A 124,969-nucleotide genomic window follows, 5' to 3' on the forward strand; every position below is an offset into this window, starting at 1 on the left:
ACCCCACCCATGTGTGAATTTCCCAAAGTATGAATTTAGTGTAATAAAATGTTATCAAAATGAATGAACAGTTCTTATATAATCTATGTTGTGAGTACAAAGCAAGAAGCGGGCAGATCAACTACATTAAAAATATTCTGTCATCGCTTAGGAAACATGTACTCCCTTGTGAGTGAGCACTAACCCCGACACAGACCCTTTAAAATCTAAACCTTTCAAAATCACAGTGTGACGAGGACTAAACATTTTATTGTTGGGTGATGTTAATGTCACACGCACTGCTTTAAACAGTTACAACAAAGGTAGAGCTGACATCTGTGGTGAAGGGATACTTTGATGCATGCCACCAAGGTGACTTCATGTGGGTGGATGAAAGTGCAGATTGTTTCCTGTGATGCTTTTAAAAACTGCCCTGACTCTTGTTTCTCTCATTAATAACTGCCAGCTTTCATAACACAGACAGGTATGCGACATAGGACAGATGAGAGTCACTGAACTTTTTTATCACTCAAAAGAGAAAAACTAGAAACAGACATTTTCTTCTGTATGGCTGTAGTGTCACGAGGTTTCTACATTAAGTGGAAATTATGAAAAGCATAGGGAATGTGTCCTTAAGCTCTATAAAACCATGAATACACACTCAGTGTTTATTCTATTCTCAAATAAAAGCATGAGACTCCCCTCCACATAACTGGAGTATTCAATCTGGTCTCTGGAAGTTGCTTTTCTTGCCTGTGAAGACGTTACCATTAGGAACAAACTGTTCACTGGCCATTTAGAGGAAAATGCATGTGTTGATTCCACCAACACACTTATTTCCATCACAGCAAAAGCAAATAAATGGGTGGAGATGGATTGGCCTTACGTCACTCTAACCGTGTCTGATGAGGAAATATTTAATACTCACAGTAATGATAGACCCCAACAGAAGGAGGTGCAAAAAAAGGGGGGAATAACACTTAGCAGTTATAATTTTTTACCTTTTTAAAGCTGCCTCCCTTCAGCCATAACCAGTCAAAAACAGTCAACCTGCAGTGATGTTTTGAGCTGGAGACACACATATCGTACCTTTTCCCGGAAATCCTGGCCATTATTTTAAGGCATAAACCAACCATAGGGGTACACTCAGGGGTAACCCTGCTGCTAACATTGGCTATTACATTAGCCTAAAATGATAATTATAGCCATACATATATATCACAGTAACACTGCAAAATTAAAGACAGACAAACAGATCCAACTAAAATCACGTTTTATTGAGTCAGCAGTTATATACAAACAATAAGGAAAGCTTCAATACTTAAGGTTGTTGCAGTAGCGGACCAGCTCACCAATCTGGCTTTCTGCCCCTGGTATGCGCACGCACCCTGTAATGTTTGTAAACAGGAAACCTGTGTATACATAAACGTAACAGTCTCAGTTTTAAACACGTAGATAACAGTGTGAAACTGTCACAGTTTGGTTGGGTTACAGCAACAAGAGACACACAGCAATCTCCTAGGGGCAAGTCCTCTGTTTGTTTGACTCGTCCACCACCCCGACCGCCTCCCTACGCGGACTTTGGTGCTCTTTACGTCCTCCTACATCACCTGATTTCCTCCTTTGCGTCCGTCATAATTACTACGGACACTAGAGGTCGCTGCCACTATACAGTAAATGTAGATCTGGTAGGGCTGGACGATATGGAGAAAATCAGATATCACGATATTATTGACCAAATACCTCGATGTCGATATTGTGACAATATTGTAGGGTTGACAGTTGGTGTTTTAAAAAAATATTTTACAATTACATTTTAGAAATAATCATCAATAATGTGGACATAATGACTGAGTTAGAGGTAAAGGCAAATAACAGCTAGAACAGTCTGGTAAGTTCCAAAAATTACATCACTTTACTGTAATGCGGCCTTTAAAACCAGAAAAAGACTAAACTTACCATATAACGTTATAACGATATCCAAAATTTAAGATGAAATCTAAGACGATATCTAGTCTCATATCACAATATTGATATAATATTGATATATTGTCCAGCCCTAAAATATGGATCGTAATAAGCTGCTTGTACAAATGGCCTATGGGGTCGTTTTTGGAAGACAGTCTTACTTGACAGCATGACTGAATCAAATTCAGTATGCAATGAAAAAGTGAGAATACTGACCTCAAGCAGGGATGAGTTAACAGAGTTCAGGATAGGAGGCCAGATGCTAAATATTCAGTTTTAACCTGGGCCAGGTTCAAAAGTACACCAGAGATCCGCAGACATTAAATCAAAGCCAGCAATATGCCTGATTAAGGGGCTCTGCCTTTTCTTTTGAGCTGGATCACACAAGCCTTAGTGTTCAGTCATTGACGAATGTGCAAACATGAGAGGCTGCACTGCACAACCCCAAGTCAGCTTCAATCCAGCTAAATAGTCGACAGTGCTTCTAAATAACCGTTTGTGTCATCATACAGGTCTCTTGTGGGTGACAAAAGACCAGTAACATGGATGGCTGAAACACAAAGTCATAGTCAAATCTTTCCTGTGGTTTTCATATTCATGCAGAATGTCAACTGGCACATGTGCTGTACTTTCCACTTTCTGAATAAATTTGACTCAGTAACACCCAATGATTCATGAAAATATGAGACTCCTATGGAAGCTTTTTTTGTTATTTTACTCAATGAGCCATGGTTTCTTCTACAGTGAACTATGGAAGTGATACTAGCAATGCATTAGTACATATGGCAATGTACCCAGTTTAGCAATAATAAATAAAGACAATAAAAGTGTACAAAATCTCATGTGATTTTCAGTGTCTTAGAAATTACTTAATAGTAGAATCTGCACTATAAGGAAGAACAGAGGGTGGGATTTTGAGTTACTTTTTTGTGCTTCCAGCAGGTGGCCGTATCCAAAAACCCAAGCTACTGTTCATTTCCTGAAGTGGGATATAGCGATCACATCTGGACATACAAGCCGAGGCATCAATGTAAATATGGAACTTATCTAAAGACAATTCTGTTGAGCCCTGACTTGAATAAGTGGCTAGATTATAGGTTTCATTCGTCTGAAGTAAAATGCTGAGTAATCGCTCCAATTTCGCTTGCCAGGGTAATGGAGGCCAAGTTTATGCTTAGGAAGCTTTTTAAGGGACAATTTGAGTGATGTTAAATCAGTAATCATCCCCTTACAGAGTTTATGTTTGTAATTTCTACAAAAATTAATGGATTATTCTCGGTTTATTCAATGAAAGGTCTTTAGCAAGAGTAGTTCACACTCTTTTACCTCTTCCAGTAACTCCAAAGTTTTAGTAAGTAAAATGTCCATGTTGTGTCATCTAAGCTGGCTAGCTAGCACAAGGTAAGGCTACATTTATTTTTTGTTTGGAGCTTCCTTGTGAAGTACTTTTGGAGTGCTACTGTATGTGCAGTCACAAGGGCTGAGTTAGCTGCTAAACCACTATGTTTCAATTCTTACAGTATTTCTACTGGTGAAAGAGAAGATGCAACATAGTAGTGTTGTCGCTTTGGAGTTAGTGGAAGTTAATTTTACGGAATCGATTGTAGGCCTAATGTAACATCTAATGTAAATAACACTCTTTCAATGGGTCAAATTAGTAATTGAATACATTTTCCATGTAACTTAGGAAACAATTCAATGACAGCACATTAATTTAGAATGGCAAACACCTCCCTCACAGGCGTCTGGTACCAATGTCGCATAATCACATGTCAGTCAGAATCGAGAAATCTCAATGGCCTAAAATTATAGTGATAAAGATATCATATTGAAAGGTTTATGAAATTGCTGCAATTAGAGTCAGCAAAGTAATCTCTTAGGAGACCAAAGAGAGGAGAAATGAGACAAGCAAATAATATATATATATATATATATATATACACACTACAAAAAAACACTATTTAAACTGATTTGGGAAAGTAATAGATATGGCTGGTGTCTCCCTAAACTAATGTCTGGGTCTTTTCTTTCTTTACCAGGAGGATTGGCTAAAAATGTGATATAGGTTTGCCCACTCAAATGTCTCTTGAAAGTCACTGTACCATGGCAGTTGTTGAGGTTTTGTGTAAGGGTTTTGTGATGGATGCACACAGGAAAAAGACCCATTTCACCAAGCTGTCACAAATTATAAAAAATACACATGCTTTGTGGAATTTTATATGAATCAATAGTGACATTTATGTTTCGTATTCTAAAATCCTCTCGCTGAGACGTCTTTCACCAAAATGAATGCATGCAGGGTGCAACAGCAGCTAGTGGTTTTTAGAGAACACAGCAGTTCTGTGGAGAACACAGCTCCTGATTCCGAGCACCAAAGAAGCACAACATTGTGTGAAAGTTATTGCTGTCTTGGCATGAAACAGATTATTAGCATATTTCTCCTATCAAGACTTTCCACAGAGTTGTAGTGCTCTTGTTAAGTTTACGCCAATATTGTTACTAGGGGCTGCTATCCCCATCAGGCAGGATATACAGAATTGGATGTAGCTCATAACTCTGAAAGATGCACCAGATGTGCACCATTGTGTGTGTGTGGGTGTGTGTTCAGGTGTTAAAGTAAACTACTAACAGATTGCATTGGTAGGTAGAGTTGGGATTGTGGCCGGAAGGCAGTGTGTGTGTGTGTGTGGGGGCATTGCTCCTTTTTGAGGAAACAGAAACTTATCTCTCATGCAATAGGCCTTTCTTTTTTTCCACAATCTACTGCTGCCTCATTGTGTGCTAATGCCGTTGAAAAACAATATTTTGTCAAGTAAGGTCATTTAACTTTCATTGTCCTTACAATATTGAAACTGACTTTGGATGGATACCAATACTTTCTTTTCACATTCTGCTTAAAACGAAATACTTGAATAGTTAATGGTGGTCTGAATTTGACATCCCAATTGGAATGTGGACTATGTACAGTCAACTATGATGGGAAAAGTGAGGCAATGGGTTGCTGTACAACGGTGGATTTGGTCAATAATTTCAACTCAAACTTCACATCCATGTGCAGGTGAAGTAGAGTTTGAATTTGTTACCTTTGGACAGAGCCAGGCTAGCTGTTTCTCCATTTCCAAAAATGTCAAGCTATTCCTTTAAGGTCAGTCATTGTCTTCACAAGTATAGAAGTTGAAACGTGTGTGGAACTGTTTGTGTTGGTGCATGGTTATGCATAGTCTTTTGCATTCTATGTGTATGTGTTTGTCTGGGTATATGTGTTTGTTACTGTGTGTGTGTGTGTGTGTGTGTGTGTGTGTGTGTGTGTGTGTGTGTGTGTGTGTGTGTGTGTGTGTGTGTGTTTGTGAGGCGTTGCTTAGGGACAAGCCGAGAAACAAGGCAAAAAACTATTTATACAAGCCATTTCCTCTGCAGGGATGAACCCAGCCCCTTAAATCTGCCCAAACACTTCTGTTGTGGATGTACTCATCAAATTGTGCATCTGTTAAAATCGCATATCCTCCAAAAGCTGAGCGTTATCTCCATGATTTGTATTACTTCAGATCAGCAGTGATAATCAGGGAAAGGCAGAGAGGCTTTTTTCTTCTTTGTCATCTCAAGCTTCAAAGCTCAGCAATTCAACATTTGAGGAAGTTATGGATAAACACTGAAACATGTAATTGTTACTCAGGGAGGCAGGAGGCATCAAAAAAACGTTTTTTATTTATCTATTTCTGCACAGTGGGAGGCTCACACCTACATCTGTTTTGGGGCTTTAATGTCTTTTATGTAGTTATTTTGTTTGTGAAACAAACAATGGCAACCATAATTGGACAAACATGGGTCTTTTTGGATGGATGGTAATAATCTATTATCTGCACCGAGCATTCATGAACTGAACAAATCACAGATTCAGTTTCAGTCACGTAGAGTATGATAGAAAATAGAAAAATAGTATTACCACTAAACCTTAAATATTCAAATAAAAAACATTATTTATAAGATGAAGAGAAACAAAAACATATGTCCCATTTGGGCCTAGCCTGTAATTAACATAGACTAATGATTTTTGCCATTATTTTTGACACCCACTGGGGTCACTAAGAAATTAAGTAATTTTTAAAGACAAAAGCTAAATAGGAAGCAGACAGGCCTAACAGCTGGCCAAGAGGGAAAAAACAAAAGCAAAAATGTTTTAGGCCCATAAGGAGTTATATAATGGAAATGTGTTGCACACATGAGGAGCACAGCTGCGTAACATCCTTCAGTGATTCAATTTCCTTTGATTCCCCTAGCCTAACTTTTATCGGCGGTTAAACACTGATATTCTGGAATGACACCAGACAGTCCAGATGATCCACACTGGTGGACATTACACTGACGTGGCCTTTCAGTACATACCTGGATCTTCATCTGGCCTGTGCCATTTGTGCAGATACTCCAAAACAGTGAAGTTATACAACCACACAACAAAAGCATTTTAGTTGATTGGTTGGCTGGTTAATGTGGCTCGGGAAAGGGAAGTTTGGGGTCCCCTGCTGGAGCTGCTGCCCCCGCGACCCAATACCGGATAAGCGGACGAAGATGGATGGATGGATGGGTCTTTTCCAACTTTTTCTTTTGTTATGATTCTTTCAAAGAAGTTGTTCCAATGCGTCATTGATAAGCTTTTAATATTACAAATTATAAATTAATGAACGTCCATTACATTCAAGCTATTGCCAAATTATTACTCATATAATCATTACTTAGAATTCTTCATGGGGGAGACAGAAACTACGCACTTTAGCTTTAATATGATTATTTATTATATTTATTGCTTTTTTCTTTTGTTTTGATGTTTGAGAATGTAATATAGATTATAGTGCATGAAATGTAGCAAAATCTTTATTGGGGTGAAACCTGCGGAACCCCTGGCCCATCCTCAAGACACCCCACTTTGGGAACCGGAGATCAGAGAACTGGCGGACTTACTGACTTGACTGTCCAACTGGCAGACTGGCATTGCATTCTTCAGATCCATGCAGCTAGCGTAGCTAAAAAAGGGTACCATCCATGGTGATAACTCACATGGCACTTAATGCAATAAAGCAGGTCACTGTAGCTCTAGTAAGCTTCAGCCTGTATTAAAGCATCAGTACACAAAACACTCCTTACTGTGCTAATGTGCATATGCACAGTACTTATCAGATTCTTTTGTTTTATGAACATTGTTGTGCAGGCGCCTTAAGCAAAGAAAGCCATCTGGTATAAATTGCAAATATGTTTTATAGTGTATGAGGAACCGCTGTAAATTTAGCACTTACATTGTAGTAGTTGATTTTTGAGAGTAACACACACCATTTAACCCATTTAAAACTCCAACTTCAGCAGCAACAGTTTAGTAACTATGCATATATACTAAACCCAACAGAATCAAAACTGAAAGCCATTATCTAAAATAAAAGACTTGTGTCTTTTGTCTGGGTGTTCAGTTGGATGAGAGGATTACTAATGCCGTTGAAAATACAAGCCTCTCAATGTGAAGGTACAAGTCATCCAAGTGTCATTACTTAATCATTTCTCTTTGAAATACGTTCACATGGCTCCACAGTCACTTTTATAAAAACCGCTTTGGGCAAAAGAGCTCACTAACATGGCCAGTCACGTGATGCACACATATTTCCATACCCATTTGGGGTTTGGAAAGACATTCTGGAATATTTGTCTCTTAGTTTCCCATGGCCAACTTCAAGCCTCAGTTACACCTCTTCTTACATGAAAACGATGGAGGAACTGACCACACCTATTTCCCACACCACTCACTCAATCTCACTGGGAGGTAAACTCAAAACAAGGGCCAGATTCTGTAATTTCGTAATTAGGAACAAATCCCTCTAAATTATCTAGTTGACTACTTATCTTCTGAAGACCAACTGTAGTTGGCATTTCGGGAAAATGCAACTGATGGTTCTGATAACTCAAAGGCAAATGTCTATTCTGCAAAAAAGTAGCTGCAGTTTCTTTGGCTCCCGCTCGTCCCCACAAAGAGGCAGGGACTGAATGTCTTTCCAACACTTAACTGTTACTGTGTCTTGCTTCTGGTGTATCACATCTCCCTCTTGTACTGCCAAGTGCGGCCACACAGCCCCCTCCGCCTCCGGTGCTTCTCTGACTCACCAATCCGAACTGAACAATGCCCACCATTGAACTCTCAATGGGTGTCTTTAATTGACAGCTGGAATCTATTAATTCCATAGCCAGTAGCCATGGCTACTCCACAATAAATTACATACGTACATATTCATGAATGAGAATACATTTTCAGAAGGATTTAAGATGGAAACATGGTTGGATTCTGTCTCATAGTCCTTAGTTGTCCTGAAAAGGCCCTTCAGAGTTGCAGATTTTTAGGGGCTGACTCACTATACAGTCGCCTTTTCCACCGTGGTCCATGAGTCGTATTTACCTTGAGAAGTTATAATTTCCATGATTTGGATAAATGAGTTGGCTTGCTTGACATCTGGGAATAATTTATGCTCATCAGGCTAACAGTTTTGTTCTCCCGTCTCTCTAAATGTCAAGTACAGTGCTTTCACACTATGGAGGGGGGGGATTAGACAACCAGATGAGTGTGTGGACATGTTTAAAATTTATAGTTATGCAAATCCGAAGCATTTTAAACCTCCATTTGATTTTGTTCATGTGCAAAATCTGCAGTGTTTTCGACTCTTGGTATAAATCAAACTAAAGTAAAGCAACATGGATACTGAACCAGCTGTTTGCAACTGGACAAAGTTTTCAGCCAACTTACTGTCATGACACAAAATGTATCTTACAGTCTGTACCATGGGTAATCATGAAAAGCTCTAACTATGTTGCGGGGTATACAGTGTGGTAGATGAAGCCAAGTGTCTGACAGAGCGGAAAAATGTTTAAGACTTTGAATGTACTGCTTTACAGGTTATCTTGGGGGGGAGCAAATGTTACGTAATCACAGAGGCACGACAAACGCTTCAACATGGGAGTAAAGCAAACACCACTTAGAAAAGATGTATTGCAATATTCCAGACCTACATTTGCCTTTAAAACCTGTGCTGTATTTAACAAAGAACAGGCACTTCAGTTTGGTGGTGTGCTTGTTTGCTGCAGGTCAACGGGTTACTGTCCAATTTGGATAACTGTAGTTCAGTGATTAAACCATGGCTACTCTGTGTCATGTAAATGATTTACCCTAATTGTGTCACTGTACAACAATTAGACGCCAATCTTTGAGTGCATTCTGTTTGTCTTCTCTACTTCATGCTTCCTCTCCTCCCTTATTCCAGATGTGTTCTGTTACTATTAAACTGTGTCCTTACTGCATTTTTGTCATCCTCCTCTCTTGTATGAGCTGAAAACTGACTGTACTGCCGTTTTTCCAGGTGGCCCAATAGGAAATGAATAAAGCAGCTTCAAGGTCTCCTTAGGAAACTGTGCATTTTCTAATACCTAACCCATTAACACCTAAAGACATGAAACCCACTTTCCCCATACTCTATAGCTGCATTAGGCAGTACATCAAATGGCCTTTGGTTGAGCACTGAGTCTGATAATCCTGACAACCCCAGTGAGAATCAACATACTACTACTTAACAGCTTTAGACTGTTCCAGCAACTTTCAGCTCATCCTTTTTTAGATATCTGAGTGAGGAGACAGATATATGTTACTGAAGAGATGGCAGACCATTAATATTTGACTTCAAAGGGATACTCATGTTTCTGTGTCTGCACAAGTATCTGGCTGTTTGCTGACTCGCTAGCAAACTCATAACTGATTAATAAAGAGCAGGGGCAGAGCCAGATGTTTGGGCTCAGCCAAAATCTAGGTAGCATGTTCTCTTGGGGAGATTTTGTTTTCCCATTTACAGCAGCTACAGCATATTAACTATTTTTTCAGGCCATTTGATAATATAATGCCTAAAAATCTATGCATCCTTTTGGAAAATCATGATAGTTGCCAAGGGGGAACAAATCTTTCTGTAGAGCATACATCTTATTCTACATCTAATTGTTCATCATTCTAAAAGCAGAACACAGCACTTGGTAAGGAGAGCAGGCAGCAGAAGAAGGTGACAAATGCAGATGAGGGCAGGCAGAATGGGGCAGTTCAATGATTTAAAATGTGGGAGGAAAGGAAACAGGAATGACTCAGAAAAGGGGCAGAGTGTATAAAAGTGGGTGGAGAGCTTACCTGGGTCTTTCCTCCTGCACTGAGAAACACCTGAGAGAGCATTACATTAGGAAGTTTAAAAAAAAAAAAACTGCATTAAATATTTCTTATTAAATGGTAAAACATGTTCTTTGTTAGATTTCACATGTCATGTTTGGTGAGGGACAAACAATTGTAGTGATTTCTTAAGCACATCAGCCAATAAATAAGGTATGCTCATGCTGAATGTAACTTTTTAATTGGGTTTTTTAGTATATTTTATGATATCAACATTGTTTTTTTTTAATAAATGTAGATTCCAGTCACCTGCATGTCTCCGGATAGGAAAAAGGGACTATTCAGGCTCGAAAGGTATATTTATTTTATTGCATATTTCTTACAAATGTTTTTGTGATGTTTTCTTTTGTAATGTTTTTGGAAAGTTCTAAACAAAGACAACTAAATGAGCCAACCACTGTTTTTCCCAGTTTAAGATTTTTAGTGTACTCTTAACTAAGCTACTGGACGGCCATTTTGTTTTGCTTTTTTTGTGGGGTTTCTGCTGTGTTAGAGTGGGGGGGGCGACTAGTAGGAGCCATTCTGCATGCGTGTTTCCTGTGTGGCTCAGGCTAACTTAGCGTGCTGTGAATAGGCAATATGATAATACATCCTCTCTCTGATACTGTGATGCTAATAAACTATACTTTTTGTGTAGCAGCCTCTGGTCCCTGTTATCTCTTGGTAACACATGAAAAGGATTACAGTGAATCCAAAGGCAGGTAGGTAGCCGGTACCAAACCTCCAAAGAGCAATGCAACAACACCTAACCAACAAGGAGACAAAAGTGGAGTAGTATATGTGGAGTGGCTGACGAGGGAATGAGATGCAGGTGATGTGGTGGGCGGGGAAGGCCAGGCAGAGCTGATTAGTGAAGTGGGAACAGGTGTGTATGGATGGGTGTGGCAGTCAGGTGACATGGAAGTTCAGGGGTCTCATTTATAAACGTGGCGTACGCACAAAACGGGGAAAACGTGCGTACGCCACTTCCCACGCAAAGGTTGTGAGTTATAAAAACAAACTTGACGGGAGAATGTGCGGTCCTCCACACAAACTCTGACCCATGCCTACGCATTTGGAGACGAAATAGGAATTGGCGATGCAGATGGTGAGGTGGTGAACTGAAGTCAGACTGCAGAAAGTAAATGGGAATAACGATTACTCTTAATATTTTCAAGTATTGATGCCTCACGCAAATTTGTTCCCTCCATATCATCCACGTTACCATGAAGATTAAATCCAGCAGTGTTATTTGCGCTTGTACTGAGTGATGATTGTTCCATAAACACGCCCAACTCAAAAAAGGCTTGTTTGGATATAATATATAGTTCTGTTAAATCTTATTATATACAGTACGTCTGGTATATCAAAGCTGTCCCCGAGTGCCGTAATGCCTTCCGTTTTGGACGTATTATTAATACATGTAGTTATAGATTAGGTTTCCCTACACTGTGCAAGAACAGGCTGAAATTATAATTCAATTTGCAGCAATTCCTGAACGTCTGAGAAGTTTTTTGCTTTTTCTCTGCCAGTCATCATGATTCGGTCTAACAACTGCCAGTGTCATTCATGTACTGATCAGCATTCACAAGGTGCTTTGCATTGACTATTTATGGTTAAAAAATGGGCGTGTACAGGGCAGGATAAGAGGCTGAATCACTTACGCACACTTGTAGGTAATCTGTGATTTATAAAGGGAACTTTGCTTACAGGTGAGCGTACACACGGTTTTATAAATCTGACTTTTTTTTGGTGTACGCCATTTTGGGCTTTTGGGCGTACGTACACTTATAATAAGGATCCTACGCACAGTTTTATAAATGAGACCCCAGGGCATGTAGTTGATGTAGTTTAAGAAATGGGCCATGTGGCTGGAGATGAGGGACAGAGAGCCAGGTGGTGACTGACTCATTGCTGAGAGGTTGGTTTTTGAGTCTTCCTCCCCACTAGAGGACAGAAAACACTTAATGCGGCTTTTAAGCTAGGGCCTAAATATCCACACGAATCAGCAACAACAGCAGATGTAATTCACTTTATACTATTTACTTGCTTTAATTCAATGCTCACCAATTGCACAACCTAATTGCAGTATTTTCTTAATAATTTAGCCTGCTAGTCCTACAACTAGCACTATTATTTACCTGAACTCTCAAAAGCCCTTTTAAAGGATAATTCTGGTTTATGACAGCTTAGGTCTCATTTAAGTAGGTTTGGCCGTAGTTTCTATCCTACTTTTAATATTGCACTTACCATAGTTATTGCCGAGATCTGAAGCTCAACCAATCAGATAATCAGACAGGTTGTAAAAAAGCTACATTCTATAACGTCTACACCATTTTATTTGGAGGTAAAAGCCAAAGTGAGTGCACTCGTAATGTTAGTAATAATTGGTAATAATGACCAACCTGTACCTCGTATAGCAAGTTAACTTACCTACATGACTACTTAAGTTAAGTTACATGTAACATCCTTATCTTAACCACAACATTTTCCTAAACCTAACCAAGTACTTTTGTTTAATACTCCTCATTAACCACATCTATTGGACTGCCCTGCAAGTTGAAAAATGAGGTGACGCGTTGGGTATTATAATGACACACAAAATATGTGTGTGCACAACCACAGCAAGTACGGTTTGTAAACTGTGATGGATGTTTATTTTTTACAGCTCGCATTCGTTTTCTCTTCCTGAAGGAAGGGGGTTTGTTTAAAACATGTCTGATCATCTGACTGCTTGTGTTTATGTCACGTTTGACTTGTGTTTAGCGATGTCACATAATCAGATCTCAGTAATTAACCTGTTGAGTATAATGTAATTATGACTAATGGAAATTATGGACAACCTCGGGGAAATAAGAGCTAAGTTGCAAAAGAATGTAATTATCATTTAAGTCTAAGGCCCATAATAATGTTGGTGTTCTTTTATCTGCAGACTTGGAGACATTTACTCATGCTTACATTGTCTCCAAGCTCGTTTTTGTGTAACTTCATCTATTCATGCCTCAGCAAGAGAAATATACCATCTGCAGCCAGTGCAGAACACTGCTGCCAGCCTGATGAGATGATGATACATCATGAGGGATGTAGCCTATTGCATCTTTTTATTACTGCTTGTTACTGCTTGAACGTGGGTCTGTGTTGCTTGGCTGTGTTTTGATGCTTGCATGGCTTCTTATACTGAATGGGGATACTGTTGATGTGTAACTGTGCTAATGTCTTGCTGCTTCCTGTAGCTCTGCATGGCTTACTGAGAAAGTTTATTTGTTGCTCTAGCTGTCTGTGTGGCGTCTTGACTTCTGTCTGTATAGTTTAACATGTCTCACTGTTTCCTGCTGCTCTGGTCTAAAATCATCTGGCCAAAGGACTACAGTTGAAAATTAGCCGGCTGGCTTACACTGGCACATTTACAGAAATGTTAATTAATGTGTGTTGTCCTTTATGAAATATAAGAATGTAGTTATCATAAAGCATTGAACGGCGGGGGTAAATAAACCCGGTTACAGACTAGCCGCCCGCAAGGGATGTTCTAACGTAAAGCAAACGTACCCTCAACAGGGCAGAGGTCATTTAATTGGTCAACACTACACCTGGCATTCTATTGGTTGGGGGATTTTGACAGGGTTGTAACACAAAAAATCCAAAAGCGCAGGAGAAATCCAAGAGAAGATTCGCTAGCGGCTGAGTGCGAGGAGAAGTGCCAAAGCTGAGAGCAGGAAATGTCCAAGCAACAACATATTTGAGTCCAAGCAGAAGGTTTGAGCAGAAACACAGCAAATCCAAGCGTGAGCAGTGGCTATTTTGGTGTGAGAGCAAGGTTATGAGGGCAATTATTACAAAATCTAAAGTGACATCAATGAGAAATGCTCTCAAATTGAAAGCACACGCTCTTGAATGAAGATAGCAGTAAAACTCCATAGTTCTCACTCTCTGAGATGATACCTTATACTCCAATCCTCGCCGCTATTTGGAATTAAGTTTAACAATACACGCAGCCTGATCACTGCAAGAGTTCTCATGGCTGGGCCCTTTTGCCAGACAACTTGGAAAGAACACAATGATGCACACAGCTGTTGCCCCCGGTAACCTTTTGGAGAAAGCATTGGTGGGAACAGATGACTCTCAATGATACAGTTTAGAAGGAATTTTTTTGTTGATGTATTTTTCCAATTAAACCATTCCCAGAATCTCTCTATCCCACACCGTATCAGTTTGAAAATCCAGTATAATGCAGTGTTATATCTGACTATTTTGATATGTACAGAAGCTTGTGTGGTTAGCATCTGGTTCGAGATGAAGGTGGATCTTTGGACATCATGGTGCGTTGGTGCAGCATTTCCAATTTAAGGCTGCAGATGTTTTTCATATCTGCAGATGGCTAGGGATTTAATCAACTGAAGGGGATGGGTTTCACAAAGTCTAAGCAGTTATGTCTGGTAGGAATCACCTACTACTCTTTATTTTAGTACAAACTGCCTTTTCCTGCCATTTGCCTGTTTTCAGTCTTCAAGCAACCAGCTTCTAGCCTCATATTTAGTGTACTGACATTCCCACAGTTCAGTGAAAAAGCTATGATTACTTGGCAGTGTTATCAGCTTTCACATTGTTTTAGAGTCAGTGCTGTCAATTGTAGAAGTCTAAGCAGGATACTTATAACCTAATAAGACAAACTATACTCAAACTGTACTTTTTAGTACTTATGCAACAAGTCGTCCAAACTACACATCAAACAGGCCCCCAGAAAGTGTGCCGGGCTTAGAAGCAAAGTAAACAAAGTGGCCAAACGGTAGAACTCCTGGCCCATCACATGATGCCCTGTGACCCAAAAATACTTTTTCCTATAGACTTACTTAAGGAAAGAGACATCTGTAAATCGGTGGATATGTTTTTTTGAGCATCACAACCCCACGCAAAATGACTCGTTTCAGTAGCAGAACTTGATCGATTCAATTTATATTTGTAAATAACATTTGTAAAGTTTAGAAGATCCGTAAGATCATAACCCCATTCAAGTTAGAGAGCTAAACTGGAAGTTGATGGCGGAGGTCTGGTCAACACAGACTCACTCCCAGCGCATCAAAAAACGACACTTGGTCAGGTGCCTTTGCCGTTAGTTACAGTTGAGCTGCTGCTATGCCCGGTGCATCCCATACAGAAGCTAAAGGGGGCCTTTAGCCTTTTGGACGCTGAGAGCCACTGACCAAACGTCAGTATTTGACGAGTTGGGACTGAGAAGGGGTGGCTCCAGTGCGCCTTCTGTATGGGCCACACAGTGCTGACGCAGTGCCAATCATCTGGATAATTGTATATGCAGTTTTGGCTCCATGATGGCTTGATGTGCCACTCAGCAACTCTTATAGGAATGCAGGGCTCCAGCTCAAACACTGTATCCTCTTCTTAGAATGCATCCATGATCTCAAAGGCCCGCGTTTTTGCTCCAGACAGACGCAGATTCATAATTCCTGCAGCCACTAGAGGGCTTTGTGTTTAGAACATAAACATATGCTCTTATTTTTCTTGTGTCTCTTCATTTGCTGTAATGAATGATGCCGTCGTTTGACTGATGCCTCAGACCAATTTGAGGCTGACGAGAATTCCTGCTTCCTCTGTCTGTTTTTCTTTTACACTCAGAATAGTTAACACAACAAATGTCACACAAGAAAGAGGAAAAAGTCAGACAGTTTTCCCTCTATTGTAGGGAACATGTGACACTGTAAAAGAAGCTGTCTTTACAAAAAGCCCTTGTCATTTGGTCCTCACAGCTTTCACCTAGAAAAAATGCATTGATGGCAGCAGTGCCCAGCTGAATGTGTGAATGGAAACTTACCCAGCATAAAGCCTCCTACTTTTTTTTAAATGGGGGATTCCCATGAAACTGTTGGCTCTATAATTTCCATTAGAGGACACATCTTCTTCCTTTGTATTTTTGTAGTATGTCTGTGTGCCTATGTGTATGTATGATGTGTATAAGCTACTGGACACCTTAATTTCCTTCTGGATAAATCTCTATCTCTATCTATCAAAGAATCTTTGACTATAAAATTGATATTCCCGTTCCTTTCTGCAGACTTACTTCACTTTTAAGTCTCCACCTACCATGTAGTGCATAATGCACCTTGGAAGTTTTTTGACAAAACCCCAAAAATGTCAGGCACTCGAAAAAAGTATAACTGCTTACAGAATAACCTTGCGTGACGGTTTGGCTCTTTGTGCTGGTTTTTTGAGTGTGTGTGTGTGTGTGTGTGGGGGTCCCTGCTATCATGGCTCCATTTATAGCCCTTGTAAATGGGCCTTCTTCCTGTTTTGCAATGATTACTGGGGAGGAGGTCCAAAACTCCAACGATAAACCAAGAAAAAATAATCAAGTCCATTTCAAAGTAAACGCAAGAGAGGGAGAATCCAAAACCACATAATGATGACTGGTCAAGAGAAGCAATTTTGATAGAATTTGTTCTTGAGTTCAGTTCTGTCCCCCGTTCTTGCCAATTGTTTGGTTTCACATTTGTATTAGAGATCTAGTTTAAACCAGGAAAATATTGTATTACTGAGCTCCTGGGATGTAACACATCCGTTATATCTGACAGAAGCACCACAGGTTCAAATCTTGTGTGGCTTACTAATGCTTTCTTGGCTAATGTTAATAGGAGCAGTACATTTACAGTTCTGCTACCATATCCATAGCATCAGCGATTCAACCCCAACTGCAGCCCTAGTCTGAGCATTAAAAATTCTTAGCCACAGCTTCAACCAGCACAGCCAGGCAGAGCATCTGCAGCCGTGCTGTAAACTGTCAGGGTTTTGCCTTTTTAAAATGAGAAATGAGCAATAAATGCATAATGTAAAGTGTTACATGATGTCTCCTTTCTGTAGTATATGCAACAATTGCAAGGGAACGCAAAACTTAATGCGAGGTAATGCAAAAGTTATTGTTGGTGAACACTAAAGTTATTGCAAGGGAATGCAAAAGTAGTTCCGAAAAAAACCATCCCACCTTCATCCTTTTGGGGCTCCCACACATACTGTGAGTACACAAGTTTTGTTGTGTTTTTTTTTTTTTTGACAACATTGCTGTTGTAAACTTATCATTGCTGTTTTAAGAATGCAGTTGCATGCTTTTCTTGTTTTGTATCCATGCAAGCGTCATGGCTCTATTTATGGCAATGTCTGTCGTACAGTTGGTCACCACAACCACATGACATTTTGTCGTGGTCCCCAGACAATGTATGCTGAAGACTTTGGTGAACTGATGTATCCTCTAGCACCACTATTAGTTTGACTTTTGTGATTTTGAGTAAAATGTCTCTGGAATTATTTAATGGACTGCCATGATCATTTAACTTTTCATCTAGCGCCATCATCAGGAAAATGATACAACAAACTTTGGTTTCTTAATACTTTGCTTTAATGACTGGAAACAAATCCAATGTTACACAATGTTGCTTTAACTCCAATTCTGACAGTTTGTTCCCAAATGAAACATCCATGATTGAGACATGTCACTTGTAGTCTTTCAAAATAACTACTACTTTTCTTATCTACAGTAACATATGGAATTTTGTTATTTATTTTACATTGACAGTAAACTCTGATATATTGCATGTGGCACATCCCATCAGTCTCAAGTTGCCTTAAATAGCTCTGCTGGGGATTCTGCAGGCCAGCACAGGGAGAGTGAAAATCATACATACAAACCTGTTGATCATGTGCTGTTCTGGCTTTTTAGACACACTAGCTTGTTTGCACTGGGTGCTGTCCAAGATAAAATGAGAGGAAGTTAATGCTAGCACACACACTGGACGATAACTGCAGGAGCTGACTGTGCTGAAGCCAAACCTTTGTTGCAGTTTTTTTTTCTCATGGAATTCAAAGACTTGTTTGAAGTTCTTGTTGGGGGATGTCGACTCATCTGGCAATTTACATCATGACCCTCAGTCTTAAAATGTCATATTTAAGAAATCTGTACAAATCTGTACTTTTCCATGTTTGATAGCCTATAGTGGCTGGTTTATGCAAGATCATGTGAGGGCATTTGGTGATTAACACATCTTTTAAAGCTTAATAATTCAATAAAATGATTAGTAATTATTAAGAGAAGTTATTGCACATTTATTATTCAGTTCATACAGTTCAGCATGTATGACACATTAACGTAACTTAGAAATTGCATGAGTTACACATTATATTTGCCCTCAAAAATTGAGATGATTGTTTACATAGGTTTATAATTGATTGCAAATATTACACATATAATAAATTAATGTAAATGCACCTCCGTAACACACTGAACTGACAAACACAGTTTTGTTTACACGCTTCTTTGTGCTTCACTACCTTTTTTAAAGCACTGCCTTGTGACAGCATTGCTCTGTAGCACTACTAGTAGTCAACATCTCTACGGGGCACCTTCAAGTTAGATGTATTGTGCCGTACCTGGGGTCCGTTCCAGAAAGCAGCTTTAGTGAAAACTCTGAGTTTGTTAACCCTGAGATGAGGGAAACTCTGGGTTTTCTGTTTCAGAAAGAGAGGGAACTTAACCTCAGACTCAGTTACCAGAGTCTGTGAACTTAACCTGGTCAGGAGCAGGTTTTCTTAAAGAAACTCCTCCCATGACACAGAGCGCTTTCATTTCCTCATTCATTCATTCATTCATTCATTCAGTCTGTATCAGGCACATTTTAGTGCAGTTTGTTATCTGCATGAATAAAAACAGTGTTGGTTTATTAACTGTGTTAGGCAGACTATAAATCGTTTTTACGTTCCGTACATGGCATTTCCTTTTGTCGAGGATCCCGTTGATGAAGAAGCTGTATTACTCCACAGGGAGTTAAATCAGACGCGTCGGGAGATAATGTTCAGGCCCCGACTATAGATGTATTTTTATTTCCAGATAACTATCTATTTGAGCGGTATCGTTTTTCTTCCCAGTCTATCAGTTATGTATCCTACATAACCTTATCAGTCCTCATATCACTAACGTCACCCATCGTGGACATGCTCTACATCCCAGCAGATTCTCTGTGTCGCATTATGTTTTTTTGCAAACGGCAGTTTTCTTAATAACATTGGTGATGCGGAGCATTTTAGTAAAGCCGCTGTACAGAGCCATCAGAAAAGTGTGCCTTGCTCTGAAACGTGTTTTAAACGTTTGTGTTGAGTTCCCTGGACACAAACCAGTAAGAGACATTAAAAAGAAAAATGATTGTAAATCATAATTCTGTTAATGATCATGGTGCTACAACCTCAGAATGGGATTAGTAGTAATTTACTTTTTCGCCCGCAGGATTGCACCTAAATGAAATTATAGGTGTAGCCTACTACCGTTCCAGTTTTCACCAGTAATATTATAGGTTACCTGTGATTAAATATGAAATGAATAGGCTACACTATATTAGAGCTTACGCATTGACACGAGCAGCAATTTTCAGCAGCCGCTGTGTTGCTTTTTTAACTAAATACATGTTCAAACTCGCTGTTTGTGTGTATGAGTATTTCCGCCGACCAGTTTGTTTGTGGTTGTTACCATGGTGACTCATAGTATCATGGCTCCATTCATGCTGCCTTTTTATTGTGGTGGTGCACGCGCGTGAACATACTCTGAGTTGATTGAACCAACTCATATCAGCTGTTCTGGAACCAAAAACTCTTTGTTTCCCATCTCAGGGTAAATCAACTCAGACATCAGGGTTAGACTCAGTTTGTCAAACCTCCTTCCTGGGGGAGGCCTACAGGCCCCATATGTACGAAAAGACAAGACTGTTGTAAACTGGGTTGATTTTTCCTCACACTGCCTATTAAAAAATGCCAACGGTTACTTCTGTAAGCAGGATAGTGCCCTGAATACCAGCGCAGCCTTTATTGTGGCTGAATAAAAATAACTACTGTACAGATTCACTCACAAGAATGTAATTAACTTACAAAAAATCTAAAGTGTAAAAAAGAACTCTGTGTGACTAAGCTCTTCCAAAGACTGTGTTAATGTTCACATACTCCACGGAAAGATGGTAGGGCCTGGTGATTGAGCAAACAAGAACAATTGGACTGCTGGAAGGGTCACTCAAATCAACCATTTGTAGGGTGGTAGGAAATGGGAGCAAATCCTTTTAAAATCCTTTAAAATAAATTAACAGAGGCGTGCTTTCTAAAATCAGCCCATTTTGATTTCCACATTCAATTTGATTCTTTCAAATGTGCCCTAATCAGATTCTGAGAGTGCATTTCTGTCACAATCCTTTCACATTAGAGTAATTGTAATGGCATAAAAACAATTGCAGCTTTGTCTTCCAAGTCATAATGCCATGTGTAAATGTTTGACTTCATCTATGGAACCTGATTCCTCCATGAGAAAGAACTTCGACCCACCCACTGTGCAAATAAGTCTCATAACGATATTAAACCAACATTGCTTCGATTATTAACAGAGATAAAAATGCATTCCTATGCTGTGGCTGTAACATTACACATTAGAAGACCTCCCAATGTTTTTTGCTACAGGACATGAATGTCAGTATTATTAAAGAGGTGTCACTTGATAGTTAATTGCACTGATGTCATGCCTCACTGTAACATAGGATCCATGACATGTGACTGGGGATTTAAGCCCAACTGGCCTCTGCATAACCTCATGATCACTGCACACTTGAATACTGTCCATGCTATTAAATGCCCAAATAAATGAGTCATTTCTTCCAAAACCAATTGATTGATAAGCCCTTTCCCAACATCAATGCAAACCAATAGCAGTCATGTATTTCTTAGCACTATCAATGAAGCCAAGGGGGGCAAAGCACATAGCCAAACCCTTTGAAGTAAAGTCAAGGAAGGCGGAGAGGAGGCCCTGCCTTTCTTCATCCTGGTTAACTAGACATGTGATTAGCATTGCTGTCTGCTACTTAGTTTGCCCTGCAGTCAGCCTGGTCTGCCGTCAGAGGATAAACTGCCTGCATACTACTCTGTCACCCCCTAAGGTATGTTATATTTACATACAGTGATCTCCTTTGTGATGTTAAAAGAGAGAAAAATGATGTCAATGCCTACACATGTTGGTATCTTAGAAGTTCATTTTAATCCTGTTGTTGCTTTTTTGAGATTTGTGCTACTTAAACTGTCAGTGTGTGACAGTGGGCTCATTCCATATTGGGCCAGAACCATGTTTGAAAGTGTTCCAACTTATTAGAAACACAATTGATGTATTAAGTCAAACACCAAATAGCTTTTGACAACTTTCTTAAATCTACTAAAACGGTTTAAATATGCTTTTACTGTTCTTTTAGTTGGTTAAAATTATTCCAGGTTTGTGTCTCCCCACACCTGTTATCAAGCAGAACCTTCCTTTTGCCAACAAGGAGTTCTTCAGTGTGCACCTGTTGAGTTGTGTGCATCAACGGGTCATTTAATACAGAAAATCCTTTGTAGAGAATGCTATACAATTAAGATTTATTTAGCTAAGGTGTAAAGACGTAACTACCATAAGGATTATTCATTATTATTATATAATGAAATAATACAATTGTAAAGTGCATGTTTTCGTAATGTCCCCTTAATACAACAGAGTAAGATACCAAGCTACTCACACGCTCTAAGCAAATACAAATAAAGCATTTGTATACTGCTTGGGTTTTCAAGGGTAAATATTTAAAGGTGGGAAAGTTGTAAGCACTATTTTATATAGTTTTATGAGTACAGTGTTTTACTCAGATTGTTCCATTTAGATGTGACCTGTTTCTCATGTTTGCATGCTTGTTTTTACCATTACTGCCCAATTGCATGAGCATAAATTAGATTAGGCTACCCAGGCGTTTGAGACTTTTTTACATGGCCTCTGGTAAACAAGACAATTATGTGATGTTCCTGAGCATTCCTCTGCTGATTATGTGAGAGAGCTTAAGTGTAATTTAGTGGTATTAGTTGTGTGAGGAGACACTATGTGTGTGTACATGTGTGCACCACTCTTTCAGCTTGAGTGGAGTCACATCATCCTCTGAAACTGAGGCATTATGAAGCTGGACCATGTGAACTAATTTGGCCAGGCTTCATTTAACAGAGACTTGATTAAAATATCTCAGCAATGTGATGGTTGAACTGTGCCAAACCTTCCCAGATCACAGGACAGATGCATGTGGCACAGAGGTTTTAAGCACCTAATCTAAACCAGTGCTTCAAATAACTGACCCGTGATCAATATTATTATTCTGGGCAGATCTGTTTGGCGAAAACAGCAGCCTAAAAGACTGACAGCAGTTTTCTCAAATGTAAGGTTTAGGCATTGGCTCATGACTAGTCTCGCAATGCCTGACCTTCCTCCACAGCGCTCGGTAGGAGGGTCTGGCTAGTCCACACAGCATTCCGGGATGGGAGAAAAACATGCTGTGGTTTATTGGCATTTCTTCAAATCAATCACGATGGTATTGGGCAGCGCTAAGCCCTGGACGCAATGATGGTGCCTCTGCCAAAAATCCTCGGGAAGGAACTTGTTTTGGTGGAACGTGTACGTTCAAAAGTTGTTCTAGTCGTGCAACAGAAAACTCAGATTGGACAGATAGTCTAGCTAGCTGTCTGGATTTACCCTGCAGAGATCTGAGGAGCAGTTAACCATAGTCCTCAAACATCCACCGGAGTTTAGACTGCCAACATAAAAAAGACGTAAGGTGACGGACATCCGGCCGAAAAGAGTGACATCTGGCGGAATTTCCAGCGGCACCGGAGCAATCCCGAAAGTGGAACGTCGTGGGTATATAGTAGCTCATGACTGACCAGCCTGATCTCAGAGAAATTACATGAAATGACTGCAACCTCAAATTAGGTGCCGGCACCACAGAAACAATGTCGATGATTTGTCGTTCCTGAACACATGAAAGTTTGCGTAGGGAGGAGGTCGTAACGTACTTAACATACATACATAATTTAACATACATACTTATTTACGCAAACATGATCTTTTCCTAAACCTACCCAAGTAGTTTTGTTGCTGAAACCTAAATTGTTTCTGTGGTGCCGACACATAATTTTGGTTATGTGGTAAAATTACGTGTCAATCACTTCCAAAAACAATGCCAATGGAACGTCAATTAGGATCCTTTGTCGTGATGGACACACAAATTCCCTGGCTCAACACGGCCCTGTCTCAACGTCTGTCGAAGCTCGTAACGTACTTAACTTACGTACGTCACTTAAGTTGCGTAACAAACATACTTCTTTACCCAAACCATGATCTTTTCCTAAACCTACCCAAGTAGGTTTGTTTCCGAAACCTAAATAGTTACCATGGCGCTTGAGCTTCAGAATGACTTGCATTTCATACAGACAGTAATGAAAGGTACACTGTATAAGTAAATACACTGTCCCCACCAAATAAAGACAGCATGGGCCCATTAATAAGCAATGGGTGTAAACAGGGCCTTCTTTTCACTGTAAGCATTTGATTGGGTGTTGGTAAATTGTCTTTCTGCAATGGTGAAGAGGCAGTGAAACATATTAGTTCAGAAAGCTGTGTATGAAATTCATTCTCTAAGCCCCCACTGATGAGTTCAGGGACATTCACATGCAAACGTGCAGATAAACTATTTCCAACCTTTTGTCACACAGCCTTGTACCGTGAGCATGACATGACTTTCCCTGACCAACTGATTAACACTCATGGCAAGTTGTGAACTTCAGCACCTAATGCTGCGTAGAATGGTTGGCAGTGCATCACTGATCGATTATTTTTTTTTGGGGGGGGGGAGTAATGCAAGTGACCTCATTTTAAGTTTGTAGTGTTTTCACAGCAGTTCATCTCAAATATAAGCATTCAAGTGAACTCTATTAATGCTGACTAATACCTTGCAAACAACCTACTGTATTTTTATTATTATCCATATGTAGCCCAGCACAAGACAGCCTGCCAGCTCACGGGCGTCAAACTCCAAATCATGCCTGGCACCACAACAGGCAAGAAGCTGGATCTCTCCAAGCTCACGGACGAGGAGGCCAAGCATGTCTGGGAAGTCGTCCAGCGAGATTTCGACCTGAGGAAGAAGGAGGAGGACAGACTTGGGTATGTTAAAAAGATCCCATGACTCTCAGCGATCCCACAGAAGCCAACCTTTTGATGCTTGTGGCTTCAGGATTAGCCTCACTATGGATTCCCTTCACAGTATAGGGGTTGGAATTTATAAAACGCTAGTAATGAATCATCATATTTTGCTTAAAATTGTCTATAGCCTACATTTAAATCCATATGTTTTTGTCCATTACTGAGTTTAAACTCTGTCCCTATTATCCAAAACAAACAGTTAATCCTACTATATTATATATCGTATATTTCAGCTGTTCTTTTACATCGTATACTTCAGACTCGTGTGTAGTGCAGTATTTCCCTCTGTAACTAGTATGTAACTAAATATTTTGTAGCCATTGGGGCTTTGCCAGTTTAGATATGTCTAAATTCTGCTCCTTTAATCACTCTTTCTGTGGATTCAGGATTATAAATAAAAGATTAGTATGCTTTTTTTCAGAAGTCAAAATATGTATACAGTGTCCTCCAAATGGTAGCATGCTGATTGCAAACAGCCTGTTAAACATGACCTGCTACACAGCATGGAAACATGCCAATAAATGCATGATTGCATCCCAGCGTTACCATTTAGTTTAAAGCTGTGCCAATATGTACAGCCTCACAGAGTGGCTACCATGGCTGTAGACTTGTTTAAGTATTTAACAGTTTTGAGGTTAATAAATTACCCATCAACGCCTCCTCACCAGTGGGTCATCTTAGCTCACCTTGCTGCAGCAATGTAGGAATGTACTCCAGGACCTTATGATATTTACTGTTGGGTGTGGTTACAGACAACAAAGCACACTTCAGCTTAAAACCTTTAACCAGAGAGGATAGTGTGCACTTTTACTTTTACTAAAGCTGAGCAAGAATGGGAGAGTGGGCAGAAAGAGGTTGGGGCCGATCCCTCCCACCCGGCATGAAATTGCGAATCCTAGGAAGGCGACAGAAGTTTTTGCCCGGACCAAGAGCAACTCATTTCATTGGTTGTACTTCTTCTTTCTATCTTTTCTCTTCTTTTGCGAGGATGAAGATCCTGCTAAAACTCCTTTCGCGAAGCAAATTGACTTCCAGAAGTGCATGTTCTCCTGTCCCTGCTTCCTGTCACTTTTCTGACTACTGGCTGTGTAGGCACAAAGTCATCTTGAATCAAAAAGTAAAACATAACAACCTACTAACTTACTTCAATATCCTATAGGATACATAGGCTCTTCATCCTCGCGAAAGAAGTTTCAGCGGGATCTAGGATTAGTATGTCACAGTAGGCTGCCGTTAAAAAAAAGAAGAAGCAGTTGGGACGACCAATAAAAATAGTTGGGGGTTCTGTCAACCCAAAACATTCTGTCGCCATCCTAGGATTGCAAATTCACACCCCGGACACACACTGGCAGGAGGCTGCGGTCCATTAGGACCAAAACCTCACGCTACAAAGGTGTCTTCCCGACTGCAGCAGGCCTCATCAACAAGGCCTCGGACCCCCACTGACAGACTCTTGACCCCCGCCACCCACAGTCACTACATGTCACATTAACACACATCCTTGACTATTAACCCTGGCCATTGCACACATATTATATGCCAACACGGTCTCACAGCAGTTCGTGAAATGGTCACGTTATTTTTATTCTATTGATTTGTGTACACGGACACGTTTATGTTGTTTTTTTCGTGGTGGTCAGCACATAATGGGAAGCATCTATACGGAGTTTGGCTTTAAGAAAAGAAGAACGGGGAAAGGACACGTCACACGCCGGGACACGATCCGCAGTCTCTGGGGGACACGGGACAACAACGGGACGGTTGGCTTTAGGAAAAGAAGACCGGGGAAAGGACATGTCACACGTAGGACACGATCCCCGGTCTCCTGGGTGAAAGTCCTGTGTTGTTTGACCCATCCTCCATCCCAACCACCCTCCCTACGCAGATTTTTGGCCTTTCATACTACTCGCTACCGTAGTCGTGCTGTGATCACAAAAGATGCTTCCCATTGAAATACATTAGTTTAAAAAACGTGCTGACCACCATGACAAAAAAAACTCCTAAACGTGTCCATGTACACGAATCAATAGATTAAATAACGTGACCATTTCACGAACTGCCGTGAGACTGGGTTGTATATGCTGGGAACATTTGAACATCCCCTGATCAATGTTTTTGCACAAACTGCACAAACCATACATCTTCTTTTCCTTTTTAAAACTGTTATATTGCACATATTTGTTATAGTGTCTTTTTACATACTTTTTATTGTAATATATCTATTCTGTATTTACATTCTTGACTGTAGCATTACTTTGCTTTATTGTTTATTCCCTTTTCGACATGTTTATTGTTCATTGTATGGACCTTATACATCAAGGCAAAGTCCTTGCAAGTGCAAACTTACTTGCCAATAAATCTGATTCTGGTATGTAATTATGGCTACCGTTAGCTATAATAGCCATAATAGCCATAATAATAGGTCATTATAGCCGAAAGCTGTAGAAAAAAAAAACCCTGAGTGCATCGAATTGAGCAGTGGTGTGTTGTATTGCTTATGAAGTCAGCATTTGTAAAAGAAAGAATTTGTGATTTCTTAGTTCAAAGGTTAGGTCAAGTTGAGTCAAAAAGCTCACTTGAATGGAAACCCTGTCCAGTATTTGTTTCATATGATGGTTCATTGCACTGTATGTCATCATATTATCATGTCAGCCTAAAAAAGACGGGGCACTCACATTTCACGGTGAGCCAGTGATCACGTCTTGTCTTCAAAACCTGTAATGCTAGATCATTGGTTTTCTCCAGGATTTTTTAGAGAGAGGAAAAGGCTGACCTTATTAGATTTCAATTGTATAACTGAGTGGAAATACTCTACTCCTGAAGGCTGGACTAACTCTGTTGAGCTGTACTTCTCCAACAGACGATTCAGTCATTTGCTCCTGACTCACTGAGCTACTGCTCACATGTCTTCTTGGCAATAGTGACTGATGGATGGTTAAGATATCAGGCTGTTGGAGGAAGACGCTGAGAGGGGATTTCCTCCCATGCTTGGATGTGGGATGACCTCTCCGCAGCAGTAGCAGCAGAAGTCCTCTAGTATAGTAAGGGTAGTCCACAAAATGTAGAAGATGTTCAGTGGCACATTGTTAAAGCAAGATTTACACCTGCTATGTATCTCTAATTTGTCCTTCTTTGCATGATACGTTTATACACAGATTTTTGTTTACAATTCACTGAAACTTGCAATCAGGACATGATTAACCAATTACAAGACCCTGAGGTACATTTGAGCTGTGTGGCTATTAATAGGCTTGTTCGAAATGAGCCAGGCCTGCGCAGAATCGATCGCCGCCCCAATTCATGCCGGTTAGATTCATGTGCGGCTTGCTCTGACGTCATGCACACATGGGCAACAATAACCTCACGAGATCAAGGCGGCCGCAGTTTTTAAAGCCAGGCGACGCAGTTGCTTTCCACCGACTGCAAGACCCAGGGCATGATGGGAATCGCCTGGCTCTCACCTGATCTAACAGCTGATTCAGAATTGACTCAACACTGATGTTTATTTAAACTTTTAATTGTTGTTGAATTGGAGAGATTTTGAGTGTTTGAGTATTTGTCTGATTTGAAGGTTTATTCTGTTAACGCCGCGTGGCTGATGGTAACGTTTAGTCGTCAGAGAGACTAAGGGCCCTATTTTAACGATCTAAGCGCATGGCGTGAAGAGCCTGGCGCAGGTGCGTTTAGGGCGTGTCCAAATCCACTTTTGCTAGTTTGACGGTGGAAAAAAGGGTCCGTGCGCCGGGCGCATGGTTCAAAAGGGTTGTACTTAGTGTCTTCATTAATCATAGGTGTGTTTTGGGCGTAACATGCAATAAACTAATCAGAGAGCCATCTCCCATTCCCTTTAAAAGCCAGGCGCATTTGGACCTTGGCGCATTGCTATTATGATGCTGGATTTGCACAGTAATATTTTTATTTGTAATCTTCTGCATGTGTGTGTGCTGCTGCGCGTCCCTGTGTGTGTAACAAGCATAGTGTGCATGCTGTGCACGAGCCTAGGCACACTTTACTAATTTGCTGTTAAAATAACAATGAAATTTAGACCAGGTTTTTGTTGGTCAACGGCGCGATCACTTCCCGCTGCCTCAAGATAGCAATACGCCCAGAATTCACCTGAACACACCTCCCTGTAAGACCAGCCATGGGCGCACATATGGGCACAGGTGCATTTGCTATTTAAACAACGTGGACGCTGGACGGGAAATTGACACTTGCGTCGGGCTTTGCGCTGCGCTGGGTGCAAGATGGGGCCCATTATCCGTTCAGATTACAGATCATCTACAGTCTGTTGTATATTAACATCAGCAATATATTGCCTGCAGAACATTTTACAGGCTACTCTGCCATAAACAAACATAAACTATTGGAGAGTAGTTTCTCACACACACACACACACACACACACACACACAGGTTACACATGGCAGCTGCATTGCCTGGAAAGCCTGGAATACCTGCCCACGTTTGCTGACTTGTTCAGAAATAGGCACCACATAAGCATTATATAAACTGGAATAATTAAGGTAATAACACAGGGCTCCTATACTAGACATGTCAAATTTTATAATAACGCAGGAACCATTAAAAAAAGCCCTTCTCCTTTCAGTATAGGTTGCCTGAACACACACACACACACACACACACACACACACAGAGTGACAGTGAGCCACTTCTTGATTTCAGAAGATTTCCTGTAGTAGTTCAATTCCTTTTTCCATACTCTCAAAAAAAGGACCTTCCAAGAACCTTCTTGTGTCGATCTTGCGTTTCCTAAAGTAGAAAGGATGGACAGAGTCAGTCTTTGCTTATAAAGACCAGCTTTTTATTTCAATGTGAATTTTCATGCATGCCGTTTACCACTCCAGAGGCTAGCAAAGGAGTTGGCGTTTTCTGTATAGGTCCATGCAGGTTTGTCCCTGTTTGTGAGCTTCAGGACAACACTGTCCCTCTTCAATTTCAACAACTTTAACCTGCCAAGGTTTTTCTTTTAGCTATTTGTTTTCCATTCAAAGGAGCCACTGTTTGCTGCTTGGACAACTGTTGTTTTCATCCAGGGCCTCTGCAGTCTATAAATAGGTACAGATCTTCATGTGGTTTACATATAAAACTGTCATGCCTAAATCTTGTAAAACCACATGGGATTATAGAATGAAATAGTTTATTTTGGCAATGATTATGACTTTGTTTTTGCTAACCAAGTCCACCTAAATAACGGTGCATAACAGAAGTGTTATATTTTTATTGTTAAGTGTGTTTTAATGTGTGTGTTTTTTTATTTTTTATTATAATTCTTAGTTTGTGTCAAACGAAGAATTGCTTTTTGTTTAAGGTTTTACAAATCCTCACATGATTTCAAGTGAAGCAAAAAGACCATCTTTGACCTCAACTACATACCTCTTAAGTTTAGAGACTGCATCTTTTACAGCTGTGATGCTATTGCGGTGACAAAATATGTCCACAGACAGACTAGAAATATAAACATCTAGCAAAATTGTGAAATGTACCTTTAAAACATACCTTGTTGCCTAGATATAAGAGAAGCAATGTCATTAGACAGCGCCCCGTTTTACTACAATTAGTTAGAGGACGCACCTGTTACAGGCGGATGCATGTTGCTAAGCCTTTGTTTACTTTGCCTCAAGTATCACTGTTGGTTACGTGTGGCCTCAGTTGTGTGTTCATGTATTATAAAATTAACTGCCCCTTTTTCAGGACACTGTATTTTAAAGATATTTTTGTAAAAATCTAAAGAACTTTAGAGATCTTCATTGTAAAGGGTTTAAACAATGTTTTCCATGCTTGTTCAATGAACCATAAACAATTAATGAACATGCACCTGTTGAACGGTCAAAAAGACAGTAACAGCTTGAGGGCGGGAGGCAATTAAGGTCACAGTTAAAAGAAAATTAGGAAAGTAAAGAGACCTTTCTACTGACTCTGAAAAACACCAAAAGAAAGACGCCCAGGGTCCCTGCTAATCTGCGTGAACGTGCCTTAGGCACGGTGCAAGGAGGCATGAGGACAGCAGATGTGGCCAGGGCAATACATTGCAATGTCCCTTCTGTGAGACGCCTAAGACAGCGCTACAGGGAGACAGGAAGCACAGCTGATTGTCCTCGCAGTGGCAGACGTGTAACAACACCTGCATAGGATCAGTACATCCGAATATCACACCTGCGGGACAGGTACAGGATGACAAAAACAACCTCAAGAATTGGCCAGTCTGGCATATGGATGTATGCAAATATTTGCATATGTTAAGTTTGCTTAAAATATAAAAGCAGTTGAAAGTGACGGGACGTTTCTTTCTTCCTTTGAGTATAGTAGCCGTACAACTGGGCTTTTTGTCTACACATTAACTATGTCAACTTAAAAAGTGATATGTCGGTGTTGTTTTTACAGCATGTTGACCCCAAATGACTTTCACTTCCTGCACAGAGATTCATTTTGAAACTATGTACCAGCTAATGTACAGCTGCTGGGTCTTTTCTCTGGGAAGCTGTGTGTGTGTGTGTGTGTGTGTGTGTGTGTGTGTGTGTGTGTGTGTGTGTGTGTGTGTGTGTGTGTGTGTGTGTGTGTGTGTGTGTGTGTGTGTGTTTGTTTGTTCGTTCCCAGGGGGGGGGGTACTGTTGATTCACCAGACAGGAAGCTATTAAAACAGTCCAAACACTGCAGCTGCCAATCAAAATGAGTGACATCACAGTGAGGTGTAAGGTGAGGCATTGCATTACACCTCAGTATGTCACAAACAAACCGAAAGGTAGCCAGGATGTGTCCGCTGCCAGACCTTTCTGCAGTGTGTAACAAGTTAATTTGCACTAGAGAGGATTTGATTTGTGTGGACGGCATAGTGAGAAGATCACCATGTATGGGAACACTCAGTTCCTTTGGTCTTCATAGCTGTCTGTGTCTAAGTGAACGTCTGGCTGCCGCACCCGGATTCCTCAGCTCTGTCGGTTAAGCATTAACTCTGCAGTAGCTGCTTTTAATCAAATACTGAGCAAAAGGGAGGATTCTGAAGACAAACCGAAGTGTGTTAATTGGTAAAACTGCTTAGAAAATGTACATATTCACGTATCCTTTTATTAATGTAAAGCCTCTTCATGACTTTTCAGCATGAAAGACGAGGAGAAAGAGAAAGCAATCTAATTTATTACAAAAGTGTTACATTGCAGTTATTTCTGAGTGCTAAAACACACACACACACACACACACACACACACACACACCTCTTTAGTCTAGGCACTGTGTCCTAAATTCCTTTATCCAGAACATGTTACTGTGAATCCATTTTACTTGTTAAAAGGTGACCTATTATGCTTTTCCTTATTTTCTGTCATATATATTGTAACGTCCCTCAATAAGCAGCCGGTGAGACGTTATAGCCAGTTTACTGTCGGTTTTATTACTGACTTGAATACAGGTTACTGTGGGCCGTAACCAACGCCAAAACAAAGAAACACCTGAGTGAAATACACGTTACCTCACATTACTCGCACACCCCGCTAGCCTCCTCTTCCACCTCCCTTCACTTCCTCTAGGACATCACAACAGCCACCCCCCCCACCTTAGCTCTCAGCCAACTACAGGTGTACAATCTCCCGCGGCTCACTCTCATAGGAAGATGACATGTAGAGAGGGTTCACAGCATCTAACTCACGTTTACTTCACTGACAGGCGGAAATCTCAGTGTTTAACTCAACATCTCTAATCTGGCCCCAACTACTGTGTATAAACCGTGATACTCTTAACATTTTAACATTAACATGAAGATATTAACCTGGAGAATTAACACAGTCCGTTACAATATTGTTACAATGACGGATGTTTATATTGAATTCTCTATATGGTCATCTGCTCCAGGCATTGCCACTGCAGTCTTTCCATACACTGCTACATGTAGCTACATGCTAACGTAAGGAAACCTGCAATCGTTGTTGCAGATGTTGTTCATTTCCCCCAGTTTCGGATCAAATTCCTGCTGGAATATGTTCAGTTGTGTAGTTTGTAGTAGTAGTACTTTTTTATTTGTGATTTTTCACAGTACAATGTGCAGCTTTATACTCCGTCAGCCTAAACTCAGTACAGAGACAGCGAGAGCACAGATGCGAAAGACTCTGGAACGTTGACCAATCAGAGCACAAAGCAACGGCCACCTAACAACAAGATGTTAGCAATATTTTCACAGCTTGACAAGAATTATTAGCACTCACTGGAAATAATACAAAACTTTCAGCCACATCTCGATCAAAACCCCCCAAAAAATAATCTTGCCGCTCATTACATCAATCATAAAGTGCTGACAAACCCTGAAGAGGGCACCACTCCCACTCACAGACTCCCATTGCACTTGGCTTTGATATTTGACCATGCCAGCCATGTATCTGTGCTTGGAAGACTTGTACGTTGCCTGCAGCACATCTATTTGATATTGGGATTTGATGTTTCAGAGGAGGGCAGATTTTACAGATATTACTTTTAAATCACATCGCTAATGGCCAGCAGCTCTCTCTGCAAAAGGTTATGGGATTCTTACAAAGTATCCAATAAAGCCTGATGATCTGGGCTATAATTTAAAAAGCATGGTCTAAAAAGAGCTTTAATAAACAATAAGCATCCTCTCATCCTCGGTGGCTGTTGTCCCAGATTCCACCTACGCTGTGCGACATTTGGGATTTGTTATCTGAGTTTTTCCTCTCCACTACCGTCAGCATCTCTCGGCACTGAGTCAGTCCATAAGTGTGTGACATTTGGGATTTGTTATCTGAATTTTTCCTCTCCACTATTATAATTATAAACTGAAGACAATTATCTAGCCCATTTTTTACTCATTCCTAAAGACATTGCTAAAAAGAAATGAGAGTGAGAACACTCCAAGTTTAGTTTAGTTTATTATATGATCCAGGGTCTTAAGCACAGCTACTGTAATGGGGTCCAAGAGAAAGAACATGACTGTTCTGCTATTTCTCCTCCACTCAACTCAGATTGTGGCTACAAGAATGAAACTAAATAGATGTTTTTGCTAACTGTAATATAATTACTTACAATGAACATGTTCCTGAAATACTTAACCCTTGTGTTGTCTTCCTGTTGACCATGAAGTTGTTGTCCTTCCGGGTCAAAATTGAGTTTTTATCGCTTTGACACGTTGAAAAACGTTTTTCTCATTTATTTTAACGCTTATTTATGTCAAAGTTTTGTCAGGACATTGTTTTGATACCATTTAAACATTTTTCAATTGCTATAAAATTGAATAAAACACCCAAAACGCAATGAAAGTAATCATTCATTTTACCTGCGAAGAATGTTGAATGGCTTTCCATACAACGTACACCCATGCATCCATGTTACTTTTGGGCAATTTTGTTGAAATGACCTATATTTTTTTATATAAAATTGTTTTGAAAACAGGTCAAATTTGACCAGAGGACAACAAAAGGGTTAAAAGACGGCTGTAAAGTGCGTTACTAAATATCTCTTTACAACTCATCATTAGTTAGAACTCGAGCAAAATCTCGTCTACCAACAAACAACCACTGCGATCAGGGCGATCCGTCTGTTTTTTTCCGTATATAATATGATGCTTCAAAAGACCATTACCCTTTGCAGTTTGAGTTATGCAACTTACCCTGATGCACCGGAACAAAGGTATAGTCACTCAACCAGTAGAGTGAAACCAAATGACAGAAATAGGTCTATACTGTAGATGGATACATAAACGGGCGACATTAATGTAAACATATAGATACATACTCTAGGTTAGTATATTGAGTATATAAATAAACATTCTAACACATCCATGTCCCTCAGAAGGAAAATAAACATAGTTTAGTCAAACGTTTTGCTTATTATGAATGCTTCAGCAGTTAATATCTGATCCTAATGAAACTTTTCCTATTTCTACTATAACTAAATGTTCCTGGAGAAGCGTTGCAGTTTTTTCTCCCTTTACCGACTTTTCCCGTGTAACAAGGCTGACATGATGTTTACACAAAGTTGCCAAAGTGAAGCCACCCGTGTGCTGACAACCATCCCTTCACTCATAATTGTCAGCCAGCATTCTGACTCATAAAATCTGTATAATGAAATGTTATATGGTTAGGTTTTTTTAGCTGTAAAAACAAATTGAGTAATACGTTTGAAATGTATCTTCAAATGTATTCAGCTCAACAGTTATTAGTTCAACATTTTTGGGAAATGTGCCTATTGGCTTTGTTTCTGAGAGTGAGATGAGTAGTGTAGACTATGGGTAGCTTAGCTTAGCATAAATACTGGAGTCAGGGGGAAACAGCTAGCCTGGCTCCAGCCAAAGTTGAAAAAATACACATACTGAATCTGTCTTATTAATGTACATAAACATAAACATAAGGAGGAGATACGTGTCGGAACTATTTCTTGGCAACAGTTTATCCATCTGCTCAGTATTTCTGTGTGGCCTCTTCAGTTATAGTGCTGGTTGCCAGATAAAGTAAGCACAAGTTTTGGTTTTGGTCTTCGTGCAGGCATGATGATACCAAATGTGGCTGAATTTAACTATGAACAGTGTGTAAACCTTGTTTCAAGCCAGTCCCAACTATTTAGTGCTTATTTCTGCAGCCAAATAGGAGGAGCAGTGTCAGTGTTTCAGAGTCACAGCCATATTAGTTAGCAGTAAGCAGTTAGCAGTAGAACGGCAGTAATTAACCCCGCTTTAATGTCACTTTAAAAAACTCTTTTCTGTGATGCTGTATGAAGCCCTTATTGTGGACCAAACAGTCAATAAACACAGGTTTAAAGTTCCAAAAGTTAGATTAATTTTCGCAAAACAAAGCTTCAACAAAACAAATGAAGGCTTAAGAGTTCTAGGGCCATTAAAAGAGGTCAACGAAACATAACTCTACTGGGAAATAAGGCCAACAAAACCAAAATGTTAACTTAACAGACCTTCTAAAACGAGACATGAGGGACACATATAGTGCGTTCCATTTGTACTCGGAAGTTGGATTTTCCGAGGTCAAAGTCGGAAACGCCCCCCTGACCTCGGATTTCCGAGCTCGGAACTTAGACAACCTCCGAGTACCCCTAGAGCCCGAGCCCGAACCGGCCAATGTTTTACGCCGGCCTGGCCCTTGATCAAGCATTTGTGTTTTTTTAATCATTACTTTATTAGCCTTATTCGGTGGGGAGCAAGCTATGCCTCTCCAGCTTCTCCCGTAGCTCTGGGTGTATGTCCTGCACTGACTTGAGTGTGAGGTAAACTGTGCTACATCGCGTCTCCCCCCCCTCTGCAGCACTGTTGTCAGACAGTGCGTTAGCATGCAGACCGTGGTGAAGGACAGTACTATTAGGTGATCGAGACAAGAAAGTCTCCTATATGGTTCCAGGGCTTTGATTATGTTGCTGCATTGATCTGTTATCCACACTATTCAGCTGAGGGAGATAGGGTCGAGGTTTTTTTTTTTTACGTTTCTTTATTCAGATCCATTTGCAGAGAATAAACAAACAGCGCAGTTTACATGCTTCGTCCTTGTTGCATTACCGGTATTTATTAAGATCATTCGAAACAGATTTCTGTAGTTCAAACAAATCGGAATTGTAGTTGAAAACGTCAGTTGAGAACGGCCCACGTATTACTTTTTTTTTTTTAAAGTTTAAATCGGGCTCGGGCTCGTAATTCCAGTTAATGTGTCGGGCCAGGCTCGGACACAATGTGTACGGGCTCGGGTAGGGTCAGGCTTGATTTTTTGGGCCCGATCTAAGCTCTAAGTACCCCGAGCTCAAAATCCAACATGGATGCCCCGTGCATCAACAGTTTAGACAATTAACAACAACAATTAGCTCTTCTGTCATATTTGTCTTTCACTAAATCAGTCGTACAAACAGTGCTGTCCAAATTCTATCTGTGGACATGTTGCTACGGTGTTTATATGCACAAAAAACAGCGTAATGCGTTGTTTGCTACTGGTGTTGCTAACAATGGCTAACGTCATTCCCAGCTCCGGCTTCCGAGTTCCAAAGTAAATAGAATTATATACCAGTTGATCAAACCAATGAACACACACAGGAGAGGACTACATGGACAATAACTAAAACGCAGCAGTAAGAAACCCTGATTCCCCCCGCTGTCAGATGTCTTAGTATGGTCCAAGACTTTTAGTGCTAATTAAGCAATTGCAATTCTAAGCAAATTATTGTATTTGATGTACTATTATGTGACTGAAAATTAAAATAACCCAACATGTGGTAATGATGTGAGTGAGCAAGCAACCTTAAGCATTCAAATGTGTGGCTGTGGCCATTACAACCCTCAATTTAAATGTTGTTTTCTCATGCTTCTTCATATTGATTAACCTGTAACTCAAGTCATTTTTCTTCAAGAAATACACTCATCAAGCTGGGTCTAGACTAGTTTAATGATAGCCAGACATATTATTTTAAGAGGATGGAGGAATGGCTAGGGTGGTGGCGTTTGAAGAAATATTGGCAGGTTGGATGTCTATACTAGAAAATGGGGAAAGTACCTGAGCTTTCTGGAGGGCTCCTAAGAAGCTTTGTGCTGGAGAGAAACATGTATGATGGGCTTATGGTTTTGTCATTTATACATATGTTTATTTGGTTTATGGTTTATTGTCTAAATGTTGTTGAATGTCTTGAATATTGTAGTTACTGTGTCATCTTTTCTTGATTTGTGTCTGGGTGGGGTTGGGGGGGTGTTCATGTTGCAAATTGGATGTTTTATGTTGTTTAAAATTAAAATTGTCAATCACAAAGAAAAGAAACACACTCATCTCTTTCACTGTTTGGAGTGAACAGCTGGGTTTCTGGGTTTTCTTTAGGGAGCTAAAGACCAAGATTGAGAAAGAAGACACCAAGAGAGAGTTGTTGGGTAACCAGACCAGCCTGACTGAGTCATACTGTATTCGATGTCTCCAGCCGTTTAAGTTCCTGGTCAACAGCAAGCGTCAGTGTCTGGACTGCCAGCTCTATATCTGCAAGTCCTGCAGTCTCTACAACAAGAAGGAGCATGGCTGGGTGTGTAATCCCTGTCATATGGCCAGGTAGGAAATGACAAATTAGAAAAATGAAACCTGTAGTAATTAAAAGCGAGGCCAGAACCCTGTTACCTTCTACGGCAGCTGGATTCTCACAGATATCGTGAGAACATGTGAAAGCCCATCTTGACAGGCTTCAACCAGAGACGGTTTAGAAACGAGACGGCACAACTTTCAACTTTCCACTTTCCGTATCTGTGTAAAGTGGGTTTCACCACTGCCCCGCACCTTAGGAGACTAACGGCAGGTCCTGAGTGTTTTGATTTCAATAGGAGAAGTGAATGAATGAACACAGATTATGACCGCCCCACAGTCACCAAAGTTAATATTGGACCCATTTTTTCTCCAAGCATTCTTACGCTAAAATGTCATTTTTCAGACAGCCAAATCGGGAGAAAATTAACTTTGTTTCGAGACCTGTATCTGTCCCAGGAACAAACTCTCGCAAGATCTGACAAAACAGATATGCAGCCCTTCCTCACCCAGTCGAACGACCGCATGGGTCGATTATGCAAGCAACGCATAACGACCGACAGTTACGTTTCTTGTTAGGCGGCGACCTCTCGTGGCTGTAGTAATTATTGTGAGAGCAAACGAGGAAGTGAGGTGACAAAGTATAGGAGCGTCAACTTCCGATTAAGTGGAAGGGTGGTGGATAGGTCAAACAGACCCAGGACTTTCACTCAGGAGACCAGGGTTTGTGTCCTGTGTGAAACCATAAGTCAACTGTCATTTTGACATTAACTGAGCTATACGAACCGTTATCCATATATATATATTATACCAATGGAATTTAAGGGTTTACTGGCTTATCACTTCTGTATTAAAGAGATGCACAGCTACAGGCCTTTGTACCATAGTTTGCTCCGATGTGGTTGAGCACTGAAAAATCATTTGACTGAACTCAGCCAAAGAATATCATGCTAACGTATGCATCTCATGCCTAAACCTGCACTCACCGTAGCACTCAATAATGTCCTGCTCCTGCTTTGTGTGACAAGAGGCATTTTCAGTCCCTGGTGTTGGAATGGCTGTATTCCGTCAAATGTTTTCTATAACTATTGGTGAGTGATTTGAGTATAAAGTCATCAGTACCTATTTTGTCTCCTCCATTTCCTTGAACAGGGTCCTCAAGATCGGGACTTTGGAGTGGTACCACGAAAACGTCCGGGCTCGCTTCAAGCGCTTTGGCAGTGCCAAGGTGATGCGATCGCTCTTCAAGAGGTTGAGCGGGGAACACAGTCTCTCTCAGAATGATCTTAAAGGTGAGTTTTTAATAAGATGCCTTCGTGGGTGGTTTTCTGTGCAGAAAATAAATGTGAGGATTTGTAATGGGTTTCCCAGCATAATGCCTGCTGTGAAAAGTTAATCAGTAATTGTGCCTGGAATCTTTTAATCCTTGATCCATGAAAATGGGTATGTGGTAAATCAAAGATTAACACCACAATACTGTCACCTTTCAGCAGAGAGATTAACCCCGGCTGACTGAAGCTGCTCAGTGTTCACCTGTCAAAAACTGTAGATTATTCTGGGCAGCTGCCAAGTGGGAATGTCTGTATGAATGTGAAGCAATGTGAATCAATGGTTACAAATGTGGTGGAATGTCAGTTCTCAAGTCAAGGTTACTTTGAAGGGGCAACATTAAAGTGCTCATATAATGCTCATTTTCAGGTTCATAATTGTATTTAGAGGTTATATCAGAATAGGTTTACATGGTTTAATTTTCAGAAAACACCATATTTTTGTTGTACTGCACATTGCTGCAGCTCCTCTTTTCACCCTGTGTGTTGAGCTCTCTACAGAGTTAGACATCTCACTTCTGTTCAATCTTTGTTGGGAGTCTCACATGCGCAGTAACTAGGTAAGGACTACTAGCCAGTCAGAAGCAGAGTATGAGGGCGTGCCCTGACAGTAGCTAGGTAAGGACTACTAGCTTGTCAGTTGCAGCGCATGAGGGCATGCCACGCTAGCAGCTAGGCGAGCATTATAACATGTGTTCCAAAGTGACCACGTTTGTCTCTGAAGTAAAGGCTGGACTACAATAGAGCTGTTTGGAGCAGTTTGTTTCCTGTTCCCTTTGGGGTGGACTTTGGGCTTTTTCACTTTGTAAACCTATAACATACACAACAAGATATATATATATATATATATATATATATATATATATATATATATATATATATATATATATATATATATATATATATATATATATAACACAATAAAGGTAAGGGAAAAAGCCAAAAAGCATAATATGAGCTCTTTAACAGATTTCCATCTGTTGCCCTTATTTCTTTACAAGCCCTGTGGAGGTGCTGCAGGTCAGGAGTTGAGTCACACAGCACTGCTGGAAGTCAGCTTGAGCTTATCATGAGAAATCCCCAATAAATGAAAGGCTTCAAGGGTCTTCAACAGCTGCATGCTGAACTGTAACTGCATTAAGAATGTGTATTAGCCTGCTGAATCGCACTCAACATCCCCATGACTACTGCATCACATGTGTAGATTGGGTCAAGTTCAAGAATTCTTTAAGTGAAGCTCATAAGAGCTCCAGTGAACAACGCAATGCAGGTTTTCAAGGTGATGCAAGAATCACGGACATTTTTGGACTGAATAAAAAAAATCAAGTAAACTGAACAGACTTGACATGAGATGGCGCCGTGCCGTAATTGCTTTACATCGGACACTAAAGTAGTGCATAAATTAAACATTAAAGATCATGGCTATTCTCCAGCCAAGTGTTTTGTATACATGTATAGTGGTGCTGTGTATCTCTCCCTTATAAGACGATCCGATACGTATCTAGATACATGGGCTACGATACGGTTTATTGACGATACATTTTAATATGGAACGATCAGTTTGATTCGATGTTGACGATTCGGTGCGATTTGATCAGATACGATTCAATCTCATAGATATAGTTAATAGTCGTTTAATGTATAAAAAAAAATGTACATTACTTTCCCATTATAAATTAAAATAAGCCAAATATATAAAAGAAGCATTGCCTACCTTCAAATAAATATATATTTTGTAAAAGGGACCAGGGAATAGTAAATCTAGGACATGCTTATAATATAACTTCAACTTAATTAGCTGGCCACTTATAACCAAATGAAACTCCTTGCTGCTGTAATCTTCGAGACAGTAACTCAAACATGGGTCCACGTTACACGGCCATTGTGACCTAATCATATACATTATGTGAGGACACGAAACCTTGCAGTCGGCACGTGTTTTTTTTCTGCAAACCCAAACAAAGGCACTGATTGGCTGATCCCTGCCACCCCGAACATGAATGACCAAGTCCTTCATCACACAAATGGCGAGGCTTTTGTCTACGTCACACAAAAACATACAGCCGCCTCTTATCAATGGCATTGCAAACGTTAAATTGACTGCAAAGCTTCAGTCAACAGATTCGTAAAGCCGAATCTTCGTCCATTTAGATCGATCCAGGGGTCCGTGTATCGATGTAGTCGTATCTGTGATAATACAACCGGATATCGATTCATATCGGCGAATCTTTACACCCCTAATGTGTAGCTACATACTTGTACTTCTGAGACATTATACTTGGCCCTAACAAATATTAAAAGTACTGTAAAACTAAATATGAAAAAACTAGAACTAAACCTTTCTGAACAACTGAAACTAAACTAAAACTAGCAAACGCACTCTAAAAACTAAAACTACAATTGAATCCAAAAGTCAAAACTAAAATGAAATAAAAACTAATTCTAAACTATTACTGTATAACCTTGCTTCACACACTTCTATAACGAGCAGCCTTGAAGCTGTTCTGGCAGCTCCTGGTGGTCCCTAACACACTTAATGTTGCTGGATTTCTTTAATCTGTCAGCCACCTGTCTGAGAGCCTTCATTTTTGTGACACTGAGTCACAAGAATTAAGTTTCCTCTCTCTTTTTCAAATAGTAAGCCATCATTAACAGGCTGCCAAGTCTGTCACAGGGATTTAATCTCTTCCATCTTTCCTGTTTTTTCCGGCTCTGACGCCTCACAGCTGTGCCGAGTGCTGTCACAGACTCTGTCTCAGGGCTGGATACAGCTCAGGCCAGGCCCTCCACTGTCAGCGTTTTGTCCTAAATTGAGCAGTGTGCTTGGAAGCACAGCCTTTACCCAGAATTTACACTCTCTGGTGGGACATTATTCCCAGACATACTAATGTGGTTAAGTGTCCTGTTTATGTTTGCTGCTCATGTTTAAAGTCTAATACTGTGACAGTATGAGGCTTCATCAAAACCTGTCCGCCACTTTTTTGAAGTTGCTCACACAGCATTTCAAATATCCTCTTGCCAAACCCAGAGCATATAAAGCAAGTGCCCTTGAAGCACACTGTATATCAGCTTTAAGCATTATTGTACGCGGCAGGTCTCCAAGTGAGATCATAGCATCAGGAGATCAATGAATTATGAAGAGACAGCCGGGACTCCTGGTACTGCTTATGCTGAGTCACCCTTGGGAGAGCATACAGAACGAGTTGATTTGCTGGCTTAGCCCAGCGGGCCTTGTGATCCTCCAGTCACATGTCTCCCGTTCTGTGCCTGCAATGCCTGGATTCAGTCCTGCAGAGCTCCACCGACCAGAAGCAGATAGAGGGGCAGAGACAGAGACAGAAAGAGGGAGGGAGAGCAAAACTCTTGTTTGTCGTGTATTCACATGGAATCCAGCTCGCTGCGTGTGCACGGATGCATGCCGTAGTTATGATACACAGCCATATTATGCGTGTTAACAGATGTGTTATGTTCAACATGGTCTGCAACTCATCACATGTAGATATTCATGGATTAAGTTGAACATGTACGCTCAAACACACATTCTTTTGCTGTCTTTTTACTGTATGCTCTGTGCTGTGGTCCGCTGGGCCCCCAAAGCTCGGAGGGTGTCATCCTGTGTACAGTATCTTTGTGCACATGGGGATGTAACTCTGACGCTTACAACGGAGTCTTTTGTTCACATACACACATCGGCTGATTTCGGCTTCACCGTTTAATGGTGCTACTGCTGCTTCTGATTATAACTTTATGTGGAAAGTAAGAACTACCTGAATTATCTCAATTTGCCAAGCTGTTTATTATAGTTACTGAATGGCAAAATTGCAAACCTAACCACATTCATTTTCCTTTCAAATATAACTGAACACAACTAAGTCTTCTCTTCTTTCAATGTTTCTGTTTTCCAGAGCCTCATGAATACGACACACAGAGCATACCTGAGGTCCACAGTGAGTAGACTAAACTAAATGACTGATCTAAATCATAAGAAAAGGTCAGATATTGTTGACAGATACATTTTTGATTTTCTCTTTTCTCCTTGATTCAACAGCAATAGTTTTTTTTAGTTTTAAAAAATCTTACCCCAAGTAGCCTTATAACAAGACTAAGGGCCCTATTTTAACGATCTAAGCGCACGGCATGAAGAGCCTGGCGCAGGTGCGTTTAGGGCGTGTCCAGATCCACTTTTTCATTCAACGGTCTGCTGGCAATAGCATACTACTAGCAAAGCCAGCGACTACCTTACTGAAGGCCCTAAATCATGTTAGTTGTTTTGTTGTAATTTGATTTATTGCAAATTTGTTTGGAAATATGGATTCAACTTGAAGGTGGGTCCTTGATTCTTACCTGACTTGGTGTCGGGATACATTTGTGTTTCATCAACTTACCACAAACGGGCCAATTTGAGCCCTCACATTTTTTTCCACGGGGCCCCTTCGAGGCTTAATCCAGCCATGTGTGTGTGGTCTTCCTTTTAGATCCATTCTGGAATCACATGAATGTTTAATAACTAGTTTGCTGCCTAATTCACTAAAGACATACCTAATAAACAGAACAGAATGGAAAAACTGAAGGATACTGTAAAATAGGGTCATGTGAAATGTAGTCTCACTATTGAATATTTTCATTAGACTATTAAAGTGATCCATTTAAACCTTGCAGTTTTGAATGTCTCATACAGTGGGTACAGAGAACAGACCAAAAGGTTTTGGTTAGGCTGGCGCTAGTCTATATCCACAACGTTTCACTTTCGGGATTGCTCCGTTGCCGCTGGGACTTCCGCCGGATCACACTCCTTTTGGCCGGATGTCCGTTACCTTCCGCTTTCTTTGTGTTGGCGTTCTAAACTCTGGATTTGTGAGGACTATGGTTAACTGCTCCTCAGATCTCTGCAGGGTAAATCCAGACAGCTAGCTAGACTATCTGTCCAATCTGAGTTTTCTGTTGCACGACTAAAACTACTTTTGAACGTACACATGTTCCACCAAAACAAGTTCCTTCCCGAGACTATTTTGCAGCGGCATCAGGGCTCCGTCCGGCGCTTAGCGCCGCCCAAGACGATTGTGATTGGTTTAAAGAAATGCCAATAAACCATAGCACATTTTTCTCCCATCCCAGAATGCTGTGTGGACTAGCCAGGCCCTCCTCTGCAGCGCTGTGGAGGAAGGTCTGGCAAACATGGCAACATGGTTTAAAACGATAGATGTTCATGGAAAGTATTCCTATTATTTTATCATTATCATTAGAGGCCTCTGGTAGTATTAGTTGTTGTAATAATGCTTTTAGTGTGTTTTGTTTCCATTTGTGCATTTTTTCTGAAGATTATTTCTGACTGATGTAAATCTGATTCATGGTAGAAATGATATAGTGCAGTAACTGTTACAGGTCTTTAATGTAATGTGCATGAGCCTAATCTGTAATGTTGTTGTTGTTGTGCATAATCTTTCCACTTTATCACTTTATCTGCCGATCTGAGAAGCTCATTCTTGAACTTTTGCTTCTCACAGCAACTTTTGTCGTTCCCAGTCTCTCCTTCCTCTCCCTCTGTATTCAAGAGAGAACTGTGAACGTAGTAATGCAACTCACTCATAAACACTCTCATAAAGAGGGGCTGAAAAACACACAATGTTCCTTGCTTTTGCCATCTTGTGCTGTATTTGCTCTGATCTGCCAGATGGACATTAAAAGTGTTTTGTGTGATTTGCTGTACGACGTACAGTTTGCATCTTGCTGTGAAGACCAAAGTGATCTGTTTGAGAGTTACATAGCTGGTTTGATGTGTAATTCTTTACTCGGGATGGAGGACTTAGTCTGCATGATGCGACTCTTAGGTTTGCTCACAAATACACGTGCATAGAGAAATGTACGGCTGTCCTCGACTAAAGAAATTCTTAGTCGACCAACACTCGTGAGTTTGTCGATTTATCGATTAGTTGCTCTAATCCACAGATCTGTGAAACTGAGTTTATCTACATAGAATCATGCAAAAGCACTACTTGTATATGTGTTCATAAGTTCCTTAAAAATAAGTCATTCAGCTTGAAAAAGCATAAAAAAATGACGAATCGACTAAGAAGAGGGAGCCCTAGAGAAATGCCAGATGATTTTATATGTGCACTGCATTCCTTTTTAGAAATCATACATACTTTATTGTACATTGTCATTCAGTTGTTCTAAAAAGTGTTTCATGTCTGCCTTCTTTATCAGCAAATGGATACGAGGGGCACAGTTTGGACGCGACAGATTCACAACACTACAAGGGGGTACGGCAACTCACTTTTTAATTATTCACTACACTAGTACGTGTGTTTTATTTCCATGTGCTTCCGTTTGGACGGTCTAATCTTTCTAAATAGGCATCTTGCAGCTACTTTGTACGTACTTAAGTTTTAGTGAGTTTGTGGCCAGCAGAAAGCATTCCAGTGATATGCATCGTGAAACAAGAAGCAGATATCAATGTGTACTCAGAGAGCAGAACATTAGTAGTTCTGGTGTTTATCTTCGCCGCGACATGTGGACACCCACAAAATAACACCAATTTCACTTCAGCTCCGTTGATTTGTTTCCTGTTTCTTAATTGAAATATGTTTTAGTGAGAGGAAACCATATATCATCGGCAAAACAGACAATTTAATTGAAGGTCAAATCAGCATTTAGCATGCACATGTTTTTTGAAACAACTCAGAGTTTGCGAGCGTCTGCGGTGCTCAGCAGCACTGACGTCTGTCATGCTGAGGGCTCCTTCCTCCGTTAAAAAGCAGAGGTGTTGTCTGTGTGATCCAGGCCAGCTGTCATGACCAACTGGAACGTCTTGACAGCTTGAGTCCACTGAGGTTAGGCACGGTAGACTTTTAGTAGCGGAGTGCATTGGCAGCGGTGTATTGTGGGTAAATACCAGGCTGTCACACATAATCACACACATAAAAGAGTCGGCCTAGGGTTGAAAGAGCCTCTGGTTTAAGTCCTGAGATTGTAAAAAAAGGGGCACGGAGTCCACTGGAATTCCTCATAAACCCCAAACTGTATTGTTTATACCACCGTCTCTGTGTAATGAAGGAGCTAAGCATTGTTTATTTTCAATCACTGCAGCAGCTGCTGAGAAGAAAACAATGTCGACAGGACTCTTGGGCTCTGCTAGATCCCCGGACGCTTTTCCTTTGTTTCAAATGTGGCTACCGATTAAGGTTTTGTTATATATATCTGAAATGTAAAAGTAGTTGAAGGCCAGGGGATTCCTTCATCCCTTGTTTGATTTTCACTTAGACAGAGTGCCCTCTACGGTTCCAAATAGGGTACTGCCTTTTGAAACACCTCTTGAGCTCTGTTTGGAAATGTTCCTGACATTTTTCAACCACTCAGGGATGTTACAATGCAACTACCAGGTGGTTTTTGGAGTCTGTAGGGATTCAGTGTCTTGCTCAATGAATATTGGGCAGACTAGATCCTCCGTCAACAACACCTGGGTCTTAAAAGAAGTCCCTGTCTTTCTCGGCCACATAGCCAGATTGCAAAGCAGATGGTCTCCTAGCCCTAGTTTGTTTCTCTTTATACCATTACATTTAAGTGACAGTGCTAAGCGTCTGTTTCCCCCCCAAAAAATATCTATATATTCCCAGCAACCCAGGTTATTTAACACCACTTTACACTGGTTAGGAAGACTCTTTTAATCGCCGGCAATGACATATGTTCATGCTCAATTTGTACAGTGTGACTCAAAATGAATGCAGTTAGGCAGAGTTATTATATATATATATATATATATATATATATATATATATATATATTAGTAATTAGTTATATTGGCATATTTGATGCTACTTTCCAATATTTAATATTTTAATACAAAACAAAACTATTATATTTTGCTTATGTTTTACAAAAAGAGCAAGGACAAATGTCATTTCAGGATTAGAAAATGCAACTGCAAATTGAGAAACGTGTTAAAAATATTTTTGGGGTATTGTGCAACAGATTGAAAATTTGTATCCAGATGGTTAGAAGATACATGATACATTCAGAACAACAGTAGGTGTTGCTATTCTTCCTTCTGTTTTTTTTAATGTATTGCTATGTATGTATTTTGAGAGAAACAAACTGGGGCTGATGTTCTCCATAATATATGATTAGTAAGTTGGTTACATTGTGCCTTATTATCCCAATGTGAGAAGTGTTTTCCAGTGTTGAGGATTTCTGAATCCTTCCTCTCCTCTGATCTAAACTTTTACCTTTTCACTTTACTCATCTTTCTTACCTCTCTCCTCTCTGTTGGTGGTGGTGTTTCCCTTTCTGCTGTCCAAAGATGAAAAAGGCCAAAAGGCGGCTAACTGTCGATCCCTTTGATTTCGAACTGGGCTGTGACTACTCCATTGAATCAAGAGGACAGCCAAACCAGGTAGAAGTAGGACAACCCCAGAAACCAAGCCCAAGCCAAACTAATCTGCATGTCTTCATGCAAGGGGCCCATTGTCTGTTGCCTCTTTAGCCTGTTTCTGTTTTCTTTCTTTGCCAAACTTGGTCTGGTTTGTCAAGAATATTTATTTAGTGTTGAGCACTGTCATTTTTCATTCTCATGTCTGGCCACAATGTGTATCCAAATGTGCATGCTTGTGTTTGCACGGCCACTGAGACATTGTGTCAGCTCATTAACAGAATGCTCCGACAATACAACATTTTACCAAATGTAAAGAGACTCAAGTGGCATGAAACCAAGTCACAATGTCTGTGTGTTTTAGAGAGCACAATTGCGATAGACTTTCCAATCTTCAGTGTTTTATATCCTAAAAATAAATGTGATGAACTGTGAAAGGAAAGTTGTTGCATTATTGGCCATGATTAACATGACAAAACACCAACACACCAAATGCCAGTAAAACACTAAATGAAGGGGTCGGTCACCGCAGTTGTTTATAAATGTAGATACATTTGGTCATAACCTTTATCAAAATTGTATGACATAATTCACTGCTGTGCCACCACTTGAACCAGCTCTACTTATTTCATTGTAGCACATTGTGCTTTTTCTTTGTTTAACTACATTATTCCTATTATTAATGGAATTTAATTGATTTAATTTGCATGCAGAGTATGAATAAGAATGTGTGCCACCATTAATGATTTCACTCTAGCTGGTAACTAAATCTTTTAACTAAATTAGTAACTAAATTACTAATTTTAGGGTTTCTCTTAAAATCTGAAATGAGTTGATGAAGCCACAGTACTTTGTGGAATTTCCCATGTTATTGGTCATATTTCTAACTCTCTCTGTGACAACCCCAATGTCTTCACCCCCCTTCTTTTTCTGATGCTAAGTTTCTAGCATCATTAGCTCCTTAGAACTGATTAACAGTTTGTCAGAATAGCACTCACCATTCTCCGTCCTCATTCCTAGGCCCCAGTCTCCCATGACATCATGGACATGGATGTAGGTGAGAGGGAGTCGATGCTTGCTGAGGCTGACATGGCCTCTGTTTTTCACCAGATTTTGGAGGAGCAATGCAAAGTTCTGGACCTGGGAATGGCTCCACAGCAAGGTAAAGAAAGGAGAAAGTACAGCTCAGGGCAAATAAATGGTTTCAACAAATGTTTACTAAAGTACATGGGGATGAAAACAGCAAATGCATATGTACATACAAGAGCCAAAACAGGAGCAAGTTGCATGTTAAGTAGTGTAGTGTTAGTAACAATGTTAACTTACTTGCCAATGAGGGAAAATACAGAAAGCTAAAAGGGCCAACTAGCTATAACAGAGCACCATAACTCTGGAAAAAATGGTCGAACGGCGCCTCACATCTCTAAACATGACATCTGGCCACGTTTTTTTTCATTGTAAGTATTTTGTTTCTATTTATTTAGCTGACATTATTCCCATTTTTGTCCACATATTGTAAATACAATAAGTGGACAAAATGGGAGTAATAAAGTGTTTTGTAAGCGACTTGGTTTACAAAATTAGCCTGTTAGCTAGTTAGATAGCTAGCTAATTTCAAACCTCTGTTGATTAAGGTTAACAGACTCCGCTATTCTAAACTACAAGACAATTTACTGTGCTACATAAACATTAGTATGGTAACACACAATATTACCATAACACCACATACTATCACAATATTGTCTCTTTGTTAACTCTGTACAGCCAGTTAATGGTGCCTTGGTGGTATGTGTGCACTCATGAGCTACATGGCTAATGTTAGTGCAGGTATAATGTACTGTATGTACTTCCATCCGTATCTGGGAAGTTTTGGCTTCACTTTTGTACAGCGGGAGGAAGTGGAGACGCGTCGTCTATGTCTATGGTCAATAAAGCATGCACTGAGGAATTTATTCCTTCAATCGACTACATTTACTAGCAACACTGATTGGACATCCACATAAAAAGTGCCAAATTTCTCTTAAAGGAGAAATCTGGTGCAAAATGAACCTAGGGGTTAATAACACATGTGTCCAAGTTCGACATTTCTCTCTGATATATTTTCATGCTAATCGAATGTGACCAGTTTTAGCGCAAACCGCTAATTAGCTTATAACGTTAATTGTCGGGGCACGCGAAAGTAAAAACAATGCATCTCTATTTCTACACCACTAACAAGGCTCAAAATAGCACCACACTTCCATGGCGGCATAATGAGGGTCCCTACATGTAAACCGAAGCATTGAGAACTTTGTAAGTGTACATACAGTTTATTAAAAAGATAGTTTAGAAAGACAGTACCGTTCACGTATACAGGCGGGCGCCATCTTGGGAAAACAGTCATGACAAGTCAGCCTTTAACTGCTGAAGAAAATAGTGGAATCAGTATTGCTGACTTTATTTCCTGATTTACCCTCGTATTCTTTTTAGATGACCTTGCATACCCAGACAACCAAACTATACCATCTCGCTCCATGTCCCGGCTCAGCTACTCGTCGTGTGGCAGTGGCAGTGCTTGGGGCCCCCCGGGCAGCAGCAGCTATCTGCCCGGCCCCGATGACTCCGAGGAGGAGGACCACCACCAGCTCTTCCCTCTCTACCAGTCTCATCTGGGCCTCTGCAGCCACACCTCCCAGGAGAGCCTGAACTCAGCCAACCCTCCACCACAGGTCTTTAATATGATTCACCTACCTTCATCTATTAATCATCATATGAAATCCTAATTACATTACACTGATTTAGCAGATGGCTTCGAGACACACATAAATCCAGTCTTGATGTTTTTCCTGATGTTTCCTGAAGTAGCCTATTAAAGGAATACGCCGACTTATTGGGATTTTAGCTTATTCACCGTATCCCCCAGAGTTAGATAAGTCCATACATACCCTTCTCATCTCCTCTGTCTGACGCACCCACCGCTAGCCTAGCTTAGCCCAGATCCTGGAGGTAACCGGCTCCAACTAGCCTACTGCTCCCAATAAGTGACAAAATAACACCAACATTTAATTTTTTATTTACATGTTGTGATTTGTATAGTCACAGCGTGTACAAATAACAAGGTCACATGAGACACAGCCATCTTCTAACCGTATACATACTGGGAACTATATTCTCAGAAGGCGAAGCACTGCTACTTCTGCTACTTTGGCGGAGTGATTTGCTCGCAGCACCTGAGAAGCCCCGTGGTGAGGAGCAGAGAGTAGCAACGGTGCTTTTCAGGTGTTGCGCTAATCACTCCGGTGTTGGTGTTATTTTGTCACTTAGGCTAGATGGAGCCGGTTACCCCCAGGTTCTGTGCTAAGCTAGGCTAGCGGTGGGTGCGTCAGACAGAGTTATGACACGCACGGAGATGAGAAGGGTATGTATCGACTTGTCTAACTCTGGGGGATACGGTGAATAAGCTAAAGTCTCACTAAGTCGGCGTGTTCCTTTAAAGGGTTGGTAATGTTGAAAAGTTAGCAAGATTTGAAAGTAGCATCTCCTCGGTCTAACCCCTCCCCCTGCCCTCGGGGCTTCGCCCACACAGAGGCGTGCACGAGCACCGCTGCATCGCTGCCATTTCTGGCCCTGGTATTACACAGTATTACTTACTATTACTACCTGGTATTACACTTAAAACCTATGTTGTGGTATTACCCACTCCTATTCTGCACCTAATAACACATTGCACACATTAGGAATAACAAATGTGACATTCATAGTTCACAATGTTCAACCTCCTTACACAGTCAATTCCCATCTCTGCACAGATATTCTGTCAGATATAAATTAACTTTACTGATGTGTACACAACCCATATGGCTTTTATTTGATGGATTATGAAAGTTTTCTTCCTTGGCACAGTGTGAAAGTCTCTAAAAAAGCATTTTAGACCAAGAGGCACTAAAACCAAGAGAATGTTTTATTTGACATGATGGTAGGGGACAAACCGAATATAATAGTCTTGAGGCATTTTTAAATACCCCAGCATTGGAGTCAAATAAACAAAAAAGGTTGACTTGGCTATCTATTAGATTTCTTTATTAGACTTTTGCTTTTCCAGATAGTATATTCAGGACAATTCTGAAAAAAACAAACATGGTATAGCTCTGAGCTCACTGCAACATGCCACGTTGGAAGGTTTTTGTTTCATTAAAATGGGCGATAAAGGGCAAGGTAAGATACATAAACAAAATGATAAACTTAATTTTGTTCTGTTTAGGCTATAAGAGAGGGAAAACTTGATCTTCACAATAATTAATTGTGGTTTAGAGTCACATTTCTGACAGCTAACAAACTGTCTTTTTGATATTTCAGGTCTTTATAGCAGCACATGTTGGAACTCACACACACACACACACACACACACACACACACACGTTCATCAGACTGACACGTTGAGTTATGAGGGGGAGACAGCTGCTAGATCAGAGAGAGGTTACATACATTACATCAGTGTCTATTTATGTGATAGCATACTCAGTCCCTGGAAAGGATCACGACAACTGTTGCTGTTCTGTTTATGGGGAGCAGATAAATAACAGAGTCTGTTTGCCATTAGTTTGGCAGACTTTGAGTGGGCTGCTTTTCTTACTGCTCTCAGAAACCAGTGAGTCTACATGGGTCCTTGTGTGCTCAACAGTCAGGTGCATTGAGTTGATTCCGACCCACTGTGGAACTTCATGTTTAATTATTGAGGTAAAGCTCGGACTATCCGAATCAAAAGATGTTCTTTGTAGTAATTTAAGATAAGGAATATGAAAACAAAAGACGGGATTAAGCTCTGTGGTGGAAGGCAGCCATGACAATAAAAGGGCAGGTGTTATCAGTCCCACCTGGCTCTGAGCTTATTTCCACCTTTGATATCTGGTGTCATGGCAAATCCGTCTCACAGCTGGGCAACACGCTGGGAGACACAAACAGGATGCTGCAGAAAACAAGCAGCCCATGTGCCTGTCAGACATCAAATACAGCCGTGATATTTGTCTGTGGCGATCGAGGTCCAAGCTCATCAGACACCAGTTACTCATCCTGCATGCGAGTGTCGCCTACCATCCGTTTGATTGTGATTTGGAAAGCATTCGAGCCGCCGAGCGAGGCTAAAAGTCAAGTGACGTATTCAATTTGATTACGCTTGTGGAACAAGACACGGGGGATGAGTCAAGAAGTGCAGGCTCTGTAAAGGCACGGGGCACATGTGGGGCAAAAATGGTGTAGAGCGGTGTTAACAGCATGTTTACATGTTTAATATACAGACAAATTAAAGGAAACACCTGAATGAGCAGAGAAATATAACAAATGTGGAGGCTTCCCTACAAGGTACGAGGGCTCACTGAATGGTTTGATGTCCAGATCCAGATCTCAATCCAACTGAAGACTTACTCAGAGGGGTAGACTGACGTACAATGCCGTGTCAACACAGGAGGCCTTTTTTCGGAACAGATATGCCTCTACAATAGAGCTGTCCACACAGGGTGCCCCCAGTACGGTCTACCAAATGAATCATTGTGATTAGGTTATAGGTGTTTAAGGTTACTGTAGGTATAGGGCATGGATGTATATTAAAACCTGGATACAGTGTTGGAGGCGGAGCCCCATTCATTCTTTTGAGAGTTGCTCAGTGGCGCATAAAGCCCAAAAAGTTCAACTTCCGCGTATTAAAATTACCCTGATGATCTGCACTGCCTCCCCACCGTGTGGCCCATAGAGCAGGCGCACTACAGACCTCCACCGGCCAGCTCGGCTACTTCCGGTTTAGTGCTTCACTAACTTTAACAGGGAAATCCAAGGAATAATATTTAGAGAGGCAGGATTTTAACATAGTCTGAGACGCACGACTTCATCAAAGATGCCTTCTGTCTGATGACTGTCTGCTTGACTTCCTGATTCAAAAAGGACTCTTATTGCATTTTGAACAGACTGACCCATTATCGAAGGCAACCTTTATTTTATTTCACTAGTATAGCTTTTAGTGGATTTTTGTCCAGATTTACTCTCTCTTTATCTGGACCGTTGCGGCTTCATCCAAGTCATTTCAGAGCTGACTCTCAATTGCAGTGGATTCCCATTTGGTTATGAGGTGATTTGGCTCATACATCAGACTCTGATGATGTGGTTTGATTTGTTCAGCCTGAGTGAAATGGATACCATATGACATGCTGTTACTTAAGAGTGTGATTTCAACAGCATCATTTAAACTATAAACGGTACTGCACTATCTTGTTTTGAAGAAACTAATAATACATGTGTGGGAACTTGTTCCCTAAAGGTCCAGAATGTAACTTTTATAAAAAATAACTTTTTGTCTTATTTGCGCAAACTGTCACTATATCGTGACAGTAGCACATGGGACAGATAATCTGTGAAAAATCACTTTCCTCTGCTGGTGCTCCTAATGGCATTTTCAAGTTTCCACCACGCCCGAAGATAAACACCCAATCAGAGCCGAGGAGTCTCTGCGATCAAACTGTCAAACTTGGCAGCGCGGAACAAATACAAATCAAGATTCTGGTATTGCATTGCCTATTTCTCTCCTCAAATGTTTTCAGACATGTGTTTTAGTGTACTGTTTGGCTGTAAAATGAAAATGCTTGTGACCAAGTCGAGCCAAACGCAAACACCGCTCACCGTCCGGAGCAATTTTTCTCATTTTACAGCCAAACAGCACACTTAAATATGTTGCTGAAAACATTTAAGGAGATAAATAGGCAATGCAATAACAGAGTCTATTTGATCAGCGCTAGTTTGACAGTTTGATTGCAGTTCACAAGCTCTTATTGACACTGCGTCAAGAGACTCCTCGGCTCTGATTGGATGTATTGTACTTAGGAGCATTAGGAGAAGGCAGAGCAACATGTTTTTTTTCACAGATGATCTGATTCATGTAGTACTGTCAGTATAAAGTGACAGTTTGAGCAAATATGAAGAAAAAAAATGTTAAAGTTAAACAACAGTTGCTAGTAGCCAAGGATTAAAAAAAACATGATGGACTCTTCAGAAGAGGCAATTATCCGGATGCCAAAATCTTCTGAAAACAGCCATACTGAGAAATACAGAGAGAGTTGCGTGGAGCTGAAAGTCTTTATTTGCTTTGTAGCAACTCATTTGGCAATGGCTTGAATTTAACGGACGCTCATTAATATCAAAATGTTACGCACTAAAGCTTTAATCGGCCTACCATAAATGTTCTATATGCCTCTGAAATCCTACTATTTTCTCTTCGCTAACGTCTCTTTCTTCATTCTATCCTGTCTTCATGATGTGACTGTAGCTTCCCTGACTCTTCCTGTCTTCCCCCAGATCACTGACCTGAACAGGCGCATGTCAGCCATTGAGACCCTCCTGAACCACTTAGAGCTGAAGGTCACCTCGACGTACGACGAGGTAAATCCATTAAATATCACGCTGCAGTTGCCACAACAACAACAACAATTATCACAAGCATCATTATCAAACCTCAGGCCAGCTGTTGCAGAAAGAGGCTTTGGGAATTACATGAGGATAATGAAAGTTTAAACCAAAAACATTTTTTTTTTTAAAAGCTGGCAAGAGCATGTTTACATAACCATGGCAACAGGGACTGTGGTTAGTCCTTTGTTTCCAGCTGGTCTCATTACAAATGACATAAAGTAGAAAGACACATACTAACAATAGAGTGATCAAACATTCAGTTTTCTTAAACTACACATGGAATATGAACCTTGCACTTTACTGGCCACAGACATGCATGTTCCTGAGCAACATATGATGTCACAAAGTCCTGTCCCATTCCTCAGACAGCACCCTTCTGCATTCACACTGTTCTGTTGTGCACACAGCTGATGTTAATTAAAGTCTGTGAGGATTGACATGGATATATTGGGATTTGGCCTTGTCTTATCTGACTATACTGGAATGCCCCCTGAGTGGCTGCCACGTTTCCATACGTGTGCAGAGGCTTTGGCTGGAGCTTTACCTGTTGTAGATACATGCGAGGGAACCATGTGATGTGGGACGGTCTGCTCAGTACTTTGTATTTCTTTGTACTTGTTCCTGCTGCTTGCACGTTTGGAAGAGTGATATTTCTTTGTATAGTTGTAAGCAAGATTAGATCATTATTGGTTCTGGTCTTTTTCAAAGTAATAATCTCGAAGTTTTTCATTGAAATAAATGTCTGTTACTATCTATTGCTGAATGAGGTAACACGATGGTGATTGAGCCTATGGCCCACTGATAAAAGTCCTTGGTTGGTCTAGTGGTTGGTTCAGAGACAGTCAGCGGAGTTAACGCAATAGACTAACTCTTCAACTCCCTTGTGTGTGAAGGGGCGTGCTGTGTTTTTTCTGGTCTCTGCTAGCGGTGTGAGTAAACGGTTACTTTGGCCGAACAAAGAAAGAAAAGAGCGATGTCTACTGACTGGCGCCACACAAGTGGCACTGTTTGGATCTAATAAACACGCCTGCTTATCGCCACGGGTGCTGTCAAAGAGAACAAAACAGAGTAACTTTAAGGGCATTGTTGCTAATGATAAAACAAAATAAAACTAGAACTGAAAGCAGTAATGACGGGGCCCAAGCCACCCACGCCAGTTGCCCCCGACGCCCCGGGGAGCGAGCGAAAGCGGAACCCGAAGCCTGACGGCGGGGAGGCAAATGGCGGTAAATATCGAGAGGCGTGAGCCTCGAGATCTGCAGTACGTCGCCGTTGCAAACGTAGCGGTCAACAGTTCACCTCCACGCATATACAGACCACCTTTAAGAATGCTCTACAATAAACAAACTTCTTAACCCCCCTGACCGAGGGGGACAGCAGAGAGAAATGAGAGAGTGACCGAGAGGGTGGAGGGGGGGAGGCAGGTGTGGTGGTTGAAGGAGCAGGGGAGGTGGTCAAGTTGTTGCAAATGGCGTCATAGGCGCCGATTTATGTTTTCCTCCGTGGGTGCTTCGTGGGAAATTAAGAATCAATGACACCAACATCACACTATGACAGACGCTCCACTTAGCACCAACTGCAATGATTAATTGCACGGTATCGGCGCCTATGAATGGTGTTGATTTTGGATTGAAAAAGTGAGAGAAAAGAGTTGCATTTGTCCACTGAAGGTTGTAGAAACTTTGTCAAGTGGGTTAAGAAGTTTATTTATTGTAAAAAACCAGAGGAGCACACAAAACCCAAAACCGGTAGGAGGCAAACATCAGTAAATATTGAGAAGTGTGAGCTGCAAGGTCTGTGGTACATTTCCATTGCAAATATCCCATTAACATTGAGTAAAAAGGGCCAAAACTCGTCTATGTTGATTATAGCGCCCCTATTGGCCAATCTTCGCCAAATTTGGTACAGCGCCTCAGAGCGGCATGCCCGAACGAGCACGAACGAGAGTTGCGTGGTGATTGCATTTACTGTGGCCGAGATACTGCAATTGCAAATTTCCAATTTAAATGCATTGAGTTATTGGCCAAAACAAATAAACGTTGCTTATAGCGCCACCTAAAGGCCCATCTTTGCCAAATTTGGTACAGAGCATCATAGTGGGATGTTGAACAATGCTCTCAATTATTTGCTGATAACATTTAATTTGGCCGAGATATGATATGATATGTGTGTGGTAGCTAGCTATGAAAATGTGTTCTTTGGTCGTCAAATGCGCATACTTTAACGTAGCAAAAATTCTTTGAGTAACTTTTGGTCATGTCCATCTGGAGATACTACGTACCAGGTTTCGTGCTGATCCGTCCACGGCCTAGGACGAGTTTGAAAATGTTGGTTTTTGCGCATTGCGCAATATTGCGAAAAACTTTTGAGCGGAAATGGCCGTGGCCTATATCATGTGATTCAGCTTGATTCAAGGAACACGTGGATATAAGGATTTCTAATGCACGATGTGTAATGTGGGAGTCAAAGGCAACAAAAACATTATAGCGCCACCTAGTGGTCCACGTGTAATTTTTGGTAGGTGTGGTCCATGACCCATTGTCTATCTACCCTGTAAATTTAAAGTTGTTCACATTAGTGTAAGTAGTAAATTTAGACTTGGGTCCCATAGGCCATGCCCACTTCGACCCCTCAGTACCCCACTCTAGGGTTGGCCTCAGGAGTGGCCCTAGATGGTACCCAACAAATTTTGTAAAAATCGGATGAGAGGTTCATGAAATTCAAACTTTTTGTACTTGTAGCGCCCCCTAGTGACCAATTTTCGTAAAACGTGGGGACCTTCAAAGGGTCATGTCAAACAAGAATCTAAAGTTTGGCGTTGATGGCATTTATTTTGGCCGAGATATGGCAAAGTTGGTGTTTTCATAGTTAGCTACACAAATTTGTTTGTGCGTAACATGCGCAATTTTTATCCTATCAAAATAATCATGTTTTTCTTTGGGACCGGTCCTGAAAATGGCAACCCCCCACCATGTACGGTTTATGGTGTAGTCTGAGTTTTAGGCAGAGAAGAATAATGAAGAAGAAGAAGAAGAAGAAGAAGAATATTAATCAGTAGAAGAACAATAGGGTTCCACAGCCCTGCTGTGCGAACGTCATAGCTTTGCTATTGCCAGTTCTTGCAGACTCGGGCTTGGACCCCTAATGATGCAGCCCTAAAGCTACACTAATCAGTATTTGTTTTTCCAACAATGGCTCAAACGAGTAGGTGTAAAGTGAAAGGAGTTGCTCCGAATGACAAACCCATGTCAATATTATAATAAGTCAATAATAATAATAATATATCAGTGTTATGTTTATGTCTTATTACGGCCCCCAAGTGGCCAAAAGAATACATAAATCAATGCAGCTTTAAGCTAGCCTGGCTCCGCCCTCCTACTTACTTCCGCTCAATTTTCATTTCCCTTCAGTACTCCGTCTGGGTTTGCGGTATATTCTTTGGGTTTTCTCCAGTCAATTATTTGTAGGTCCAATCAGTGAACAGAGGGAGTGGCTGAGAACGATGATGTTCACGGGACCTGCACTAGAAAGATGCGAGCGAAGCCATTCGGTCCGTTGTGGCAGCAACGCTGCCGAATATCCAGAAGTTAAAGCACGAGCAAGGACAATCTTTGCTGAGTTTTGTTGGTGGCCATGATGTTGTGGCCCTCCTCCCCACGGGGTTCGGGAAAAGTTTGATTTTCCAGCTCGCTCCGTTAGTGGTGAAGGAGTTGGCTAAGGCTAACGCTAGCGATGCTAATGCTAAATATAAGCCAATAGTTGTCAGTCTCCCCTCTTGTTGCACATGAGCATGACATATGTCACGACCAAACGTTAGCGATTGGTTATGGCAGATCCAGAGTGGCTCTGGGCAGATCCAATAGTTTTACACTTCAACAGAGTATCCGCCTTCAAGGAAGTTAACACTTGTCAATGGAGAGAGGCCAGACTCTCTGGACAAATGAAATGTACCAGAGTCTGGTAGGACCAGGCTAGCTTTAAGCGGCAACTCTCTCAATGTAGTTTAAACAGTTCAAACTTGTGAGTGCATGTGAAGAAAGGATCTTCTAGTCTGTTAGTAAAGATAAGAGTGACCTGTGAGTTTATTTATGAGTTGTTTTTTTTTGCAGCTCACTGTTCAAGCATTCTGATAATAAGGAGGACACCCAGTTGCTCATAGTCATCCTCCACTCATCAACAGCCATGTCTCATTTGGGTTTATTGTCTGTTTGTAATTGGGTCGAAATTGAAATCCACACCAGTTATCATCAGAGAATGAGTCAACCCATAAAAACACACAAACCGTAAACCAACACTGAATGTAAGCTTGTCTGGTAATTAGTGGCTCTCCTGCTTCAAATAAGAGCAATAATAGATAGACTCATGCTTTTCCTCTCTGTTGTGGCAAAGCACAGCTTAAATCAATCTGCATATAGCACATGTTCCGCCGGTTCTGTCAGAGCAGAGTCTGCACGCAACACGTCTGTGTTAATGTCCATAGTAACCGGAGAGTTCTCACACACACACACACACACACAACATGCATCCATTTATGGATCGATCTATTCGTCTTCTAGACATGCTAGTTCCTGTTTCAGATCCCAGGAATGTCAGTGGAGAGGTGGGGGTGATACGCGTTGTGCAGAATGCAGCTGGACAAGTCAAGGATATTGACTGTTCACTAAACACCGCCCTACTCAGTGGCTGTTGCTACGTCTGTTCTCAAACTGCACACGTGCAGTTTACAGCGATGACAGTGGCACATTTACCAATTAGAAAATTGTAGCAATTGTTGGAACAATGAGCCTTCGAGTTCACACAGAAATAAACAAAAGCAGACTTCTTTTGTTTTAGCCAATGACCATCGATTTCATATGCTGAAGTGAACTGTTGCTAATATATTCTATCAGCTGTCGCTACCTAGCTACAGTAATTGAAGATAACGCTGTGGTTTGTGTTTGTGTGTTTTTCTAAAAATGGTTAAACTGTCTACAGATGACATTTCTTGTTTTCTGCTGACTTGTTTTAAACAAGAAATAAAAGTGTCATAAATATGCGCATGATGGCTACATACATGATATCATGCTCATGGCTAAACTACACACCCCAGGCAAAAAGTCAGCATCCTCTCCAGCTGATGATCCTTAAAAGACACGTAGCTTAAATATATCAGCTTTATTGTTCTTGTATTGCAGGGTGAAGCTAGTAAGCCTTAGTATTATAGTACAGTATAATATATAAAAATGTAATTACAATGTTTTTCATAGTGCTAAACCACTGAGGCGCCGTGCCACTGTTTTCACTCAAGCAGTGCATTTTAAACCAAGCAAAGACACAAAATATAAAGTTTGAATAGAGGATATTCTCAACTGTGTTCTCACAGAGCAGCCAGGCTCCTCCGACTCCAAACGGCACCTCTCCTCTTCCTCAGTGTGAGGAAGTGGACTTAGAGGAGCAGCAACTGAGACAGAAGCTGCACGAGATGACGGACAACATCAGTGACCACGGCCTAACCTCTGATGAGGACGAGAGCCCAGCATGGAGGAGCCCAGAGGGGGATGCCAAGCCCAGCAGGATACCTACCACCAGACCCACATCCAGAACAAGCATCCTTCTCTGCAGACTGGAGGAGGAGCAGCCTCAGCTGACTGACGCTCAGAAGGTACATATATCTGTGGCAGAATTCAGTGTTTCCCCATAGGTTGACTGCTTTACCCTAGCAGATGGGTCGGCGGGGAGGGTTACTGTTAGTCCCGTTATAGTCTTGCATAGCCAGAGCTTCCTCCACATTGCTGCGGAGGAGGGTCTGGCTAGTCCACACAGCATTCCAGGATGGGAGAAAAACGTGCTCTGGTTTATTGGCATTTCTTTAAACCAATCACAATCGTCTTGGGTGCCGTTAATCGCCGGACGGAGCAACGGTGCCTCTGCAAAATAGCCTCGGGAAGGAACTTGTTTTAATGGAACATGTGTACGTTCAAAAGTAGTTTTAGTCGTGCAACAGAAAACTCAGATTGGACAGATAGTCTAGCTAGCTGTCTGGATTTACCCTGCAGAGATCTGAGGAGCAGTTAACCACAGTCCTTATAAATCCACCGGATTTATGCCACTGAAATGATTGGATTGGATTAAAATGCCAACACAAAGAAAGCGAAAGGTAACGGACATTCGGCCAAAAATGAGAGACATCCGGCGGAATTTCCGGCGGCAACGGAATAATCCCGGAAATGAAACTTGTCGATATAGACTAGTCCCGTTATTTCCTTACATAGAGTCTGGCACAATGTCGTTGGCGTGTCGTTCATTACCAAGTCTGTTTGTAACCGTTAGGCTACCGACAACGTTTCAACCATAGACTGTATAAAATAACAGACTTTAGCTGTTTAGATAACAGACTCGACCATCCTTCTCTTTCATGGACTCACGGCAGTGCGTCGCTGCACTTCATGGTGCTGCGCCATTGTAGATGGATATCTGGCGTTATTTTTGGCATTAACAAAACTTCTGGGGGGTCCTCCGGCTTGTACAATTATAAGAGAAACACCATTGTTTAAATGAGCAGAAAATCAGCAGAGGAAAAACAAATGATTCCCACAAACAAGAATTTGATGCCAGAAAGTTCATCAGAAACATTACATTCTGTACTGCACATCTGTTTGTTGCACACTCCGTACTTTAAGCAAACAGCCTGGCTCATGAAATTCCATACCACCTCTGCAGCAATCCACTTCAGGCACATACTGTAGTCGTAAATCAAGTCACTCGGCCTTAGCATTTATTGTTCCTTTGCAACCATCGCTCCCAGATTTTCTGAAACACAGAATTGACTAGAAAAATAACTCCTTGTAGATGCTGTGAGGCTCTACAGCTTCACTGGCACTTCTTTCCCTTATAGGTAACAAAGCTGTTGTCGTTTTTTACATCGCTTTACTATAGGCCTGTTCAAACGGCTCTTTCTTAAGGATTTAAAGTATCACATAACACTAGCTTTTACAAGCAGGAACACACTCCTCTGAAGTTATAACCTGATTAGGCCCAAACTTGTAAAGCTGGGTTTTCTTTTCCAGCGTGACTGTCTTATTTCCAGAATGACTGAAGAGGTCAAAGGTCAACAGCCCTTCTGTTCTGCTTATTATCAAACCAAATAGCTTCTTCTGCTTATAACTATAGTAAAATGTGATTGACAACTACACACTACAGGACATGCTGTTTATGGAAGAGTGACTCTTGCTGTTCATAATCAAAATACTAAAACTTTCATCGTGTTAATTCCAGTTGTGCTGCTGCTGCTGGGTTGATGTAGTTTATATTATGATACAGCTTATTTGGAATATTCATCCTTTCGGAAAAGGTTGCTTTGGACTTTTCATCCAACACTTGCTCAATAACAAGTCCTCCAACATAATTAACAAAATAGGTTATATGACCTCTTTCCAAATCAGGAGTGCATTTTCTGATCTGACAACTCCAAAGAACCAATGCTAAACAAACATTTTCCCAAAACACATTTAAAAAGTATATATATATATATATATATATATTTAAAGCAAAAATGAGATAATGATGTATTGGCCGATATTCTTTTTTTGCGTGAACAGGTCATTTCAAAATGTAATAACTTATATCATGTATTGAGCGGGACCTTTCACACTTGAATAACACACTTGTCGGCACTCAAAATGACTTCAAACACACATTTGGTTCTTTTGTTTTCTTGCTGATGTTTCGTGTTACTCTTCAAGTAAAATGTACCCTGATACCAATCAATGTAATTATCTAACATTAGTTGATATATTGGCCGTGAATAGTTGTAACATAGGGCACAAGCAAATTGTTACAATTTTGCATGCTAATGAAGGTTACAAAAATCCTGAGTTGCTTAAAAACAGTTTATCATGTCAGTGTTCCACTGTTGTAACATTTTCAAGGTGTTGTAGGGACTGTTCAGTCATTTACACTTCCAAAACATGTTCGACTTTAAGCTTTAGTGCATAACTTTTTTAACGTCCATTAAATAAAGTAATTCCCAAATGAGTTGCTACAAAGCTAATTAAGACTATCAGCTCCACACAACTCTCTCTGGATTTCTCAATATGACTATATGTTTACTAAATGGTGTCTTCTGGCGACCATCGAGTGAAGATAATTACCTCTTCTGAAGAGTCCATCATGTTTCCCTCTGTGTCCTCCTTGGCTACTAGCCGACTGCGTGGAAGAGGAGGGGTGGGGGTGGTGCTAGATCACAGAAGGCTTGTATCATGTAGCTGGGCCAACAGTTTTGTTGTTATTACTGTATTTATCATATTTCTCATGGGGGGGCACAGAAACTATGCACTATAGCTTTAAATAAATATCTTAAAAATGAATACTTTTATGTTCAAACAAGAGTTTTCTCAGTATTCCCTGGTGACCGAGGGGTTAAAGCACGGAGTCCATCGGGAACCATTTGTTGTCGTTCCTCCTCTTTTTTCTCCTCTGATTTCCTGTCATCTCTCTACTGTTGATTATTTAATAAAGGCATAAAATGGAGTCATGTTGTGAAAAACTAAGTCACATTTTTCTTATTTCCATGACTTCTCTTGTAGACAAGCCAGTCAACAGAGAGCCTGGAGAGAAAGTGGCCCCCGCTAGAGGAGGGGTCAAAGGCGAGCTTCAAAGGCTCCACAGCCTTACTGGTTGAGCTGGAGGGCCAGGTAGCTCAGGCAGCTGCCAACGTCCAGAACGCCCAGAGTGAGGTAAGGAGAAACCAGAAACTGAGTTTAGCTCATTTGGCATATTAGATTTGTTTTGAAGAGAAAAGTGTGCAGAGTCTCTCTTTTTATCCCAAAGGTCTCTTACATAGAGAACAGGATTGCTGCCCTGAACGCTGCCGGCATGCCAGTGGATAAAAGAAGAAGGGTAAAGACATTTATTTTATTTGAAACCAGTGTCAGAGTCAGAGCTGTTTAAAATCATTATTAAAAATGTTTCCATGTATAAAATACTTTTTATATTTTATAAAATGCAATGCAGTTACTGGAGTTGTTGTTGAAAGCAGAGCAGCTTTAATACTATACTGGTCGCCTTAACTTGGTGGTCGTAAAGTTATGTGGCTCCGCCCTCTTAAATTCAAATCAACCAATAAGGTAATTTCTATCTCCTCAGCACGTCTGTCTCTGATAAATGTTTCTACCCTCCAAGGTGCCAAAATAACTGATAGGCCATATATTTCTCACATTCTTGCTTTTGTTTTCTGTTTGTTTCCCGCTTTGTTGTCTTCTAGTCTGCGATCCCGATCCAAGCAAGGAGACTTTCCCAAAACCTTCCCACAAGTAAGAACTGACACTGCTGCCCTTGAGCATGATCCCCAGGGCCTCCCGCCTGACTCAAAACATCTTAACCTTGTTAAACTCAGAGAACATGATGATCTATTTTGTGAGCTGGTAAACACTGTGTCCTATTGTACTACAGCTTTAATTTTCCCAGCTGTATGTCGGATACTTAAACTCTGCAGGATTCACAAAGGTGTGTTGTACTATAAATGTTGTGAGGCAGAATAGTGGGTATTCAAAACATCTGTTTTGTTTGCCACTGAGAAACTCTACTGGGGCAATCCCCATTCAGACAAAAAAAAAAGTGATTAGGCGATTTTCCGCAGAGTGGTGCGGCGGGGGGGAAGAGTCAATGAAACGGCCCGTTTGGGTGATGTCCTGTTGTGTTCTTAACCCCCCCCCCCCCCCCAACAAAGCACAAGTAGACTTTTTATTTCATAATTGCTATTTTCCGTCAAATCGTTTATAGACTTTGACGTTTCCGACCGCACTTGAAAGCAGCTTATTTCACAAAATGAATGGAAAAAGCTGCGTTTTTGCCAGACCGTCGGACGGCTGACGCAGGCAGTTTGAACTCAGTAGTGGTTGCAACAAGTTCTCCAAACCACATCAGGATATATGGTACCAGTCAAAAGTTTGGACACACTTTCCCATTCACTTGAATGAGAAAGTGTGTCCAAACTTTTGACAGGTACTGTACGTTTATTCCTACCCTCTAACAGGAGCGTTTTCTATCCTCATATCCAAGAGAATGTAATGGTTGCGTTTTGAAGGTAAAGATCGCAGGTTTTAAACACGTTGTTAAAGGACAAATCCGGCGCAAAATGAACCTAGGGGTTAATAACACGTGTACCGAGTCGACCGTTCTCTGGGATTTGTTTTCATGCTAATCGAATGTGACCAGTTTTAGCGCAAACCGCTAATTAGCTTATAAAGCTAGTCGTCGGGGCACGGGTAAAGTAAAAAGATATCGCTGTTTCTATACCACTAACAAGGCTCAAAATAGCACCACACTTCCACGGTAGAATAATGAGGGTCCCTACATGTAAACCGAAGCATGGAGAACTTTGTAAGTGTACAGACAGTTTATTAAAAAGATAGTTTAGAAAGACAGTACCGTTCACGTATACGGGCGGGCGCCATCTTGGGAAAACAGTCATGACCAGTCGAACGACGAACGGCGTACATCCAGTAACCAGTAACATAGCTCAATCGAGGCGTTCGTCGTTCGACTGGTACACGTGTTATTAACCCCTAGGTTCATTTTGCGCCGGATTTGTCCTTTAACGTTGTAAAACGGTCGCAGTTTGGTTAGGTTTGGGAACCAAAACTATTTTAGTTAAGTTTAGAAAAACATCATGATTTGGGTTCAAATCAGACGTTACTTCACTTCCGGTTACGCATGTGACGCTGAACATAGTTGTTAGAGAGGACTGAATGCTTCAAATTCACTTTCTCAGCAATGCTTTCCCAATAACGTTATTGTTAGTCTCCCTCATCTGTCATTTTACAATTTTAGGTTAGTAACAAATTTACAAAGCAAATCACAGTCAGACTTTATAACTGTACCTAGTTTGAAAAAAAAGAGCCAGTAGAACATGGATGTACAATGTAGTTGTTGTATGTTTCCAGGCCAGGTGGCCAGGTTTGAGAGGAACTCCTTCTACAGGGGCTCCCTGACCCAGAGGAACCCAGTGGCTAAGCCTGAGACCAGGGCTACCTGTGCGGTATGACCCCGCTATACGCTGCTGCGTGCACTGAAGAGTTCAGTTCCAATAATAGCTACCATTTGGGGAACAACACTCATCTACACTGACAAAAAAATAGGATAGTCTGTCTTAAAGTTATTGAATGTTGAACTTAATGCAATAGTCTTACATTTTGAGAAATACACTTACTCACGTTCTCAGAGGTAGATTAGAAAATTAATAGCACTGCCATGTCTGCGCGTTAAGTTACACTGACCTTGTACCATGCATGATTTGTCTTGACAAAAAAATTAAAAAGATTGATTGAGTAGAGAGCTAGAGACAGGACACTTAGCTTAGCATAAAGACTGAAGACACCGGGAAACAGCTTGGTGTCAGCTCCTGGTGTCAGGCTAACATAACATTAATAAATAAAACTAATAAAATGAATATGCATAAGACAAAAGACACATTCATATCACATTCATTCATCCGACCCATATACCTCTCATACCAACACTCACTCACTCACTCACACACACACACACACACACACACACACACACACACACACACACACACACACACACACACACACAGACAGACAGACATTGCATTACTATTTTCTAAAATACTTTGGTCACAACGTATTAACTAGTTAGCTTTAGAGGTGCTAGTAAGCAGATTTTGTTACCTTTTGACCAAGCCAGGCTAGCTGTTTCCAGTCTTGATGCTAAGCTAAGCTAACTAGCTGCTAGCTGTAGCCTTATATTTAACAGACGGAGTGGTATTGATCGTCTCTTCACTTGGCTAGAAAGCAAATAAGTGTATTTCCGAAAAATGTCCCACCATTCTTTTAGAATTTAGTTGTTGTTTTCCCAAATGGTTCTATTTCTGGAAACAAACTCTTCATTTACTGGTTGCACTGGGCTTGACTTCTATGGATGGATGGTGGTTGGTTTCCAATCAGGCTTTGTGGTGATTTTAAATAACTGTATTTTCTTTTATTTTTGCTTCTTCTGTTTCAATGAAATTAACAAATTCTTGCATTATTGAGAATGTATGATCAATGTTTTTCAGTTATTAGGGCTAATATTAAGTTGTTTCATTTTGTATAATTCTTTACACTAGATGAGGGACAAATCTGTTTCTGAGTACTAGTAGTAGTAATTATTCTTTTCTACTTTTACACACATCTTTTGTTTTGCCTGAATTAAAATAAGCAGTGCGTGGATCCTGCCAAAAGAACTGAGAACTATAACAGATTGAATTAGAGAAAAACTATGAGTAAAAAGTACATGGCTGTTTACTGTGATCTTAAATACTGTAATGTGTTTTGTACTTATGTGAATTTAAAACACACTTTGTATCACATATATATCTCTCTAGGGGTGTCCCTGTTTGGACTGGCAAGGTTTATTAAAAGCACTCAGAGTTAATGATAAAGATTTGAAAGACAGCCATGCAATATACCTCTCAGGTCTACTTAAAGGACAATTCCGGCATTCTCTGGGATATGTTTTCATGGTAATCAAATGTTTCTCTAGCTTGAAACAAGCTAGCGCGAACCGCTGATTAGCTTAATGCTAGGCATTCGGGGCACTGGTAGAGTAAAAATAAATCGCTATTTCTACACCACTAACAAGGCTCAAAATAGCACCAAACTTCAACGGTAGCATAATGAGGGTCCCTACATGTAAACCGAAGCATTGAGAACTTTGTAAGTGTACAGACAGTGTATCAAAAAGATTTATTAGAAAGATTATAAAGTGCCCCGAATGCCTAGCATTAAGCTAATCAGCGGTTTGCGCTAGCTGGTTTCAAGCTAGAGAAACATTCGATTACCATGAAAACATATCCCAGAGAACGGTCGACTAGGTACACACGTGTTATTAACCCCTAGGTTCATTTTGCGCCGGAATTGTTCTTTAATGAAAAGAAAATTCACAATACTTTTATTGGCCAAATGCAACGAAAGAGTTTTTGTCTTGGAGCCAAGCTGTGGTCCAGTCTCCAGCAGTCCAGGACAAAGCCACAGCTTTAGTTCACTGTAAATGAGAGCTTTCGTTTTCCTTTGATTATCACTATTTCAGTCAGACAACTCACGTTAGAATTGTGGATTATAACAGCAACATTGTGTTTGACGCCCAGACTCCGTGTTGTCCATTTCCTGTTAGTTTGTTTTCTTCAGTAATCATTCCCAACCCTCACAGTTCACACCATGATTCATAACAAAGGAATTTCCCCAGTGTGGGATTAATAAAGTCTATCTTATCTTATCCTATAAGTCATCAACATGTTTCTAAAGGTTAGCACAGACATTATAGAACTGTAGTTTCTGTTAGATTTAAGTTTGTTTCTCAGTTCCTATGAATGATTTCATGGCTAACGGTGAATCCATTAACCCAATCAAAGCATGACATGATTGATTAGTTAATTGTTGAACAGCCAATGATCATGTGTTTCTGTCTGTCTCTCTGTTTGCAGAAACCAGTAATGACGCAGGGCTCATGAGGAGGAGGCTGAGCATTATGTGACTACATTACAGTTTGTAATCAACTGAAATTCAGTTGGAATGAAAGAGATTCCTATTTACATTTCAGAGACTGTCAACTGGGATGGGGGAGGCTTACATTAATATTTAAAACCGTTTCCTTGTGATATTGTTGTATTATTTTACTGGTATAGATCCATACCAAACCAAGTATATGTTGGAGTTGAACATTATATGCACTAACTGCTAGACTGGCATCTTAAGGCCCTGACACACCAAGCCGATAATTGGCCGTTGGACAGTCTGGCGAGGTCAGTGACTGGAGTCTGTTCTATGTGTTCCGTGCCGTCATCCGTCGGAGGGGCCGTCTGCCTTCATTTTGGCCAATTTGACATGTTGAATCGGAGGGCGGGCAGTCGGACTCAATGGCCAATCTGATTGGTGGAGTGCTAACCCGGAAATGACGAGCGGGATGATCGGGACGAACACCTCTCAAAATCTGACAAATCTTTTAAATTGACCTTTGTTGATCTGAAATGAAGACAGATTCAGCAACTGCACGGCCTATTTCGCTCTTAAAATGTTTTCAGAAACACGTTTCTGTGAACTATTTTCGTAAAATACGAAATCCTATTTCCGAACGAGCTGCCATTATGGCCGGCTGGAGAAGCCAGACCCACGTGACGCGTTCGTCATTTCCAGTTTTCATTTTAGCGCCACCTGCTGTTATGGAGACGTATTGCATCTCGCGCACGCGCAGAACGTACGCTCAAGTCGGCGTCGCTTTGGTGTGTTCCGAGGCACTTTTTTGACCAACTCGGGGAGACTGATCAGTCTGCTTTTTCTGCCAACGGTCAGCCGTGGGGTTGGTGTGTCAGAGACATTAGGGTGTAGGCCTTCTTGCAAGTTACTGTATTCACCTTAATGTGCAAAAAAAGCATTCTAATTTGCTGTTTTAATCTAAAAACCTAGTTATTTATTCAAATATTCACACAGTGCAAATGGAAACATGAAACACAATGTAAAATGTTTCCAGAGTAAAGCAGCATTTTAAATTAGGCTATTTATAGCCAGTCGAAAAAACAACAAAATTGAAATATTTTTACATTTTCCCTTCTTTTTTTTTTATTTCTGCAAAACCTGCGCATTCCTTGGGTGTATTATGACACAATATCTAAAAGGCATTTATAGTAAACTCATGAATTTTTCGAATGTTTTCCTTTTCTATTTATGCTAATAAGAGTTTTAAAGGTTCTAAGTGTAATTTAAGGAAACCCTTGTGATTAAGGAAACCGGTGTGAACCAATCTCAGCCTCCTGTTGCTCGCACTCCGTAGGCTCGAGCGATCATCGGCCAAAACAGTTACGTGATATACACCAGACCGAGACAGACTGGTAATATGTTTATAGAATGCTGGAAACTAAATTGCAACCATATTTAGAATAACTCTAGCTTGCCCTTTGCGAATCACTCCATCAGCCAACGCCACACAGCAACAAACGTCAGATCCATGCCAAGCAGCCAAGCCACAGTCAGCTGGCTAATCTTAGCTTAAGATATGGTTAGCTAGTCAGCCTTGCATCACTCTTGGCTAGTAGAAAGCAATCAGTTAAACAGCTTTGCTTTGTATTGTTACATCATTTATTGTAGGCTTAAACACCTTTTTTCATAATACATACAATACAAGTTAGTGTCATGGATCACGTTAGGGAAGACATTTTGCAAGTATTTAGCTTGCAATAATTTTAGCGACCAAGCACGCTAAGGTTAACCAGCTAGCTGGAATTTAGCTACGCTGCATAGATCTGGTGTTGTTTGCGTCGTAATATTAGCTGATGAAGTAATTTGCATAAAGCAAACTAGCCAATTTACCAGCCAGATCAGCCCTGGGAGTCTGGATGCATTAGCTGAACATTATCCACTCAAGACCGTATTTTACTATGTTAGCTAGCTAGCAATTTGTCAAGCAAAGCTAATGTTGCTGCCATTATATAGGTAAGAACCAGCCCCAGCGGCCGCAGTAACTCGAACCCAGCCAACGCTGGGCTCAACGGCAGCAACAGAAAGTTTGCTAATTCGGGGAGGCGGTCCGGGGCTCAGGACCCGCAGTACTGGGCTTCCTGAAACCAAGCCGCCACAGCCACCAACCAAAGGTCCATCTCAGGGCCGAGCTAAGGAGAGGCAATGGACTCAGGACAGCACATTACGTCCTAACCTTCGGATTTTTCCAATCCATCACATCCTCTACATCGAAATCAGTCCACAGGCTGTTATAGGCAAGGTCTCATATTTTGAGTTACGTTACAATCGGTTCACCTATTGAAAAAAAAAATGATATATGTAAAAAAATTACACATAGAACCTTTAAGGATTTTTACTATTTTTACATAATCATTAGTTTTATATTAACTTGCATCAGCTGTACATTCAATTGCGTTTGAAAAGGCTCCTAAAATTGGGACTTGCAATATAGTCTTTCTAATATTTTGCAATAGCACAATGCAAAGAGAAACAATTTATTTAAGTTTAACAGGAACTTTTTGAAAGTAAGTTATGCACAATTCTAAATGTTGATCAATTCTGTTATAGTAGATGATAAAGGATTAGCCATATTTTTTAATTGAAGATGGTTTCATTATTTCTATTAACTGTTTGTACATACAGACGGGTGACACATTAAAGTACAAACTTACTCTGAAAATGCATGATGCACGATGATATGAATCCTATGGCCTTAGCAGTCACAGATTGTCCTTGAATTAGTCACCCATCTGTAGATTTAAAAAATCCTGTTCTACTTTATTTTAAGTTGAAGCCCTTACTTAAATTATGTGTAATTCTAATTATGCAATGTTATAACAATGTTTGTCTCATTAGTATTACATTATTTACAAACTAAACTGTCATTTCATCTTCTTTTCTTTTTAACCACTAAAGTAGTTTGTGACCTGTGTGACCATAAACGTGACAACAGCATTTTCTACAGCAGTTCCCTGCTACTATGTTTTGTCTTTGCTGCCTCTTCCTGTTGCAGAACTGCATTATCTCTCTCAAATCATGCTTTTATTGTTGACACAGCGTTGGCCGTTTCCCAGAGCATTCAATCTATTATAGATCATCACACATTCCTCTTCTTATATGGCCTATATACAGTATTTTAACATGACTGATGAGCCCCGATGGCTCCTTGAATCCACAGGGAGGATTGAAGCAGTGTGCACTCGACGATATTTTCAGAAAATTGACATTCAAGAGAGGCTACTTTACAATACACAACACGTTTTATTTATATCCATAACATGAACTGACCCACAGTATATCATTTAGTTTATAACTTTTAGTTTAGGTTTATGAAAACCTTTGCTTCTCTGAAAATCCTTTCTGCTGGTTGAAATCCTCAGGCAGACATTAAGTAAAGTATTTGAAATAGCAACAACAGCTGATGGTTTGGAATAAACCGAAGAAAGAGCTAAGTAGTTATAGCATAATCAACGATGGTTGCCATTACTGAACGAAGAAAAGGGCACCACCGCCTACAGAAATGTAAAATGCCTCAACAGGCAACTCACTGGAAAAGATCTCATCTTTACCACAGATAAGTCTTTGACTGACAGATGAAGTACAGAAATCTTAACGATGTTGCCATAGAAAATCTCACAATTTAACACTTTAAAGTTTGATTTTGTGCCACAGCACCCCAAATCCAAAATACTCTCCCAGTTCATTGGGAACTTTTACCCCTTTCTCGTGAAAGCCAGGTCACACACACGCATTGGGCAGCTCCATAAGGAATTATTGTGTATCGTATATTGTTCTTGAGAGGTGGGTGACATCAGCATATTAACATATGCCTGCCCCACCTGCTGGAATATAAAGAGATGATGGAACAACTGATAAACTGAGATACCATCCGCCTCATAGAGCAGGTGAGAACTCGCTCCGAGACAACGCATTCCTTTGTCGTTCAGTCTCACTACAGTAATTGCTTGTGTCCAGTGATTGGGATTTACATTAATGTGACCATTCACACCTAGACGGAGAGAAGGATTTGCTCCGGTTCAGTCATCATTCCTGCACCTGTTCAGCTCCTGTGGTCCGACGGTAAGTCTTCATTTTTGTCCAATATTCCTGTAAATTCTGTACAATATTGTTTGGATCAGATGTGATGCCAGATTGGAGCCAGAATGTCGATTTAAACGGTCTTTTGAGATAAAAGGGGAAAAACCTCCTTGAGATATTGGTGCTAAAGCATCAAAAGTGATTTATTTTTTTTTATTGATTTTTTTAAAGTGATCCAAAGTGCATGTGACAGGCAACGTTATCAGTGGAGAGCCCGGATCAATCCAGTCATTGTATTTCCTATATGTTCCACCTCTGAAGGTCCTCCTTATCAGCTGCAAACTGATATTTGACACTATGTTCTGGGTTCAGATGTGACTGATTTTATTTTATTTTTGGGGTTTCGCTCCAGGTCGAGCTGCGATGAGGGTGTGTGCAGTGTTCTGTGCTGTCCTGCTGTTGCTGAGTCAAGCTCTGAGTGGATCTCATCGAGACCGCTCCATGCTTATCAGAAGTAAGGGATCCCTTAACTAATGACCCAAATATATGGAGACCCAAAGTGTTCAAAATCGACATTTTAAAAACCAATACTAATAAATACAGATACAATGTACAATATAACCATGAAAAAAGGTTTTTTTTATGTACTGTTTCCAAAGTCTTTTTTTTACTGCTGTTTTAATTTATAATACCAATACCTTTTTATCTTTGATTTGCTGTCGGATAACCAATCACATGACTTTGCCCATTTTACAAAAGGGCAAAAAGGCATTTCTTAATAATAAGAAATGCTGGATTGACATACAAATGGCCTGCAGTGAATACATTATTGTGAAATGAAATAAATTAAATATCACTGCCTTATAATAAGCCAGGTTTCTTTCATAATTTTGTCTATATTATACATTTTGTTTGTATTTGTTCAAATTTTAATTTTATAATGTACTATTTATTGTTTAACGTTAAGCACTTTAGGTTTCCATACATTTAAGGCTTTAAAGAACAGGGATAGCTCTACCTATGTGTTTTCAATGGTGTGAGCGCCACACACACATTTGAATGGATACCACAAGGCAAGACACTATATTTGTTTGATTTTTTCTTTTGTTTCATTCTTTTTTTCCTTTTATAACTTATGTGAACTGAACCTTTAAACTAATTTCTCTGTACATGTACGGTAACTGTTCCTCTTCCTATAGTCTTAATATCCTTCTTGCATACTAGAAGTGGGACACATTTTTTGGCAATGTTTTATTACTAATAGCACATAATGAAGGATACAGTATTGTTATATGATGTTTTAGGGGTTATGTTGTTATTTTGGTCCTAGCCGGGACTACTATGGTTGGCTGCTATAACACAGCCATTTAATGAGACTTATAAATGATGAAATCTGGGATTTGTCTCTTCTTTACATGTCCCTTCATCGTCTGCGTTGTCCAGATCCAGACATCGATGCTTCCTGGTATACAGGCAGAGGGATCAGACCTGTGGGGAGGTTCGGCCGAAAAGTTGCAAGGAGAAATAAGCATCTGGCTTTCATCACAGCAAACGTTTACAGACCAACAGCTCACAGTGATGACAATGTATGGATTACACAGTAACATGCTAAGGATGATTAAGTAGTGTGTTCTTATTTTTTTATGCTCATATTGGTTTTGTTCATTTAGGATGTCGAGGACTTTTCAAACATATTGCACAAGTAATTTTCTGTAAACATAGTGTAAATTCATTATTTTTTTCTAAATATGATATCATGGTCAGTTTTAAGTTTGCAAGTATTTTCAAGAAGGTAAAAATGAAGCAAAATATTCTTTTAAAATGTGTTTCTATAAACCCATGAAAACGTGTTGTAATTTAGTAAGTCCTGGAGAGGGCTTTATATGCTAATTAAAATTAACTAAATGGAATGTTTGAATCCCTGAGTTTTATCCCTGATGTAGTTCTAAAGTTTAGAACTGGATGCATACTGTACGTCATAACAGTTCTTCAGGCTTTTGTAATTTTGGACCCATAGCTGTCCATTTCACACAGACTGTTCAAGGCGGGAATGTTGCGCCATTATTCCACCTCGCTGTTCTCCGTAAAAGGTGCAAACACAGAATGGAGGGACAGAGTTGTTCCACTGTTAAGGCGGCAGCGGAGGTAGTACAACAGAGCCGAATCAACGTCTGTGTAAAAAGGAACAGCCGGCATTGCAGGACTACACGCACACCAGTAGACGTTGGCGCTGTTGTGTTATACTCTTGCATTCAGAATGCTGACTGCTCTCTAAAATCACACACTGGGGCAGCATAATGCTGGTGTTAGGTTCAGTGTAAAAAAAGCAATGCAGCAGTATAGCTGAATGTCTGTATAAGAGTAGTCTTCGCTTTGCCAGACCTTCCTCCACAGAGCTGTGGAGGAGGGTCTGGCTAGTCCACACAGCATTCTGGGATGGGAGAAAAACGTGCTCTGGTTTATTGGAATTTCTTTAAACCAATCACAATCGTCATGGGTGATGCTAAGCGCCGGACAGAGCCCTGGTGCCTCTGCAAAATAGCCTCAGGAAGTAACTTGTTTTGGTGGAACACGTGTACGTTCAAAAGTAGTTTTAGTCGTGCAACAGAAAACTCAGATTGGACAGATAGTCTAGCTAGCTGTCTGGATTTACCCTGCAGAGATCTGAGGAGCAGTTAACCATAGTTCTCATGAATCCACCGGAGTTTAGTACGCCAACACAAAGACAGAGGAAGGGGACGGACATTCAACTGAAGAGAAGGATATACGGCGGAATTTCCACTGGCAACGGAGCAATCCCAAAAGTGGAAGGTCGTGGATATTGACTTTAAGAGTCCATCTCTGGCTGAACCGGCTGACTCCCCTGACACATGAATAGCACAAAATGAATATAGGCCTACTGATTTGAATTATCATTGAACATAGTAGCCTAAACTGTGATAGTACAGAGAGTCATCTCTGAATGTGTATGACACAAATTGTTTTGCAGCTGAATGGTCGTGTATGGGGGGAAAAAATCTCTGTGGTGCATCATGTAACCTACAGTTCCAACCGTGGCCTCTATACACAATATGGAGACGCCAGACACATGTTTTGTTAGCCCTTCTAGCTTGGCTACTTCTATTGGAAAACTTGACACATGTAGTCAGAGGAAAAGTGCAAAACAGAATTGTCATTCAAGTTAGAAATGTTATCATATTCATGTATACATAGCTATTAGATTTTCCAAACCACATGTGGAAGCCTTCAATTCATAAGTTACTTCTTACTTATTGTGTCACCTCAATACAGCATATCGTAACTTTACGTTAAAAAAACAACCTTTAAATTGATTCAAGAATGAAGCATTAGTTTACTTCTGTACTTCATACTCCAGATCATTATCATTGATTTAACCTCACATTGGTTGTATTTACAGTTCAAGACTTTTAAATGGCTCAAAGCTGGTCTGAGATCACTAAAGGAGTTTGCACAACATCAGCAAAATCTGAAACAGCAGTGCTGAATGTTTTTATTCACAAGATTTATACACTTGACAACAAAATAATTTCACTGCATTTCATCCACTCAGGGTGAGGTGTTGCTTTTTTTTCTGTGAGGCATCAAAACCAAACGAGGACCAGCGGCCCCTTGGCCTTTACAGGAGCTTGGTTTCAATCAGCACAATAAAGCCCTGTTTCAGTGAAGATTATCATCAAAGATCTCAGCAATGTCATAAATCACTAAGCAGTAAAAAGTCCACATTTGGAGCCATTCTGCAGAGAAAAACTAGTGTGTGTGTGTGTGTGTGTGTGTGTGGGGGGGGGGTTAATGAGAGAAATGTGTTCATAGAACAGGATTGCAAGAGATGTCACTCTGTATGGAAGCTTCCGCCGGCCAAATGCAAACAGAAATACCATTTTATCTATTGTCAGCAGAGTCTTTAAAAAACTGGTGTTATTAAAGCAAAGGGACAATATTTGTGTTATGTATGATTGTGGTTGTCATGCATAGCGATTTTAATCCAAAACAGATTATTTTGCTTTACACATTTATAAAGCATTATGCCAGAAAAGAACGTGCAACAGCAACACTTCCTGTTCTATGGAACACACACAGATATATATCATGCTAATGTTGGTGTGTCAAGTATAGAGCTGGAATTGTGATCTGTTTAGCCTAGCTTAGCATAAATCAGAACAGATCTCTTTCTTCTTTGGGGGAGGGTATACATAACTTTTTGCCATGAGTAATTTTTGAACGGGACACCAATAGTACAGCCAAAATTGTACCTGAATAGGATATGTGTACACAGAGGAAAGCCTTACTATTATTAGTGTAGCATGTACTACTTAAGGGGACCGGTATTTCAACCCAATTTAAAAACATTTTCCTAATCTTAACTAATCATATTGGTGCCTAAACTTAACTGTCGTCACCGCATGATGGTCACCTTTTGGGCTAAACCACTGTGAGAGGGGGGTACTCAAAATGTTTCCAAGCTTAAAATGCATTTTCCGTTTCCGAGATTATATTGTTGATCGACTTACACCATTATTTAAAGTATATATCCATTTAATATTTACAACAGCGTGGTTTTTAATAACGTTTTTAGGGGGAGACCGCACCTTTTCACATTTTGGAGTTCTTTATTTACCATTTAAAGTTATACAAATTAGGCAAATGTCTATCACTTACAGTACTTATCTGTCTCCTCCACCAGGGTACAAATTAAATCATTTCCATCTCCAGACCAGCAAATTGTGAAAAAACTTTCAAAGTTTGGACTGTTCGAATACAGTTTTTTATTATTAGATTACCCTGGACAGGGTGTATATTAATAAAGAAAAGAATTTAAAGAACCATACTCAACGGAACTGTGCTCAGGGGATCTCTGCTCAGATTAATCACAGGCAGGAGACACAGAATGAAAGTAATTGGTATCAGTTCAACATCTGGCATATAGACACTGAGGGCATTGACCCTAGTCCTAAACCCACCGAGGAAAATCAGTACAACAAATGGAACTCTTGTGGATGGATCGCTAGTACAACTGTAACACAAAAGCCAAGGACTTATACTGCATTAAAAATATTGAGAAGCTTTTAGCCTCAAGTAAAACATCCTTAAAAAATGCATTCCTTGTTTACATTCCACCACAATGCAAATTGCAGGATAAATGCAGTGCATTGGTTAGTAGAATTAAACAGGCAGAGAACCACAGATTCAGAATCCAACAGCATTTTATTTTTCCTTCGATGTTTTTTTTGTATTTGTGTTACCCAGTGCAGCTTTGAAATGATGACAGAGAAACAAAGACAAGCAGCAATTCAGTTGGCAGTGACAGACGTTAGGGTCCAACTTTGCAGCAGGATACAAAAGGATTGAACGTTTCTCCACGATGCAGATCCACATGTGCCGTCTCCTTCCACTCTGACAGCCCACCCTGCTGCGCTCCAATACACTCGTACACTCTGTGGGCTGAATCAGACCTCGGGTTACTGAAGGCATCATCACGCTCACAGCTGTAGTACATGCAGGCACCTTAGAGGCCAAATGGCACCTCAGACCTACACTTAGACAATGTCTCTAATACTACAAAGAAACGGTCACAGAAAAGTGCAACAGAAAAAGAACAAAGAGGTTGACAGACAGTGCTCGGGAGCCAGAGGGAGCCGAGCTCCCAGAGAGTGAGGACTGGCTCCCATGAAAGCAACAAAGTCAAAAATCTGAGGGGGTCTCTCACATCTGAAGGTGTCTGCCATATGTGGCATGGTAATTTAATCTTAAACAACGCTCATTATCCATCCCTGTGCGGTCTCTTACCATTAAATACGTTAAATTAAAATATAAAATATAGGCTACTACGGGACGTAGACCTGAGCCTACCCTACGCTCATGAACGCAGCATGACTGCACTTCACTACCACACCACTAGGCTATGTGAGCAAACCGCATATAGGCTATGATTAATATTAACAGTCTATGGCTACGATCGATTTGACAGCACTCGCAAGTCCGAAGAAGTCACCTTGCTTTTAGCTTAATGTGTTTTTGAGGTAAATATGCCTACCACCAATACATCTTAAATAAATAAATACATCTGTAGCTATTCCAGATGTTCCAGGTACGTCCAGCTGGGAGGCGGCCTCGGGGGAGACCCAGGACTAGGTGGAGGGATTATATCTCTAACCTGGCCTGGGAACGCCTCGGGATCCCCCAGTCGGAGCTGGTTAATGTGGCCCGGGAAAGGGAAGTTTGGGGTCCCTTGCTGGAGCTGCTACCCCCGCGACCTGACCCCGGATAAGCGGATGAAGATGGATGGATCTGTAGCTATCCTCTGCCATTCAGAACTCCGGAAAAGTTCCCAGATATTTTGAAACACCTGTCAGCAATACAATGCAATCTCTGATGGCGGAATATTCAGTGAATAGGCTTCCCAACAACATCTCAGTGCAAATTCCAAAATTGTTCGTCTATTTATTTCCACGGTTCAACACACGAGACGACTGAACACCCAGGTGTTGTTATCACTACGTGTACATTATAAGACTAGAACATAGTTTGGCTGTGCAATGGCTTTACTCATTTCTGCCAGTTAGTGCTTTTTTCCTGTGTAGAAGTTAAAGACTACATGCGTTGTTGTGTTTGACACGGAGGATATCTGAGACGGTGGTCTGGTTCAAATGAGTTATGTTTTATTTCATTGTGAAATTGAGAATGACACTCAGACTAAATCATTTAGTATATTTCTTTGTATTGCGAAATTGAAATGAAATATGGACTATTACAATCAATAATATGTTGAAATTAATTAAAAGGACTCCATTTCTGTAAAAAAAAAATCTCTGTCTGTTGTGTGCGTGTGTCAAGTTATAGCCTAAGCCTACCGTGCGCATATACTGCACAAAAGCTATAATTGTATAGCCTTGTTAGGCTATGTGCCGGGTGTGCCAACTATTTTTTATGAGGTAGAGAGACCCCCTTAAAGACAAAAAGATAATTTGAGCACTGTTGACAGATGAGTTATGTTGTGTGTGTGCCTTTTTGACTATGATCTTTTACAAATCTTACATACTTTGCACATGAATTATTTCTACTAACAATGGAAACAGGATTACAAAAAAACATGTATGCAACATCTAATGCAGTCAGCAAGAAAGAGTGAAGAGCAAAAAGAGAATGGGAGAGAGGGTATGGATAGAGATGAGGTGGCTCATTAATCTAGGGTGCTTGCATCCAATTTGTTTGCATAATAGTCTAGGAAAGTGTTTTTTTTCTATTCTGACAACTGACATTACATAACGAAACAAGCATGAGTGTGACAATATGTCATCATTTTCATACTGCCAATAATTGTGTGGAAATTATAGATAAAGTGTGTTTGTATCTACTGCTCTCTAGTGGTAGATAAGTGATCTTGGATCTTGGTTCCCAGAGATTAGTCTGTCAGGTGGACACTCTGTGACTTTATATGAATCCAGCTTCCTCTATTAAGATTAGGACACTCTAACAGCAACCTTAACCCTCATAGTCTTCTAGGATATTTCCAAGCATCTGATTGGTGCGACTTTATGAGGCAAAGCCAACCTAGGAGCCAACCTGGGAGGCTGCGTTCAGGCAATAAAAGTCTCAAATAACTTCTTTATTGCAGTTCCTTTAACACCCTTTACTTACCTACAGCGAGCAGCAGCTGGCAGATTTGATCCCCTGACAGGGCTGATGTCTCTGTAAAAAATAAGCCCCTGTCATTGGCCAGACTCTGTCCTTCCTGTATGATGACATAAACATACATTGCATGTCACAGATTGAAACATACAGTAGATTTGACTATGCATGTTGAATAGGGATGGATTGAGATTAAGGAAGGTGATCCTCTGTGTGTGTACTGTACCTGCACTGAGACTTGTCGATTCTGTGCCAGATCTCCCTTGTTGCCTACCAGCCATATGACCGTAGATCCTGGTATGTACTGTTTCTCAAGCTCTTTGAGCCACACTTGAGCTCTGATGAAGGTTTCCTATAGTGGCACAAACATACACAGGGATACATGATGGCATTAGCACCAGGATATGAGTCAAGAGGAGACGAGATAAGTCATTTCCACAGCCAGGCGTCTGTTCCGTTTACCCTTTTGCTGATATCGTAGACCAGGAGTGCAGCGTGGGCTCCTCTGTAGTAAAGTGGGGTGACACTGTGGTATTTTTCCTGCCCTGCCGTGTCCCATATCTCAAAGCGAAGAGTGACGTCACTCAGATGCACCACTCGGGTCAGGTAGGCACCTTAAGGGGCAGACAGCACAATGATAGGGCTTGGCTTAGAGATTGGTCCTGGCTGGACAACCCTGTCTCCTATGTTCACATGAAACTAAACTGCATTCTCAATTACATCCTCGTACCAGTGACAGGCGCACATTTGAAACAGTAGCCGTTTAAAACATGTGGTTAACATTGTAAATTGAAACAAAACTACTTGATTAGGTTAAGAAAAAGATCGTGGTTTGGGTTCAAATAAATAGCCTTTGTTATGTAGGCTATGTGACTTGAGTTCAGTATGTTACTTAAAGGACAATTCCGGAGCAAAACGAACCTAGGGGTTAATAACAGATGTGTACCCACTGGATCGTTCTCTGGGACATGTTTTCATGCTAATCGAAAGTGTTTGTAGCTTGAAACAAGCTAGCGCAGACCGCTGATTAGCTTACAACGCTAGTATTCGGGGCACAGGGAAAGTAAAAACAAATCGCTTATTATACCACTAAAAAGGCTCAAACTATCACCACACTTCAACGGTAGCATAATGAGGGTCCCTTATTGTAAACTGAAGCATTGAGAACATTGTAAGTGTACAGACAGTTTATTAAAAAGTAGTTTAGAAAGACAGTAGCTCCCAAAACAGCAGCCACCTGTATATACGAGAACGCGACAGTCTTAATAATCTATCTTTTTAATAAACTGTCTGTGCACTTACAAAGTTCTGAATGCTTCGGTTAACATTTAGGGACCCTCATTATGCTACCGTTAAAGTGTGGTGATATTTTGAGCCTTTTTAGTGGTATAAACAGCGATTTGTTTTTACTTTCCCTGTGCCCCGAATACTAGCGTTGTAAGCTAATCAGCGGTCCGCGCTAGCTTGTTTCAAGCTACAGACACATTCAATTAGCATGAAAACATGTCCCAGAGAACAATTGAGTAGGTACACATCCGTTATTAACCCCTAGGTTCGTTTTGCGCCGGAATTGTCCGTTAAGTCAAATAAGTCAACATTGACTTTTAGTTTTACACGGGACACGAACAGTGGGCTTCCTGGGTGAAAGCCTTCTTCCTACACGGGCTTTAAACACAGACTTTGATTAGAAACATATTTGTGATACGACAAAAACAAAAGTACTCCGGGACTAAATACGTGATTTAGACCTATGAAGCTACAGCCATGAGACGTTAACCTAGCTTAGCATAAACACTGGAAACTATAGGGAACAGCTAGCCTGGCGCTTTCCGAAGTAAAAAAATATGCCTGCAAGCACCAATAAAGCTTAACACATTATATCTTGTTTGTTGAATATGTACAAAAACTGAGCTTTAAAAACACAAAGTTTTGGTTTCTCCAGGAATTCACTGCTCCCCGCCAAGAAATAGTCCAGCACATATAACTCCCTGTTAGACCACAACTTGTGTTTTTTACATTGTACATAGATTTAGTTAATGAGTAAAAATGTAGAAGTGTTTTCTTTTGTTTTCTTCCTACAGAGCCATGCTATCTGTTTCCACCTTGTAGTCTTTCTGCTATGCTAAGCTAACCATCTCCTGACTGTAGCTTCATATTGACCTTACAGACGTGAGAGTGGTATAGCTCTTCTAATGTAACTCTCAGCGAGACAGCAAATAAGCCATTTTCACACCATTTAAAAACTATTTATTTGACTACTTTTCAGTATTAACCCATTTCACTCTGATATGTGCTACAATAACAATTGCTATCTCAAGCTCCTAGTGTCATGAACTCACAGCCTACAGTAGGTGATGTAGTCTTGAACTCATCTTTGCCAAATCGCAGTGCCAGGCTGGACTTCCCCACGCCAGAGCTTCCCAGAAGTACCATCTTAACCCTGAGCGTCTGCACAGGTCTACTCAAAGTCTCCCTGCGGCGCTGAGCTCCTCCTGGCACCATGGGGAGCTTTTCCCCCATTCAAAAGTTCACTTTACTCCAAAAGACTGAGAAAATACAAATGGACAAGACAGAAAAAAGTCCAAGGATGTCCTCCGGTCCTGATTCCGTAGTCAGCCTTTATTCCAGTTAAAAAGCAACAGCTACTCCAAACTGTATATGTCGTCTCTGTTGTGAGAGTCTGACGCTGTGCCAGCTGACCTTTTTTTTTTTCACACAAAATAAAAGTAAAACCAAAGTCCAGTCCTAACTTGTAAAAAGCCCACAACATAATTTCACTTCCCTGTTTCTTCTCAGCCATAAAGCTTTCCAGGCCAGTCTAAGATAGACATCACATGCACTCTCCACTATTTGTGCTCATTCGACCTCACACAGCATGACTATATGTGTTAAATCAATGGTCATGTTTACCATTGTCACGTTATCCCCCTTCTACTCAGCTATTTTCATTTAACTGCTACATGTCAGATACAACAGAAGCTGTGTTCGGTTTATTCATAATGCACTTATGTATTCATACAGTTCGATATATTTTTATTTCTCTAGAACAATCAATATACTGTTGCAGAAAGGCAAAACGAACTCAGATAAAAAAAACACTAAGATATCAGCCAAACATAGACAAATCAATCATTTCATCTAGGGCTGCAGCTATCGATTATTTTAGTAATCGAGTATTCTACCAATTATTCCATCGATTAATCGAGTAATCGGATAAGAAATACTTAGTAAGAAATACTTAGTAAACAGCAATAGTAAATATTTATTATTGCTGTGTACTAAGCTTTTTTTTGAAAAAAGAACATTTTTTATTGCCAAATTCCAAGTACATTTTTGGTGGCCCAAATGTTAATATTTTTCACCCCCTTCCCCTTCTTGCCTCTGGCTCTTTGCACTGGATATGCAAAAGAGCTGTTCACTAACCAGAGGGTAGATGTGACGGTACAAAGCTTACAGCAGGTCCATTCAACTACACTGTTCTGGGGGACACATTTTAAGAAGGCTAATACTGAGTGAGGAGAAAGAATAAAGAATGTAGACGTCACCGGCATGATGACGTCATTCACTTGCATATTAAGTAGCCATGCTGGGGGGAGGAGCTGGTTTGTCTCCGGCAGCAGCTAAGTTTCCAAAGATTAGTAGCAAACTAATAAACAGTCAGACTACAAACCGACAGCTCTCGTTTTAGCTTGTTGGTAAAACATGGCTATTAGCAGAGTAGCCTGCTGTAGGCTAGTTGTGTAAAACATGGCTATTAGCAGAGTAGCATGCTGTAGGCTAGTTGTGTAAAACATGGCTATTAGCAGAGTAGCATGCTGTAGGCTAGTTGTGTAAAACATCACTATTAGCAGAGTAGCATGCTGTAGGCTAGTTGTGTAAAAACATGGCTATTAGCAGAGTAGCATGCTGTAGGCTAGTTGGTAAAACATGGCTATTAGCAGAGTAGCCTGCTGTAGGCTAGTTGTGTAAAACATGGCTATTAGCAGAGTAGCATGCTGTAGGCTAGTTGTGTAAAACATGGCTATTAGCAGAGTAGCATGCTGTAGGCTAGTTGTGTAAAACAGCGCGGTGGACGAGAGCAGCAGACGCTAGTTAGCTACCTGGTGTCGGGTTCGCTCCATATAAGGGATGAGTAGACTGGATGTTTTCTACAGAGATGATGTAGCAGCATGTTTGCAGCTTAAAATGATCCCAAACTTTCTGTCGTTTTCTCTCGCCTGTCTCTTCTCTTAGACTCGCTATTTTCGTCTTCGTTCATTTGTAATCTGGGCCGTCAGTCTCGTGCATGGACAGTATATAAACGGTCTTGTGTCCACAGAAGCGTCAACCTGTTGTGTACGCTAGTAATTATCCTCCGTGCGGAAACACAGTGAGCCGTACAACCTTAATTACATTGATTTTACGAAGCTTCGAGGCAAAGAATTTTGCTTCGAGGATTTTTTGTAATCGAATTATTGGAGTTATTCGAGGAATCGTTTCAGCCCTAATTTCATCCAGCCCCTACTTTACAATATCATATTAGTATAGAGGAAACAAAAACAATATGTATATACTGCATACAAAAAATGCAGGTAATGCAACATACACTGATACAACAACATACAACAATACACTTTGACTACATTCCCTCCTCCTTTCTGTATTGGTCAAATATAGTTTTTCTGTAATAAATTTTTGAACTGTATAATATTATGACTTTGTTTGATTTCATTGTTTAGTCCAGTCCACAAGGTTAACCCACAATATATGAAATACACATGAGTTTAATGACGAAAAACAAGCACATATCATTGATACTTAGTATGCTTTTTTTTATATATATATATATATATGAATTTCTCATCACAACATGTATTGCAAAGTATGTTGTATGGTAATAATAACTAGTCTATGTTAATTAGAAATCAGACACAGAAATGTCCCTTTCTTTGTGTTTGTTTATTAAAGGTTCCACGGGGTTCTGCACAGACTGCAGTGGGCCTGTCGTCTTCCTGTGTGTCTCCTTGCATGACACTGTATCAACACAGGAGGGCGTCCTTGCAGCATTACCTACTACAGTTGTGTAGTGGTAATAATACCATGTCAGGCTCACAGTCTATGAGCATGTATTACATATATATATATATATATATATATATATATATATATATATATATATATATATACTATATATATATATATGTTTTGATATTCTTTTGTTTTGATATTCTTTTGTGAACTATTGCCACATTTTATTTAGATTTTTAAACAAAAATCATTCAGAAAAGTTATTTGCTGAAAATTGCAACTGTCCCAGTTAGCACCACAAATACAAACTGTGATTATCGTTGAGTAATACAAACTACCAGCATGTGATTGTATACCCATACTCATGATATAGCCCAAGTGTGTCTCGGTCAATCATAATCAATAACATATTAAAATGAATCAAATAAGTTGGTCAATGAAATACTTTCAAGGCACACGAAGGCTACTGTTTATCCTACCTCTTAGTTTCTCCAGTAAGAACAATAGGACAATGTGAGTGGACCACTCTGCATTCAGGACCCTTTCACTGCTCACTAAGTTGTGAATCTGGATTAACTCTATTGCCCATGAGGCAATGTAATGATAGACAGGATTGTTATAAGAACCATGTGTTCAGCCTTATTTAAATTAAAAGTAAAAAGTGCTTTTTTAGTCCAAAACAAATGTAAAGTGTTCCTATAAGATTGCAAAACAAAGTACTTCATATATGAATTATGAATAAATAACAAATCAAAATGTGACAGGAAGTGTAAAAAAAAAATCACAAAGGTTTCTCTATATAAAAAGAAGATCCAAATGATACAACAGTGATACCACAAGAAGTATTTCAACTCACCACTGTCTCTTCCAGACAAACTAATACTGCACCATTACACATACAAGAGTAGGCCTATGGGCTCTACTACAGTGTGCCCATTCGAGCTGATGTACTTTCTATCTCTTTAAGAAACTCTAGACTGTTTTTGGAGTTCGCTGGTCATCATTAAAAATAGCACTGGGGGTGTGAGAGAGTGCGATAGCCCATGCAGGAGCTGTAGTTTCTGGCTGTAATTTAACCCCTGGACATGTAGTCCCCGTCCAGAGGTTAATGCTGCATTCAGGTGCGCAGCGTAAAATCCGTGCACTGAAAATTCCCTCATTAAGTGCTTTGATTGTTGGCTTGGTGTCATAGCAACACTTTTTGTGGTTGTGATTTTAGTCAAGAAATTAACATAATTCAAGATGTATTCTGTAATTCGCTGTTCTTGTTTTCCACTGTAAAGTGTACGTCGACATTTTAAAAATAGAAAGAACAAGTAGAGATGAAGCTTGTAGGCCTATTGTTTTGAAGCTTAGGCTTGGAATAATAGGCTACATATGTTGGGTTACAATCATGTAGGCTAAAGGAACACACTTTCTAGATCCCCCTTCTGTACAAATCACCCAAACAAACAAACAGTCCTCTGTAGTATCAATTCATTTAATGATAATTTAAAGATGTTATCCGAGTTTATCAAAGAAAAGTGTTGAAATGTAAAGAAAGTGGCATCAAGAATGCAATTGCCTATTTGTTTTAGTAGTATTGATTAAGGTTATTAGGGTACCATATTAAATTGCAGCTTTACCAGTGTTCATAATTGCGAAAATAACCATCTTTTCTATTAAAAGCCATATATCCGACATCACGTGAAGGCAGCTTGATTGAGTACAGGCTTTGAAGTTCGTTGGTGGTGTCAGATTCGAGTCTCTTGCTGTGAATCCTTCAGGTGGTGGAGTCGTACCGCTGCTAGTTAGATAAACACGAGGCAATTAAAAAAAAACAAAAAAAAACATTGTAATAATGGTGGTTTAGCTGCAATTAATGTTTCTTTTTTTAAATGTCAGTGTTTGTATCCATAGAATGACAGACAGGTAACGTAACGGGCATTGTGTAAATTGACGGTGAGAAGCTACAGTGAACGGTTCTCGTCGAATTTGCTAGTAAACGCTTTCCGAAGCGCACGTGGGGGCAGATGCTGCCAGTCACTGACACAGTTTGAACCAGAGTTTCTGCGCCGTTCACAGAAAACACAGGAAGGAGTGTAAAAAAACGGATGTATGACAATGACCCATGCTGTGAACGCGACCAGCCACGGGTTGTTTCATCTCCTCGCCTTTCATTTGATATTTTAGCGACACATGAGACCCACTAAGCTAAGCTACTGTTTGGATTAGTCGGTGCGCCTTTGGAACGCAGGGGAGAACTGTGTCTACAGTGAGCGGATAAAGTATTCGAGAAAACATGGGGACTCAGGGCACAGGACGGAAAAGATCCACCAAGAAGGAGAGGTCGACGGCAGAGGACGATGCCCTTAATCTCATAGCGAGAGAGGTGAGTGGAGACAACGTTGAATAAATCCTTCCTGTCATGTCTGAAACGAGTGACAAAACAGTCAGCTATAGAGCCGAATTTTACGTGCCTATTTAAGCTAGGCTACCCCAAAACCTCACGTTACATCCTGACAGAATTGTTCAGTTAGGCTACTGTTAGTCTTGATATATTTGTTGTTATAGAGACTGACAGTCGCTGATATTGAACGATACCAGGTTTCTTTAACTTGCATGTCCAAATTGATAATGTATCCAGTAAAAACACCCAGTCTCCACTACCACTGTACGCATTTCAACTGTTAACTTTCACCACTGCTTTTAATTGTCCATACAGTTGAAGACTTTATGAGGCAAAATATTACATTTGTAATCATTTCTGTCTGTATGTCCTAAGCTTTTACGTTGATATCCTACTCTCCTTTTCCTTTTACAGTATGGAAAGTCACTTGTAGAGACTTGAAAACATGCTTGATTACAGTAGGTAAAACTAGCTATAGTTGCCTGGTAACAAAGTTGCAAGTAGGATGTGTTTTTAAAACTCTTCTTTGGTTGGTCCGCTCAATCCGAGATCTGAGAGTTTGCATGTAGAAAAGCATTTCATTCACAAGCTGAGGAAGAAAGGTTTCCCAGTGCACCCATGCACTTCCATGGGACAATGAGACAACTTACACGAATGAAAAAGATTGCTGTCGGGCAAGAAAGTAGGCTATGCATATGCTGAAATGTGCAAAATCAACTATATGGACATCTTTAAATAAAGGGGTATCCAATGTACATAAACAATTACATTGATGAGTCATAAATGGTGCAAAGAAAATAACATTTAGTGACAGGTTTTATAGTTCATACCTCAGTGTGATGACTCTGCATTGTTTTCAAAACAGGGCTGCCATCGGATGATGTGTTCAAAAATTGATTTAAGTTGTCAAAACACTGAATTCTGGTTATAGTAATCATTGCAGAAATATGTTATCTGTGCTCTAGACTGCATGGGATACAGCGCTGTGGCAGTTCTCTTTGTTTTGACCTGCAGCGGATTAAAATGGTTTACTGTACTGTACAAAATAAGCCTTTCATGTGCTAACCTGAGGGAATTGTTAGGCTAGCCCTTAATAATGCAAGGCTGAAGTTGGCAGCAGTTGTTTCTAACAGGTGCTGATATCATGTTGTGACAGGTTTACAGCCTTTCAAGGTTTCTAATCTCTTTATTTTGATGAGTCTAGTGTAGGATAAATGGATATTTTGTGGTATGAATAATATCTAGTGTGTCTTCAGGGCTTAACGTCAGCCTATTTGAAGTGTGATACGGGCCGACTTGTGCTCTTGAGGTGTGTAACAATCAATATTTGGGTTTAATATCTAAGCTAAATGCCAACCAGCTACAGAAAACAAAGCAAAGCCTGGAAGTTACCGTTCTAAAGCTACATTGAGCATCTGTCTTTGAGGAGAAATGAACATGGGGTGTCCCATTTCTTTCCCTCATTCACAAATGAATCCACTGCCTGTTACCCAGCAACATTTTTTTTGTATAGTTAGGTGGTGATCATGAAATCCTGAACTCCGCAATTACAGCCATCACCCTGATTCAGAGCAGCGTTGACAAGCTTATTTTCAGTTAGGAGGAAGTTGGGTCTGTGCTAACCCAAGCCGGATGTTTCAGCAAATTTGCGTGTCACTCTTAACTGACATGTATTGTCATCTCTTCATAGCTGTGAATGTCTGCGGTAACGGGGCCGAAGCCTACCAAGATTTGGCTGTTTGAACGTTATCTTCTCTTAGCTGCTTAGCTGACTATTTACACTGCAGTAGTGTATCTGAGGTTGCACATTCCCGTAGCTGGCAATGAGGTGTGAGGAGATGAGTTTGTGCACAGCAGTTATTCAGCAGCAGCAGATACACAATATCCGCACAGGAGACTTCCCTTTGATGAACATACATCCTCGTCCTCATCAACGCCAATGTGTTCTCTCACATCTGTGCCGCTAAGAGAAAAAGTCTGTGCCTTTAAGAAGCAGACGGGTCAAGTCCCTCACTGGCAGTCCTCTGACAGCCTGGTATGTTAGCCCTGATGAGTTGGCCCGTTCTGCAAAAGAGTTCTAAAAAAAGACGCTCCTGAAAGATCAGCTGTTGCTGCACCCCCTCACCGTTTTAGATTAGGTCTGTTGGTGGGTGGGCGGGGGATGGGGATGGAGGAGGAGGAGGAGGAGGGATGTGGCTCACCACCTGGCCATCCCACCAGCATGGAAACAGCAGTGGCTGTATGGAATTGTGAGGCACTTTTGCAGAGAGTTGGTAGTTTAAGCTGCTGCTTTAGGTTGTGGGAGCATCACGTTGCTGTACATTTTCCTACTCCCGTGTCACAGGGTTCAGAGTCTCTGGTAAACCTGACTTGGCATTAAAGACAGTCAGCACAGAATACCAGGGCGCTAGTATTGCTGTACTTTAGGGAGTTGGTTCCCTCCCTACCCGTGTCAAAACAGTTGTAAACATTAATTAGTAGCATCAAGTTCTTAAACTGTAGCTGACGGTTTGTAATGTGAAAATGTTGGGTAGGGCTTTGACTGTATTTGGACTGCAATGACATTACTCCGAATCATTATAGAATAACAATGAATATTTGTCTCAGAAGTCATTTAAACAAAATAAAAGTCAAGCCTATTCACAACCACTGAAACATTGTTATCAAGGCTGCCACAATGAGGTTGACATTTGTGATTTTTTTTTTTTTTCTTTTTTTGTCTCAACTGCTACAGCTTAAATTTTCTAATATAAGAAATACAAGAAGCAATAGGCTCTCTACATATGTGCATACTCGCCATGCTTTTCTAACAGGCAGTCACTTCCGTTGCTTGTTTGCTTGTCTTTTGGCACGAGGAAAACTGTCTCTTCATGCTGTACCCAGTCAGCTGTGGATTTTCCCTCATGAGCAGGCCAACAACTGCCGCTTTTGGGTTTGTTGATTTACCAACCAGTTCATCACAGAGCTCTGAGGACAAGTGGACAATTTCGTAGAAAGGATTAATCAAATCCGACCCACGTGTACTTCCAATGTTCTACACATAACAACCAAAACATCCGTACTAGATAGATGATGATCTTGAAAGCCGTTTCATACCTAGCGCAGATTTTTGTCCGAAAACTTATAAAAACAGATTTTGTGGGTTCTTACGAATGCTTGCACACCTCTGTGTGAACATTAGTGTTGTGGAAAAGAAAAGCTATGTCTCCTCGTCAGCATGCTGTTAATTTTAACTCGACAGCACCCTGGATAAATATTCACTTGTAGGCTATTTTAGGAGTTATGTTCCTAAATAAATGGGTTGGAAAGTCAAAACAAGTGTTGATATCGTTCTGAAAAATAACAGATTACAGTCAAGGTTATGAACTACTCTCACACACACACACACACACACACACACACACACACACACACACACACACACACACTCCTTTTTACATACAAATACCTCCCATTCTTGCTTTGAATACTGCCAATAGCACTGCAATATAAGGCATACATACAATGTATGTTAGAAATCTACAGTCATGCTATGTTAATGATGAAGCAGCTTTAGATTATAAACAGTAAAGTCACAATCTTAAACCCGACCTTGGCCCACATGTGGTTCATTACTGCACAGCCATGTTGCATGGCCAAGCGTGGTTGAGACACAGGTCACTTTTATTTTAAATAACAAAACATAAAAGAGAACACAGCAGCCAGCAGTTTCAATTAATATGTCAGCGGGGGGGTCAGTGAAACTTGGAGTCCTATTGTATTCGCTCAAGCGCAACCACTAGTGCAAATCGGTATGTCTCGGGTGCACGGACTATGTCGTCTTCTACGGGTGCACCTGCTGGCTGCCTTGGTTCATGTATGTACAACAGCGCAAAGTGGAATGAATGCCAGGGAACTTCCTTTTATGATCTGATTTGACAGTCAGTCATAACGAGCGTTGGGCATCGCTTTGATTTGAACAATTTTGATTCCAATTCAGATTCTTCCTTTCGATTCCGGTTCTTATCGATTTTGATTCTTTGAGGGGTGGAGTTGAAACGGGTCACATGCTTATTTCACAGAGAAGGGGAACATGTGATTTTGATTCAGTCGTGGTTTACAATTTTACCGTTTTTTTTTTTTCCCCAACATAAAATAAAGCCACACTTTAGAGCGCCTCTTACCGTGCTCCATGGCTGCAACACATACTGGAAGTACGGTGGTGGTCGCCACAGAAACCCAAACTTGCGCATGTTAAATTTGGAACAGAGGATCGGATTCAAAACCAAATTCTTCCAAACGATTCCATTAAAAACCGATTCCGGATACCTAAATTAACATGGTATCGGATGAGTACATACTCATTCATACCATCCGCTGTATTCGGAAGTGTCCCATGTAAATAACGGCAGTGTTTCCCACAGGTCTTCGTGAGACTATGGGGGGTGGACCTCCAACCCTCTAGGGGGGTCTGGGGCCATGCTACATTTAAAGTTAAATGCATCAATCTGGTGCACTTTGAGAGCAACATTAAGAAGTTAGAATCTGTACTGTAATGTTGTTGTTGTTGTGAGCAATTTAATTATAAACCCATTGTTTGTATGGATATGAATGGTGATGACATTGCCAAAAAAAATCGACTAGAGCATACACTTGACAGGTGTCAATGGATGATAATCTCCTTCTGAAGGAAAGCCTTTTATTCTCACTTAGACAGCAAAGGATAGATGATATGCAGCTTTAAGTCAAACACATCATTTAAACACAAACGTCCATTAGACATAATTTAGCCACGAAATCGGCTGAATTTACTGTCGATCGTAGCAAACCCATAATTGTCCATTATGCTCAGTCTAGCAACAACTCTCCAGGTTTCGGTTGATAAGTCTGTTTTGTCTGCGCGAGTTTGAGGAGTCAGCCTAAACTGGGGATTAAGTCGCCAGGTTGGTGCTGGGTGGTTTTTTAGAAGCTCAGTGAAGAGTTGAAGAGAATTGAGTTTTCGAGGGTGGATTATCCTGGGGCAGCCTGGGGAAGGGGAAGCCCACCACACAATCCCCAATTCATTCTTGCAGTCATCTGCCACAGTCCCTCATGCAGCCACAGACGAGTTAATGTTTAATGGTGGAGACAATCAACACATATTTACACAGTGATAGCCAACAGTCAAAATCCACACTGAATAGTGACGTTTTGTAACCGTGTCCCTGTCTAATGTAAGCACTAAATTCCATTAAGATGTTTAAATGTGCTTCACTTCTTAACAAGGCATTTTGCACTCAAACCGCTGTGCCCCTCCAGAATATAGGTGGAGCAGATTGACATTTTCCAGTGAACACCCATTATGCCATGATCTACTTAAACAGACATTATCGGTCCAAACAATCACTTGTGTATTTCCTGATATATATATATATATATATATATATATACAACAACAAAAAACCTCTGGCTTCAGTTCAGCTTGGCTTGCCTGACTCATGTCTCCTTAAAAGGAAGTGGAGGCTCTGCATGTGTTGGCTTCCTCTTGATGATGTCATCGCATGCACAGCCCCTGCAGATTGTTATCACAAACTCCTTCCTGTTTATTCACCACGGCTGAATTTCTTCCAAAGCTTAGGGAACAGTGGAGGGTGGGGGTTGAGTGCAGGTATTACAGTTGATCAAATCAGGTACACTTGAGGGTGGGGGATGCACTTTTTAGGGCTGCACAATTAATCAAATTTTGATCACGATTTTGGCTTCCCACGATCAAATTCACGCGATCGAGCGATATTTAAAATGCTTCATTCCGTTGATAGAATGCTCTGTATCAAAGTTTTTTTATTTTTTTTTCAAAGCTCCATAAACCACTCTCTGATCACGTGCCTCCATGAGCCAATCAGAGTGGTTCCCTGCACCGTGCAGCTTAGTTTAGATGTAGACAGGCACAGAGGACAGAGTAACGTGAGGAAAATTCCACAACAGATAGCAGTCGGTCATAAGGTTTACCAGTTTACCAGTAAACGCAACATTTAGTCCCGTCTGTGTCCCATTGTGCTAGTTTGAGTCTTTTAGCTCATAGCTTTAGCGGCAGACTGTTGTACGTCCCGCTGCTGTAATCCTCTAACAGTGAAATACAGTCACACTACACCGTTTAGCTGTCAGCATTTTAGCCGTGTTTAATCCAGTTACTACTGTAGCTAACGGTAGGCTAACGTTAGCTGCTGTGTAAGGTGTTATAAGTGTTAACTAGCGTGACATGCAGCGATGTTTCTGCTGCCTCTAACGTCTGTTTTGGAGCATCAGACATGTACGCAGACATTTAAGAGGCACCGTAATCCACGTTGCTATTTCGTCCGGTAGATACTGGGCACCGGTGCCCTATTGGCACCGGATTTTAACACGCGCTGTTAACGTGAACAGAAAATTGCGTTGCCTGTGTCTTTTCACGGCAAACGCGCATGTGTGGAAAGCGGTCGCACAACAGCTGAAATGGCTCCTTCGTAGTATCCTTCAACACAGGAGGAAGGTAGCACAATATGGATGTGAAAGCAGTTATACAGTTTGACCAATAGGACCAAGTAGGACAAACGGTCAACACGCAGTTTTCTGATTGTAAGATGTTTACTATGTGACCAAAGCAGCAGTGGGACACTACATACCAGCCAGTGCCACGCAGTCGTCATTCACCAAGTTAATCTTTTATCAGCATTTCTTTTAACGGCAACAACAACATTTTGAGGATTGGACACCGTCAAATATTGAATTTATTAATGCAGGTGTAAACTTGCTTTCTAAATTTTTGAATTTAAGTGTAATCTCTTTCAACTTGGCCACATTAACCCTGCTGCTATGTTGTTTAAACTAACACTTGTTAGCTGGATGGGGTTTACTAGATTGTATAATGTTTATTTTCTGTAATATCAGTTACTCTTCATTTCACTTCCCCTGACTCTTAGGTCTCATGGCCTCTCAGCTTGAGGATAGTAACAATGCAAGATAGATAGATAGATAGATAGTAGAGGTGTGAATCTTCACTGATCTTTCGATTCTATTACGATTATGTCAGCGATTAGATATCTGGCTGCGTCATAATGCGTCAAATACATTTTTCTATTAAAGACATATTTCATTCATAGCTTTTCAAGCTTCAAAAACAAAACATTCTGCAGTGCTCTAACACTAAATAAATTGGATACATAAAACTACAGCACTGAGCACATGGCACTTCCTGAATGTGCAAAACATACCAGAATACGGAAACGGAAAGGTTGTTAGGCATACATTAAATTGTAAACAGAAATAATCGATTATGGCCCGGCCGATTATCGATGCAGCATCGTCCATGTCCACGATTCGATGCATCGATTATTTTATAAATTTCAACACCTCTGATAGATAGATAGATCTGATAAGCCTCTTAAATGCTTTTCTATAATTACATGCCATAAGACATACATCACACACAAACAGAATGGTAATACCAATCCTCCCTTTAATAACAAGGTCCTTTACATTACATGACATTCATGTGGTTGCTTTTGTGCAAGCATCTTCAAAAACTGCATTCAAACACAATAGGAAGGAGAGCCAGATGCCCCTAAACCACTTAAATATGCAACTCAACTGTATAGCACTAACTTACAGTGTACTTCTACTTCAGGGGAAAGCATTCTACTACTACATTTACCTGACCGAGAGAGGTTACTGGTTACATTGCAGATACAGTTTGTACTCACGAAATGCAACAATTAAGATATGATGCATCATCATTAATAAACTATCCAGCATTACATTAAAGTTGAAAGCTCCACCTTGAACAGACGTTGAGTAAATGTAGGGACATTGTGTTGATAATGGCTCTCTTTCTCTCCTCGCTTAAGTAGACATTTGAATGCAGGACTCGTAGGGGGAAAGGTAAAGGAAGACCCTGCGTGCCTGGGACCCAAGTCGAGCAGTCATTTTTAGGTTTTCGTTTCAGTGACTTGACGTGTTGAGAGTTGCTTTTATGGTAAAAGGTGAGCGTTATGCGCTGTCATTGTCAATATGGGTGTTAATAAAAGGGTGTTGGCAGCCTTGGTTTGCCCTGGTCCGCCAGTTGGTACGCATTAGCTTAGAGTGCTCACTTGGCTTGTTTAAGTGCGCATCTTTGACACCCTTAATGTCCCACCCAACCCCTTCAATAATCTGTCTGTTCAATAAAGCGTCGCTTGATACTCTATATGAAGAAAAAAAAGTTACAAATAGTTAAATATTTGGTATATCCAGCATCCAGCAGCAAACGTGGACTGCTGTTTATTTACACAAAGGCATGTTAAATGATAGCACACAGTGGCCCCCATGTTTACGCTGTGCTGCGTGTGACGTCTTCATTTCTTTTGTGCATGCGGGTCGAACAGACAGCCGGACGGACTGACCGCTGTTGGAAGATGGCGTGCTGCGTGTGACTTATTTCATGCAGGTGAACATGTTAACGAGACAGACAGACAGCCACAGAAAGAGATTCCTGCCTTTTATTACTTAGATTTAGGGCTGGGCGATGGCGCGAAAATCAGATATCATGATATTCTTGACCAAATACCTCGATATTGATATTGCGGCGATATTCCAGGGTTGACAATTGGTGCTTTAACAAAATATCTTCACACTTAGATTTTAGATAAATAATCATCAGTAACGTGGACATAATGTCTAAGTGGGGAAAAGGCAAATAATAGAAAAGCTAGAACAGTCTGGTCAGTTCAGAAAAGTACATCACTTTACTGTAATGCAGCCTTTAAAACCAGTAAAAGACAACACTTCTGTCATATCACGATATTATGATATCCAAAATCTAAGACGATATCTAGTCTCGTATCGCAATATAATATCGATACATTGCCCAGCCCTACTTAGATTAGATGTTCAGAGAGCTACAGTACAGGTGCTTGAGGCGTTTACTTATAAGAAATGAGATGGAAGTGCTAGCATGGGGTGTAGTCTGAAAAGTTGAGTTGTCACCCTGCGGTGAGATTTGGGCAGTGACTCTGCTGTCCAGACTTCCGTGGGGAGTTAATTCCATGACTTCGGGGCCAGAACAGAAAAGAGCCTCGGCTGTGATGAGCACCCACAAAGTCATCGTTCCTTTCACTGCTCTTTAGGCCCGCACCAGAGTCCTGGACTGGATGTATGTGCCAGTGTAGGGAACAGAGAAGAGGAGTGGTGTGGGAAAAGCTCTTTCTCCATTATGATTTAGTAATCTCTGGAGTGCTCCCCGTGACGAGTAAAACAAACCTTGTGTCTGAAATCGGTGTATCCCTGAAGTCGCAGCCTGTCACAGTCTCCCTTACCTAAACCCCAAAAGTGTGCCCGTGAGTTAGGCATATAACCTCTCCTACCTGGGTGTCATTGCCCTGAGGCAAGGGGTTAACGCTATTTGTTTGAAAGTGTGTGACCCCGTGAATGTAGCATGAAGAAATAAATCATCATTTGGAAATAAACATGTCACTGAAATTCCTTTCTGAAACTGATCCAGATAATGCTTCAGTAATTCACTGCGCTCACAGAGCTGCGTTGTGTAACTTCCTGCGAGGTATTGCTTACTCCCATCATGCTTTAGTAGCAGTGAGAGTTGCAACATAAACTATTGCTGCCTGAAGCACCAAGAGAAACCCAGGAGGGCCCCACAGTGTGTAACCAATTGGAAACATGTGGGTAACATCAACTAAAATGTCTCAAAGGATGTTCAGTAGAGCTGGGCAATATATCAATATTATATTGATATCGTGATATGATACTAGATATCGTCTTAGATTTTGGATATTGTAATATGACATAAGTGTTGTCTTTTCCTGGTTTTAAAGGCTGCATTACAGTAAAGTGATGTCATTTTCTGAACTTACCAGACTGTTGTAACTGTTCTATTATTTACCATTATATCCACTTTACTGATGATTCTTTATCAAAAATCTCATTGTGTAAATATTTTGTGAAAGCACCAATAGTCAACACTACAATATCGTTGTGGTGTCGATATCGAGGTATTTGGTCAAAAATATCGGGATATTTAATTTTCTCCATATCTCCCAGCCCTAATGGTCAGGTTCACCATGTTGCTGTAATAAGACTGACCGCTTCTTGAGAGGAATGTTTGAGGATTTTCTAGTTTCCATAATACACTTTCTTGATTGGGAACGGTATTAATGTGCTGGGCATGAACCACTTTGTTTCCATGTTTGAATCTCAGGAAATTCTCAAACTATGGGGGGAAACTGTTTCCCTGCCGCTGTAATGTAGTTTTGATGGTTTCATCGCATTCTCTCACGGTTTAAACCCAGCTGCCTCCCTCCATATCTATTTTTAGAAATCTCTAAAGCATACTATTTGTTTTATTCCTGACATGATGTAGCCCGCACAGCTAACCACTGTGTTTGTAGTGCTCAGGGTGCCAGAGCATGTGTTTGTGGTGCAGCCTGAGGTTTAATTGCATGGCTGTGTGATTGGAGGCAGACAGAAGTTTTTCCTTGAGTAACCAGCAGTTAAAGGTGTTTTATGAACAGGCAGGAGGTTGAGCCTGTATTCTAGAAACTTCGCTGCCTACAGTATATACAGTGCATCTTATAATTCATACAAAATGTGAGGAAAGGGCTGGGTTCTCAAATATTAGGTGCAATTAAACACATTTGTTGTGAAAGGCACATTGCCATACACAACGCATACAAAATAATAACTTCCCCTGAATGAACTAATGCAAAAACCATCTTAAGGATGGGCAAAGGCTAGTACTTTTTGATACACAGGGCTCAACGCTAACTTGTTTTATTTTTTATTTTTATTTTTTTGGGCTTTTCTGCCTTTTAATTTGACAAGACAGCTAGGTGAGAAAGGGGAGAGAGAGGGTGAAGACATGCAGGAAATTGTCACCGGTCGGATTCGGAAACCTGGACCTCTGCGTCGAGGCATAAACCTCTCAGTAATTATGCGCCCGCTCTACCCACTGAGCCAACCCGGCCACAACGCTAACTTTTTAAAGTGGTGGCCGGCTTGGCAACCAGGCATCCACTTTTGGTTGCCGAAATTGACAATAAGGTTGCCATGTTTTAAACTGCCTATATTTGGAGCAATTCATTTCTTATGTAACTATACTACACATTTTAATAATGAAACAATGAGATAATGGCTTGCAATATAATTTCCCATCCCTCTCAAAGAGGGGTGCAACAGATCACAAAACTCACGAATCGGATCAATTTCCGGGTCAGCACAAAAAAGGGGGGAATTTTAATAAAAAATAATAATAATAAAAATGTAATAATTTCACCAGTAAATTGCTGTTAAAAGACAAAAACAGATGAGAAAAAGGTATTTTACAATAACTATGAATGCACCACGAGGTTTACCAGTTTCAGTCTCTTTTATATAGGCCTCAGTGGTCCCCTAAAACTGTATCTGAAGTCTCTTTTATATAGACCTTAGTGGTCCCCTAAAACTGTATCTGAAGTCTCTTTTATATAGGCCTTAGTGGTCCCCTAATACTGTATCTGAAGTCTCTTTTATATAGACCTCAGTGGTCCCCTAACACTGTATCTGAAGTCTCTTTTATATAGGCCTCAGTGGTCCCCTAATACTGTATCTGAAGTCTCTTTTATATAGGCCTCAGTGGTCCCCTAAAACTGTATCTGAAGTCTCTTTTATATAGGCCTTAGTGGTCCCCTAAAACTGTATCTGAAGTCTCTTTTATATAGGCCTTAGTGGTCCCCTAAAACTGTATCTGAAGTCTCTTTTATATAGGCCTTAGTGGTCCCCTAATACTGTATCTGAAGTCTCTTTTATATAGGCCTTAGTGGTCCCCTAATACTGTATCTGAAGTCTCTTTTATATAGGCCTTAGTGGTCCCCCTAATACTGTATCTGAAGTCTCTTTTATATAGACCTTAGTGGTCCCCTAAAACTGTATCTGAAGTCTCTTTTATATAGGCCTTAGTGGTCCCCTAATACTGTATCTGAAGTCTCTTTTATATAGGCCTTAGTGGTCCCCTAATACTGTATCTGAAGTCTCTTTTATATAGGCCTTAGTGGTCCCCTAATACTGTAAACTGAAGTCTCTTTTATATAGGCCTCAGTGGTCCCCTAAAACTGTATCTGAAGTGAGGAGGAGAGAGGGGGGGCAAAGCGGTCAAAGCAGAGAAAGGGGAGGTAACCTTTCCCCTTATGACGTCATAAAGGGAAGATTCCAGATCGGCCCATCTGAGCTTTCATTTTCTCAAAGGCAGAGCAGGATACCCAGGGCTCGGTTTACACCTATCACCATTTCTAGCCACTGGGGGACCATAGGCAGGCTGGGGGAACTCATGTTAATGTTAAAAAACCTCATAGAGTGAAATTGTCATGCCATGATTTTTAACAATATACTTAAGTACTGTACTTACTGGATTAAATGTACCTAGTTACATTCCCCCACTGCTCGCAGGTGGATGCGGTGGAGACACTTGTATGTTTAATAACTTTCGTCAAATCATTTCTGGCAAGAGTTTGTAAGGGTTTGAACACAGAGGCTTAATTTATCCATTTCAGCTCCTTGTGAGAAAAAGACGTCCGTTCAGACTCATGTCTGTGGCTATAGTGTGAGCTGAGCGGTTTAGCAGCCACTCCATTTTAGGCAACATCTGGGAGGTTTTTAAGGTTTTACAAAGAGGAAACTTTTTTTTCTCCAGTTAGTCATCATAACCTTCAATTACATAACAGGCAAACTGTGTGAATCCACTTAATGGCCCCACCTCATTTTAAACGCAGTCAAACCTCTAGGTGGTCAGAAATCTGTTATTTCTGTGTGCTCTCTTTGTCCAGCCTGTCAGCGCTCATGATCATTAAAATACCCGTCCATTTTGGTTGCTGAAGGCTGGCATTCAGGGCGTGGGAATTCAGCGCTGGCACTTAGCTCTGGTGGCACTTGAAGACAGGATGCCATTTAGATTGTCAGTAGACACAAGGGATCAGGTTGACAGAAGCCAGGCCAATAGGTCTGTCCTTTGCAGTAAGCTCAGCTAAGCCGTTTTCTCATATGAACTTGAACACAAATCATGTCTGGACATTGTACCTAGTTGTCGGACATTACACAGGGTAAAGTCATAAAATTACTAAAAATATGGACGTAGTCTCCATGACGTCACCAATAGGTTTCTGAGAGCCAAAATGACATTGGCCAACTCCCGGCTAATCCAAAAATGGGCAATGAGGTGGAGCGTGGATGGAGCTGAGGCAGGCCGACTGAAGCCTACAGTCAATGCTCGCCTGCTGGGACGGAACACCCCGTAATGATATAGAATTTGAAGCCTTAATATGATTTGTTAAACGGGTTAGTTTTAATAAAAGTCACCCCCTGTACAGTTGTGATGAAGGTGGAAATTAGTTATAGAGTGCAAAAGCATTTTTTGTACCATGCTGCTCCTGGAAAGTTAGGCATTTTAACATGGGGTCGGGGCACTGGGTAGCTCACCTGGTAGAGCATCCCCCACCCCATATACTGAAGGCTGAGCCCTTACTGCAGCGGCCTTAAAGAAAATTGGAAGATTTCAAATTCTTCATATAGTAACTTTAAGCAAGAATGATAATATATATTACATATGTTAAAATCGCATCAATGAATTGTTAGCAATATTAATTTGTGGTTCATATTTTCCCAAATTGACCATCTTAAAGTAAAACACTACTTAAACAATTTTAAAATTAATAATATGTGACCTGTCATTTTGGCTTCATAGCATAGCTCTTGTTTGATAAAACTGCAAGTCAGGAATAGGAGGAAGGACAACATACACTGTTATACTATCATCACACAATATGTTTGAAATTAGCCTTCCCTTAAACGGTTATCTTTTTCTTCTTTTGTCCGCATTCAAACCACTGCAAAGGATACGTCCTATCTTGTTGGAGCCTCCCTTTTTGCTATGAACTAGCTCATTTGCTCTCAGGAGGACAGTCACCCTATTGAAATTGTGCTGAATAAGAACAGTTTTGATAGAACCAGAGACCATGTAGGTCATTATAAATAGCTTTAAAGGAGGCGTAAAAAAAGCTGTGGGATTCTGTCTTTTGACCTATTTAGATGCATCGTTCTGACTAGAGGCAGCTACCACATACACTCATAGGTACAACATGCGTGGACACCCGGAAGATCCAGGATTTCACTCACTTCCAGTTTCTGACATCATGGCGTATTTTGACTTCAACTGACAAACTGCAAGAAGGTACTTTATTGAAAGAATGAATTGTACTATAAAAAGCAAACGAGTAGTTTTTGAAGTAACATAATGTTAGGACAGTATTTGTCTCGGCGTTTGTGTGAAGTTGTCTAGTAAACCAGATAGCTGGAGTTTGACGCAAGGCAACTCGCCGGCGACAGGGTTTTCCATATGTCCGTCCGTAGGTAGGTTGGTGAGTCTGCCCGTCCCATTCTTGAAAACGCGGTATCTCGGGCCCCCCTGGAGGGAATGTCTTCAGATTTGGCGCAAACGTCCACTTCGACTCAAGGATAACTGATCAAGGTCACTGTGACCTCACAAAATATGTGTTTGGTCATAACTCAGGAATTCCAACGCTTATTTTGACATTTCACACACTAATAGGATAAAAAAAAAAAAGCGATGACATTTTGTATCCAAGAGGTCATCTTCACTGTGACATCATTATGTTTTGCAACAAAAAGCTTTTCTGGTTATTCAACGCCATAACTCAGGAACAGAAGGGGAGACGTTGGTCGGATACTGAACTGGTGACACTAATCTTGGAACTGTAATGATTGTATAGATCTTCTGTGTGAAATACACCCAAGACAATACCTTTTTTATTAAATCCCTTCAAAGTCTTCACTACACTTATCATGCGAGTCTGGGCAGACATGGATGTAAACTGAGGCGGTCATTCTAGTTGGCTTCTCAAATAATATACGACACAAATTGCTCAAAATGACTGTTAAAGCTAATGTTGTACCTGATTTAATAATAGCATTGCTCCTCAGCTGTACATATTACTATTGTCTACTTTAAATGGCCTATACAGAATAGCCTATAAAGTCTCTTCGAAAAAGAAGTCACTGATTGTACAAGTCTTGTTGTTTGTTGATTTCTAGTAAGCCTGTTTTTTAAATGGTCAGAGCTATGGCAGGCACAGAGTGTGTGTTGAAACATACACAGCACTCCCACCCAGGAACACCTTAACGTCTAAATGATAAACATTCACACCTCTGTTTAAACTTTGGCGAGGCTGCTACACCCATATACATGACATCCAGTGCTGAACAATATACAAAAAAAAGTTAATTTACTATTTAAAAAAAATAAAATAATTAGTGCTGTCAGTTAAACGCAGCATTAACGTCGTTTACGCAAAAACATTTTAATGACGTCAATTCTTTCGTGATTAACTATAGAAATTTGGCAATTAATCGCGATTTAAAAAAAAAAAAAAATTGTTTGTCAGCCCTAATAATAATACTTTGTACATCATGTATAGAAGGCAGGACAGTAGGCCTATTAGGTTAAAGTAATTCACTGGCTGATGTTATTTTGCACCAGTCATGCTGGACTTCTTGATTCCAGTTTCTGGTCATTGGCCAACAAGGTCCAGTATTATATACTGTATAATGTGTTGTCCATCCTGAAACATAATATATGTGTTGGGACTTATTTAGAAGTAAGATAAATCCCTCAGACTCATTAAATATTTTTCCTTCCCAACTTGACTTGACCTTCTCTCAACTAGACAATACGATAGAGCTGCAAAGATGAATCGATTAGTTGTCTATTAAAATGATCGACCAACTATATTGATAATTGATTAATAGGTTTGAGTACATTTTAAGATAGAAAAGTAAAAATTCTCAGCTTCCAAAATGTGAACATGTTCTAGTTTCTTCACTCCTCTGTGACAGTAGACTGAATATCTTATCTCAGAATGAAGACATCTGAGGACATCACATTTGGCATTTTTTTTTAACCATTTTGTGACATTTTATAGACCAAACAACAAATTGGTTAATTGAGAAAATAATCGACAAATTAATCGATAATAAAAATAATCGTTAGTTGAAGCCATACAATTAGGGTTGGGTACCGAAACCCGGTTCCACTATGCTATTGACTGTATTTAAGAACCTTACACAAGCTATTGTACTGTATTAGTGCAGCCTACATGTCTGCACACGCATTTAAAGTAATGCACTGTGGGTTTGGACAAACTGTTTGCTTTGTCTTCTGAATATTTTCTTAGCCATATTGTAAGTCATGTCGCAGTTTTAAAGGTCCCGTATTGTAGAAGTTGAGATTTCCGTGTGCTTTTTTATGTTTTATTCAAGCAGGTCAGGGTGCGATATAAATACTGTAAAAGTATCCAAACGCTCAAACCACAAACGTAACTTTACACAGCTGATATTCAGAAACTGCGCCTTTGAAACAAGCCCTCAGGACTTCTGTACGGTTGTGATGTCACAACTATACTATGTATATAGGCTGGAAGTGGCGCTTAACGTGCCGTTAGTCATTCCCCGGCTGCAATGACGGTGTAGAGACACAGAGAGCACAGATTTGTTTGTTTCTTTGTTTGTTTATTTAGGATCCTCATTAGCTCCTGCAGGAGCTATTCTTCCAGTCTTCTTTTCCTAAACCCAACCCAGTTCTTCTTTTCCTAAACCCAACCCAGTTCTTCTTTTCCTAAACCCAACCCAGTTCTTCTTTTCCTAAACCCAACCCCTTTCTTCTTTTCCTAAACCCAACCCCTTTCTTCTTTTCCTAAACCCAACCGTTTTTTTCTTTTCCTAAACCCAACCCAGTTCTTCTTTTCCTAAACCCAACCGTTTTTTTCTTTTCCCCCGCATGTGACGTTAAAACCAACCGTAGCCTCGCGACAACATGTAGCCTCGCGATAACAGCTGTCATGTTGAATACACACATAAGACAAGGGCAGACACATACTGTAGACAGGACAGCTCCATCAGTGCAGTCATACGGCATTCCTTACATTCATGTTGAACACATTTTTAAAACTGGTACATCAACATGCTATCGTCACAGGACACCTCTTTCATCCTCTCAGGACACATCTCACAATTGAACACACATTCATACATTGTTAAACCTCAACCAATGTAGTTTATTTTGTCTACTCAACTTCTTTAATCAATAGATATGTTTTAACTAAACTTTTAAATCTCATTTAATGCTTTCTTGTGTTATTTGTTCAGGTAACACATTCCATTCTTGCATTGCTCTATACATGACCATTCGTTTGATGGTATTTGTCCTTGCTTTTGGTAAAGTAAAGTTACAAGTCCAATGTTTTATCAGTTAGCCTTTTAAAATGATATCAGATTAGTAAACAGAAATTGTTTGGAACATTGGATGAATGGTTGCTGATAATGGGCAGTGTTGGGAGTAACGCGTTACAAAAGTAACACAGTTACAGTAATGTATTCCTTTTTGCTGTAACACAGTAATATAACGCATTACTAATTAAATTTCGGTAATATACTCGTTACAATTTCAGTAACGCGAGTTACAACGCGTTTTAACGTAACACTTAGTGGTGCATTGTTTTTTTTATGAATTCACCAACACTTCTTCTCAGGAAAAGAAAAGCTGTACTATTTTCCTGTCGCTGTATTCGATGGTTGAGATGACTGCTGCAGAGACAGATACATTTGCGAGATGGATATTATTTTCAGGAGTTATTACGCTGCATTGAAGTGAGCTGTCCTGTTTCTGTTCCCGTGGTCAGAGACGGTACGGACAGCATGTGTGTCCCAACAGGTGACGGTACGTCAGCGCAGACAGCAGTGTGTCCGAGCTGCTGACAGATAGAAACATGTCGGGAATTAATGTTGAGGCTTGCTACACGTAAATATCATTGCATTTTATCAGCCGTGGAGAGTAACTATGCCTGTTGTGGAATGGCTTCGAATAACGACCAAGAACGCTTGTCTCTTACTGTGACCATTTACTGTTCAATATGTTGCAGTTTTACAAACAAGAAAGTGAACAACTTAAGCCTGACGGACATGTTGCATCTCAGTAAGCTAGCAAGAGTACACAACAGATGACTTCCGTGTAGCCTACTTCAAAATAAAAGTACTTCCTGTGACGGTTTGCAGTAAAACTAAATTACTGTTAAATAAGGTTGTGTACCTTTTCACAAATCAGCTGTATATCAAGTACTGTAAATAATGTAAATAGTGAATTTTAATCACACTATAATTGAACATTTCCTTTAGAGTGTTTTAAACTAAACAACATTAATGTTTTATTCAAGTGCTATAAACAAACATTTTACATTAATGCCGTACTTTTAAATTGAGTATTTTCCTTTTCTCCTACTTGCCTATTATATGTTTTACTTATCTATTTTTTATAGATTTAGTTACTTTGCATATTTATATTAATTATACAAAATATGAATAATCTATGATGTATTAAAGTGGATAAAGAGGAGACTTTATTGATCCGGTGGTGAAATTCACAAGCTAGCTGCCAAATCAAACTTGCCCTGTTATTTTGGTGAAAGTAACTCAAAAGTAATGCAAAAGTAGTGTAACGCATTACAATTCAGAGACAGTAATATTGTAATATAACTAATTACTCTCAAATGACAGTAACTAGTAATCTATAATGTATTACATTTTGGAAGTAACTTGCCCAACACTGATAACGGGCAATGTAGATATTGCATTAAAGATCAGCCACTTCTTTCTACAACAGTCGAGAACCATTTTGCAATTATATAAACACATAATGTAATCTGAAAGATGCTGCCCTGGTTAAAAAAACAAAGCAACTGATCTCAGCTGGTATTCTGGCTGTAATGGAGTGGAATGGACATTTCTAAGTGACCCCAGTGTTTCCGCTAGAATTATTTTCAGCGGGGGTGTTGGATGTCAGAGTACGGGCTTATCTGCTAATGTAAGCTACCGACCGTTACCTTGAAACCATCCAGAAAATAGACGGTACCGTAGGGTGATTTAACGTCACCGCTCACAGTTTAACAACAAAACAAAACGCTGAGTGAACATTACTAGCTACATTTTGGTTTTGAGCGGTATGCACCCCCACTAACCTGGAAAACGGTTTTAAATCAGTAACGTTACTACAGCGTGTGAGAGGAATACACACGGACTCCTGCAGCGGCGAGTCAGAGGCAGAGGGGCCGTCACAGCACCGTGGCTAACGTTAGCTTCTTGTCTCATCTGGGGTCTGATTAAATTGGGGTCTGGGACAGTAAATTCATCACAATGCTATTTTCCAATAAACCGTAGCTGTCATATTTCACGGGCTGCGTGAGTGCGGATTTCATGTCGCGGCTTTTGTCGCTGTTTATCACTTATTGAGTGAAGTAGTACTCGCCCTGTTTATTTGGTTGCCATAACTTCACGAGTGATGATGTCCTGTCACTGTTCCAGTTGCTCTGCTCACCCTAGGGGGAGAGAGAGCTCACCCTAGGGGGAGAGAGAGCTCACCCTAGGGGGAGAGAGAGCGGATGACAGTTGCTTGAGTTCAGTAGAGCAGACGGCGCTACGAGTTTATGACTTTTCATAAACCGCTGAAGGAGCGGTGGTGCGCGGTGTACATAGCGGAAACCCTGTTGTGCGTCTGCCCTATTTCTGATACCGTGGCGCCGGAAATGTTACCGTGGCGCACCGCCACTACGCTATCAACATAGAGGAAACACTGGACCCCAAACTTTTGACCGGTAGTGTCATCTAAACTGAAAGGTAGATTATTATACAAAATAGATGGTTTCTTTGTTACAAGAATATTCCTAAAAAAGACACATAATGAATAATCTATTTCTTACAGATAACCAACCTAAACATTTGTGCATTGTAACATGTGTTCTATATCCACACCTGAGCGCTATACATGCAGCTCTATTTTGCTCTCCCTAGCACAACAATTATACATACACATACCTGTAGAACTCGGATGTGGAAAACGCTGGCCAATCAGAGCAGGGGCTTAAAGAGACAGGCGCTAAAACAGAGCGCTGCAGGCAGAGGGTGAATACTGTACAGGTATATTCAGACAGACAGTATATGTTTTTTGAACATTAAAGTATATTAAATGTTCTAGTAAACCTAAAATACAGGTATGAACCTAAAAATGAGCATAATGTGGGACCTCTAACAGAGGATTATAGAATAGAGGATGGCATACTGTCGTTTGACAAACCTCAAGTGTGCTAGATTAGTAATCGATTTACTTGCAGACCATTCAGAGAGTGTCAAGTAAGTTTTCATTCACAGGAAGGTCTAACTCAATATGATGTGATTGTCTGCATGTCCTGGCACTTATTGTGTTGTGTCGCATTGTACGTGGTACTGGAGATCCCACCCATGTGACCTCTAAATTCAAAAACCGTTGTAAAAATATGTGCCAATGATTTACACCCCAAACTGATTGAGATTGACTAAAATGTCTGAAATGTCTATTTTTTTTTTCTTTTGGCTTTCATTTGAATGAAGTCAATAGAAAGTATTTGTATAAATGAATCTAATCTTGTAACCTAAGAAAAAAAAGAGTAAAAGCTCATGACCCCTGAGCTTGTTTGATGGAGTAAGTGAGAATCGGTGCTTCGGGCTCCTCAGAGCAATCTAGCCATGTTAGTGGAGGTTTTCAAAAGCTGTATTTATGCTGCTGCAGGCCAAAAGTCTGATGTCATGTTACTCCTCTGACACTGCAACTTTGTCACCCCAAGGCTCCTGAAAATGTGTTTTTAAAGAGAGAGACCCTGCACACCTACGCTTCAGTGTAAGTGCGTCTGCACAGGTGCAGGTTTTGGGTGTGTCTGAAAGCCCTGGGCACAAATGATAAGAATCCCAAGGACAATGAGCTATCTTAGAGGAAATGGCCATTTTAAGGAGTCAGGGATTGAGCCACGGGGAGAACAGCAATCAGTAAGGGCTATTTCTGGAATGTCTCCTTCATCGCTCAGATGACTGTTTCTGAAGAGCAATTACTTGCACTATTTTTTGTGAATGTCCTGGTACACATTCACAGACATCCACGAGCACACAGCTTGCTGCAGGGTAAAAAGCATCTCTACTGATGCAGCAACAGGCCTGCTGTTCTAAGGACCCATTCCTCCAGACAAGATGGACATTACGCAAGTCTTTCTGCAGACTTCAGAGCGTGTAATGCTGCATCTATAACTTAAAGAGCATCTACACACTCGATAAGTAGAGAAAAAGCATTGCTCCACTGGCCTCTATACGGTAGTTTGAAAGGCTCACGTCTGGGGTGGGAACCACCAGAGGCCTCGCGATACGACATTATCACGGTACTTATGTCACAATACGATATTGTTGCGATTTTAATGATATTGCAATATTCTGTGATGTATTGCAATTCATTACCTTTTTTCCAACTTCAAATTATGTCCCCAAAGAAAAGTCTGTTTTATCTAAAAAGATACATTTTTAGTTTGTTCATCTCACTTCAATTTTATTGCTGCAAAATGGGATTGTCGAGCAGACACACTGACCAACACATATATAATAAAAGATTGGTACGTTGTGTCCGTGTATCGATATAGTATTGCCATAGAAAATATCGGGATGCTATGCTGTATCGATTTTCTTCCCCACTTCTTCTTCTCCTCATCACAACTGGGTGTGGTCAGGTGTGGTGTTGCATTGTGAAGTGCTGAACTGCACAGGATGTGGACCGGAACAAGCAGCACCATGCAGTGCAGCTGCTATGTGATAAAACTAGGCCTAAGTCACAGCATGATATTAACATTATTGGTGCTTTTGTGTGACGATTACCTACAGCAGCAGCAGCAGCATCACACGTAGTTGAAAGTGAATATCGAAGGCTACATACACCGTCATCAAGTAACTACAGTAATCATGAAACAAAGATACACCTGGATATGCCTGATTGGGCTAAGGTGACAATGATTGGTCAGTGACAGTGTCAGTACGTATGCTCTGTGGTAATGAATCAGGGCAGTATGTCACACTGTAACTGCACAAGCAGAGGAGAGCAAACCACACATCGCACACGTACAAACTAGGGCTTGGTATCAACAATGATTTCCTGATTTGATTCTGACTCACAAGGGCCCGCTTCGATTACCTTTTTGATTCGATAACAATTGTGGTTAGATACATTTTAGTTACAATACCAACTTTATTTGGATATAAAGGAGATTCTCAGAGAACTTATGCTGTAAATTGTACAAGCACGAAGCAACCCTCAAATGTTTTTTTATAATGCACCAGGTTAATGTTTACATTAAGAAATGACGCCCAAAATGTTTGGTTTTTTTAAGTACTTTTTACTAAACAGGATAAAGTCATTGACAAACTACAGCACCTGTACCTTATACATCCATGGTATAAAAAAGGCACATATTAAGTCATTATTATAAATTGATTTCGGGATCTTATTATTATCATAATTGGATCATTTGAACAAAGTTAGTTGGAGAATTGATTATTTTAACCCAGCCCTTATACAAACTTATAATAAAATGTTAATGTTAACGTAACACTTATAATACCATAATTGAATATATTTTGTGATTATTACATTGCCACTGTACTTATGCTGAACTTATTAAATGCATTTCAAGTGTTCCGTGGATCAATGTCTGGTGAGAATTGCTGCAAGTGTGTGTGCTGTAGGCTTTTCAACATCAAACTGGTCGTGTCTTTTGGAGAGCTGCAGAGGTTTAGGGTCTCCAGTCTGGCAGTGTCTTGTAACCAACACTGCAGCAGGCAAAGTTGGTTGATGGGAAGCTAGTGAGGGATGGTGTCCTGGTTTGTGCACTTGAACTGTTTGTGTTTTGAGGTGATTGGCACAGTGGGGTTCCTGATACAAATAGGGCTTTAGTGTGCATACACATAAGCACCGTAACTGCATCAGTTTGTACAGGGATTTATTTAGCCTGGGTGTACTTACTGTTTAAGTGTAAGATGAAAATGTGAAAACATGGACTAACTGACAACCAGATCTAGAATTTGGAGTGTACTGTACTCGAATAGAGGACATGCAGTCAAATTACTACTGCAAACGGCACACATTTGAAGTTTGAAGTACAAATTGCAGAAAGAGAGTTGAATATGTGCGAGAGAGAGAGAGAGAGAGAGAGAGAGAGAGAGAGAGAGAGAGAGAGAGAGAGAGAGAGAGAGAGAGAGAGAGAGAGAGAGAGAGAGAGAGAGAGAGAGAGAGAACATGCTTGCCTCTGAAACCGACTCTTTTCTTTGTGTATGTCTTCCTCTTACTTCATGTCATGGTGCCTGACATTAGGGAAATGCATTAGTGCGATGGTAGGAGGGATTACAGTGACCCCGCCTAGAGGCGAACAGACTGCAACCACATAGCGTCTACCACAAAGCTAGAGGAAGGAAATGCCTACACACACAGTCTGTAGCACACACTCATACAGTACGCGCTCTGACTGGGAGAGGTCCTTTTAAGGGAAAGGCCGTGCTCTTGCCCGAGTTCTGAGTGGAGCAAAGGGAATGTCTGCAAATACAGAAATCTAAATGCATACACACATTTAGCCTACACATTTTTGCAACAGCATGTCTACACGGGTCTTAGGATTTTTTTTTACAAGATTGCATTCTTCTAAATACAGTCCAGTACATCTGTTGAGAGTTTAAAGGACACTTAATATTCAGTTATAGTTTATAACACTGGTAATCCAGTCAGCTGCTTGTTTGACTGATTTCTGCTATAGTTTTAGAAGCACCACCTCAGTGTAACTGTAAAACCCTGCACCTTTTGGTTTATAGGTTAATTTCTTTTTCAGGATTTGAAAGTTGCTGACATGTATTGTGCACTTGCTTCCCAGCCATTAACCGCAAAGTTCACACGTCTATTAAGAACTCTGTCAAGGAACTGGACCTCTGGTCACACACACACCCACACACACGTATTCAGCATTTCTAAATGTGTGCCACGTTAACCCGGCTTAATTGGCAGCTGTCTGACTTCTCTTTTTTCTATTTTCTCTCTCTCTTCCTATTTCTTTCTTTATCTTTACCCCCCCCCCCCAGGCCGAGGCCAGGCTGGCAGCGAAGAGGGCAGCCAGGGCAGAGGCCAGAGAGATCCGCATGAAGGAACTGGAGCGACAGCAGAAAGAGGTATAAGTCCAGATACACTCTCACATATCACAAAACTGTGATACAAGACACACCTTGGCCTAGGCAGTTAGTCGCCTAGTGGCATTGGTTGGTTTGAGTTTTATCCATGTATCACTTCATGTCTGAAAGAGTTGCCTATCTGTTGGGTACTTAATATTACCCCTAAACACACACGGCTTAACATTGCGGTAGGTCAGCGTATTTATATAGCATTATTACACTCAGTTTGTCACACTAGGTGCTGTTGTACGTATGCCACATAGCTTGATAACGCATTACCCTAAATAACGGGAGGATTCCAGCAGTCTTGTTGGGACTTTGTTGTGCCTAAAGCATTTCCTGTCAACGGTGCTTTACGCTCTTAAGCTGGGACTCTTAAATCCCAGGGTCAGAGGTCAAAGGTCACAGGTGTTAGCAGGCTGCTGTAACTGCAGCACCAAGGAGAACTGCTGGGGATTTTCTAGCAGTCTTTTGTTGTTCACAGAAAGTGCAGAACATCTATAAAATAGATAAAAGTCCTCAAAGAGGCTCACTTAATACTCTTTCAAGAAGGGTTTGAATCTTTTCCAGTTTATCTTCGGCCAAATGAAAGAAATCTTTCAAGACTTTTACTGGAAACTGGATCTGTTCTTGAAATGACGAGGTTCTGTGCTACTGTATGCTGTTTAACCCTTTATACTTTACCCAGTTGTTCTTAACCAAACTACAACAGTTATTTACATTCTGGTATCTGTAATATTAACTTTTGGAAGGACAGTTTTGAGTTTGGACAAATTTCACCTATACAGTTGTTTTTCTGGGCATGTATCGATATTATATCGATTTTGTGATATGAGACTAGATATCATCTTATATTTTGGACAACATAATATCGTTATATGGTAAGTGTTGTGTGTTGTTTTTGGTTTTAAAGACAGCATTACAGTAAAGTGATGTCATTTTCTGAATTTACCAGACTATTCTAGCTGTTCTATTATTTGCCTTTAACCACTTGGTCACTGTATCTGTATTACTGATGATTATTTATTTCAAGTCTAATTGTGAAAATATTTTGTTAAAGCACCAATAGACAACCCTACAATATCGCTGCAATATTGACATTGATGTATTTGGTCAAGAATATCGTGATGGCTGATTTTCTTCATATCACCCAGCCCTACGTAGACCTGGAGGCCTCCGACTGGGTGATTCCCTTCAGAAATTACTAGGCCTTAATCAGAATGAAATGTATGGCACTTTTTATTTCAATTAACTAAAATATTGAGTCCTCCTTTACCAATATTTAGTGCAAAAGTCAAGTCAAAAATCCTAGATTATACAAAGACCAAAGAGACCAGAACCAGCAGTACGTTGTGACTGGTGTTGAAACAGGTGCCGAGCAGAAAAGTGTGTTTGGACTGCGGATCACTGGTGTGTTGCTTTCTTGAATGTCTAGTTTCTCCTTCTCTGCTTTAGCACCTCTGATCTTTACCACAGGGAGCTGTGCTTTTCCTAGCTCACTTTTCTTAGCCTGGAGTAATCCCTTACACATAAACAGACTTCTGCCTCCCACCTGTCCAAATGGAACTCTAAAAGGTTGCTTATTGACCTTTTTCACAGCAGACATTTTGACGTGTCATAGTAGGAAAAGCACAGCTGAAATTGATAACCTTAACGATGGCTCAATTCCATCAAGTGTCCCAGTAAGCTATTTCAGTGAGTCAGCATGCACAATACCAGGGCCTCTCCTAAGTGGAATGCAGCCATCATTAATGGTTTTGAATACACCTGTGCTTTTCCTACTTTGACATGTCAAAATGTCTGCTGTGAAAAAGGTCTATTGCTGTGTCCAGACTCCAGAGATGATTTGGAAGTTCAGACCCCTGAAACTGGAATTACATGTAACCCTGGTGGCCTTGGACTTAAATCCCCTTGGAACTTTTTTATATATATATATATATATATATATATATATATATATATATATATATATATATATATATATATATAGGGGCAAAAAAGTATTTAGTCAGCCGCCAATTGTGCAAGTTCTCCCACTTAAAAAGATGAGAGAGGCCTGTAATTTTCATCATAGGTACACTTCAACTATGAGAGACAAAATGAGGGAAAAAAATCCAGAAAATCACATTGTAGGATTTTTAATGAATGTATTTGCAAATTCCTCGGGAAAATAAGTATTTGTCACCTACAAACAAGCAAGATTTCTGGCTCTCATAGACCTGTAACTTCTTCATTAAGAGGCTCCTCTGTCCTCCTCTCGTTACCTGTATTAATGGCACCTGTTTGAACTTGTTATCAGTATAAAAGACACCTGTCCACAACCTCAAACAGTCACACTCTAAACTCCACTATGGCCAAGACCAAAGAACTGTCAAAGGACACCAGAAACAAAATTGTAGACCTGCACCAGGCTGGGAAGACTGAATCTGCAATAGGTAAGCAGCTTGGTGTGAAGAAATCAACTGTGGGAGCAATTATAAGAAAATGGAAGACATACAAGACCATTAATAATCTCCCTCGATCTGGGGCTCCACGCAAGATCTCACCCTGTGGGGTCAAAATGATCACAAGAACGGTGAGCAAAAATCCCAGAACCACACGGGGGGACCTAGTGAATGACCTGCAGAGAGCTGGGACCAAAGTAACAAAGGCTACCATCAGTAACACACTACGCCGCCAGGGACTCAAATCCTGCAGTGCCAGACGTGTCTCCCTGCTTAAGCTAGTACATGTCCAGGCCCGTCTGGAGTTTGCTAGAGAGCATTTGGATGATCCAGAAGAGGATTGGGAGAATGTCATATGGTCAGATGAAACCAAAATAGAACTTTTTGGTAAAAACTCAACTCGTCGTGTTTGGAGGGGAAAGAATGCTGAGTTGCATCCAAAGAACACCATACCTACTGTGAAGCATGGGGTTGGAAACCTCATGCTTTGGGGCTGTTTTTCTGCAAAGGGACCAGGACGACTGATCCATGTAAAAGAAAGAATGAATGGGGCCATGTATCGTGAGATTTTGAGTGAAAACCTCCTTCCATCAGCAAGGGCATTGAAGATGAAACGTGGCTGGGTCTTTCAGCATGACAGTGATCCCAAACACACCGCCCAGGCAACGAAGGAGTGGCTTCGTAAGAAGCATTTCAAGGTCCTGGAGTGGCCTAGCCAGTCTCCAGATCTCAACCCCATAGAAAATCTGTGGAGGGAGTCGAAAGTCCGTGTTGCCCAGCGACAGCCCCAAAACATCACTGCTCTAGAGGAGATCTGCATGGAGGAATGGGCCAAAATACCAGCAACAGTGTGTGAAGACCTTGTGAAGACTTACAGAAAACATTTGACCTCTGTCAATGCCAACAAAGGGTATATAACAAAGTATTGAGATGAACTTTTGTTGTTGACCAAATACTTATTTTCCACCATAATTTGCAAATAAATTCATTAAATATCCTACAATGTGATTTTCTGGATTTTTTTTTCTCATTTTGTCTCTCATAGTTGAAGTGTACCTATGATGAAAATTACAGGCCTCTCTCATCTTTTTAAGTGGGAGAACTTGCACAATTGGTGGCTGACTAAATACTTTTTTGCCCCACTGTATATGTGTATATATGTGTGTGTGTGTGTGTATGTATGTATATATATATATATATATATATATATATATATATATATTTAATTATTATTATATATTTTTTGCTTGAAATTTATAATAATTAACAGTTAAGAGATGCAACACTGGGAATGAATGTTTTTGGCTAATCCTGTGAATTAAATACCTGGAAAAATCCAGGTTCCTCATGGGATTATTGGAAATCCTGACACACAAGAATCCTTCTCCTGGATGTACAGCATTGCTCACAATGGCCTAATGAAACCAGAGATAATAAAACGGATATTTATTGTACCTCAGTTAGAAACCATAATGCAACATCCCTGATGATTGACACATTTCTATCATCTCACAACCTATATATTACACAGTACCCAACCCTGTTCTTTTTCCTTCAAAAAGTACTACTTTACATCACTCAGCTATATTTTACAAAAGAGATTTGTTGCTGATCATTATGGCAAACTCTTTCTCATTAAGGTATACAGGGAGACTCAGCAATCCAGCAGCACTCACTTATTCAGCGTTCAAAACACAGGTGGTGAGTCCTAACAACAACAATCTACATGTGCAAACATACACACAAACCAGTCATACGCACTGGATTAAGGGTCATTGTTAAGCTGAGTCTGGTCAGGGTGTGTGTGCGTGTTTGTGTGTGTCCCTTAAACCCTTTAGCCGAGTTCTAAAGTAGCTTAGCAGGTTGTGTTCCTTGGTCCAGCCTACAGTGGAGCAGTGGTTTGTTGTTACCGTGTTGACATGAGCGATGGGTCGCTGCACTCTCAACCGCCGACGAAACTTTTGGATGTTTTCTCACACACTGAAGACAGGATTTAAGGGTGGATTATCGGCTGTATAGCAGCAAGCGGGAACCGTGTGGTTGCCTTCGTTGTTCTGATCTGAAATCCCAGTGCTCAATCCTGCCTACATGACCGGCCATAGTCTAACCTACTGACTGCTGAAGGATGCAACCTGTCCTGGTCCCCTGAGGGCAGCAGGACGGCCGGGCGTCGGGTGGCAGGGAGGGGGCTGAGGGCTGCCCTCACCGGGCGCCCAGGAACCCCTCCGATCAAGAAGGGGAACTCGGTGAGTTGAATAGAAAGCATGAGAGCTGATTGTGTAACTTTTTGCCTGGCTCACCTGCTAATTGGGTGTCCAGACTTGTAATTGGAGATAATTAAGCAGACAATATCCCTCCAGTCGGTTGGTGATCTGCTCTGCACTATACATATTTTTTTTTTTTGCCACATTATGATCTCGCACGTCTGAATTCTCACATATTATGATTGTCAGTAAAAGTGGAAAACGACATATTTCCTTTTTTAAGTTGATGGCATAACCAGATGTCGAAGGTCAAGACTGAGGGAAAAGTCAAAGCTCATGTAGCCCAGAAAGTTGCCATGGATTCATTTTGGAGTGCTATTGTTATTGTTTTTAATGGAACAAAAGGGATAATGAATGCAGGAATAATGTGAAATTGGTGCATTACATTGTTCTTGTACTTTTGACACAGTAATGCATCACCCCACCATTCATGATGAGATTTTATAAATAAGTCAGACCTCTACATCTCAGTGTCACCTGCTTGGGACGTGTGGATGACTTTGTTTTCATGACTAGACAAGGTGCAGCAAATCGCAGAGCTAGCCAGTGTGGGGGCATGAACTTTCATCTCGACAAGAGGCCATGCTCCCATTGATTATCTGACAGTGCTGTTGTTCCTGAAGTGATGCACTGGACAAAAAGGTCAGCTGTGAGTCGATATCTGAAAGCCAGAATTACAAAGCAGCCAATCCACGTATTGGGCAAGCATACAGGGGAGACAGTGGTGGTAAATCTGGATTAAAGCACTGAACCATTGGGATGGAAAGTGCAGCAGTAAGGGTCAGTCAGTTCAACTAGTGGTGGCATTACAGTTAAAGGGCAAATGTCTTCACTGTATGAAAAGCTGATTGTGGTCATTGCCATTGTTTTTGTAAACAATGTGTCCATGTCTGTTACCGGTCACATCAGTAAAAAGAACAAAGCACGAGACGGCTACAGATGTACTGAAACACAGTAGTCGCATTTCGACCCCAGGTTCTAGGGTCTTTTTAATCAACTAAAAGCCCATTGTTGTCTTTGTTTACACCGCGGTCTAAAAAAATGTGAAGATTAGGTAAATTAGTGCGCTGATGTACAGTATGAAGCAACATGACGGGATGAGGGCTGCTGGTGGTCACAGGGGTAAACAACCCTGCAGTTCAGTGTGCTGAGACACCATAAAAAAATAAGGTTTTATTTCTCTCTCTCTCTCTCTCTCTCTCTCTCTCTCTCTCTCTCATGGTGATAAATCAATACTAGAGTAGCCTACTTCCTTGGTTACTGCTGCACAGGTATGAATGAAACCTAGAGGAGGAGAATCAAACTAAAAAGCGTCTCCACAAAATCATTAGCGTTAGATGGTTATTTATTTGTACTGTAAAACGCAACCGCTGTTAAACACTCTGAAAATAAAGTTCTATTTCTCTCATCAGTCGAGTAGGAAAGCCTACAGCAAAGCCCAAATTCACTTTTAATGTTATCAAACAAAGAGAAATGCTCTCCCCTCCTCCTAAAATAGTCACAAAGCGATTAGAGTATTTCCTTGGGCGTTTCTCAATGTGTTCTTCTATTGACTTGTGTTCTTGTGTCCCTGTTAAACGTCCTCTCGTGTTGCCAAAGTACTGTCCCAATACACAAGTTCACATTTCACCAAGAACTGTTAAGATTCCCGGGAAATCTTCTTGACACGCCCATTTTACCGAGGATGCATTGGTTGGTAACTTGTATGAACTTCGCAGCACCCGTATCCCAACGTTCATTTCGGCATTCAATGATGGTCGGGTTTCCGGTACATAGACAGCCCAAAAACGACAACGTTTTAGGCGAGACATGAACGGTTTCGATTTCGAATATAGGCAGTCTTGCGAAAATCTTTGCCAAATTGACAATTTGCGCCAAAGTTTTCAGAGTTGAGGAGCTCCATGAAGTGAGGCGACAGCCAGTCTGCGCCTTCCCAGGCCGCTAGCTCGTTGCTCGGACGGTCACGCTCGGAGACCCCACTGTAAGCCGGAGGTCTTTTAGACCGGTCCCGTAAATAAGAGACTTTTATTTCACCGTTGACTGATCGTTTGTTTAAATATCACAACACATGTCCATCATAAGATTAACGGGAACCTGTGGTTAACTGCCTTTTTGGAGTTAAACGCCACAAGCGCACACACACACACACACACACACACACACACAGCGCAGCAGGCAGAGGAGGGGGAGAGATATACCCGTTTCTTTTCGGGAGACTTGTTTGAATTATGCCATAGGCTATACATTAGATTTAGTATTTAGTTCATATTTTTTTGGTCTATTTGTTTTCTGATTTATTAGAAGTTGAGTTTCAGTCGGTATGATAAATGAACAGTTGTACAGAAAGTGGTAACATGCTATGACATGTTATGTAGCCTAAAGGGGAGACACCAACCTTTATAATTTGAATTGCTAATTTCCATCTGTTGTCCCTGGACATATACAGTGCACTACAATAATATAGAAATGATATTTCCACATAACACTAATAGGAACACATAGGACACACCAGTGCATATGCCTACTTATTTTTTTAATTTAAACTGACTAAAACTAATACACTAATAATAGTAGGGATCGCGTTCCACTCTTTTGAATAAGTAAGGGGTGTTTGAGCTAAACCATAAACGATAAAATTAAAGCTCAATACGATTTATTTTTCAATATTGAATATATATTCATTATGAGGTTTTCTTGTCCGGAGAAAGTGGTTATATTGTTGTGGTTTTAATTTCTAGCTGTTATTTTGGAGCACTGCAGGTAGCCTCTGTGCTGTCGGGGTTGAGCAATAACAGGAAGAAGGCATCGTCTCCAACTGTTGACAGCGTTTTCTGTGCTTGTGAACTTGCGGGCTCATTCTTCCAAGAACAACCAGCAAGAACGTTCTCCCCAAGAACACAAGTCCGTTCTTTGCATTCTTGAGATTGAGAAACACCCCTTGTTTTATGAATGAAGCAGCCGTGCTGTGTTTGTTTGATCAGTCAGCGACGGTAATCCCTGCATACCCCACCCCAAGGTTCCTGTACTTTCAGGGGACTTTTGGGGGGTTAAAAAGTAGAGTTGTTCCGATAGCAGTATCGGAAAGGCCACCGATACTGCCTCAAATGCGGGTATCGGCGAGTTTGCGAGTCTAGCACCTATCCGATACCACGTTGTCATATAATTTATCAGCTCATTTACGCTTTACAGGACCAACAACATGTGTCACTTGGTCACAGAGATGACAAAGAAGTGAGATGGCTCAATCGTTATCTTATTTCATCATCAGCTCTGGGGAAAAAAGGAACCCAGCGTCCTAATTCCATGATGAAAGTAGCCAACGAGTGAGCCATCTCGTTTCTTGCACATGTGCGTTGCCGATTGGGCAGATGCTAGGCTAGCTGAGGCAGACCTGGCAAAATGTTAGCAATTTGGCAATATTTTACACTGGAACGTCCCACCAGTAAAACGGTGAGTCCAGGCACGGCAAAGGGGAATACAAAGGAGGACGAACTGCAGCGGAAAACTTTGGAAACCGCATTCCAGCCATGGGATAAATTCTACAAAGACCGCCCAAAAGCGACAATGATAACCAACAAACAAAGACAAATTCATTATTCAGGAAGACCAACCACTGTCGTTTGTTGAAAACGTGGGATTTTGCCGCATTTGGAGCCATGGTACAGTTTGCCAGATCACAAATATATCTCCGAAACTGCCCTCCCCAAAGTATACGATTTAATGTAAGCTACAAGGCGTGCAGGCTTCTGTTTTAGACTGTAATGGTAATTATTTTTGAATGTTTAGTTTTTGAGTTGCTGTTGCACTACAGTTTCATACTGTTACTGTTCCATTTAAAACGTCTTTATTTACTAAATTGTGGCTGCACTTTAATCATTTTTTTTTTTTAAAGGAATCGTTTATTCCTAGATTATTTATCTAAAGTTCTTTTTCAGGTAGGACTGACTGTCAAGAAATAGTTTGGCACATTACGCCCCCGTAAAACCACAACATGCAATTATTACACTTTGGTTTTTGTAGCGATTAAATAAACAAAATACAACATGTTAGAGGATAGCTTCACAATTTTTCTAGTCAATCTTAAAACAACTGTGAAGTGCCCTTATGAACATTTTAACGTGTTTTGTTTTTTGCCTACTATAATTATTCCTCCTGCCTATACTGGAGGACTGTGGATTTTGCCCCCTATCATAATAATTAAAAGATATTGTCCATATGGGCACCTGTAGTAAGACTTAAAAATGTGAAGCTTTTCTTGACCCAGTGAGCTTATGAGGTGCTAGAAGGCTGATTTGGTTACGTTTGGACCGAGCCAGGCTGTTTGTTTTTGCTAAGCTAACTGGCTGCTGGCTGTAGCTTCATAATTCACAGACATAAGAGTGGTATCAATTTTCACAAGTGTATTTCCCAAAATGTCGAGCCATTACTTGGACGACAACAATAATGGACAACATAATAAGATTATTTAGGTTCTGGTGGTTAATCATCACTTTATTTGAATGTGATCACAGCTTAGCAGGCTCCTTTTTTGTTGGGTGTTTCCTGGCACAGCTTTCTGCCACTGATACCACCCTAAAGGAACCATGGGAAAATGCCTGGTAACCCAGTCTCATAGGACCTCAGCCAATCTCCAGTGAACTCTGTGTGTTCTTGAGTCAGTTACTATCGGTCCTGATGTGCAGCAGGCTACTTCACATTCCTGAGCACCCCTCATTAGCAGAAACCTGCCTCATGTCTTTATCTGTGAGGTACTGCTGCTTGACTCTTCCTTCTTTAAGGTCTTTATCACTTCTTACTTATTATTTGTTTTCTCCCTCTCTCATGTTTGCTATCCTCCAATCTGTCTCCCCTACATCTCATCGGTGTGTAGATCTTTCAGGTGCAGAAGGTAGGCCTCCTCTTGCTCATTTCCACCTCGGACATCATTTGATATAAGCATGCTTTTGTTCTGTTCTATGTTCTGTTTTCTGAACTGTTTTTTTCTTGCCCTCATTTCCTGTCTCTTCTTAGAAATATTATGGCTTGAACACCAAAATAGATGACCGAGCGGACAGCAAATGGGGAGATATTGAACAATGGATGGTACAGTTTCTGTGCTGTGATGACTAACACTAAAAATATACCTCCCTTATACTAAATAATACGCATGCGTGTCTCTGCCCCTGTACATATTTTGAAGCTTTTTTTCTGTTGGAAGCTTTTGCAGCGTGCCGAGTTTGCCTTTGAATTCCAGATTATTCCCATTAAGCCTTTTTACAAAATAACAGCTTACAAAGAATCAAAGCTTGGCCATTAATGATAATCCACTTATTCAAAGGAGCAGGGTGCCCGTTTGGCTGTGAGTCAGCCTGACCATCTGCCCCCATTGGTGTGAGACTGCATGGGATTTACTGTGTTGATTTGACCACTTTAGTCACTTAGTTTGAATTGTCCCGGACCATCAGGAGTTTGAAACACAGCATGAGGACACTTATAGTGTGTGTGTGTGACTTGCAACTTGACTAACTGTGGTGGGTTTTTTTGTTTACTAAAGTAATTCATTTTAAGTAAATCACACGACTGTATGTTGCAGTTTGAGGTGACAGTGTTTGTGCAACATGGGTGTCTCACTTCAGTAGTTAGTTGGCTGGATTACTGGCTCAGAGTGATGGTTTGAAGAACGTGCACGCCTGATTCTGTAAACAAGTGTGCACTTCTCTATCAAGTAAAACATGATCTGGATTTGTTTAATGCAGGCATTGTACAAATGTGTTGAAATGAACCAAAAAAGCAGCCGATGTATCCTCTTGTTTGCTTACATTGTGGTGTCCAATTTTGTCTACATGTCTTCATTGCTACCAAATATTATCATATCACCCCGATGAATGTATGACTGTCCTGGCCCACATAATCGCAGTTTACCACAAATGTCATGATCCTAAAATGAAAACCTATTTTGAATGAGTTTAAAACAATCGTTTTGGCTGGAAGGATAACATGCAGTTTGTTCTTGGAGTGGACACCACAGTGAAGACTGAAGTCATTTTGTAGCTCCCTCATCCATCTGTCTCGTTGATCTTTGACATCTCTCTCCGGTCTTCTTCACCCTTCACCTCCTCTCTTCTCCATCTGCACCCCTCCCCTCGCCCTCCCTCATCCAGGAGGACAGTGAGAGATACTCACGTTCTTCACGGATACAAACGGTTTGTAGCTCTCCCGCTGTTTCCATCTCCTCATGCCTTTCCTCTGCAATCTTGTCCTCTACCACTCGTAAAATGTTAAATGTTACATGAAATACATGAAAATGTCTGTTTGGGAGACCACAGGGAGCAGGCCATTATGTGGTGTTGGCCTCAGGTCCATAGAGCCATGGCAACACTGCTCAACACTTTGTCCATCGTCAAAAATTCCGTTATGTACATTTCCACAACACCAATTCCATAAGTGCAAAGTTTTTAATGTTGCAAACAAAATTCCTCACTCTGTCTAACTTGCATAGAAACCTTTATTAGCAACGCTTCGGTAATAGACCTTCATCAGGCAAATGAGAACGCACCAATCACATTCTCCACATGCAATAAGGCATTCACAGGCCTGTCCAAACATCAATTTATTATACAGTACATGGAGCTAGATATATTCCCAAATACTGCAGGTTACATTTGCATCAATACATAAATGGAAAACTACATAATACAACAAGAAAGCCTCACAGAAATCCAAAAGGCAAACACTTCATCTCTGTATATACATATGTTAAAGAGCAATACTTATATTAACCATTAGCCATATATTACTCGTCCCTCTCCTACGCACCTGTCTCATAAAATGGATGTGTGACGTTTTTCTGTTCAAAGGTTTTAATGTTAAAGTTTAGCTGCAAGTGTTCAGTTTCATTGACATTGATTTAAAAAAAAAAAAAAAAAAAGGCAAGTAGAAGTGATTGGAATTACAGCAGTATTTGAGTTAAAAAGAGAACCTATGCTGAGTAAAAGTAAATCCAGAATAGTCATCTGTTTTTTTCTATGTACAGGACAGGCCCATTATTCTATACGGTACAGGCAATTCCACCCTTAACCTTTAAATAATGAATTCATATTTTTGTATCTGTCCTTTAGTAGCTACTATCCTTAGCTAGCTACGCTAACAGACTGTGTGTACCATATCTGCTGTATCATAAAGCCTTGAAGTGAATCAGTCATTTTGAGATGTGATGTTTCATGTTTTCTTTGCCATTGTTTTTTTTTTTTATTTACTTTTCTACTTTGGTTTTCCACAAGAGAATTTCTGTAAATGGCTTTTTTGTTTTTTTTCTCAGCTCAATAAAAAACAAAGGCCACCTTAAACACATATCAGATCTTTATCGTTGTCAGAAGGAAACGCTGTTGATTGAACCACGTGTGGTTGCAGCAGGACATGTCCTGTCACGATCTACTGACTGTTCACTCTCCTTGTTGACGTTTAAATCACACACACACACACACACACACACACACACACACACACACACACACACACACACTGACCATTTTCCAAACCCTAACCATCCATTTCCACCTGTCCACCTTCTCACACAGCTCTCAGATGACGATGAGCGGATGTCAGTGGGAAGCCGGGGCAGCGTCCGGGTCAGTATCACTCAAACGACACATGCATTCAATATCCAAAGGCTTTCTTTAAACCTGTGTTTTCCTTTTAAATTATTATCAAATACCTTGTTGCTTTTTGATTCACCAAGATGGACCTGTCCTCTTGAACCTTTGGTTATGTGGAGGCAGTGTGTCTGTCTACTGTAACCTAACAAGGTGCTGTCAGTGTGGTGGCACTTGTTGATGATGATGATGATGTTAATGATGATGTTGTGTCTTTTGCACAGTCGGATCTTGATGCCGTTGGGGCTTATGGTGGAGGGGTAAGGGTTGTATTCTTGGCAGATGCCCTGTGGATGAGTTTTTAACCCCGCTACCTGAACGTGTGTTGTGTGAATGAGACGTCGTTTGACTAACAGCTGGTTCAGAGAGCTCAAAGCATCGAGTAAATCTACTAAGTCTTATCCTTGTGATGAAATGACTGTAGACATGGGGTTTCCATAGAAGGAATCAGAATCATATGCATATCTCTTTATAATAGAAAGCATGTTTGTGTGCTTAATGTTTCTTAATTGAGTTTTATATTCTGTTCATAGAATGCATGTGTGAAAGTGTGTCAGTCTTATAATTGTATAGTTTGTAAATACAGAGGAACATTTATGATACATTTGGTGAACTTGTGTACTGTGGCACTATGTAGGAATCAATACATGAATGTGGACTAACTTGAGTTGTTTCGTGTGATCCTATCAAGTTATTATGTTCGGTCGTGTACTTGTTTTTGCGGTTGTGGAAGGAACATTGACTGTCTTGGAGTCGGTTAGGTTTAATTTTTTACAAAAAGAACACTGTGTGTTATAGAGCTTTCATGCTCCAACCAAAACACAGCCCACACTATTTTAGGCTCTGTTATGTTTCCAAATGTTAAGTGCCATTTCTTCTGTGCTATGTAATGTGGAAAAAATTCTTCATACTAGTCATTCTCATGGCGGTACGAGATCCAGGATATTTGACTACGTCAGTTTATTAGCGAAATCGTTAAATTCATGTTAATACATTGTGGCCTTTTTGTATGCTCTTTACCAGTCTGGTCAGTGTGTTGCTTGGTTTTTTTTCTATTAACAGTAACAGTAATGATAATGTTGTTACTGTAGAGAGGTGAGCAAAGAATTGTCCAGATAGCGTGCTTTCACCCTTCACTGTTCTCCCACTCTTTCTCTCACTCTAAGGACTCCTCGTCACATAAGAAGTCAAAGAAAAAGAAGAAACATAAGCACAAAGATGTATGTAAAAGCTCAACCTGTAAATGCACGAGTGGCCCACACAGAAATGGCCTCCCGTGTTTCTCACTTGTGTTCTTTATTCACAGAGGAACGGCTGTGAGGATGATTACAGTGTAATATCCAGCAGGGTTAGTAGCTGTGTGCTGTGAACTGACTGCACAGACGTTTGCATTTGGTCTGTTGTGGAATGAACGCTGGCAAATGTCTAGACAACCTGTCACTCATGAGCCTCCTCTTTTTCTCATGCTGTCAGAGCTCCAGACTCAGTGATGAAAGCAGAGTGTCTCGCTCCTCCAGGCTAGACCTAACGGTGCGTGTTGTTGCCCCCTCTCAACCTTGTACTGTAGCTGTCCAAAACATTATATAACTTTCACTTGGATGAACCAGATACAACTGCATTGTGTTGAGGG

General features: G+C 40.5%; 3 protein-coding genes across 7 annotated transcripts in view; 2 read left to right on the top strand and 1 right to left on the bottom strand.

Moving 5' to 3' along the window:
* The first annotated feature begins 4,985 nt into the window (after nt 1-4,985).
* On the top strand, nt 4,986-70,804 carry mlphb (melanophilin b). 5 transcript variants are annotated; one of them, XM_078263083.1, is made up of 16 exons: nt 4,986-5,005; nt 24,014-24,185; nt 37,042-37,263; nt 38,383-38,522; nt 42,464-42,505; nt 44,763-44,818; nt 46,855-46,947; nt 47,944-48,085; nt 49,393-49,631; nt 54,241-54,324; nt 59,714-59,992; nt 62,916-63,065; nt 63,160-63,228; nt 63,593-63,641; nt 65,274-65,368; nt 67,817-70,804. In XM_078263083.1, the coding sequence occupies exons 2-16, from the start codon at nt 24,061-24,063 to the stop codon at nt 67,841-67,843; spliced, it is 1,812 nt and encodes a 603-aa protein (XP_078119209.1). In that variant the 5' UTR covers nt 4,986-5,005; nt 24,014-24,060; the 3' UTR covers nt 67,844-70,804. The 5 variants fall into 5 exon arrangements, with proteins under 5 accessions (XP_078119209.1, XP_078119208.1, XP_078119210.1 ...); XM_078263082.1 differs by lacking the exon at nt 4,986-5,005 and adding an exon at nt 21,017-21,117; XM_078263084.1 differs by lacking the exons at nt 4,986-5,005; nt 65,274-65,368 and adding an exon at nt 21,017-21,117.
* Nucleotides 70,805-77,123: 6,319 nt separating this feature from the next.
* LOC144525976 (ras-related protein Rab-17-like) lies at nt 77,124-82,236 on the bottom strand. The gene is made up of 5 exons (XM_078263087.1): nt 81,869-82,236; nt 79,992-80,143; nt 79,756-79,881; nt 79,539-79,632; nt 77,124-77,342 (listed from the first exon to the last, which is right to left on the bottom strand). Exons 1-5 carry the CDS (start codon nt 82,047-82,049, stop codon nt 77,212-77,214), a joined length of 684 nt encoding a protein of 227 aa, XP_078119213.1. The 5' UTR covers nt 82,050-82,236; the 3' UTR covers nt 77,124-77,211.
* Nucleotides 82,237-86,248: 4,012 nt separating this feature from the next.
* Nucleotides 86,249-124,969, top strand: part of lrrfip1a (leucine rich repeat (in FLII) interacting protein 1a) — a 61,012-nt gene continuing 22,291 nt past the window's right edge. Inside the window, 10 exon segments of the mRNA XM_078263088.1 lie at nt 86,249-86,907; nt 110,914-111,000; nt 120,579-120,596; nt 120,719-120,790; nt 121,849-121,890; nt 123,265-123,315; nt 123,564-123,599; nt 124,506-124,559; nt 124,646-124,687; nt 124,813-124,869. Of these exon segments, the coding sequence (XP_078119214.1) occupies nt 86,818-86,907; nt 110,914-111,000; nt 120,579-120,596; nt 120,719-120,790; nt 121,849-121,890; nt 123,265-123,315; nt 123,564-123,599; nt 124,506-124,559; nt 124,646-124,687; nt 124,813-124,869 (549 nt within the window). The 5' untranslated portion in view covers nt 86,249-86,817.

The sequence above is a fragment of the Sander vitreus genome, chromosome 11, assembly GCF_031162955.1.
Source record: "Sander vitreus isolate 19-12246 chromosome 11, sanVit1, whole genome shotgun sequence".
Classification (NCBI taxonomy): Eukaryota; Metazoa; Chordata; class Actinopteri; order Perciformes; family Percidae; genus Sander; species Sander vitreus.

What these genes read in the sequence shown, in the direction of transcription:
- LOC144525976 (XM_078263087.1), bottom strand. Translation starts at nt 82,049, where the DNA reads ATGGGGGAAAAGCTCCCCATGGTGCCAGGAGGAGCTCAGCGCCGCAGG. An exon ending in TCTACGATATCAGCAAAAGG is followed by an intron (nt 79,882 to 79,991) that starts GTAAACGGAACA and finishes GTGCCACTATAG; the next exon opens with GAAACCTTCATCAGAGCTCA. An exon ending in CCAGCTGCTGCTCGCTGTAG is followed by an intron (nt 77,343 to 79,538) that starts GTAAGTAAAGGG and finishes GGTCTGATTCAG; the next exon opens with CCCACAGAGTGTACGAGTGT.
- mlphb (XM_078263083.1), top strand. Translation starts at nt 24,061, where the DNA reads ATGCCTGGCACCACAACAGGCAAGAAGCTGGATCTCTCCAAGCTCACG. An exon ending in CAAGAGGACAGCCAAACCAG is followed by an intron (nt 46,948 to 47,943) that starts GTAGAAGTAGGA and finishes CCTCATTCCTAG; the next exon opens with GCCCCAGTCTCCCATGACAT. An exon ending in TCCAGAACGCCCAGAGTGAG is followed by an intron (nt 63,066 to 63,159) that starts GTAAGGAGAAAC and finishes TTTATCCCAAAG; the next exon opens with GTCTCTTACATAGAGAACAG.